The sequence below is a fragment of the Sylvia atricapilla genome, chromosome 21, assembly GCF_009819655.1.
Source record: "Sylvia atricapilla isolate bSylAtr1 chromosome 21, bSylAtr1.pri, whole genome shotgun sequence".
Lineage (NCBI taxonomy): Eukaryota > Metazoa > Chordata > Aves > Passeriformes > Sylviidae > Sylvia > Sylvia atricapilla.
This window is the reverse complement of record NC_089160.1, coordinates 4,646,313-4,788,461: the sequence shown is the minus strand read 5'-3', so window position 1 is coordinate 4,788,461 and position 142,149 is coordinate 4,646,313. Positions and strand designations below refer to the sequence as shown.

The 142,149-nt window shown below is 44.7% G+C and overlaps 3 protein-coding genes and 1 long non-coding RNA gene across 6 annotated transcripts; 2 read left to right on the top strand and 2 right to left on the bottom strand.

Moving 5' to 3' along the window:
* Positions 1 to 99: 99 nt before the first annotated feature.
* On the top strand, positions 100 to 4,666 carry VMA21 (vacuolar ATPase assembly factor VMA21). The gene is made up of 3 exons (XM_066334048.1): positions 100 to 189; positions 1,836 to 1,945; positions 2,487 to 4,666. Exons 1-3 carry the CDS (start codon positions 134 to 136, stop codon positions 2,627 to 2,629), a joined length of 309 nt encoding a protein of 102 aa, XP_066190145.1. The 5' UTR covers positions 100 to 133; the 3' UTR covers positions 2,630 to 4,666.
* Positions 4,667 to 80,363: 75,697 nt separating this feature from the next.
* PASD1 (PAS domain containing repressor 1) lies at positions 80,364 to 107,874 on the top strand. The gene is made up of 21 exons (XM_066334047.1): positions 80,364 to 80,521; positions 81,842 to 81,898; positions 83,182 to 83,336; positions 84,091 to 84,182; positions 85,967 to 86,056; positions 87,097 to 87,217; positions 88,083 to 88,196; positions 88,864 to 88,982; positions 90,006 to 90,088; positions 93,606 to 93,712; positions 95,004 to 95,151; positions 97,158 to 97,239; positions 98,080 to 98,203; positions 99,207 to 99,316; positions 99,751 to 99,837; positions 100,772 to 100,930; positions 101,422 to 101,619; positions 102,389 to 102,594; positions 103,138 to 103,230; positions 103,687 to 103,879; positions 105,082 to 107,874. Exons 2-21 carry the CDS (start codon positions 81,867 to 81,869, stop codon positions 105,250 to 105,252), a joined length of 2,484 nt encoding a protein of 827 aa, XP_066190144.1. The 5' UTR covers positions 80,364 to 80,521; positions 81,842 to 81,866; the 3' UTR covers positions 105,253 to 107,874.
* A 1,025-nt stretch (positions 107,875 to 108,899) lies between these two features.
* Positions 108,900 to 111,207, bottom strand: LOC136370566 (uncharacterized). 2 transcript variants are annotated; one of them, XR_010745200.1, is made up of 2 exons: positions 111,138 to 111,207; positions 108,900 to 111,031 (listed from the first exon to the last, which is right to left on the bottom strand). It is a non-coding gene; the product is annotated as an uncharacterized lncRNA (long non-coding RNA). The 2 variants fall into 2 exon arrangements; XR_010745201.1 differs by having other exon boundaries at positions 108,900 to 110,917; positions 111,138 to 111,172.
* Positions 111,208 to 114,505: 3,298 nt separating this feature from the next.
* Positions 114,506 to 138,427, bottom strand: TBC1D8B (TBC1 domain family member 8B). Of its 2 annotated transcripts, XM_066334045.1 has the most exons (21): positions 138,251 to 138,420; positions 133,751 to 133,861; positions 131,442 to 131,560; positions 130,623 to 130,848; positions 129,471 to 129,711; positions 128,223 to 128,430; positions 126,548 to 126,715; positions 125,846 to 125,995; positions 124,554 to 124,704; positions 124,110 to 124,324; positions 123,540 to 123,657; positions 122,577 to 122,862; positions 121,183 to 121,312; positions 120,437 to 120,535; positions 119,243 to 119,311; positions 118,806 to 119,046; positions 118,097 to 118,162; positions 117,898 to 117,981; positions 117,013 to 117,063; positions 116,620 to 116,717; positions 114,506 to 116,283 (listed from the first exon to the last, which is right to left on the bottom strand). In XM_066334045.1, exons 1-21 carry the CDS (start codon positions 138,378 to 138,380, stop codon positions 115,873 to 115,875), a joined length of 3,372 nt encoding a protein of 1,123 aa, XP_066190142.1. In that variant the 5' UTR covers positions 138,381 to 138,420; the 3' UTR covers positions 114,506 to 115,872. The 2 variants fall into 2 exon arrangements, with proteins under 2 accessions (XP_066190142.1, XP_066190143.1); XM_066334046.1 differs by lacking the exons at positions 114,506 to 116,283; positions 116,620 to 116,717; positions 117,013 to 117,063; ... (2 more) ...; positions 118,806 to 119,046; positions 119,243 to 119,311 and having other exon boundaries at positions 120,446 to 120,535; positions 121,183 to 121,268; positions 138,251 to 138,427.
* Between the last annotated feature and the right edge of the window lie 3,722 nt (positions 138,428 to 142,149).

Sequence of the window (142,149 nt, the reverse complement as noted above, 5' to 3'; positions counted from 1 at the left end):
TCCCCGCAGCCCTCACCGCCCAACCGCTAGGCGGCGCCATCCCGGCGGTTGCTATGGCGACGGCGGAGCCGCTCCCCTCACATCCGGGGCCGTTGAGGCGGCTTCCGGCGGGCCCCAGGCGGCGGCGGCGGCGATGGATCGGTGCGGGCCGGGGCCCATGAGCGCCGTGCCGGTGGCCGACTTCAGGCCGTGAGTCCCTGAGGGGAGGGCAGGCAGGAGAAGGGCCCGGCGGTCGGGTGCGGGGAAGGCTGCGCGCTGAGCCGCGGGGAGCGCGCCCGGCACCGTCAGCCCGCGATGCGGCTGCAGCCACGGGGCACTCGGGGAGGAGCGGGAGGGGAGCGGCAGCTCGGGCCGGGAGGAGCCGGAGCGGGTGGAGGAGGAGACCCTCGGGCCGGGAGGAGCCGGAGCGGGTGGAGGAGGAGGAGGAGGCCCCCGGTTTGCCTTGGTCACGCTGTATAAGCCCGGGCCGCCCCGAATCCCGAGCGCGGAGGCCGCCGGGGAAACGTGCCGAGCTAGGCTGAGCTTATACACGAATGTTTGTTTTTGCTGCGTAGGGAAGCGATGAGAGTATGTCAGTGTAAGAAAAGTATTTGTCAGCAGTGGAGTTTTTAACTTGGGTAATAAGCTGGAGGTCATCTTAGTCTTCCGTAGGTAAGTGTCGGTAGAATGATTTGTAATTTCCACAGGGAAATTCTGAGTGCAGTTGTGTCCTCCACCCTGACAGTCCTTCAGGCAAACGCTAGTGAAGGAAAAGAATTCGGATGTTTTTCTTTTTTTAAGCTACCTAATATGCTGCCTAAATGTATGGCAGTACATGAGCAGCCAGAAGTGCTGATGGCTGCACGTGATTGTCAGAGGATGAGACCATTTTTATCCCGTATTTCCACTTTTTTTTTTTTTAAGGAAAAACCACCCATATTCGTGTTTCAACACCCTAAGGACTCATATCCTTGAATCAGGCAGTCAAGGGTGTTCAAATCTGACTTTCAGTTTTCAAAGTCAGAAGGGTATTGCCTGGCTTACATGTTTATTTTAGCATGAAATAACGTACCCAATAACTGGGCAGAGGCAGTGAGAACTGGTGGAAGCACACACAGAACCAGGCTGTGTGTGGTGTTTGGTAAACACAACGCCTGTTCCAGCAGGTCACAGACCCTGCCAAGTGCATAAACCTTCACAAGCCCTCTCTTGTTAAAAGTCTTTTAGGTTTAGGTCTGTGAAGGTGAAGTTTTGGTGTAGTAGCTCTATGCTCTGACTGTTGCTACACTTATTCCAGCTTTCTTAGTCAAAAAGTGAGAAATTATTTTTAAATAGAGGAAGAAGACCTAATAAAAAGGAACTTGGAGTAGTAAGCTGTTAAATTTATTTGGTGTACTTCCCTTTCTGTTCCAGCCTGTAGGATTTGTCATTTTCATGGAGCTGTAGTCACTTAAAAAAAAAAAAAAGGAACTTGGGAAGTTTTAATGCAGAATTCTGTCATGTGACATGTGCATGTGTAACTAATATTAGATTTTAATAATTATGCAGTAATGCACTGATAAACGTATTAACCCCCCTATGTTATAATGCTTGCAAAACAGTAACAGGGAAAGGTCTGAAGATTTTTTTTTAATTTTTCTTGTGAGCTTAGACTGGCAGAATCATTACACTGTTTTGAATACTCTCATTTTTATTGCAGCCAACAAATGCATACTTCAAGTCTTTCTTGCTCCCAAACAATACACTTACTCAGTTCTTGAAAAGTAATCAGCTTCTATTCAGAACAAGTTCTTGTCCTGTTTCAGGCATATATATTGTGATTTTCTTTTGTGTGTAACTTCTCTTATTTATTTCAGAAATGAGGGTTCATTAACATCAACTTTAAGAACGCTTCTGTTCTTCACAGCTCTAATGATTACATTACCTGTTGGGCTATATTTTTCATCAAAGGCTTATGTATTTGAAGGTAATTTTGTTTCTGCCAATTAGCATTATTATCACAAAAACAGAGGAAAAGCACAATTCTCTAATAGCATCTTTGTTCTTCCTGTTTTGAATATTTGTTTCTGTATATAGACAAAAGGTCCTGTAATGTCTAATTAGAACAGCTAATTATATAAATTGTCAATGTATCCTTCCCTGCATTGTGGTCTGCAATCCAAAAAGCAGGCATGTTGTAGTCCTGATTCTGCAAGGCTTTAATACTTAGGTCTTGCAGTTTTAGGAAGTTCTCTCCTTCAAAAGTGGAGAGGAAGAAGGGAGAAAGCATATGCTGTAGACATCAAATCGAGGGTATTTTAACTTCAATTCTGAATACTGCAGTGTTGCTTTGTTCCAGAAATAGTTTCAAGGCCTTTATCGTGGTGAATTCCTTCCTGTGAATCGTTTTGAGCTCAGACTTTTGATACAGGACTAAATGTAACTTTGGTCTTTGGGGAGAACTGTGATTTGCCATGTCAGAGTTCCTAACTCATAACTAACATTCTTTACCTTCTTTGTTTCCTCAGGTTCCTTGGGGATGTCTGACAGGGACAGCTATTTCTATGCTGCCATAGTTGCTGTGGTCACTGTCCATGTGGTGCTTGCTCTCTTTGTTTATGTAGCCTGGACTGAGGGCTCCCGCCAGTGGCGTGAAGGAAAACAGGACTAAAGGATGAAGATCATCCCTGTCTGATGGCCACAGACTGTAAAGGAGATCTGGGTCTTTTTTTGTGAGCTGAAGGAAAAGCATTCTTCCAAATGTGTAATGCACGTGCTCAGAGAGGAGGTTGATGCCTCAGTTGTGGTTAAAATAAGACTTGTGCTCATCTTGGCTGTGTACTGGTGTTTTCTGTAATGGTGATGGAAGTTGTTCTTTAGCCAGCTTCTACTATGCTGAGCTGAGGAGGCCTTCACTTGCAATTAAAGTGGAATAATTACATACTTTTGAAAACTCCTGTAGCTACTTTTGCAGTGTCTAGTATTTTTCTGGCTTGCTCTGAAAATAATATTGGCGTGAAGCAAGCATTACATTTTCAAGGAATCAAATTGCTGCTTTAAAAAGCTACATTACTTACTATCCAGCTACAGTGGAAAAGATGGGATTTCACTTTGCTGTGAAACAGTTTCCTGATTTATGTGTGTTGTGGTTTAACCCCAGCCAGCAATTGAGCTCCATGCAGCTGCTCAGTCACTGTGAGCCCTCAGTGGGATGAGTAGGGGAATCAGAAAAGCAAAGTGAGAAAATTCATGGGTCAAGATAAAGACAATTTAATAGATAAAGCAAAAGATGCACACATAAGTGTGTTGGTTTTCAGTACAAATTCAAACTATAGCCCCATGGTAGCTATTATGAAGAAAATTACCTCTATCCCAGCCCAAACCAACACAGTGGAATAGGTGTAATTAATCTATTTCTGTGTTTAGAAGTAATTTCAAAACCAGAATTGTTTAGAAACTCAGGTGATGTCTTTCTAATGTGAAGTACAATTTTTTTTTTCAATTATATTTTTTATTGCAGTGTAAAAATTCAATCTTTCATTTCCTTTTGGAAGGACTGTGATATTGCACGTTGCTCATCTTTCTCCTCTTCTGCAGTTTATCCTGATAATGCAAAGGAAAGGGCATAGCATATTTCTTTTTAGACAGGTATGTCTCCTTGACATTTGCTAAAGTTGGATTTCCTGTGGCAAGGCAATGTCAGTAACAGTCATAAGCTGCTGTAATGGCTGGTAGGGGAAGGAGCGAGAGAAAAGAAGCTGTAGTTGTCTGCAAATTGTGTCCTTTCTGAAGCAGAGGACACAAAAAATGACCACATGGAATATTGACTTCTCTTCATAACTACTTACTCTTGTACACTGTGAAATGATACAATATGTTGATTGTTTCCTTTTTTTCCTTGGTTGTGCATAATCAAACCTCAGTGAGATTTTTGTGTTGTCAGATACCATGAATTTCATTCCGCTGTTTTGCTGTTGTTGGCAAGCTTTTTAATCTCTGGCTAAAACATTTTTCCTAAAGTTCCAGCAAGACAAACTTTCTTAACCCTGATAATGGCTGTTAAGCTGCTGTGCTTGAAGTCATTCTGTTAATTTGAATTTTCCAATTTATTGTATTAGGTTAACCTTTCTTGGAAGTTAGTTGCTTCATGCGGGGCTTGGCTTGGTTTTGGTGCTGCATGTGTCTGTGGTAAAACTTACATATAAACGAGGCAAAAATTGGTTCTCTGTGAACCCAGTGGCTTGAGAATTGTGTCCCCAAGCCTCATTGCTGTCTTGTCCACCCCAGTCCCAGGTGTGCACAAGCACATGCACCATGGCACACTAATGCCAGTTTTGACACTTGCTTTCTGCCCTGTTACCTTTTCTCATCCAGAACCCCGTCCTCAGGTTGCTGCTGGCAAAGTGGAGGATGTTCTCAGAGTGCTTTAAGTGCAAAGTTAGTTTGTACGTGGGCATATTGGCTTCCTGTTCTGCAGTGTGTGAAGTGTACCTTGTGGAACAAATACTGCCTTTTAATAAAGACCTACCCCCAATGCAAGATCCAGTAAACAACGTGTGCTGAACACTTTTCGAATAATGTCTCTAATATTCCACGTATAGAGTGCAGCTTAAAGCAAATGTATAGCCCTGCTCAATAGCTTAGCTATTTTTTTTTCATCTGTTCACAGTGGAGAATAAATGAAGAGTTACACTTATGAAATAAAGAAGTTGAAGTTTATTTATTGACTTTATAGAAGACTATGGCAGAAAAAAGGAATGTTACAGAAGTTTAAGATGCTGACTCCAAGGAGAACACAGCTGCTGTGCTCTATTAGCTGGTCCTGTGCTATGTCTGGTTTATGTTTCATGTAGCAGCATCCCTAGGCACAAAGTTAATTTCCTAGGAAAATAATTCCTTAATATACCTGTTTAGTTAAAAAAATCTGACCAGTTTGGCCTCTGCTGCATGTGCAAGCACTGTAATGTCTCAGCAGCCGGGTGTAAGGAGCTGAGCATTAATCCATCCGTTGGAAGATCTTTGAAGGTAATGCTTTGATCCACAACAGCACACAGTGAGGAAAGAAAAGAGGACTCTCCTGGGGAGGAAAGAGGACAGAAACAATGTTCCTGACCACAACACCCATTCCCTGTCCCCCTGTGCTACTGCAGGAGAGGTGGAGAACTTGGGAGTAAAGTTGAACCTGGGAGGAAGGGAGTGCTGGGTGGGAAGGTGTTTTATTTCACATCACCCTACTCTGATTTGATGGGTAATAAATTAGTTTCCCCAAACTGGGTCTGGTTTTCCCATCATGGTAATTACTGAATGACCTCCCTGTGCTTGTCTCAATGCAGGAGCCTTTTGTTACATTTTCTCTCCCCTGTCCAGCTAGAAAGGGGAGTGTTAGCACAATTTTGATGGGCATTTAGTGTCCAGCCAAGGTCAAACTCGCCACATTTAAACTGATAAAAGTTGTGGAGAGATCAGAATTCTTGTTGGATTGGTTTTTTAAAATTATTATTTTATTTAGAATGGCGATATAAAAATTATCACAGTTTGGAATTCTAAAGTGGTACTGTAAGTTTGTTAATTTTACTACCAGGAATGGATTTGAGACAACTCTTAAAAAGACAACTGGGAAAACTGCACAAGTCCTTCAGCACTTCACAATTGCCTCTCACTTAATGGTCTATCGTGTTTGCATAGGTTGACAACTAGTTTAGCTAAAGCAAGCAATTGTATCTCACAGTGACCAAATACTTTGAGACAGATTGCAGCAGAAATTTTCCAGAACATTTTCCAAGAGTGAAGAGACAGTTGGGCAGCTGGGAAGTGGGAAATCAGTGACTTTTCATTAGTTTCTGTCTTCTTTACTTAATGTCTCTTTTTTCTCAAATGCCTGCAGGACACTGTGGTGGTGGGTACCCATCCTGTGGGAGTGTGCAGGTGAGTGAGCAGCTTTGGATTGTACTTAGGGATGCCTGACTAAACTCTTCATTAATTGCCAGCACTGAGTAAGAAGTCTCCAGAGCAAATGGTGATGATCATGCTGTTCACAGGAATTATCATTGATTAAGGTATATAAACTTGAAACAGTCTTGACAGTACATTTGAAACAAAACGTTGCCTACGTGTTTCTTGCATTCTAAGAAAGGGCCTAGTAATAAAAAATTAACATAAAAAAAACGAAAACAAAATCCCAAGAAAGCAGCCAAACACAAAAACAACCGCCTTTCCCTCCAGAAGGCCCAAGCTCCTGTATTATTTTCACTCTCAGGCTGATTCCAGGCAGGAGACTGTGGATTTGCCATGCTGCTAGAGCAGCATGACAAACTAGAGGGCAGGCTGGGCTACCTGATCACTGATGGGCCAGGGCAAGGTGTGGTGCTCACTGAGAAATTACGTTCTCACCCAGTGCATTGGTGCACAGTAAAATGTTTGATGTGACTGCAGTTTTGGTGGGTTTTAGCCTGCTGTGACCACTGTAGTTAAACTCTGTTTAGGCTTCTGGCAGGCCTCACAGCTGGACAGGGTGTGCTGAGAGCATCAGGCAGGGGCTTGGATGGTTCTAGTTCAAATGAATAAGAGATGAGAAAGCAAAGAGCCCTTAAATAACCAACTGAGCCATGCATTTATTGCAAAATTCCATATTTGGGGTATGGCAAGTGTAGGTAGGGTGCAGCCCATGGGGCAAGAGGAGAAGGGTCTTGTGAGGCAAAGGAGTGATTTGGGGAGAGGGGGTGAGGACTGGAATGTGCTGGCATGGCTTGATATATGATGGCAGAGGCACAGTATGTTTTGTTTGGGAGTGTTTACTCCACTGTTTTTACAAGGGATTATACAGAACCATTGAATGTAAATACCAGAAAATAGTAGGCTAATTCTGTTTAAAACTTCCAACTAAAGTTGTTCATAGGTTGACAGCTTTGCTGTATGAGGTCTGAGACACATTGATTCACTTCAGCTTGTACAAAGCAGCATTGTTACTGCATCTGAGTTATCTCATGGGGCATGGTTAAACCCTTGGAGTATAAATATTTCTTTAAAAACACCAAAGAGCAACTGCCACTCTAATGCTTCATTAGCTCCAATTAACTGTCAGTTTAAGAGTAATACAGAAGCTGCTTGTTTGAAGGTGACAGCAGAGTTTGTTGTGACCCTGCAAGAGGAGGCCCTCAGGTGCCTGAATGGGGCTTGCAAGAAGAAATTGCTGTGTGATTCAGGGTCCCCACAGTCTTTCTCTTATCTGAAGATACTCTAGTGTCTGAATTTCTGAGCTGTTGGCATATAGAGTTCCAGTCTCTTTGTTAGGAGAAACACAGTGTTGTGCAACAATGCTGAGCTGTAGCTGTAAGACGGGAAATGGAGGTAAACTCTTGGGACTTGAGCTCTGTTTGAACCTAAGGCAGTAAGAAAAGGGATGAAGAGAATGCGTGTGGATTCCTGCAGAAAGCAGCTTTTTTAGGTGCTGGTCTTCCAGTTCTGAAACCAGGAGACAGAGCCAGTCGAGGTCCTGTTTCAAAAGGCAGGGAGACAGCCTGGGAAGCTTTATGGGGAAGGATGCCCCGGGTGAAGAGCTGGGAGAGTTGAGTAGTTAATTTGGTGACTGGCTGACTGAATGCCTGAGACAGAGGTTTTCTAGTGCTGGTTTGCTGTCATGCTTTACGACCCTTTTGTCCTACCCCCTTTGGATGGGATGTTCTTGCTGAGGTGATTCCCCTGTGTGCCCACTGTTTGGAGGAGTGATCAGGTGCTGCAGCTGTGATCTTAAAAGAGTACAAACTGCTCACAGGCCTGCAAAAAGAGTTGTTGCTGCTTTTAGTTGGCAAATGAGACACTGTGGTTTAATAGTTTTAGTGGAGATGGCCCAAGGCATAGGCACAGGGGATATGTTGTTAATTAAAACTGTTCATAATTGAAGAATGATTTATAAGTGAGAGTAATAGCAGTCAGAGATTAAGAACAAATACTGCTATGGGTGTGGGCCCATGCTGCAGGCACCATAGAGGAGATGTTTCATGCCTTTGCAGTTCTTCATCCTCAAGATGCAGTTTTTCTCTGCATGCTTGAGTCATTAATGTGGTTCTGCTAATGTTAGAGATCAACTGGAAGTTTGGCTTCACAGCTGGAATGCTGCTCATTTCAGGGGATGAGTCTTTGATGTGTAAGAGGTTTTGTGTCTGACAGAGAAGACAGAAGATCCCACTTTGCTCTCAAAGTCACACTTTGAGCCCTTTCCTAGAACAATTCCTACAGAATTAGCAAATGTTGGGTGATTCTTAATGTGAAGTATGATATAACATAGAGCTTCCTTTACCAACTTGTGTTATGTCTGGATTACAATGGTTTTTTTTCTTCAAAGTATGCCCTCACCAAAAAATTCAGACCACAAGTGATTCTGATGATCAGAATGTGATGATCTGGGTGTTGGAACTGTTTTGTTGGCTGTTTGGGTTAAGTGCAGCTACCTGTTTAAATGTAGAGTGGCTGTAGCTTGTCATCTGCAGGTTTTGCCCAGTATCCCTGAGGCTTGGATAGACACCAAATCTTGTGTTTAATGGAGAATGGAGATTGTTTACGGGTTTCAACCCACTTCCCAGTTTTACTTAGTGAAAACTGAACCTTGGGTTTTATATTAGAATTATAATAGCCACTTTCATATGATAATGACTGACTGATCATTAATCCAGTTCTTTTATTCCTATCTAGCATTAAGCCAGTTCCTTTATTCCTACCCAGCATTTATTTCTAACCTGTTACAGTTCTCCAAACAGCAGCAAGTTGCTCACTCCTGTTACAACTTCTCCCTCTTTACCTTTCCTTATTAAGTTCTTTCCATGGAAGCAAATATTCCTGTAGTGTGATGTCTTTTGTGATCCCTAGCTAAGATTATGTTGAATTTTGTAGAGTGAGATGAGGCTTTTATAACACTTGGTGGATATTTTGCTTTCCTACTCATGTATTTTCAGAATTGTTTGTTATATCAGCTCTGATATTTAAAGCACGAAAACTGATTTCAGAGGAAAAAAATCCAGTTTTATAGAGAATTCCTGTGTAAGTTATCTCTCTGTCATGGGCCCTTGGGAGGAATAGTTAACAACACCAAAACATCAGCCTGTTTCTGTGTTGTCAGATACTTAATAGGTTCAGAACAGTCAAACTTTGTGGTCAAGTGTAGTTTTATTTTGTCATATTACAGGACTGAGGAACATGTAATACACTGAGTAGCACTGGCAGTGGCATCCAGGCTGATTTCATTTCTCCAGCCCTAAAAGAAAACTACACTGAGACTTTTGGTAAGGAAATCTTAAAAGACTTCCCTCAGGAATATGTGATGGATGCAGCTCTTCAAGATGCCTGCCCATGCCAAAATGCTGTGTTTGCTTTATATCAAGCCTATGCAAGGGATTAATTTGGAAGGAAAGCTGTGTGGCTTGTGAACTTTGTACCTCAGGTCAGCTGTGCTCTAACTGCATGGTCCAAATTGCTGTTTGATGGGATAAATAATTTTTGTGTGCTTTTTATGGACTTTGTTCAAAAAAGTGAACAGGTAATTCATCTCAGCAGGTAATTCTGCAGAGCACCAGAACTAATTTGCTGGAGTGCTCTTCTGTTACAGATGAAGCAGTGGAGTAATGTGTCTGATTACATAAGCATGAGTTCAGTTGATCGTATCTCTGTGTGGATATTATACATGAACTGATTGACCAGTAAAGCAGACAAGAGTAATTTATTTTGTGTTGTCTCCTTGAATTCTGACAAGACAGTTTTCCTTCAGCTCAAGCTCGGCAGTTTGCTCATCACAGAGATTCCTGTACAGACTGATTGACCAGTAAGAGGAATTGGTGTTAGTAGAAGCCAGTGTGCTCCAGATTCCTGTGAAAAGCAGGTGAGACTATGCGTCATAAGGGAAGTCCCCTTGCCTGCAGTCCTGGCTTTTGGAGAATTAACAAGGACTGGTCCTGAATGAAAATGAGGTATTGGAGGTAACTGTGCCAGGACTGCTGTGGTTTGGATGGGTAAGAAGACTTACCCGGCAGTAACAGGATGTCAACTGACTCTTCTTTTTCTCATTTGCATTCCTAGCACTGGGAAATCTGTATAAAGCCATCATTTACTCTTAACAGGCTTTGAAAAACACAATCTGTCTGTAAAATTTCCTCAGGAAAAAAATTCTGCTCAAAAACTAGGCTTTTGAGGCTTGGTACAAATTTAAGCTGCTTTAGCCAAAAAAAGAGCTTTTGGATAAAACTGGTGTTGATGGATTTTCCTCTCCAGAATACACTGCATATTCCTTTTGTGCTAAAAACAAAGGTGAGTATCACAGAATACTATATGTGGCAGCACTGTAGAGTATCCAGTTACCACTTGCCTTGCATGTGCTGCCTGCTCCTCTTGCTGCTGCTTCCAAAGAACAAGGTAGGATCCAGCTGCTCTCAGTCTGTATGAGCACACAGGGAGAGCTGGTCTCTGTCCCAAAGGAGTCACCATACAGCAAGATCAGTCTGGCTAAAGGGATATTGCCAACAAACACAGCAGACCTGTCCAGGTGGAAGTAGAGAGGTGTTTAGTGCAGTTAGCACAGGATAACTCCTGGAGTCATTGGACCTGGCCTTGGGGTTATGGCACATACCTGGGAGAGGTAAAGAGATTCACTTTGTGGCTATGGCAGATCACAGAGTCAGAACTGGAGGGCAGGCTGGGGAAGAGACTGGAACTTGAGGTTTTTACTTGAGTTTTTTACTCCTCTGCCAGCAATATCTGCTATTCACTAGCACCTATCCACAGGGATTTTCTATGTTTTTTTTCTGGTGAGAATTTGAATCAGTGGATACCTGGACTTTTACCTTATTTTGCATAGCTTGACACTCTTCAAGGTCTGCAGACATTGTAGCCCATGCTTTCCTTTCTTGTCAGTTCTTCTGAATATTCCATTTAACCCCTCTTTCAGCACTGTTTTGCCATTGTTCAGCTGGCTTTAGACTTCCTGGGTTTCTTTCAGGTATACTTTTTCTCTGCATCATCATTTCCTTCCACATCTAAAAACTTAAAGTAATCAAAAAGGCCCGTTGAAATTTGCACTCCACTGGAGGATGGTGCTGCACTTGAAGGGTGCCATTCCATTATCTTTTCAATGGTGTTAGTGCTGGGCTTTTGTCCTGCTTCACACTTGAAGAGCACATCCCTTCATGTGGCCACAAGGTTCAGCTGGGAACGAGTCCAGTGGTCAGGATGCAGAATATGCATATGGTGCTGTCCTGGGTAAGGCTTGGCATGAGACAGGAAAATACAGCAGTGAGCAAATGATAAAGGAATTAAACTAATATACAGTCCCTGTTTATCATGTATGCCTTGGGGTATGTGCATGTCTTAGTCTTAGCTCTAAGCAGTGCATTGTTTGGGAAAGTACATTCAAGCATGACTAATCTGCATTTGTCTCCCTCTCCCAAAACATTGTTTCATTTGAAATGTTTTATTTCTCCGTATTTAAAGAATATTCTTTCATAATGCAAAAGCTATTTTTCATTTTTCTAGAACAATTAGTTGAAGTGTTTCTATTAATCTTTCTATTATTTAAGCACTTCTATCTGCAATACACAATAGAAACAAATGAATTGATTTTTTTTGAGACAAGCTTGCTTTTTATCCTACAGAAACAATGACTCATGAGATTTATCCAACCCTCATCTGTATTCCTCCCCCAGCTAATAAGTTAAATGTGAGTTTTGTGTTTGTATTAAAAGACAGCCTGTGTGTACTTCACCAGGGAGCTTGTTTGAACATGGAGTTCACAAGAAGAAAATTCCTTGCCGCAGTAAAATTGCTTCATTGGGCATTAAGGAGCTTTGCAAAGTTTGCTCCTTAAGTGAAGAAAACAGCATTAGGTTTAATTCATTGCTCACACTTACAGTGGTCTGGTGTGCATTTCATCACGATGCCAGCAGGTTTGTGGTTCTCATACATGAAGAGACTGCAGAAGGCAGAAACCTGTAGTGCTCTGTCTTTGGGCCTGTTAATCCTGCAGATGGAGAGCATCAGGGTGTGTAAGATTCTACACTGATCTAGGATAAAAATGCCCTCTATTTTCATTCTGAAAGAGTCCTGCAAATGCTTGTACTGGTCTAACTAGGAAGGGAGGGTGAAGGATGGGGCAGGTATTTCTAGTCAGTTGTACCTGTTGAAGCCCCATGTGGTGAGGAGACACCCTTAGCTGGAGCTGACTCCACATCAATGCAGCTCATTTAAAGCTAAATTGAGGTATGGGCTTGAGCTCCATGGTGTGGATGGACCACGGGGTTTAGCTGGAAGGAAACAGACCCTTATTAGTACAGTTCACTGCGTGAAAAATAGCCAATATCTCTGCAAAGCTGTGGATTTTGTGTTGGGCTTTTTTAACTGAGCAAATTCTTTTGGGCATCCAAGTACTACTCCTTTTTTGGTGAAATCTGGAGAAGATTGCAAAAGAAGCTTTCCAGAAAGAAATTTATATCCTGTACATCAATTTGTTCCTGTTTGGACACGCTCACAAAACACTGCCTTGCCCATGTTGGGATAACTGGTACTTAACTAAGAAAAGACTCATGAGATTGATTTTCTAGGAACAATAAAAACTTCACACATAATTATCTCCTCACTTCACCTTTCCCTAGGGTGGAGGGATGGCCTGTATTTGCAGAGACTGCACCATAGACATGTCTGTTCTCTATGCCAGCCAGAGCTAAAAGCCTCTTTCTGTATAACTCTAAGGCTAGACTATGGATTCCTGTTAAAAAGGGTTTTGGGATTTTGCAGCACTTCTGTTTCCCTGGAACTCTCCAAAGCAAGTGTACTTCTGTGAATGGAGTTCTTGATAGGCGAACCTGCAAAAGTGCATTTCTCTGACAGTGGATTTCATTTGGCTTCGGTGGACATGATTTCATGGGCACTTCAGCACCAGGACTGACCTAAGTACAAGTCAAGCAGGGTTTTCTTTTGAGTGGATTTCTCTTGGCTGTTATTGACAGCTTTCCTTAATTTGATTTTCATGAGTGATGTGTTGATCTGACATAGTCCTGTGCATGAGCTGAATGTAATACTCCAATTTAAGACTGCAAGATAAACAAATTCCCAGTGCAAAAGGCAGTCTCAGAGACTTCCAGAGCCTTCTCATGATAAAAGTAATTTCAAAGTAAAAATCTGTGTGCTGAGAAATATTTAATTTCACAGGAAAGTAATTTAAGCAGCATGTATTTTGCAGTTTGATGGTATTCCATACAACACAGTATTAGTTTCCTTTTCATTTGTAGGTGCCTGCTCATTAAGTAAGATCTTCTTTACAAAGTGTAGGGGCTGTTTAAATGCTTTAGGGGATGAGTCTATTTATTATGAGCTGATAATTCTTGTAACTTGTTCCATTAAAATATAAATGGATTATATTCCAATGAGAAGCATGAAAATGATTACTAAACTGTGGAAATAAATGTGTTAGAACCCTAAATAGTGTAATAATCCTCTAAGGGGAAATTGCACCTCATTCATTTATAATGGTATTGTGATTGGCTTTGTTTTAGTTCAACTTTTGAGTCAATGCTTCCATGAAATTCTCATGACTTGCCTTCCAAAATGACATCAAAGACAAAAGGAGAAAAACAGTCTTGACAAAACCAGGTCACTACATCAGCAAGAGCAGAGTAGGCTGAGCAGCTCTGCTTCCTAAATCAAAGCCTTGCTGCAGGAGCACTACTGTGCTCCCATTTGTGTGTCACAAGTGCCGTTCTCAGCACTGAGGGACCAAAAATTGTCACAACTGCAGAAAAAAGGCTGAAGGCTTTGGCCAAAGCCAGGTGACTATCTCCTCAGAGCACTGCTCTGCTGAAAGGAGGATGTGGAGGTCCTCAAGATACCCCTTTTGGGGGATGTCCTGGTCCTAGCTGTACTTTGTAGCCAGGAATGCACAAGGAATGAGGGGGAGTAGTGAGTCCTTTGTGCCTACATCAAGGAAAAATCTCAGCAAGAGATCTGAGGTTCTGCCAGCCCTGTCCTTCTGAAGCCACTCTTAAAAATGGCACAGACTTTTTCACCCAATTATAGAAAACCACCCTAACCCATGAAGAAGAAGGAAGAAGGTGAAGAAGAGGGATCCAGACAATGCCCAAAGTCCTTCATCTTGACTCACATGTATTACTATATACTAAAACCCCAAATTCTCGGTTTCCAGAATTCCAACATCCTTCCAGAGGTCCTTTCATAGTCTTGGCCAAACTTTCAGGTGTGGGAGAGACTAAGGGTCTGCTGAAATATACACATCTGGACTGTGAGGGAAATATATTGGCCACTTAGTCTGCCTTCAGAGCAGGGAACTGTCAAGAAACCATCATCTCCCTCTTCTGCCTCAGTTCCTGTGTATCCCCAGAAGAACGGTCCCTCGAGGGACAGACGGGGCCATGCCCAACTTTGAAATTGCCATTTCATCCAAAATAACTTCATGTACAGTTTGGCTGTCTGCAGTGGTGGGGTGGGACCTAGAGTTCACTGAGGAGCAGGAATCTCCCCTTGGTTCCTGTGTGGCTGCAGCCAGGCTTTTTCATGAAGGGCCAATATAGAGTCTATAGCCAAAAGTTAGCAAAATAATTTCAGCTGGCAGGACTTGGTAATTAATGTCTAGTAGAAGAACCTACTGTAACCTACTGCTCCTTTTACATGTATTTTGTGCAAAATGCTTGTTTGCTGCTGTCTGAGAGGGTGACAAATCCTACAGGAAAAAGGAAATGTACTTCTCATCTTTTGGGGTTTTAATTAAATTAACTGCAGTGACAGAAATGGCAAAGTGCCAGGGCTTCTCCTGCAAGCACTTTGCAGAGAGGGAACCTGGCTCATACAGGTGTTTGTGTTCAAGAACAGCATTTCTTCTGGCTAACAAGCCTCACTCTGTGTTGCTGATTTACTTAAGGAAAAGAGACCTTCACCTGTGTCTGTGCCCATGTGGGTGCAAGGATCTGGTGTTTCCCAGTGAGCAGCAGGAACAGCACACCGTCTGGCAGGTTTTACCAAAGCCATCCAACAGCATATGCAGCAAATGCTAATGGAAGCCACGTGGCACAAGCTTTGCTCTTGCTGTGGAATACCTCAGAGAAGATTTAGCAGAAGCAAAGACCTGTTCTGGGGCTTGGAATGTCATGCTGTGCAATGTCTCCTGAGGGAGCTACTACTGCCTGCTGAAACCTGGAGTCTGCTCCTGCACTTGGGATCCAGAGGCTGCACCTTGCTGGCAGAGACATCCCAGTTTCCAGGTAATGTGGCCCACAGAAGGGTTCAGATCAGCTGTCTTTCCCCACACCTTTCTGATGCCCTGCAAGTGCTGCAGGGGCATGGAGAGGAGGCACCTGGGCATTTGTGGGTCTCTGCTCCAGGGGAGGCTGTGATGGGACAAAGCAAAAACCAAACACAAGCTGGCATCTGCCCTGATCCAACAGGTCATCCAGAGGAGGAAACCAGGGAAGGAAAAGAGAAACTTACTTTTTTAATATTAGGAAGACCTGCCTATCTTTTACTCCATGCAAAATAGATGACTTCTATTGGGATTTAAAATGGAATTCTTGCTTCTTGGTGTAAATAGGAAGTGATAGTGTAGCATGTAGGAGTCTTTAATCTTCTAGGTTTATTATATTGTGTAGGATTATAATGTTTTAACGCTTTTTGTTTCATCTTGAGCACTGATAGAGGCAAGCAGGTAACTGAAGTTACACACAGAGCATTTTAATGGGGCTTTTCCCTGAATTCATCTGAAGCCAAGCCCCCTCTGACCACAGCCCCACCCTCTCATCTGCATTTCGTAAGGGTATTACCGCTGTAATTAATAGGACTTGTATAACAGTACCTAATTAAACTCTGATCATATAGTGTAAATTTAACTTGATTATCATTAGCTTCAGTGAACTCTGCAGGAGATTAATCCTGGTGATTCACTCAGCACAGAGAGCAGCATCAGCAGCTCTGCAGAGGACCAAAATATTAATGAACAGCAATGCTCTGTGGCCCCAAACCCTGCAAGGTAGGCCTGGGTACCCACAGCAGCAGCCACGGTGTCGGGGAGGGGGCTGTGCTGGGATGGGATGAGATGGGATGGGAGTCTCCCCATTTTCAAATTGCTTAAAAGCCACTGGAATTCCAGCAGGCTTCCACGGCGCCGCTCTTCAAATCACTGAATAAGGAGTCTGTGAGAGGATTATGGCTTACATAAGAGTTTTATGTCTGTCCTAAAGCTACAGCCCCTATGCATTTGTGCACTCCATAGGGTGGCTGCCAGTGATTCATGGACATCAGGATGTCCTGAATGAGTACGAGCCACGTTTTGTTTAGGGTTATTACCTGGTCCCAGTCTTATGAAAGCTGATGAGGTTTAGTCCATGGGAAGAGAGCAGAGGCAGTAATTGTATTTCTTTATTTGTATTGTAGTAGTTGTATTTCTTTATTTTAATTCCTGCATGTTAAAATGCTGTATACTTCTGCATATTGTGCTGGAGAGTTCTTTGCTAAAAAAAAAACCCTCAAGACTTTGGTAAAATAATGGGGAGTTTTCTGTATGTAGTCCCAAAACATAGGGCATGGGGTTTGTCCTGTCTTTGGCTGAACACATCTGTTTGTTTGCTGCTAATAATAGTTTAATCAATGGGACTGATTCCTGTATATTCTCTGTCTGACAGTAGCCCAGATGACAGCAAAAAAAGGTCTTTTGTATGTGTCACTTTTTCATTCGTCGTTGTTGTTGCTTAATTAAAAGCAAGGAGAAAGTTTTACTCCTGTTTGCATGAATGGTCACATCAAACAGTACAGGAAAATCTAGGCCAAGCTGCTTTCAGTGGGCTAAGGAACATTATACCATTTCACCGCTTCCTTTCATAGTAGCAGTGCCTCTTAAAAAGCGTCAGGCACCTTTTGGGCTTTCTTTGAAACCATTAGTTTTGCTTTCCACAGGTACCCTGTAGCCCACCTTGCCCCCAGCTCCCTGTGGCAGGGCTGTTTTTAGGAGATGTGCCCGTGTGGGATGGGAAGGAGAGGGATGTGCACGGGGTGCATCCTCACTGCCTGCAGAAACGGTGCTGGTTATATAACGCCCTCACTGGGAAACGAGGTGAAACTCTGTCAACTCTTCTGCAGGAGCTTTCAGAGGGTTTGGGGCTGCTGGCTGGCTGAAGGGTAGGTCAGGGATGTGTTCCTCAGGGGGGGCTGTGTGTTGGGGTTCAGTGTGTGCAGTGCTGAACAGGGCTGCAGCATTAATGACTGAGATGTCAGTGCAGGAAATGGTGCCTCGAGCAAACACGGTCACTCAGCACCTGAAACAGATCATTCTAGGCTATTGCTACTTTGTGAAACAGGTCTGTAATCTGTCTGTGCTGTTTGTCTGTTTTTGTCTAACATGTCTTGAACACAATTAAAAATAAGCTGTGCTTAAGCCACAATGGCTTTCCTTTAATAGTGGTAATAATACTTCGTGAGAGAAGGCTGTGCTCAGGCAGGGAAATGCTTTATGTCAAATGATCCAGGATGCTGATACTGTTCCGAATGTAACTTGCTGGGGCTTTGCTGTTGTTCTTTGCACTTGCTATTGTTTCTTGCACTTGCAGACTTGTACCTGTTTGCAGCACAGTTACTGTGTTTGCTTCTCCAAATGCAAATGTTCATGTTGACTGATAAGTGCATCACTCAGATGAGTGCATGAGATGCTGGATGATTGTGTTTGTGAGTGCTGGATGTCCATGTCTGTTTTAAGACTGAGACTGTAGGTCTGGACGTGCTTGTCATTGTCATGGAAGAGTTACTCATATGCACAGCACTCTCTGCTACTGTCAAATATGCATCTCAGAGCAGAAAGTAATCTTGGTTTGCAACAGGATGAACAAAAGGAATGCCTGAGCTTTTCGGGGTTATATTGTGGAAGCTGTGTTTGCACTCTAAGTACTGTATGAGCTTCAAATACCTGAGAGCTACTGGGGGGACTGTTTCCCTTACAGAGGGGCTGTGCATCCACAGCACAGGCAGCTGTGAGCTCAAAAGATTCCAAGAGCAAGAAACGGAGCCCTAATGAACCTAATAAATAAGCAAGGGATCTGAATTATTCGCAAACAGAAATGCTTGTTTCTGAACAGTCAGATGTCTGAATCAGGAGCAGCCTCAGGCCATGGGACTGGCACTGTGAGGGTGAGCATTGTCCTAAAATGAACTGTGCAACAGAAAAATCGGTTGGTATGAGATACAGGCTCGTATTCCCCTGGGACTGAGAATCTCTTGTACTCAATTTTTAGACTCCTTTTTTGTTACAGTCTAAAAGGCACTGGATGTCACAATTCCTGTCACTTTGGCTTTTGCATTTGTTCCTTGCAATACTCAGCTGGAATAGCAGCCTGCCAGGGCCCAATCCTATATCCTATTACATCTTTCTTCTCTTTCTCTTGCTCTGCTTGAGTCCAGTGGTCCCATAGATGTGGCTGGTCCCTGAGTGGTTGTGTTGCCTTTGAGTAAGGAGATGGGTGTAAACACAGGGGCTTAACCTGAGGGCAGTGTCTCGCTCCAGACTCCAGGGAGCTGCACAAAGAGGTCTTCCTCTGTTTCCATCCTTCTCTGTCTACCTGGAGGACCAGTCTGGCCCTTACCTGTTGCCACAGAGCACCTTGGGAAAGGTGCTGAGCCCTGTCAGGGAAGAGGAGCACTGATACTGATTCCTTGGGGAGCTGAGCCCCAAGGCAGACCAGTGAATTGCATTGTTTTCATTGACTCAGGTAACCTTTTTATTAGATTACCATTCCCTTCACAGACTCAGGGACCAGAGTAATAAAGGTAATGAAGGATGAGTAATAAAGGCAAGCACAGATGCTTATCTATCCTAGTCCCTCTGACATGCCAGTCCATTGAACCTGTTTGCTGTTTGGATCTCATCTTAGTTAGAATTCGATTTTGAACTTCCAGAGGTGTGTGAATTGGGAAGCCCCCTGCTCAAAGCCCTGAGCCCTGCTTCAGCTGTATGGAAAATATTGTGCCATGCTCTATGGTTATTAATAAGCTGATTTTGTTAGAGAATGAAGTACCATGGCTGAGCTCTTGTGGCAGGCAGGCTAATGATATTGGACAGCAAGCAACTGTCACTTTTGCTAAATCTGTCATATTGTGAGTAATCTGCTTACAGCATGCAGTGAAGGTGGGCAGAAAGACAGGCTAATCCACCTTAGGGCTCTACCCAAAGTGAAATTTGGAGTCTGCTTTTATCAAGAACATAGTTATCCCTTGGAAACCATTGTCTCAGAAGCACAGAGAAAGCTAAGAACCTGAACAGGCATCAGTTTAGCTGAATAAACTCCATCTGTGTGTCCAATCCAGGTCTTCTAGACCCTCATTCCTGAGCAATGATAGAATAGGACTTCTGAGGAACAGAAGTTACATGGAATTTGTCAGAAAGCATGTCCTCACACATTGCTTAAAATCACAGCACAGATTTGGAATCAAATCTGAGGATTTTCTTATATAGAAAAGGGGAATGAGACTTGGCCAGCAGTACTGGACTCTCAGCAAAGCTTTCATGGGTGGGAGCTGTGGGAGTAGCCCACATGGAGGCTCTTGGTTATCTCTTTCTGTTTGCAGTGCAGCCAATTGCTAACCTAGAGACCTCAGTGGGATCTCACCTGCAGCAGTGTGAGTGCAGTCCATGAGCTCTGGGGTGGGTTTGGAGAGGCAGGAAGGAGGTGACAGGCTCCCACTCCTGCTGACTCCTTCCTGCACCACCTCCCGCTGATGTTCAGCCCTAGGTTATTCTTCCCTGTTGCTGCCTTAGGCATGACTGTCTCTTCATGTTTCTGTGGTGGCAAAAGCAGTGTATTTCTCCTAGGTTTCTCTCTCTCTTTTTACAAGTGAGACTTCACCCGTGAACAACATGGTTTTTCAGAATCAATCCCCCATTTTGGCCTCGTTTGGCCAAAGTGCGTAGCAGTTCCTTGAATTTGAGTAGATAAATAATCATATTGATGGAGGTGCTGCTTAATATTAAACTAAGTCTGTTGCTGAATCAGGCCCTTGATCTTTGGCAACCTTTGTGCTACGAAAGTATTTATGCGTGTAAACATTAAATTGTAGCTGCAGTTTCTTCAGATAACGCTGCAGCATATGGGGCACAGGGTTGAACTTTATGGGGCAATAAAGCTCAGTGCTGAACACTGGGAATTGTTTCCTCTTCACAGGCCCTTATATCCCCTTTTAACAACTGTTCCTTCATGGCATTCTCAGTAGTTTTTAAGAATATCTTCATTCCACTAAAATTGTCCTGTCACCTATGCAGTGCTCCACAGGCAGAAGGTTATTATTGTCTTTCCTGTGGTTGCATGGGAAGTTGCACATGAAATTGGAATACTGTATTTAGCTGGGACAGTAGATATTTTGCAGTGATGAAAATGTACAAAATATGCTTGCAGTGAGCTTCAGGAAATCCCCAACTTTGTGGGTCCCCACAAGGGGATCCACAACAGTCAGAGGTAGAGAGGTGCTTACATGACTTCCTTAGGAAAACAAGACAAGAAAGTAGGTTTCAATGCTATCAGAAGGAGGAGATGAGAGATAAACTAAATGGCTTATTGATATCATTCAGTGGCAGGGCTCTAGGTTCAGTGTAGAATTCCTGGCTGTCAGCTCACCAATGCTAATAATAATCACAAGCCTCCAAGATACAGAGCTGAGGTCCCTCCATTTCCTGCAGGTACCAGGGAGCTTGTGGGACTCGTTGATGGCCTCATAGGCAATAGGTTGTGCCACCAAGAATGACAATTGTCTTGGGGTGAGTGTATGATACTGTCTTCCCCCATAGTCTGTTTTATGCTCAGACGTTCCCCCATAGTCTGTTTTATGCTCAGACATGGGTCCTGGACTTTAAGCTAGACCCGGGGGAAGGGAATTGGAGGAATTCTTCCTGTGGGATTTCCCACACCTCCCCAGTGTTTTCTGCAGGGAAGGAGTACATGCTTTGCTTTTAGCTTCTTGTTTGTTAGCTGAGGTGAGAAGTTTCCCGGGACTGCATGCAGCTTCTCTGGTAATTTCTGTGGCTTCTTCTGGAGCTGTCCAGCTTAGCTTTGGTCCAAAACACCAGAATTCCACCAGAGTCCCAGAGGGGGAGGCTGCAGGGATGCCACATCTCATCTCCAGACCTTGGGAGAAGCTGAGCAGGAATCTAAAATCCACCAGCTTTCTCTGCAGTGAGAACGTTTTAATATCTAACATTCTTCATTCATTTTCCCATGCCTGCATGCACTCTCTGTGTTAAATAAACAGGTTTTTTTCACTTTCCTTACAGAAATTCCTTTTGTTTGGTGGGGGAGAGAGTGCCCAAACCTGCCTTTTTGTAGAAGAGACGTTCATTTCAGGACATCTTCTCCTAACTTGTCTCAAACCAAGACAAAGTAGCTGGTTTAAGACTAAGGAAGGCAGTTCTGTCTTCTGCTCCCTGCAATCTCTGCTGCATTGATACAGTAGTGGCAAAGTAATTGAATGCTGATCTTTATAAAATCTCTCCAAGCATTAGCTTTCAACCACACAAGCCTGATTTTTCACACAGAGGAGGCTGGGAGTGGCAGAAGTGCCTTTTCAAGGGTGAGATTTGCTTGAGCTGATCATGAAACTGCACCCCGAGGGCTGCTGAATCAGGTTGCTTGTAAAAGTCAAGAGCATTTTGATGTACAAGATATTTATGTTCCCTCTTGAAGTGTTATAATGAGGATAGTGATAGCATCAGGGAAATGGGGTCACAGAGCAGAGCCCTGGGAAAGAGTATGCCTGGCTCCTCTGGTGCTTACCTGGGGATGTGTTTTGGTTACTGGCTGCTAAACATAGCAGAGCTGGAGCTGTAATATCATTCTACTGAAAGCCAAAAAGTTTGTTGTGTGTTAGTGGAGAACATGTCACTGGAGCCTTAACCAGATGTAATATGAGGCTGGTGGAAAGCACAGCTCTGTTACCATCACAGTATTTTTATTTAATTTTACCTTGAGGAGGAAGTATTTGTTGAAATTCAGTTTTTAGTTCCCAAAGATGATGATGTTTCTAGCTGGAATGGTACCTATGAGTACACGTAACTTTTTTTTGAGTAAGGTTTACTTTTACTTTTTTCTGGTAAGGTTATACATTTGGTTTGTTCTCTGCAGCTTTCACCACCATAGAATTTGGGGAGGGTTTCAGATCGTTTTAACAATTACTTAAGAGGTGATGGACAGTCTAAGGTTTCGAACACTCTTGAGATGATGCTTTGGTATGAGGCCTGTGAGGATGAGAATGCTACACTGCCACTGGTGAGATCCAATGAGGCATTTATGCCTGAAAAGCACTCCCCAAATTAGCCCACCTACCAGTGAGGGGCTCCACCTTGAAGGCATTGTTGGGGAACCCATTAAAAGTGCTGGAGAGCACCCCAAATAAGTGATTTCTTGGGAAGTGGACCATTTCCAGGCATTTCAGTTTGGATGTCCTGAGCCACTTGTCACAAGTTTAATAGTATTTATCTCAAGTTCATCTGGCCGTGGGTGTTAGGGGTTTTTTTGAAGAATTTAGTTTAAAAAAACATATCCCCGGTCTAGATCTTTATCACTGTTAGAAGGGATCTCACTCTGCGTGTGAGTTGTTGCTGGCTCTCACAGGCAGGACTGTTTTTACACAAGTCAGGATTTTTTCCTGGAAGATGGAAAGGTAGGCACTGCTCCACTGGAATGTTGTGAGGGATGGTTTTGCTCCCAGCTTTGTCTTGCTCACTTACTGTAAGTTCTCATTGGGCTCTGCCAGAAGGTATTTCTGCAGTTCTGACAACCTAACATCCTCCATGTCAGGCTAAAGCTGTTAATTTTATTTGGGGTGGTTTTGTTTGGTTGGTTTTGGGGAGGAGATCTGGGGCAGGTTTGATCTTTTTGAGCTGGACACTGGGGTTAAGGCTTCTTCCTAAAGGTACTAACCAAGGAAACTGAGCTATGTTAGAAATAACACGGGTTACCATTTGCATTCTTGCTTCTAGTGAGGGATAACTACTGGAACACTAAACCTGGGGTTGAGTTTTTCAGTTGTGCAGCAGCACTTTGCTGAACAGGGATGAACCTTAGCGTGAGTTTAGTTTCACTGCAGCACTTGCTGAATAAGGGTCTAAATTAATAACATCAAGTAATAGTTGGTGCCAGAACTGCCTTCAGCTATGTAGGAAATTCAAGGCTGTATTTCTCAAACACACAAGCCCATTGCACTGCAATGCCAAGAGGAAGAATTCACTTTACATTCACCAAAGCAGAAATTTGGTGGGTCTGCTTTGCAGTAACAATGCACTGGGTGGCAGTGCTGTTGGAACAGAAGCTACCACTGGTGTTTGGAAACAGTTCTTGTGTGGAAGAAAAAAAAAAGGCTATTAAGACATTCTTCTGTGAAATAGCTCCAGACAAAGCACTGAGCACACAGCAGTGTGTAGGAGAGGAAAAATGTGCATTAAGTCTTCTTTATCTGTTGCGTGAGTAATCAAAACTTATGTAAATATGCCTTCTTATAAACTGTATTTATCTTATTCTTATAGAGGAAGCAATGGTAATGCCTCTGTCTTTCAGATATAGGTATGGAGTGTAGATAAGTAGCATTGCATGTCCATTATCCCTGTGGATCACGGAAGAAAAGAAACCAACTAAAAGCAACTCCCCATGATCATTGCTTGGAAATTTTAACAGTCCCAGACCCTCTAATCCAGGATGGCAATGCTGTCAAGTCTGTATTTTAAAGACAGGTGTGAGAGTGTGAATAACCTGTCAGTTTAAGATGATCTTCTTTTATCTTTTTTTTAACTGGTATGTTCTGCATGGGCTTCTCTAGGGAGATGATGTGGAGGTTAAGAGGCTTTGCTAGTATAATTGCAATTTTCTTGAAATGTATCTGAACTGGCCAGTGAGAAAAGGATCCCAGATTGTGTTGGTTCAAGCTCAGAAAAGTGCTGTGACAGCCTGCCAGCATGAGTCATGTATTTTGGAGTGTTTGTGCTTCATAGGCTGTTCCCCAATACAAGACACTTCTCTTTTGGACAACTTTCAGCCTTGTGCAATCAGTCCATCTGCTTTAAAGATAAATATATTAATAATGAGAGGGATACTAACAGATTGACATTTCATGGGATTTTAGGGATGAAGCTGTCTGCTGAAGTCAGAGGCAGCTTTGCCATTAGCAAGTGTGTTTGGTCACTGCATAGTTCAACAGTGCAATTGCCTTTATAGACTAGAGTTGTCTAAAGGCATTCTGTAAATGTCAAACAACTTTTGTCTGGGGTTCCTTGTGCATTATTTTGTGAGTTATTAGGGTTTGGAAACTAGATTTTCTAAAATCTAACCATGTGTGGAATACTTTAGAGATTCACCTAAAGATAAATGAGTTACAGACCCAATATTCCTAGGTTTCCAGTGCCTGAATTTTGAGAGCTGCAGTCTTTTAAAGGGCTGATGTCTCCAAAGAAAAGAGGATTTTTTGCTGTGACATACATTGAGCTTTGGAGATGGTTTTGTATTTGGACCATCCTTTCAATCACTGACATACCCCTATGCTATAAATCACCCAGGGAAAAGCAGGAGGTCTTTGATGTTGTACCAAAATTCTCTGGTGCCACAGAGCCTGACATCAGCCTTGTGGGTTTTATCCCAGCTGCCTCCTTCCTGGTATGCTTGCCTGATGTTTGAACTCTGTGTAAGTTGACTCAGAGGATCCTGGAGTTTCAGCTCTGGAGTCCAAGAGAGCAGAAAGGATGTTCTTGCCTGCAGTGCCCCGATTGGCTTGTCCTTTGTCTAGGACAGCGTAATTTATCCTTTCCAAGCAAATATTTACAAAGTAAACAGCGGGGGAGAGTTCGTGCACAATTTGTTGGCATTACGTCAATAAAGATTTCTTCTGCTGTGTGTTTTAGAAGTTTAATTAACATGAGCTTTGCAATATGTGCTGGAAAGTAAATAACAGGCGCATCTTTATTTACTTGGCAGAAGAGTAATGCTTCTTTAGAGGAAGATATGAAAGCTTTTCCTAGTGCATGCAGCCCTGTTCACTGGTACCGTGCAGGCCATTCCTCAGTGCACACACTTCTTAAATCCCCTGTATATCAGCCTTAGGGGAGCCTGAAGTGCTGTACAGATCTCACAGTCAGCCTTTGCACAGGGAATGGCTTTTATCCCACTGTCTGAACACCCTGCAAACAAGCAGTGAGACCTGAGCCTGGAGGTGATCCACCCCATTGGTTTGGCTGTTGTGCAGAGATGTTTATGGAAAACATATCAGATGCGCAGGCTGAGGCTACTTTGTGGATTTTATCATGCTAGTGATGAAAAATATCCAGCATGAGCAGAATCGCCACAACTGAGCTGTTTTCATTTGGAAGGACTTCTTGGCTGGGAATTTGGCTGTCCACTGAATCATGAATGCCAGCCAGCAGCCTTTTACAATAGAGTCCTGATATAACCTTTGGCAGAGAACCACAGATGGCAACCATGTGAGAGGGTTACTGTGCTTTTGAGGCTGTCTGCCCTGTAATGGCCCCCATAACCAATGTGTTCTATCCCAAAAGTGATACATCATTGTCTCAACCATCATTGTCTCATCTGATGTCTCAACCATTGTCTGGTTCTGGGGCCTTGCAGATTAATTTACATGTGAGGTTTCCATTAGGGATTCCAAGGTGCAGGCTGATCAGTGGTGAAAAGTCACTGGCAGCAATGGGAGCTGTAGTTAGAGATAAGAAATCAGGGCAGACCTTACTGGAGGTGTCAGCCCTGTGGACTTTTAGATATCTGACCAAGGAACATTCATTAGATACCCTGAGCTTGCATGCCCAGGGCCAGTTATAGGTGCACATGTCTTTAGGAAAAGTCCTGTCCTGGGGGAGGTCTCTCCAACATGATCATATCCTGGGCTCACAGACAAGGTCTCTTCTTACTGGACTGCATTCCCCACCCTACTGGAAATGTTCTCATGCTTCTTCTGGTCCTTTTGATGTAACGTCTCACATCTGGGACAATGATGTCTTTGAACTCCCTTATTTCCAAGACAACTTCCATCATTTCATAAGCAGCTAAAACATGCACTGGCACTAACTTCCCTATTAACATAATATTTATGACAGGCTTGACAACAGGAACAGATTTCTTGTTCATGGGCAGCCCTGTTTGGCTGAACTGAACACAATAGGCAAACTTCTCTTACTTTTCTCAATATTGCTATTTATTTGTAATTGACCTTTCTCCTTCCTCCATTCCTATTCCTCTTCCTGTTTTGTTCTTCAAATATCATTTAAATGATGTTAAGTTAAATTTTATAGAAACAGTATTGATTGCTCCTCTGTTCTGTCCACTCTGTTATTCTAAGGCATCAGATTGATAAACATGTTTCTAACACACTGAGGCCATGACTGTTTTTCCAGGTTGACACTGTAAAAGTATATTTTTCCAAGGCTGTGTAAGAGCAGGCACAGTGTTTGTTAATTGTCCCTCATCTCCCCATACATCTTTATTGCTCTGCCACGGTGACTGGGTTGTTACTGGTTGGTTTGTTTTGTAACCATCCCCTGCACTTTGATAAAGACATTGCAGTGGGTGATGGTTTTATCTCTGGACCTCTTTAAAACTCTTCTTTCATCTGCCTCCTGATTTTGCTCTGCCTATTGAGATTTCATGTATTCTGGGGGGCTGGCAGTCCAGATGTTTTCATGACAATGGTGTCTTTATCATCAGGATTTCATAATTAGGCAATTATTTTTTTTACAATACAGTCATTCTGAGATTTTTGTGTAATAAGCAGTTAGATACTATAATTTGCTAGAAATGCCTTTTTTGTGTAAGTATGGATTAGAATGGATTTTAATTTTACAATTTCAGAGATCTAAATTAGACATTGTAGTAGAGAAAAATTACTTCTTATGTCTATTAGAACATTTAGGTTTGTGTTGTGCTTATGCCAGCCAGAGTAAAATAGTTCCATATGTTTTTAATCTTAGGTTAAGTTAAAACTGATGGTAGAAGAGATGGTGGGGAAAAAGATTGTGATGATGCAAGGAAGTGTAGCTAGAATTTTTAAGATGCTGCAGTGCCCTGGCCACTCCTGCTCTACAATGGGAAATCCAAGGGTCAGTAGAAAAAGAATCATAGTCAGTTTGAGCCAGCTGGAAGGTGGAATAACTTCAAGACACTTTGTTCTGATTACTTCAACCACTTCTTTTGACATGTAGCTGGAATATTCAACCAAAAGTCATTTCATTTCTATCTCTTCCTAATTTGTGTGTGTGTGTTTCAGCTGAGAGACACAGTGGAAGCAATTACCTACAAAAACGAGCATATTTTGGTAAAGAATCATTTCCCATCATTTCCCTAAAGAGCTCTTTGTAATGTCTCTCACTCTCTTACCACTCTTATTTCTTTTCCCTGATGAGCAGTAAAATATTAATCCTTTCAGATGTTAAGCCTGAGTTTAGTCTTAGTTTATGTTTTACATCTTAATGGCAAGCATTAAACACTGGTTTCTAAGGAAGTTCACAGTGGCAAATTGAGTTGCAAAGAACACTGGAAGTATGTGATTTCTGGTTTTGTGCTTGTTTTTCTTTGTAGCAGAAAACTGCCTGAAAACTTTATTCCTAACCCATCTCCATTTATGTTTTGATGGGAAAACTCCTGTTGGTTTTAGGCAAACAAAAAGCTTTGAAGATGTAGATGTTTTGCTGAACTTAAGCAACTGCTTAAGCTTAACTGTTTCTTAAGCAGGGACTGTCTGAGAATGTCAAGTGCCACAGGTTTCTTCTCTGCAGGCTAGCAGCACTGTCCAGGTGCATTTCAACCAGAGATGCCACTCCTGTCACTTAAAAGATAAACTATGTATAATTTGCAGAAGAAAATCCCTAGTAGCCCATGAGTTATCCTGGAGAAAAGGGATGCTGCACATCCTTGATTAAATATCTTTTTCTGCCATATTTAACATTCCCCAAAATCCTTGACTCACCTCATCAGAGGTAAAAAAGTATGTGAGCATGGGGTCAGCTTTGCTGATGGGAGGAAAGACTGTAATGAGAGAGAAATCTGGGGCAGCAAAGAGTGGAAGGGGAAGACAGATGCCATCCCAGAGGTGGTGGGTGTGGATGGCTGCTGTTGCTGCCCTGTTGAGAACAGGTATAGAGAGCAGTTTGGGCTGGTCACAGGAGTCCTCAAGTCTTTTCTGCCTTTAAAAACTAAGTTGTGTGTCCTCTGAACACCACATCAGTCAGACTGAGGGAGCTGGAATGAGAACACCTAAAACAGGGGTCCTTCATTAAGGGTTTCCTTGGACAATTTCTTTGCCCTGTGGCTGTGAAGCTGATGGTGGCACTGGTGCTGCAGACAAAATTTAAGGTTGCTCCACGTGTCAGCACGATGGACTGCAAGGTCCAGACTCTGCTGCCTGGAACATGTGTGCTCAGATGATGGCTGTGAACAACTTGAGGTTGGAAACCACTCACTGTGTCTTCCTGTCTAAACTGAACAGATCTTTGTGGTCAGTGTGAAGTAAACGATGACCAAGTCTCATCTAACTCTTTCCAACCAGACCCACTGTTTGCCTCTGAGAAGTTAAGTAAGAGGTGACGTCGCAGTCTGAGCTAGGGGTGGCTTTCATGTTACGTGGTGCTCAAAAAAGTAGGTTACTGGGTCAGGAACAGCAAGTTCTGACTGTTTGCCAGCTCGGCCCTTTTTTTTTTTCCCCGTGATGTTTATACTGCTGTGACCTGCCACGCTGAAATGGGTCTAAAATGAACAGGAGCACTGCTTCAGACCAGCGAGGTGGGTTTGATTGAACTTGTCCCTCTATAGCTGCATCTGATTATCAGTCTGCAGGATGCTTGCTGCATGGGGGCTCCCCTTTTTGAAAAGAAAAGTAAAGCTAATTGGAATCCAGTGGCTAGATAAAAAGACAGTCGTTTTTAAATGATTAGCTTGAAGCCAAAAAACTTTCTAAACTCACTGGAGAGTGGAGAGATGTGGGCTCACGAATTCAGTACTAAGAGAATTCACTCTGAAATCCAGGATTGTGTTAGAGAAGATCCTTTGAGACATCTGGAAGATTTGGATCTAGCTCACAGCAGTGAACCTTGGCACAGCCGAGTTTTGATTCCGGTTGTGATCAGTTTGAAATACCTCTGGCTGTTTGCACTGCTTTATCCAAACCTGGTTACTCCTTGCCCCACACCCCTGTCCTTTTATGCCTCCTCAAAGCCCAGGACCTGCTGCAGGGCATGGGGACAGAGGGCACCTGCTGCCAGTCCCTGCAAGGGAGTGGAGTGCCAGGCTGAGGCTGGGAAACCTGGCAGAGAATCTGCAGCCTCCCACCCACACAGAGCACAGGGGCAGGAGGGCAATGGCTGGACTCAGTGATCTTAAAGGTCTGGAGCAGCCTCCTAAACACTGCAATGATTCTGTATTTCTGTGACTGCAGAGGTGAAGCTCACTCAGGCTGCACGTGGGTGTTTACCTGTCCCCAACACTGGACCCCACAGCCCCTCCTGTGCTGGGGGATGGCAGCGTGGAGCAGGTCACTCACTGCTGCTGCCGTGGGCTCCATCACTCCACCAGTGGAGCATGAAGGCAGCAGCAGTGGTTCCTTTTGCAGGGCTGGCAGGAACCCTTTCTAGTCCTGGTCACATTCAGCTGCCATTAACACCAGCTGGACACATCTGTACTGCTCCAGCCTTCCAGCTGGACATAAAATGTTATATCCAAAGGGAAATTCCTTTGGGTTGGAGGATGTTTTCCTCTCGCTCAGGGCCTTTGTGCCCAGATATCTAGAGCATGGCGCTGCAGCTCTCCTCCCCCTGGTTAAATTCAAGGAGTGGGGTATGGGTGGCCTGGCTTTAAATATTTGAATAATCTCACCAATGAAAATATTACTCAAAGCAAAGCCTCAAGATGTGTTCAGTGGCTCTCTGCCAAAGCTGACTTAAGAGGAAACTATGTGGGCCATTCAGTCAAGTGATTCATCAAGCTTTCAGTGCTTCCGAAAACTCATCTAGAAGAAATTAAAAGGGTTTTTTAAAAAAAATAAAAAAGGCAAGATTCAAAGAGAGATTGCACCTCACAAAATCTCTGTCTTAAATCACAGGGAGCTTTCTGCTGCCAGACCAGATGTAGCAGGACAGGGAAAGAACAGCATTGGTTAATGCTCTTTGCCGAGTTAAAATGGCATCTAATCACTATTCATCAGCAGCACTCCCAGAAAATGGTCTGTGCAGCCTGCAGAAGCCACCCTCAGTGCTTTGCACATTCCTCTTTGTGTTCCTTGCCCACGACTTGAAAATATCTGCAACTGGAGGAAAACTATGTTGTTCAAAGACGGGTGAGGTGGGTAATGCAGCTAATAAACACACAAATCTCCATATTTTAGAGCAAGGACCAGCTCATCTCCTCGCTCTTTAATGAAATGCAGTCAGACTGCAGAATCTCACAGAAGACCTGTTATTTATGAGACTATCAAGCTCTCAGAGCTGCAAAGATCCCCCACTGGTGAGGGCTCAGCAGGGCCCTGGTTATCACTGCTGACTTACGGTTCCCTCTCTGCTGGCAACCAGTCCAGCCACTACCCGAGAATATGTGTTAAACCTCACCCCAAAGACCCTGCCAGGTGCCAAGTGTTTGGTGTGGGAAGCAGCATTACAAGAGGCAAGGAGGAGGTGAACATCTCCCCCTCTTTCTTACAAGGCTGGATCAGATTCTTAGCTGATAAAAGTAGACCTGGCTCTGCTGCCTTCAGCAGAGCTGTGCTGGTGCAGAATATAGCCAGGTGTCTGTTTAGATGCTAAAGGTTTAAGGAGAGGTGTGCATTTAAAACACAAATTAAGTCCTTGCCGGCCTTGTTTCTTGGGGATTGTGTTGATATTTAATTGTCCTGGAAGGTGACCTGTATGAAAATCCACACTTTTCTCTGGTGTGCCGTCCTTGGTGGGTTTGCAGGCGCTGCCCAGTTCCATCCTGCCTTTCCCTTCCTGATGTGGGGTTAGCAAAGGAAGTGATGGTCTCTTGGTTAGAGAGAGCTGCCACATCACATGTGCCCACTTCTGCTTCTGCCCTTGCACTGCTTTGGGGTGTGATCTTATGCAAAGCCTGTAGCTGTGCCTGGCCTTGATTTCTCTCTCTCAGAAAAACAGTGATGGCAGCACTATTTTTGTTTGTTTGTTTGTTTGTGTTTGTTTTTTTGGTTTTGTGGAGTGTAAAGTAACACAAAAGACCAGGAATCTGTCTGCTCTTCATTCCCTGCTGCACAAACAGCTTTCCAGCCCAGCTTTGTCACCTCAACAGGTGTTAGCATTAAAACAAAAATAAAGCCTGGTATAGGGCTTCTGCTTTGGAACTCACAAACCATTATTACAGCAATGGAATGCCCTAATAATACTCTGCTTCCAGTCAAGGAACTGATGGAACTAGATGATCTTTAAGGTTCCTTCCAACCCAAATTGTTCTATGGTTCCATGGTACTCTCTCCATGTTCAGGGATTCTGATCTATGAATCTATAGTTACACTTAATAAGATGTAACAGTTGTTCAGGGGACTGATAATAGGATACAGAGACCTTTATCTCTGTGTCATGTGTTGAAATCCAGACCAGGCCATTAGCAATTAAAAGGTCTTACCATCTGATATCTGTCCAGTGACGTGTGCAGAAGGAGCCTCAGCTCAGCAGTCAGTGCATAAACTCTTCAGGTTTTAGATAGTTGGTGGTTTTTTTCTCTCTTGTCTTTTTTTCTTTTGAAGGGAGGAAAGTTTCTTTTTCAATCCCATCCCTGCCTGCTTTAGCACCATGACCAGCTGTTTGCAGGCAGGCAGACATGGGGCTGTGGTGTTTTCCCTCCCTAAGGATGGTTTTCCAAACCAAAGCTGAAGAGTGTTTGACCAAGACCCTTGGGAGACCAGCCAGCACTGGCTCTGCTCATACTGAGTTTGTTTTGGGACTAAATACACAGTTGCTTTTTCTTGACATCTTAATACAACAGCTATTTAGGCATATAAAAATAATAGCTCATAAAGTAAGATTCATGGGTTTCCTCTCTTTCTGTCTAGATGAAAAATACCCCAAGTATTTATTTTCAAGAGTATTTGAAAAATGGAAAAGAAAGATGAAAACCTTTACTTATTCCTGCATTTTCATTCAGACACAGACATGCCTGTGTTCCATTAATTTATGGTGAGACTTTCTATTATATATTTATATCTTTCCCATTTATTTATACCTGCTAAGATTTTTTTTTTCCATCTGAAAACCAACAAGTGTGGAAGATTCCATAGTTACCATTCATTGTAAAAAGTGTTGTGGGAGAGGAGGTTTGCTCTTTCTCTGCCCTCAAAGGAGGCCATAATTAGTATACATAATTAGTTCATACACAGGTGTTTGTGTTTGAGAGAGTTTTATGGCAGGAAAGACTATTGTTACAATGGCTGGCCAAGCACAGAATTCAAATTCTCTGTGAGCTGAAGCCAGGTCTGTGACTTGCAGCTGGGCTTTGAGCAGTCCCCTCTCAGTGATGGGTCTCTCAGGAGCTGGGCAGCCCCACCTTGGTGCTTGAGTGTGACCAAGTGAAAACTTCTGCCACCTCTCTTCACCCTGCTGGGAGCACTAGGCAGGATTTTTGGCTGCCCTGCCCTTGTAGAGCTCAGAGCTCCCCAAACCACAGCCACCCAGCCTCTGCTGTGGTCCCCACCAGCCCCAGAGGAAGGTCCCAACCCTCCTCCACCTTCAGGCTCTTGTGAAACATCACCAGTTTTGGTGGAAAATGGAAAGCAGAGGAGAGGACACAACTGAACCCCAACTGCCTGGAATGTTTTAGCAAAGACTGCCACTTCCAAGCTGCTCTTGAGCAGTGTCTTTCTTGGTAGACATCTGAGTCCTGGAAGATTCCTTCCATTGGGAAATATTGCAGTGGTAGGTAGGACATTGCTCCTGTTTCCTCTGATCTGAAAAGTGCACCTACTCCCAAATGTAAGTCCTGAGGAACACTGGCCAAATGGCGTGCCAGAAGAGCAAGAGTAGAAATCTCCCACTTCCCTTTTCTCAGTATCTCTGAGAGCTTTGAATTCTTTCCTCAGAGTTGACCCTCTTGGACAACCACTGAGATCTCCATCAGCAGAGCCTTTATCTGCTGGGAAGGAAATGCAGACTCAGTGAGCTGGTGCTTCACCCCAACTGAAATCATGGCACAGCAGTCCAGTAAGCTCCACAATTATTCAGTTGTTACCTTTTAGTCATCCCAGGATCTAAACTTTTGGCCCAGAATCTTTAGATTTGTAAAAACCAAGCAGGAGAACTGGGGATTTCTCTCTTTCCCATGGATTTATAACATATTGTGATGTTCCAAAAATTGGCAAGTGTTTTCTCCCTGTGTTAGTAAGGAGGACCCCTGTTATACAAGGAGAAGGCTGGTAGTACAATCTCCCAAAGTTTGTAGAAGGCTTTTTGTAACAAATTCCTTCAGGTCATCTCTTTATGTAAGTTCTGACCTGGTGCACCTTCCTGAGCTCCCAGATCCAGGTGGAAAGATTAGCTCATGTGCAGAGGTGACTGCTGGAGCTCTGTGAGCTCTTCTCACGTGAAGAAACCCTGCCCTACATTAGACTCCCAGAAGGAATCATGGACTCACTTGGAAGCTTTTGCAGAAATCAAGGTTGGATCTAGCCTTGCTTTTCAAGCAATTTGGCCACACCAAATCCATGCTGCTTCTATGCCCAGCACCTCCCTTATCTCTGCACTGCACCCACTCACAGGTCCTGTCCCACCTCTCTGTCTGCTCCCCAGGACTCTGCACTTGGTGTAGCCAAACTCTTTAAGGAAGCTAGCTGAACCTGATCCAAATATCCTGGGCAGACAGACACCAGCTCTGCTGCCTCCATCACCATGGCATGGCTAATCCCAAACCCAGAGTACCAGAGGTGATGCTCCTGGAGACAAGAATGGTGCTGATGAACCTCCTTATCAGACCTCAGGGCTGTCAGTAGTCCCACTGTGTCCATCCCCTCTCTGGTGTTTGAAATGCAAGTCAGCTGACACCTGGAATACCTGTCTGTGGCATGGGAGGTGGTTTGCAGAATTTACGTCAGGAAATGTTGAATACATCTGCAAGGAGAATTCCTCAATGAGTATTTTTGTTTCAGATTTTGGAACTTGCCAGAGGGGAGAGGAAAAGGAACATCTCCACTAGAACAAACTAGAGACTGGAATTTTCTTCCTTTGTGGGTTTGCTATCCACCACTCATCCATACAGCCTCTTCTTAAACTCTTCCTGTGTTTTTCCCTTTTTGTATTGAGCAGTCAGAGCTGCTGATGGACAGAGATGCCATTAAGATAAGCCCATGTACTGTACACAGCAGGATCACAAGCATCCTCTTGAATGCCCTTAATGAAATGTTCAGCTTTTGAAGGTCAGAGAAGGCTGTGATACAGATCAAATCCTTAGATCAGCTCTTGGCATGTTCACTTCTCAGCAGCTTCCCAGAGGCTCAGTGGTGCTACCCCAGGTGAATTAAGTGGACAAAGTCAAGCTTGAGCATTAGCCACATTTTCTTAATTGCAGCAAAATATGAGAGAAAATTAAATTCTAGAGTAAGCAAATTAGTTCTAGAGTAGGGTTTATTTGCATATTTTTGACCACCTCAGGGAGTAATTAACCTTTTAAACATTAGGCTCATAGAAAAGTCTTAAGAGCTCACAGCAGGCTCTCTTCATGCCTGTTGCTTTTGGCTATTTAATTGTCCCCCACGAAGCACCATGTTAGGTAGGTTAGCTGGAAATTGGGAAAATGAGCCGTTTTCAGGGAAAGTTTAAGAATGGTTGTAGCATTCAGTCACTTTGCCCCCAGATTTGCCAAAGCCCACACTGAAGGGGCAGTGGACAAGTGAGCACAGGGAGCCCTGGACAGCCTCTTCCCTGGGCTGTGTGGCAACAAGAATTCCTTTTATCCTAATTTCCCCTGATATTACATAAATCATTCTCTTTTCTACTCCTTGTTCTCACCCTTTTCAACTTTGTGTTCCTGCTAACAGGGTTTGAAGTGGGGCTGGCATTGCAGAGGTGCAGCAGCTCAGGGCTCTCTCACTGCCTGTGGGATCTGATGGCTGAGGAAGGGGCACTAATTCCAGCTCCTCATCTGAATCCCAGCGGGAATATTTGCACAATAGCCACCTTGTGATCTTGGTGGGCTCTGCTGCCCCTCCTGCCCCAGGTCAGTGTGTCCTGCCCTTCTGCTGCTTCCCTGCTGCATTTTGCCCCAGGGTTGGATACCTGGGCTGGGCTTGCCCTGGTGATGTGTGGGTTTCCATCCATCCGGATTTTTCATTGCCCTCTGAGTCTCCCTCACATGAAAGGCTCTGCTTCAGACTTTTATGGCTTTATTTCATTCCTCTGTGGCTTGGGGCTTTTTTGCAGCCAGGGCACTTGCCACTTGTGCCCTGACACAAGCAGGCAGGGGTTATTTAACTACCCACATCCTCTCAAAATAGAAATTCACAGCCCTGTAGTATTTGGACACATTTTCATTAGTGTATACAGTGAGCTTTCTTCCAGCTATCCCAGCCTATTAATAACAGCTCCAAACCTTTGGTTTGTCAGGCATTTAGGAAAATTCACTTTTTCCAGACAGGGGCTGTTGGTATTTCTGTACTCTTGAGTTTAGAGATGCCATCCTGTTCAAATGCGTGGTGATGGAGAAAAGGGCACATGGCTCACACACCCATGTCTTTCTTTCCTGTGATCTTCTCTTTCCCCAGGAGCATAAAAATGCATGTCTTTTACTTATCCTTTTACTAAGAACTGACCACAGACGAGGACAGAGAGGAAAATTTGGATATACATTACAGTGTAGGAAGTGGCAGGGAGATAGAAAAAGTAGCAGGGAGACAAAAAGATGGAAAGAAGGTGCCTTTTTGTTGTGAAGGGATTAGCTGAGAGCCAGCTTTTCAGATGCTTTTGGAATAAGGCATTCTCCTGGAAAATACAGATCCTGATCGATTCCAAAAGCCTCAGGGATTTTTTAGGTCAGAGCTCCCCTGGGAAAGGGGACAAATTAAACTGAGCAGCAGTGCCATTTGCAAATGGGCTTATTACTTTTCAGTGAGAAATGCAACTTAAAGGCTTCGTAGAGTTCATCTTGAAGTTTCAAGTAAAAATGTTCTTTTGATATTTTCCCCATGATTAAAGAGAGGTTCTTCAAGGGTGGATAAAGAGGCTTGCCTTGGGTGGTTAATACAGGGAGAAATGCATGGATGATGCAGGGAGTGTGATTCACATGGACCCTTCTGCTCCACACTGGTGAGGGGCTGTTCTGAGCCTAGTGCTCAAGAACATTTCACCTTTATTTTCAGCTGCAGCAGCTGGTTGTGCTGAGGAAGGGATGGTGCTCCTTCTCTGCTGTGGAAATCACCTCAGGCTGCTTGGTTCATCTCAGCTGGTTCCCCTGAGGATAATTTTGGGAGATCCTTTGAAAGTCCTTTCTCCTTGGCACTTATTTAAACAACCTTCCTGCTGCCTGAGATGAACTTCAGCACCTGCTACAGACTTTATGTTTCAGTCTTTTAATGGAGATACTTTGGGTACCCATGATCTATAGGTGAACACCTACATCAGCATATAGAAAATGTGCTCTGTGTGTATTTTATGTCTTTGTTAGTGAGCAGGGAAGTAAGAGGGCACAGCCCTGGGCTGATGATCCTCTCAGGTTTGGCACTGCGTTGGCCCAAAGCCTCAGCACACTCTGGATCTGAGCCAGTGCCCCAGGGAGGATCCCTTTGCAGGGTGATCCCTGCCAGGTGGCCACAGCCTGGCCATTTATACCTCCCACTGAGGGATGGATTGTCTCCTCCATGTCACACCCAAGGCATGGCTTAGCCACACACTGCTCACCAGCAGAGATGGACTCAGTTTTGGGAACGCTGCTGAAACTCCTTGTTAGAACTTAGAGAACAGTCCAACTTTCCTCAGGCACTTTATCACTTTCCTGGTTGCAGGTTTCTCCCTGTGCTGGGTGAGGCAGCTGCTGTGGCAGTGATGATTTTCTTGCAGGGGGCAGCTGCTCAAGGCTGTTATTTTCAGGGCTGTGTTTGGTGCCCCCCAGCCCCACTCCCTGCTCAGTGCCACTGGCAATTGAGCCTGTTCAATTACATTTTAAAAAGCTGGTTAGAGGCCTGATCTATAAAACACAGATCTGTCACACTGACAATGTAGATTTTTAATATGCTCGAGCTTTGAAATTGTCTGTTTTGACTTTTTTCCAAAGTTTTTCTTTTTGGCAGCTCAATGGCAGTGCTCCCTACTGGGACTGACTTATGGGAAGTAAGGACATAATGTACTTACAAGTGTAAATGGTGTATGTTTATTCCCCTGAATGGAATAAATGGCAAACCCAGAGGTTGAATAAGTTCATCAGCTATGTACTTGTAACATTCTTTACATTAATTATGATGAAGTTTTGTACTTTCATGTCAATTTTGACATATAATAATAGTGGGTAGTCATATCGCTTTTATACTAACTGCAGAGAGTGAGGGCCCTTATCCCAGCTCTGAAATACAGAGCTCATTAAAATGGGATTGAAGGCATTTAATATCAATTGTTGTATTTTCTATTTGTATTCAAAATGGCCAGGTTTATTATATGGGGAAAATTCTAAATAGTTCTGGTGAAGTCACAAAGCCCAAGTGGGGGCCCAGGGTCAGACACAGCCCACTGTACATGGATGGGTCAGGATGCAGAGAGAGATGGGGACTGGACTCTGGCATGGCCCAAGATCACAGTGCAAATCCCAGTGCTGGCTTGATCAGCCCCTCTGTGCTGCTCCTCCGTCCAATCTCCAGCTCTGCAGAGAGGTTTCATGAGAAACCAGCTGTGTTTTAGCCACTGCCTGCTCCTCTGGGCACTGCAGGGCTGCTCTGGCTCCATCCCATCTTCCATTGATCCTGGTGCTCATCTCAGCTGTTGTGGCAGAGCCTCTGTCAGCTTGAACTCTGCTTGTACCCTTTCCCTTCAGAGCTCAGAGATCCATGTTCTGGCACATCCTCTTGAACAGCTTTGACCAAGCATGAAGGGAGGCAATCTGCAGTGCTGCAGTGCCCAGGGACTCGTGGCAGCAGATGTGACCCTGCAGGTCCCCATACAGCTGCATTTACACCAACTGTTCCATTCCCCCATTTGCAGGTTCCCTTACGGTTGGATTTGCATCAATTGTTCAATTCCCCTTTTGCAGGTTCCCTTACAGCTGGGTTTGCATCAATTGGGACATGCTGAACTTCTGTCCTTCTCAGCTGGTTTGTGACTTGGTCACTGAGATCCACACTCCCTCCTGGCAGTTTGCAGGAGGCTGTTTTTAATCTCTTAGTGACCAGCTCGTGGACCCTTTTGTCTGATTTTGGTTTCAGTGCTGAAGGATTCACGTTGGTGCCCAGTTAAAAGAATTGCAGTCATCAGGCTCAGGGCTGTATTTTCCCTTCTGCCCTGCCACGAGCACAGAAAATGCAGTGCCAGGGCACAGAGAAGGTGGTAACACTGAATCCATGCAAGGCTGCTGCTGCTGCTCAAAAAGGGTACTCTCAGCTTTGGCCATATATATATATAAAAAAATATATATATATGTTTTATGTTCATTACCATTTCAACACACAACTGCAATGCACACTTCAAAATGAAATGCACCATCAAAGAACAATTTCCTGCCCATTGTGGAGGGTCTGTGAAGATAATGGAATAAACCCACTTGCAATTGTTGTTTTGCAGCAAGTGGTAGTACATTTTTTAAGCTACTGACAAGCCTGTTAAATAACTGGCCATCTTTTAAGCTCAGGCACCCTGGAGTGTAGGAGGCGAATAATTCTCAGGGGGGATTTAACACAGTTATGTAAAATAATCTGAAGCCATCCTGGTTGCTCCAGAAAGATTATAATTAAGCATGGGCTTGTTTTTTAAATGTCTGCTGTCATCAGTTGATTCTTCTTTGCAACAAAGCAAAACAAAAGTCTTTTTCTCATTTGTTTGAGAAGCTGTTTCTGTTCCTCTCCTGAAGAGGAAGATGATTTGGACATGTTGCTGAATGCTCTGCTGTCAGTGTGGGTATTTATGTCACAGAATATCTTTTGAATAGTAATTTTTAACATCTGATTAATCTTCCATTCTGTTTGAGCAGAGAAGCACCGTCATGCTGGGCTAGATGCAGAAGGGTCTCACTACCCAGTGCCATCCTCTGCGAGGGCTTGCAACCAAAATCCCTGGGGCTGGTGTTCAGCCTTGCCACTCAGGAGCCTGGCAGCTGCTTAGTTTAAAGTTGGGCAAACAGAGATTTTTTTTTTTCCATAGGAGCCCATGACAAGTAGATTTTACAGCAATTCTCTGGTATCCTGACATGTCCCTATGATACACACAGAGAGCAGCCTGTGTTCCCTCCTGTGCAGGGTGAGCAGGGGAGCCCTGGACCAAGCTGTGCTTTAATTAATTTAAATTTAATGTGGGGCATTTTGTTACCTTCTGGTTTAACCCATTTCTGTCCTGTGTCCCCTCACTATGTGTCTTCTGCTTCCTTGTTCTCATCACCTGCCCTCCACATTACAAGGGTTGGTTTTTTTGTGTTTTGTTTTGTTTTTTTTTTAATATCCTGGGTAAAATAGCTTTTGAATGAGCCCGGACATGTCATGATTTAAAGAGAAAATCCATCTCCATGCCAGCTGCCTGGGGTGGGAGTTTGTCTGTCTGTGCCATTGCATCAGCTGCCACCTGTGCCACACATCTGAGAAGGAAACTCTCAGCTCGTGTCTGATAAGTTCCAGCCAAGGCAGATAAGTCACTGTGCTACTGACAGTGTCCCACAGCTGCATGGTTTAACCACAGTGGGCAGAGAGAGGGAGAATTGTGGAAGTTATTAACTGGTACCCAGGGTTTTTTAATGATGCTGTCTTTTTTTAAATTTATATCACCCTAACTAAAGCAGAACTTCTCACAGATGACTGTGTTTGGGGTGGTTTGAGTGCCCTGCAATATGTTCACATATTTTCCACTGCTGAATGGAAAGGAGAAGGTGAATGTGATACTTGTTGTAGGTGTCTGTCTTGCTTGTGGATGGTCTAGATTTCTGCACAGCTCTCTCTCTGCTATATGAGGCTTTCAGATTTCTCTATTGATTAGAGTGGTTGCTTTTCTAATTAAAAGAATTCCCAAGTCTTACTATTGACTTGGACGGTAAATGTGACGGGTTATTAAAGATAAGAGGCTTTAGTCAGAAAATATCATACTCTCCCTGACAAAAGAGGTCAGTGTAACTCGAGCAAAAGAGTGTCCTAAAAATCAGAAAATAAGCAAAGGAAACAAGAAAGTAGGAGCCAGGCAAATGCTGCTTATGTAATCACAGCAGAGCAAGTAGGACAGAGGAGAGAGCCAAGCTCAGCTTCCTCCTGCCTGCTGCTGAGGGCAAGGCAGGGCTGATGTGTGCCTGGTGCTCCTCCTGCAGCTGATCCCACCCCGGAGCCTGCCTGGCCAAAGAGACAGGAGATGGGATGTACTGCCCAAGGTGAGGGGACGGTGATGGCAAATGTCTCTTTTTGGGGTGAACTTTCACAGGGGCCTCAGTGTACAGCTGCTTGTAGTAGGTCCAAGGGATTTTGAAGGTATGTTTCAAGCCCTTCTTTAAAATGTTCCTTCTCAGCTCTTGACACACCCTCCCAAAATATTGCAACAGCACAACCATTTCCAGAAAACAGAGTTTCCTGCAGTGAGGTTGAAGGCCCTGGGCAGCCTCCCACACCTTGCCCAAGAAGCTGCTATGGCAAGAGAAGTTGCATGCAATGTTCATTCCTCTGAGTCAAAGTCTTTGAAGGAGCCTTTCTCCCTCCGCTGTTCCTAGAAACAAGTCAGCACAATTAACTGGGAGTAAACACTGAGTTCTTAAATAATTCAGTCTGGTGGGGAGGAATCCTGCCCTGGGGAGCCTGAATTCCTTGAGGTAACTCATGATTGCCCTTGCTGGAAGTTACTCACACCTCTGGCCACAGGTCTGGTGTGTGGCTCTCGGTGTGTTGTGGTAGTTACAGGACTTGCAACATTTTATTTGTATACTCACCTCCATCACCTGGGGACACGAAATTCCTGCTTATAAGGGTCAACAGACAGGTGTTTGCTGCTGGGCAAAACAGAAATGCACCAAGTCAGTGGTGATTGTGAGACCCAGCCTTGGCACTGGGGCTGTGATCTGTAGCTCTCCTTGGTCTCAGGCACTTGGAGGCACTTTTGCTGCTGAACAGACACAGAACAGAGCAGCAGCCAGGACCCACAGGAGTGCAGGATGCTGCTGGGGGCAGTGGTGGATCAGGAAGCAATGGGAGAAAAGCAGGATGAGCAGGAGGTGCTGCCAGGGTGGCTCTGAAGGGTGTCTGGGCTTTTGTGATGCAGCTGCCTCTGAAACACTTTCACAGTGACAGCAGGGTTGCAAACAGTAAGGTTTTACCAAACACACACCCATGTAAGAACCAAATGTGGGTTTGGTCCTGTGCTCTTCACATCATTAACTGGTATTTCATTCCATTTTCTCCCTCAATTTTTTCAATTTCCCTGTGCTTTTGGAGAGCTTTACCTTAGATCAGATGATTTTTTTCCACTTTCTTGTATAAATTTTACCCTTGTCTCCAGTCCTGAAGTATTTATAGCTCAATGGCACACATAACCATTTGGCATACAGTAATTTCTCTTTGAATACTTTCCATATCTCTCCTGTGTGCTTTTCCACCCACACGTGTTCCATTCCCTTATCCCAAAGGATGTCTTTATTCCTCCTTTATGTTTCTGGTATCTCTATTGTTTTTTTCATGTCTTTCTTCTTGATGGGTTGGGTGTTTTTGCACATCACACAGCTTGAAAAAAAATTTCCCTTCTGACTCTTTCATGGAACCAAATCTTACTCATCAGATATGCACACAGACTGAAATTCAATCCTGAGTAAAAGAGCAACCTAGCTGCTGCAGAGAACCTATTTTTGAAGAATTTTTGTGACAAATGTCTCGGTTTGGCCTCTGCACAGGGAGTAACTTCACCCACAAGAGTCCCACTGGCCACAGGACTGTTGTGACCTTGAGGGTTGCAACTGTACCTCGATTTTCATGTTGGGCTTTCTTTCCTACGGTGTTTTTACACCAAAGCAGAAGAAAAGAATTTTTGAAATTTTTTTTTAATGTTAACAAATTTTTTCTGATGGGAAAGCAACTATAAGGGTGATTCAAATTGTGCAGTTATTTATTTTTCCCTGTTTTTATTTAGCCCTGTAAGGTAATACACAGGGAATGGTGGCAAGCACGTGGGTGTGGGCTGATGGAGAATCAGGCATCAAAAGACACAGATGGGAAGGCAGGCTCAAGGATTGAAAGTAATGACTCGGGAGGAGACTTTAGGAGTCACAGTTAAATAGTCACAGTGCATTAGTTAGAAGGACTACAGCCAGGGCTATTCAGTGATATTACTTCTGTTCATATAATTAACCTTTAATTCAAGAAGGATGATGAAAGTCTGCAGAGGAACAAGAGTGACAGAGGGACTGGGAAATGCATGAGTTGGTAAAGCATCCACAACTTCCACCAGCTGCTCTTGCCAAAGAAAAGGCTTAGGGCTGATATTCCCTACAAGGAGCATTTCTGAGTAGGGACTGCTCCTGTTCAGCAAATAGAGGCACTACAAGAGTCTGGAAGTTGGAGCTCTCAAATCAATTCAATTTGCACAAATCTTTGTGGCTCATCAGAGCTCAGATCTTCCCGTGCAGGGTGGTTCTAAGGGCAGACAGACCTTTCTGTGTGCTGGTGGCCAGCTCAGATGTCCCTGGCATGTCCCTGTGCTCCAGCCAGGGACACTGGCAGCACCTCCTCAGGTACCTCCACATAAGGGACAACACAGAGTGGCCAGCAGGAACGGGCCACTCCAGAGTCTCCAAAGCTCTGTGTGTGCTCAAGCACCAGCTCAAGGAGCAGCTACTGCAGATATTTTATGTGCTGCATCAATGCCCAGAGCCCTGGTGAGATGGCCAAGATGGATTTAGCTTATAAGATCAAATATTCTCTTTATAAAGAGATACTGCAAGAAATATAACACCCTTTGGCCTTATTTTTCATAGATAAAGAGTGCCAAGAATGAGTTGAAATTTCCTTATTTCTGAAAATCAAGCCATAACATAATTAACCCCTGCATGCCATTGGGCTTTTTTTTTTTTTTTTTTTTTTTTTCCCACTTGATTTAAAAGACAAAAAGAGAAACTTTTGGCTTCTCAAAACTTTGCAGCAAATTTGTGGTCAGAACATGGACGATCCTAAATTATCACCCCATCACTACTTCTTCCTCCTTTCTAATTGAATGAGTAAGGCTTTGAAGACTTCAATATTTGAGGGCTTCCAAAGGAATTTGGCACAGCAAAAAATGAGAGGAAATCTCATGGATCTAGACTTTGCAAGTAGTTCTTAGTTTTACCATCACCAGTGCAAGCCATTGTACAGCACAGACCGTATAAGCTACAGGGCAAACTTCAGGGGTTTCCCCATTCAGAGCTGGGATATGCCAGCCAGGACCACATCCTGCCTTTAATTACTCTGAAGAGGTCTTGATAATTTGGTGTCCTACATCAGCATTAGGAAGCTTGGGCATTGAACTGCCATAAATCAGGAGCTTTGCTGCTCTCACAACAAGCCCAGTGGGAGCCTGACTTTCTCAAAGAGCTTAATTAAAGAGTGCTTATTGTCAGCTCACCCCTGTAGCCCATTAGAGCTCCGCAGAGATTTCTGTGCTCCAACAGCATTGTGAAAAGTGGGACAGTCCTTGCTTCTGAGGGAGCTCTGTGTTCATAATCACTTCCTCACATGTCAATACAGCCCTGGTGATCTTATGGTCATGTTGCAATTAGCTGGTGATAGGTGTGAACAGGGCACATCTGAATAACTGTTTATGGAGATCCTATTGGCCAGACAGTTATTCTACAGAGTCATAATTTTCCTCCTAGCTGCTACTTGGGCTGTATCTCAGTGTGCTCAAAAAAGCAAAAGTAATGTGTGACATTTCCAAAAAGCAACTATTTTCTTTCTTCAGTAGCATGTGCAGCCCTGCCCTCTGAAGGACACAGCCCCTTGTGATTTACAGAGAGAACCCAAGTTCCCTTTGTCATTAAGGCCCTTCAAAACATCACTTGCTTTTGGCTTGAAACCCGTGTCATGGCAGAGCTGCACTGTAGTTAAATGAATTATCCAGACTGTAACCTCTGCTCCTTGGTAGAACCAGCTTCAGGGGGTTTTTCTGTGTGTAGGGCTAGTGTACTTGGGCCCCCATCAGTCTCATCCCCCTTCAACAGGCTATTTGTATGTGCATTATTATTGAAAAAAAGAGCTGCTCTCAGACATCAGGATGCACAGTTACATCGTCAGGGTAAGAAGAGAGGGCTCATGTCACACCACACACAGTGCAAGGTCTCTTGTGGATCACTTCCTTCCTGGGCTTGTCCCAAGCTGGAGCCACCAGGCACAGTCATCACCATGTGTGTCCCAGGAGTGCTGAGAAAGAGTTTTTAAATTTGATTCAGAGTGGGCACTTCCCCCCATTGCACAGGCACAATCAGCCACCTCCCTGCACGCTGGGCTTGGGCAGTGTTGCAGCCAGGCAATGCAGGGATTGCACAATTTCTGGCCCTGCTGGACAGCCCACATCCCAAAGGAGCTGAGAGGACACATTGGTTCAGGTTGGTCCATTACTCAGTATTATTTCCCAATGCATTTATGCAGCCATCCTTCCTCCAGATTTCAGCCCAGAGAGGTCAGAGATATTTGAAGGCTTCAAAGGAAATTTTGTATGGCCAAAAAAATAGAGAGGAAATCTCATGGATCTAGGATTTGCAAGTAATTCTTAGAACTTTCACCTCCTTCATGATTGCAGCTATAAATAGGTCTAGTATTAATTAAACCCTGGCCAACTTAAATGTGCCAATAAGATTAAGGAGCAAAATGTGGGCTGTCATCCTGCCAGTGGCTATTCCCACTGCAAAACTGACTTTACCAGAGCCATCTGAGAAGCTTTTTGCAGTGATACCACAGGGAAAAGACTCCTCTGACCAGTGTTCTTTGTTATTACAGCAGTGTTTCAAACTTGCTGAGTTCCCGTGTCCTTCACTCTATGCTAAGCAATCCCCAAATTGCTTTCATTGCATTGTGTCATCGTTTTCTTCCTGATGTCTGCTTCCCCACCCAGGAAGTGTTTACAGAATCCTCACGCAGGACAGGAGTTTATCCTAGGGAATGAGTGGCCCTGGGAGGGAAGTTTTGCCTGTCAGGGAGTGACATATTGTAATATGTAAAGCTGGCAGCCACTTGTTCATGGCTCATGTGCTGGTTTGTCCACAGTCCCTCACTCTGCTGTTTGCCTGTGCAGATATAGATCTGTCCAAACACAAACTGTCATCCACATAGATCTGCCCAAACACAAACTCCTTTTGGCACAGGTGGAGCACTGCAAACCCCACCTGCACACCATGCCTTAAACGTCTGCAAAAACAAGTGACTTTTTTGGCATGAAGCAAACCCTTTCCCTCCCTGGCAGCCTGCACACAGCAGATGCCACAGGCTTCAGGTGGCAGCTGCAGTGAGCCAGGCTGGGGATGGAGGAAAGTGCCACCCCTGTGGCAGAGGCAGGGACAGCCAGGGAGGCAGGATTTCCCCATGCAGCACAATCGTTTTTTCTCAGTGGAACTGGAGAGCAAGTTTGGCTCATGAGGCACAGGGAGATGGAGACCCCCAGAGCCCTGGCAAAGGGAAAGGAAATGCAGCTCCAGTCCTCCTGGCAGGAAAGTGGCCTGGTTTGGCAAAAGAGGTGGGTTCCTGGCTTTGGAGAAGGGATGTTAAAGCAGCAGAAGTTCCTGAGTTGTGTCTGGTGGAGAATCCCCTGGGATGGCACCCAGTGACTGAAGGGAGCAACAAAATTCCATATTTGTTTCTAGCATTTACATCTGGCCTCTTGTGTGTTAGGTCAGGCAAAATGCTCATTTGCTTTCTCTCCTCTGAATGAGGAAAGGTCATGATACAGAGACATTCAGTCATAGGATCATGGAACAGTTTTGGGTTGGAGAAGACTTTTAAAGGTCACCTGGTCCAAACCCCCTCTGTACTGAGCAGGGACATCTCCAACTAGATCAGTTTGCTCAGAGCCCTGTCCATCCTGACCTTGGCTATTCCTGGGGCATCCACCCCCTCTCTGGGAAACCTGTCAGTGTTTCACTGCCCCTTTTATTAAAAAAATGGAGTCTAAATCAACATTTTTTCAGTTTAAAGCCCTTACACCTTGTTCCATCACAACAGGCCTTGCTACAAGCACCACCCCTTTGTAGCTGTTCAACAGCAGAAAAGCTACATAGAGGGGGAAATTATTCTTCCAAGGGTGACAAATAAACAATATCTGGAATGCCTTGGCTTTGCCAACGAGCCTCAGGATGAAGGGTTTGTCCTGTGGATACCCACATTTCCAGCATCCAGGATACAAATGCTTTTATTTCTAAGCAGTGTGTCAATGCTGCAGCCACCACGGGCAGAGGAAGCTGCACATCAAACCCCTGCTTTGGCCTGGGCAGATGAAAGCTTGCATTGCTCCTGGTAAAAGGGCACTTTTGAAGTCCACTCTCTAGATGACTTGGTATAGGAAAGAATGTTCAAAAGGATGGGCTCCAGCTTCTGGTCCAGAAAAGCTGCTCAACAAAAAGCAAACAGACCCTCTTTCATTCATCTTATAACTAATTGATGGGCAGAAATCAGTACACTAAGGTCTCTAGGTTGGGAAATCTGAACAACAAAAAGCCAGCTATTGTCACAGAGAGCAGAAGTCCTCCCAGCTCCCTCTCTTCCCCAGCCTGTCAGCAAAACCTTGGGCTTATCTGGGTTGGGTCACAGCCAGCTTGCCCTCATTCAGGCCCTGATCCTGGCAGGACAGTGGGTAAGCTGATCAAGGGCTCCAGCCAGCTCCAGCAGCCAGACCTGAAATAGAAAGGTGCAGCTGAATGTTGGCCATGCACAGGGAGATCCCCAGGCCTTCATGGAAGAGATGCTCCTCAGAGATCATTTCCCTGCTCCCTGGCCCCTGTGTGCTTTGGGCAATGATAGCAAAGCACCTGATGTGCACGTGGGTCTTGCCTGTGGCCAGCAGGAAATCACAAAGTCACTTGGTTCAGCCCCTCAAACTGTAAATCCTTCTTTTAGAGGAAACCTGCTGAAAAGTTGGGGCTTGCCCATCTTCACCACCAGCTCTAACTCTAACCTGTACTGAGTATGAGGATTAAAATAAAAAACAAATGCAAAGCTGTAGTCTCACAGTCACTAATCTGTGATGAAAGCTGCTTTTCAGAAAGGACTGATCTGACTTCTGTGAAATTAAGAAATCCTCTCCTAGCTCTTAGGGGCTGTGGTGAAACCCTGAGATCTGTGATGAGAAGTGCAGGAGCTGCATGAGACCATGTGCTGCATCTTCCCACCTGCAGGGCAGGAGCTGCAGGCCTGGGTCCATCAGGAGAGCTTTTGCTCCTGTGCAGGCACCAGCAGTGAGTCCCAGGCACACACAGGCAGCAAGTGAAAAGCTTGGGCTTAATTGTGGCTGGGGAAAACTCCTTGTTCCCTGCTAACACAGAGGTCATGTTTTTAATCTCTCCTCTCCTTTGGTCCTGAGCTCTCAGCACCATCTCCAGGTGCATTGAGCAGCTCCTGCAGTGCCCATCCAACATCCCACCTGGGAGCACCCAGAAACAGAGGGGAGGTGAGAAGCAGAGAATGTGCCTCCTGAGGGTTTGTGAAAGGCACATGCAACAGGAACAGCCTGTTCCTTTCTCACCTTTATGGATGAAAGTGTAATCTGGCTCCCAGAATGAAATACTGATTCTTAGTTAAAAAAAAAAAAAAAAAAACACCAACATTGGGGCTTCTTATCACTTTAAGGATTTCAACCTGTCTGCAGCTTTTTTTGGACTAGTTCTAGTTCCTCAACCATTCTTAAGAGGCTTCTTCAATCTGATAAGACTGTTCACAAGAAGCTGCATATTTTTCTGCTGAGGAGAAGCCATCCAGAAGGGTTTCTGAGTACATACAGATGCATGGACAGTCAGGCAGAGACTCTGAGCACTGCTTGTGTGACAGCATGACTGATGGACAGGTGACATTTAGTCAGCCACCTGCCTGGGGAGCTGGGATGGAGAGCACTTCACCCAGCATTTCCTGAGGGTTGGAAATCACACAGGCTGCTCCTGCCAGGCTTTATGGGTGCCCAAAAGTACTTTTCCTGTCATCTTTCCTCTTTAGTGCAAAGCTGGTCTGTCCAGGGGATACAAGGTGAAGAAAATACGCAGAGCTGGGGGCAGCCGTTGTGTAAAAGTGCTCAGTGAGGAGATGGAAAAAACCCCAACCCTTCAATCTGAACAAAGGCCTGAAGTCACTGTTGATTCCTTGCAAAATTTACCACCCACACAAGCAGGAAGGGTTAAAGACACCAATCAGGCAAAGCTTTGTGGTCATCAAGGCCACCATAACCAATATGCAGGGGATTTATATGGTCCTGTTGCTCATTCAGGGCTGCACATGAGCAGTGTTTCCTAAGACACCATTAAAGGATATGTTGGCTTCTTGCAGCATGGATTGGAGTCCAGAGCTTAAGAAACACTTTAAAGTAAAATGAAAAAAAAAAAAAAATGGAAAGGAAACTATTGCCTCCATATGCGAATGGAAATTATTTAATTATGAAATATAACTTCTATGCAGAGCTGCCAAAAGAGCAAACAACAGAGAACTTAATAAAAGGAGAAAATTGTCAGTCTTTCAGCACATAACCATTTTGATCTGAGCAGCAATGATTACGAAAATGAGCAGGAGACTGTTTCATTGATGATAAATGTACATGTCAAGCAATATTTGAAGATTCATATTTAATTACTGTGACTATGCAAATGAACCAGTGGAAAAAAGTTGTCAATGCTGTTTTTTAAAGTAGGGAAATAGATCCAAAGCCAAAAGCAACATCAGTAACTCAAAGAGAGAGAGATTTTCCCTCTGGGCTAAATCTTGTGATAAAGGAGAGATGTCACTTATTATGCAATTTTGAATGTGTCTGGCAAGGTTAAGAGGTAAATAGCCAGAATAATCATCATCTGGGTTGGTAATGGTTTTCTCAGTCACATATTTACTCCAAGTACATTCTTGGTGTTCCAAGTTACTCCTAACTCTTGATCACAATGCGTTGTTTTCTTTCCTTTTTTTTCCCTCCAGAAATTACTTTAAGGCAGCTAATTCTAGAAAACTCCATGCTCCACTAGTGGAACAGGCGTGGCAGGGCTTCAATGAGTTTTAGGATAAAGTAAGTGCAACCTGGCCACCCAAACTGGTGGCATTTGCTCTCCCTGTGTCACCAGCTGTGCCTGTTGGGGAGCAGCAGCAGGTCTGGCACAAGGAAGCCAAACCTGCCAAAGGGCAGAGGAGGTGTGCAGGGTGCCTGGAGCTGCAGGCTGACCAGGATGAGCACAGCAAAGACAGGGTGGGCTTTATTTTAGTGTGCACAGCTCCTCTGTGTGAATGGGCAAAGATGTTTTCAGAAGTGTCCTCTGGAATAAAGTGCTACAGGGAGCACAGTCCTTGCTCTGCAGTGGTCTGGCTGCCACTAGTCAGAGGTACAGAGGCACTGAGCTCACTGAGATTTTCCCCAGCAGCTGTTCTGCCCTGATGGTGCATCCCTGGACGTGTTTAAAAAAAGACTGGATGTGGCACTCAATGCCAGGGTTTAGTTGAGGTGTTGGGGCTGAGTTGGACTCGATGATCTTGAAGGTCCTTTCCAACCTACACATTCTGTGATTATGTGATTTTGGCTTCATCCCACCTTCCTGCAATGAGAGCCATGCTCCTGTCACTGGCCCAAGTGATGTGAGTGCAAACACCAGTCCTGATCCTGCTGTTCTGTGAGGATTTGTGATTTTTTTCCCCCTGAATTGCTCATCTGTAAAATAGAGAAGTGTTTTTTGTAGAGATTACCTTAGCAAAGTGCTTTCAGATGTATTACTGAAAGGGGTATGTAAGAACCAAGTAGTAAATAATATTAGAACAAGGAAATATGCCAAGGTAAAGTGCAGATTAACCACTGTGCCTGAAAAACAGACTAAATTTGCTCTCCAGGACACAGAATTTTGCAGGATGTATGAATGGGAGCCGTTGCTTTGGAAGATGCTCTGTGTGAAGTGGATTATGTGCCACATTCTGCTGCAGTTGTCATGGCAAGTATTCATATTTCCCATGGCAACAGAACCATCAACATCTTATGCAGTAAATAACTGAATAAAAAGCTACATTTAGTGACCAGGGGCACAAGTTAATTCTCTCACCAACATCCTTAACTTCAGCCCTTGTAGGAAGATTAAACACTCCACTGAAAAGCAAGTGTTTCCTTCTGCTTGTGACAGGTTTCCTCTTCATAGTTTCATTATGATTCACCCACCAGTTGCTGTGCTAGTGACACTATCTGTGCTGGGCATGTGGTACTGCATGGTGCCTGAATTCACTGGAGGAGATGATGACAGGGCAGCAAAGCCACAGTGAGTTCTGCTTTTGTAGTGCTCTCTGGGAGTGCTGTCTAATGCAGGTCACCCAAAGTGCTGCCACTGAAATCACTGAAGCTCTAGAAGAAACAATGCCTTTTAAAATAATTTTTGGAGTGTCTTGCTCATGTTTTTCCTCTGCTGAAATGAGTTATTCTGCAAGCTAGCACCACCAGCAGGGTTAAGGGCAGGCATGTGTATTAAATGGACAAGGAAGGGAAGGATGAAAACTCAGAGAAACTAGATGTCACTATGACAGCAGTGATGGTCCAAAGAAAGACAGCTTTTTGCTTTATTGAAATGAAGTTTGTTGTAAGCCAGCATTTTCCTAAGAGTGGTTTCCAGGGCTCTGAAAACCCTCAGGCTCTGTTCTGCAGAACTATATTTTTTTGCATACTGTGCTGAAATTTTAAAACAACAAACCCTCCCCCCCAAAAAAAAAACCCCAAAAACAACAAACAAACAACAAAAAAAAGACCAAAAAAATTTAAAAAAAATTAGATTCACACCACAAACCTCGTCAGGTTCATCTGGCTGCCTGCAAATGTGCTGGGAAGGTGCTGCTTGGCTTGCCAGACAGGATGGATGCTCTCATGGAATAAGAAGTGAGAGGGGGTTTCTTACTGAGGAAAGAACCAGAAAGAGTTTCTAAGACAGCCAGGGGTGCAGTGGAGGTTTGGGGTCAGGTTGGGAAGTGTGGCAGTACATAACTGCCCTCAGGATCACCCCCAGATCTGGGCCAAGTAAAGAGCCAAGTCCAAAGACCAAAAATGCAATCTTTGTTTTTCACAGGTCTTACTTCTGCAAAACACTTCCTGAGTTTCATGAAAACATGCTCACTGCATAGTTCTCCAATCCCAGCTTGTCATTCACAAACCCTGACCAAAACTGATCTTGATATTCCCATTTAGATGAGGAAATTCCAACTGTCCCGTGTACTCATTTTCCACAGACACACAAAAATGCCATCACTTGGAGCTGCACAATGAACCTGATTTCTCTTGGTTAGTCAGAGATTCGTTTCTTCTTATTAGGGATGACTTTTTGCAACACTGCTTGTAGACTAAATCTGTCAGGTAATACTAGTTTCCAGTACCATAATCAATTCACTGATGGTGTTCAGCACCTCTCCTATGCCCAAAAAAACCCATGTGCTTTTCTGTGAGTAGAGAGATCAGTAACATCCCACGCAGTTCTGAATTTATTTTTTTTTGCACATTTCAGTATCGTTTTGTGGTAAAGCAGTGATAAAAATCTCATAGACTTGCAATTTAACTTGCTTTTGTTTAAGTGTGAGCAGAGTGGCAGAGCCACAGCAACATGTGGGGCTTTCAGTCCATCCTGATCTCTGGGCAAAATCCCTGTGAATATCAGCCCACCTGTTTTATGCATTCAGGAAACTATCTAGAAAATTTCAGTGTTTTTAAAGAAAGGCAGAAGGAAAAGAATGGAAATCACCCAAGAGCCCTGCTGACTTTGGTGCACCTGGGATGAAGGACACACATTTTCTTTTCTGTGTATCCTAAAAGACCATTAAGGGAGGTGTTTGGAGAGCTCTGCCCTGGGGCTTGTGCTTCAGGCTTCTGTCCTTTCCAGTGTCTGGGTTTTGTTGTCAGTGGTCCCTCGAGACCATCAGGCTGCTTAGTTCTAGAGAACCACCGGCAAAGCTTCTGCCTAAAAAGCCACTGCTTGACATTTATAATGTGACTGTCAAACTCTGCCTGGCCTTTAGTGGTTGTTGGAGGTGAGTTTGCATGGTATCAGGTCCATACACAGGTAAATTTGTATTGTTTTCTCCAGTGTTTGCCAATCAGGGTGTGGTAGAAGTGTCAACCCCACTGTCTTCTCCACAGCAGCTTCCTGCTGCATCCTGATCCATCTGAGACAGTCTCGATTTTAATGTCTTCTGGTACAGAGCTGGGAAAGGGCCACACAGGTCACTTGGGCATGAAAAAGGAAGATTTTGCTCTCCTTACAAAGTGAAATCAGCAGCAGCTTCTCTCAGCACCCCACTGCAGGGGTTCTGCAGAGGGAAGGTTTTCCCACCAGCACAGGGGGCAAGTGGAGCCTCTGGAACTGTCTGCAGGTCACAGCCACCCTAATGCCACTTTCTGACCCAGTTACCCAGTTTGGAGAGATCAGGAGAGAGCTGGGAGCCCTCTGGCCACAGCCCAGTGCAGGCAGGACAGAGGAGGAGAGTGACAGCAGCTGTGACAAAGATGGGGAGGAATGGACAGAGGCAGCCCCTTCACCAGCACAGCCTCCCCAACAAGGGTGTCCTTTGTCACCCACAGGGACATCCTGGGGGCTGGGCAGACCCTGGGTTGTGGCAGGAATTCCAGGTGACAAGGAAAACTTTCCATCTGGCATGTTTGTCCAGAGGCCTGGTGGGTTTTCTCTTGGAGTCAGCATTTGCTGCTCCAATCCAATATGTTGAAAACTGGGAGATTATAACATTACCTTTGCATGTCCCCTAAGTAAAGGCCCAAGAGGGAAAGTGGAAACCTTCAGTGCAAGGAATAGTTGACCGGCACAATTCCCAACTGCTGTGTATGGGATCAAGTAACTAAGAATGGACAAGTACCAGAGAGAAGCTTTAAAGGGTGACCACCTCCTAAATAATAAAGCTCAGCGTAAGTATTAATAGGAAATATCCTATTGGATATTAATAGAAAATATCCATGTTTATCAGCATGAATTTAATGTGCTAAGTAGTAACCACTGTGATTCATTAGGAAGGATGCACTTGCAGATGATGGACAGTAATTCTGCACTGGCTTGTCTGTTCTCCCTCTGTGCTTCATCCAAGGGCAGCCCTGCAGCTGCTGCTGTTGCCTGGTGCCCCCTCTGCTCATTTGTCCTCTGCCTCCTGAATTCAGGGGGATTTGTGCCTTTAACATAATTATTATTAAGTTTCTACTTTATGTCCCTGTTCAAGAGGCTCCTTGGTAGCTGATTATACTAATCAGAGGTGACTTAACCCATATTTAAATGCAGCAGTCTGAATTTGTCTTCAGCACAGTCTCCAGAAGATATGAAGCAAGCATCAAAGAAAATTAATTCATAGGTACATTATCCTGTGGGATCAAGCTAAAACGTGGTCAAAGAGCTTTAGCTTTAGCTTGTGTGCTCTCATGTAAGGATAAGGGCAGGAGAAGGCAGCCATGCTCTTGTTTGTTCTCCCCTCCCTTCTTTGAGTTAGGCAGAATAACAGATCACAAGAATACTTATCAGAGAATATTTTACTGCAGTTAAGACAGAACAGTTTTTTCCTTTACAAAAATTATAATTATTTTTGGAAGCATGATCAGCCACATGAAAAGCATTCTTTAATCTTTTTCTGGGCCAAAAATATGACTTGGGCACTTCTCAGCTTTTCAAATGAATACATTAATTTATCTGGCCACGGTATTACTCCAGCACAAGGCAATACAGGGCTTTAAATACACAGAAATTTGGGGTATTACTGTTGCCTCTATAAGAACCATCTTAAACCATTTTCTACAAAATAAGATCCTGGATGATGGAAATGAAAATATTCTATTTGGTTCTCAAAAGCCATTAGGTGGAATTTTGTCCTAAATGGCAATTAACTCATTTGTGTATGTTCATAATCCTTTTAAGCAGTTGCATAAATATTCCAAGTGGCCCTCGAAGATGCTGGGCAGGACAGCGAGTAGCTCATTTCAGCCCACAGGAATGCAAGATCTTATGCTAGGGGGGAAATCATGTTCACACTGGAGTAAATGCGGGTTTTGTTCTGCCTTTAATGGCATTTCTGTTCCTTTTTCTGAACTTAACTGAAAATGGGATTTTACCCATCTCCTCACACGATTCTAGCTCAAACCTGAATTCCAGCTTTGAGCCTTTTTAAATGGGGAAAATTAAGGTGAAAAGAAATAAACCCAGAGAACAGACCCCTCTCCAGATGGAGAAGGAAGGACTCTGATGACTTTCCAGTGAGCTCTAAGCAAACAGTCCCTGCAGTGCCAGCAGTGCTCCAGGTGCTGGGGAAGCACCTGTGTCCCCTGAGTGCACTTCTGCAGGTGGGCAGAGCTGTCCCTGGCCAAAGGGCCCTTCCCTCTCCCACCACAAACCCAGGGGCTGTTTGGCATGAGCAGGGGGTCATAATGCCACAGAAGGGAAAGTGCTCTATTTCCAAGAACTTCCAGTGAAACTTCAGGCTTCACAAAGATAAGGCTAGATAAGGAATTTCAGGGACAGAGTTCACACGGGTAAACTCACAAGCAGTATATTTTTATGTTGCAAATAAGTGAGACTAAAATATTCCATAAACTTTCCCTGTATTCTTTGCATTATATCCAATAATTAGTTATTCATCTCCCAGCTTTGATTTTGTTAAATAACCAATACCCTAATTCAGAGGCAAGAATTTAATCCACAGAAAATTCTGTCCTGGGAGAAGATCAAAGTGAGTCCCGTGGTGTTAAGCCCACACCTACAGCACTTGATCCTGGGGAAAAAAAAAAAAAAAAAAAAAAAATGAGGCGCAGGTTTCAATCAGCCTATCCATTCTTACTGGTTCCCATGCATTAAGCTAAGCCTCTGTCGGAGCATTTTTGGTGCCAGGATCGAGGAGATAGCCCATAGCCCACACCAGGAGAGCAAAAAAGGCTCTGGAAAGGCAGGTAGCAAACAGGTGAGAAGCCCAGCGGGCTGTGATGGCAATGCCTCCTCATTCCTCTGCACCTACCAACGCTACAGGAAGAGTTTGAAAGTCTCTTGGGCGACATAAATACGCGCGATAAGCGCGTACAGAAAACACAAAGGTGAAATGGCCCCGCTTATCAGGCACAATTAAAATGAATAGAGGATGACTAATAAAGAGGCAGTTTAAAATCTTTACATGACACAGTGTCAAGGCAACAGTGTTGTGCAATAGCAGTGACACAATTAACGCTGTGTCCCTGCCTTGGGCAGAGCCGGGATCGGGGCTCCCGCCCGCACCTTCCCATGGCGAGCGCTGGGTGGGCTCTGCCCCGGCTCTCCGCTCTGTGCCGCATCCCGGAGCCCCCTCGGGACCTGCTCAGGAGCAGCCACTCGGCACCAAGGCAAGGCTGCTTTTTTCCCCTCTTTCTCATCTCTTTTGCTCCCTTTCCTTTTCGTTCGCGCGGTCCCAAAGCCTCTCCGGTTACCGCAGCGTGGAAAGGGAAAAGCATCACGCTGCGCTCAGGTGGGCTTGGGCTCTTTCTCCAGGCAGCACTGACAGAACGAGGGACACAGCCTTAACCTGTGCCAAGGGAAACAGAGGCTGGACACTCGGGAAAAGTCTTTCACGGGAAGAGTGATGAAGCACTGGAATGGGGAGGTGGTGCAGTCACCATCCCTGGATGTGTTTAAGCAGACTGGATGTGGCACTGGGGCCAGGGTTTAGTTGAGGTGTTGAGACTGGGTTGGAGTCGATGATCTTAGAATTCTCCTCCAACGCAGTGATTCTGTGAATTCTGTGAATTCCTGGGCACACTCTGGAGAGAGACAAGGCTGAATCCTGAGCCGGGGCTGGTTGTTGACTTAGCACTGAGCAATGCAAGCATTTCCTGGGTAGGGAAATTTTTGCAGCGTGTAATTTAAAAGCTAGTTTGGACAACTCTTTGCTCGGGATGATAGATGGTGTATGGGAGTGTGATCCTCCAAAATGCAGCCCAAGGTATCCCTCTAGTTCTTCTTAGAAGTTGCTCCTTAGTGGTGCCTGTCAGGCTGCAGGATCTCCCAGTGCACTGGGCAAGTGCAGCAGGGGTAGGCTGGGTTTTATAAACGCATATATAATGTGTATGTACATATACGTATGTATTTATATATATACATAGATTATATATATATAAATATATATATTATATATAAAATACATATATATAGATTCTGTATAGATTATATATATTTTATTCAAACACAAGAGCATACATAAAAACATTCACAAGAATATATATATATATATAGGAACAACAAAGATAATTTATTTTTCTTTGATGTTCTTATTTTCTAGCCCAAACCAGCTATCTCTTGGTTTTCTTGCTCGTGGCACATCTTTGCAATGCAGCACTGTCATAAACTAACACTATAAACAAATTTGAGGCTATGTCAACCATTGCTGAGCACAGCCAAAGCTGCCCAATGCCACAACTTCCTGAGCAATGTGTGAATTTTGTGGCAGAAATGTCTGTTTCCCTGTTCTTTCTCAATTTTCGGAAAGATCTTGCCAGAAAGTGTGTTGTTCTAAATGAGATAATTAAAGTAATTGATATGAAAACTCCTTCACCGCTGCTGCAGGAGGAGGGGCCCCTGTATTAACCCAGCCTGCTAGCTCTACCTGCCAGGGGCTGCAGGGGAGTTGATTGGAACATTTCAAATAAAACATGATTTCTGCTCAGCAAATAATGATTTTAATGAGGTAAAGTGGTATGTCTGAATAGCTTGCTTTAATAGAAGGCAGTGTTGATGCTGTTTCCTGTGCCAGGCTTGTGGGGATGAGGGGTGGCCATGGAAGTGTCCCAGCAGTGCCAGCACCCCTGGCCAGCTGCTAGCACATCTCAGGGCTGTGGCCTCACTAACCCACTTGTACCTGGAGGGGAAACCTACCACAGCCTGTTCGGGGCCACATCCTGCCTGCCTGTGCTTCCCACCCATCCGTCTGTGGGCGCTTAATCTTGAAGTGCCTCACTCACAGAGTTTGATGCTCTCACCATCCCTTATCTCTCCTTCCCCAAAAGTCTATCTGCACGCCCAGGAAGGGAGGCAGTGACATCCCACTGTCACAGGTGATGGTCACTGCTGAGACAGGGCTGCAGAGACACACCTTAACCCAAGTAAAAGTGGGGAGAAACGCTGCATGTGATACCTGTTCTTATCTCTGAAAGTGAGCAGGAAGGATTTTTACCACATGAAGGAGGGAAAGGTTGCTGCGTTTCACACGATGAGGCCGCGTGCCTCAAAAACCCACTCTTAAGTGAGAAATAGAGATTTGCCACTTGTGGCAGGCAGCACAACCAAGCTATTTTCTTTGCCCCCAATAGGAAAGCAAATAAGAAATTCATTAAGTGCATGCAAAGGTTCCCTTTTACTTGTCCTCATCAATAACAGTGATGTTCCCCAGGGTTATTGCTGTGACAATGCCACTTCCCTTTCCTCACTGGCAGCAGGTTCATGTTAAAAACCTCACAGCAAAGTCTTTTGTCCACTGTCCCGTTTGTGGTTCTGCTTTTGTCCCCCTGTGCTGTGCTTTGGGGCACTGGCACGTGTGGGGATGGGGCCGTGCCGGCTGCCTGCCCCTTTCCTCCAGCACAACGAGGGCTGGGAGAGCAACAGGAATTTTGGCTGAGCAAAGAAAACCCGTGGTGAGGATGCCAGCTGTGGGAAAGGGCTGCTGGGCAATAACGTGCTCCCAAAGGGAGATCTCCCAGCATTGCAGAGGTTAAGGAGCAGCTTTCCAAGAGGAGCTGAAGTGGAGAGGGGGGAAAAGCACCCCAAAAAATTAACTTGTTGGTAAGGGAGTGCACTCCGCTTTGGAAGCTGCTTGGAGCAGCCCGTGGCCGGAGTCAGGGACCCAGAGATGTTCTCCCAAGTCGCGCACACTGCGCCTTCCTGCAGCGCCTGGAGAAGAGAGAGCAAAAGACTTCAGAACAGCCTTAACGCCCCAGCTTTGAGGCATTCCAGATGACAAGAGGAGCACAAACCAAACTCTGGCGATGGGCAGGACCACATGCGGCACACGAGCAGCGGCCCCAGCCCGACCGCCCGGCGGGACCCGCTGCTCCTGCGGCTCCGCACGGCCGGGACCGGGACCGGGGGAAGGAGCTGCCCGCTGTCCTCGGGAGCGGGCTGAACACTCACAGCGGAGACAGGGAATCGAACCAACAGAGCACAAAAACACCAAAAAACCTATGAGGAAGGAAGCGGCAAATGTTAAACGGGTGACTCACGGGCCGGGATGACTAATCCCGTCAGGGCACAGCTCCTGTGCCGCCGATGGAGCCGGCGCCGCGCGGGGAGCGCAGCACGGCCGCGGGCTCGCTCGGGGCAGCCGCTCCTCGCTCCGCAGCGGAGTGCGGACGGGCCGGGCCCGGCACGACAACGCTGCCGCCGCCGGGACCCGCGGATCGGCGGCGGTGACCTACTTTGCTGCGGTTCCTCCCGGAGCCCCGACACGGGCGCTGCCCCTGCCCGGCCGCGGCCCGCCCCGCGCCGTGCCCGCGGTGCCGGTGCCGGCGGCGGCGGGGCGGGGAAGCAGCGCGCCTGTGCAGTGCCGGGGGCCGGGCCCGGCCCTGCCCGCCGCGTTACACAACCGGCCGCCGCCGCAAGACCGACTTTCACAAGTCCCGCCGCCGCTGCCCGTGCAGCCCCGCCGTGTGCGCCGAGCCCCTCGCCCTGCCCTGCCCTGCCCTGCCCTGCCCTGCCCTGCCCGCCGCGCTCATGCCATGTCACCGCCGGGCACAGCCACCCCGCGGCCAGCGGTAACCCCTGCGGCCGGGGGGACGCCGCGCCGGGGCTGGGCATGGCACTGAGAGCCGCTCCGGGACGCGCATCTCCATCCGCATCTCCCTGGACGGTAGGTACGGGCCGTGCCGGGCCCAGGGTGCGGGAGGGTCCTGGCTCTTGCAGCGCCTCGGGAGAAGCCGCCGCTCCGCTCTGCCTCCCGGGACTCTGCCAGGACGGTGCCAGGTAAGTTTTGAAAAGGAAAACTGACAGCCGCAAGTCCTCTGATTTTATTTTATTTTATTTCTTTTTCTTAAAATATCTCTGTACCGTCAAGGCGGGCGCGGAGTGTGCGAGGGGTTGTGGCTGTGGGGCTCTGGGATGGGGATGCAGGAGCATCCCGGCGCCGGGCGGTGACATCCCCGTCCCTCAGAGCCCTCGGAGCCGCTCGGGCTGAGCGCGGCTGAGAGCGGCGGTGATTTGAGAATCACCGGGAAAAAAAAATCGGGAAACCGATTTTTAAATTTTTTTTTTTAGCGGGTCTGATCGCAGGCTTTTCGTTCTGTCTTGGAAGTTCGTCGTTCAAGGAATGTGTTTGAAAACAGTGTAGAGAAAAACCTCCAAAATTAGTCTTGCACCGAAAGATAGCATCTAAAATCCAGGTTGAAAAGTCATTCTTCCCATCAGGGTTGTTGTGTCGTTTGACTTTACAGGATGTTTACATTTTAAGTGGGGACTTAAGAAGGCTTTGAAAGTCCCTCAGCTGTTTCAGACACGGATTTGTGAATGATAACTCCACGCCTCGGTCCTCAGTGGCAGGAATTGTGAAGTGGTTGCTGTGGGTAGCTGGCACTGGGAGCGCAGGTCGGAGCTGAGCCCTGTGTGATTCATCAGTGAGGTGTCACCCGCCGTTTGGCCAGCTGTGCTCCTTTGTGAAGTGTCACAGCCCCGAAGGCAGCAGGCTCCGGCCATCCCAGAGCACGTCCCTGCTCGGTGCACTTCGGAGAAGTCCAGCACATCGGTCCCTTTTTGGGGACAGAACAGGCGCCCGAGTGCCAACTACCCCCGATCCCTGAATGAAGTTGTCTCCTTCAGCAGGGGAGCGGCCCCGGAAATAATGACCCTGAAATCAAAGCTATTAAAACGCCCCATGCCTTACCTGCCTGAGGAGGGTAGGGTTATTTATTAGCTGAAGTTTATTTTGCTGTGTGCAGTGAAAGCTGCGGTGCTGATTTCACTAGAGGGATGAGACCTTCTGGTGTACACGTGAGAAAATCTTAGGAGTCACTTCCTTCATTTTTGAGCACAGTGCTCTCCCCTGTCCTTTTTGCTGGATCACTGCTGGCTAATCCCTAGCTCTGGAAATGGGAATTTGGCTTAAAGAGCTCTTCCTGGGTTTGATGTGTAGGCTTTAGAGTCCTCACAGATCTAATGGATGTTGTTTGAAGCAGCAGACACTTTCAGGAGTTTGCAGTGCTGAATGTCTGACAGTGTGGTGTTTTGGTTGGGAATTCGTGGGATTTTTATAAACTTCCTAGGCTGCAACTGTAGTTATTCAGTTATTTTTCTGTAGTCAGAAAAATACATTTGGATTTGGAGTTTTTTTAAGAAACTGAATTTAAAAAAAAAAATAAATAAAAGTGGCTCATTCTCCTGTAATGTGCTAATCAGAGTAAGCCAGTGTGTCAGTGCTGCAGCAGGAAGGACCAGAACAGCAGCACTCAGGACTCTGCAAATCAGGAGCCCTGACAAATAGAGCAGGCACTAATGAGGACAGGAAGCTCCAGAGAAAGCCAAAAGTTGAAATTTGTGTGGAAGGGAGGCATTCGTATCTCTTGGGCTAAACGTGTGTACTACTGAATCTTTAGAATTTTTATGAAGGAGGTAATGGGAAAAATGAAGATGGCTTTAGGAGTGATTGCTTGCTGCTCACTTATCCTGATTGTTCCAAGCTGTGGATTGCAGTTACTTGATTTAGAGAAAAAAAAGTAAAATTGGTTTGAAATATTTTTTATAAACTGCCAACTTCAATGAGATATGTGATGGTTCCTGGGTTTTAGCCACTGAGACTGTATCTGTATAAAATTATTTTTCTGGTTTAAGACATACACCAAGTGCACCAAAATAGCTCAGAGTTAAAGATTAAAATTAGCAAATGAGTAGTTCATAATTAAAGTCTCATGATGGAGGAAGTGGCATTACATTGGAGACATACTGATGTCAGATCCAACTTCTGCTCATTAGTAGTATCAAAATATTGGTGGGATGTCTTTACAGTTTGGAGCCAGGGCTTGTCTATGCACAGAAGTTGCTTTGTTTTGTCCTAAATTACTCAACTTTCAAGATTCACATGTAATGGTACAAAGATTTTAGTGCCAACACAGATCATTCTTTCAAGTGTGGAGAAATAAGCTATGTGCCCACATCAGAACAACTGAATTCGAGCTTGTGCTAGAACAGTTAGAGATCCTAGTGAAATAATATGGCTTGAAACAAAACAGTAAAACTTCCAAAAACCAAAATAGTATGAACCATTGTCTTCTGGTATTATTGATAGACCTCTCCATCCCTTCCGTTACAAGTCTCTGTCAGGGCAATCGGGCAGGTGCAACAACTGCATTTATTTGTTAGGACCTGGGTGACATCCTTCTTTTGAGTAAGTCCTGGCCCAGCTGGGGCCATGCTCTGCTCGGTGTGACAGCAGCTCTGTGCCCCCCAGCACATTCCTGGTGATGGGCTTTCGTGGCTGGAGCTCCACCAGCTCTCAGCCCAGGCTGGGGTCATTCTGGATTTTTGCCTTGTTTCACTGCTGCTTTTGAGTGGCCAAAAGTATATGGCCTCTCTGCCCTGTGGCCCGTAAGCTGAAGGAGCAATGTCCCTGTAGAAGAGTCCTGCCAGACCCTATTTCTTGTTGCTCCAGTCTCACTGAAGCCCAGATTTAAGGCAGGTGAGGTGTTGGCAGGCCCCAGCGAGAGCTCTGTGCACAGCTGGGCTTGCTGGCTGCACATCTGCCCAGCCTCAGAATCACCAGATTCAGTCAAACCACAAAGGTCTGTGCAATTAATGAGAGACTTTGACCTACTTCATATTCCTTTATTGTCTTTGGCCTTGTCTACATGGAGAAATTACACCAATTTAGTTTAAGTCTGTTTTTAAAGTGATTTGATTAACCTGATGTGACCTTCTATAAGGACGTTCTTATTTTGGTTCAAATGAGCTTATTTGGGTTCAACCAAAACCTGCACTTAGTCAATTTGCACAGAACTGAAATTAGACATGCCTAAACTGGAAGGGGAACTGATGTCTCTAAATAATGACACAACTTTCTCATGAAAGCAGAACCTTCTGTAGAATCTGGAACAGAGTGTAATTACTGACAAATCTGCAGGCAAGTGAAAGCTATTCATAGCAAAGGTTTAAAAAAAAAAACCCAGGGAAAACAGGCAAAACTTAAATATCTTGGTGAGACAAATGAAGAGGTGCCAATAATCCTGGAATACTGTGGCACAAGACTTGCAGAGCTTGCAGCAAGGCTCTGCCTTGGCTCTTCAGATGCAGAAGAGGGCCAGCATTTGTGCCCTTTACAAGGAGTCAGAAAGAGAGAGTCAGAAAATAAAAAAGCAATGCAGGAAATGTTAGGCCAGCTGGTTTGAATACAACAGTACCCAGCATCTCATGACGTATTTTGTAGGAAAGAGTAATTAGACATGGAAATAATGAGGAAGCAGGCTAAATTACCACAAGATTTTATCAAAGATGGATTGTGCTAGACTAATCTAACATCTTTTTCAGATAACAGGTTATTTAGGTGGGGTAGGGTAGGAATGTTATTCATCTAAAGCCAAGCATTTGATACCATGCCCCACGGGACGTTATGGCTTAAAATGAAGATGGTGTTTCAAGACAAGGATTGAAAGGCAGAAGAGAAAAGACACAACCATTGCATTCAAATGAAGTTGTCTGAATGGGAAGAGGTATTCAGAGAAAGTCATCAGGATGGAGGGAGATTGGTGGTGTTGCTCTCTTGGGGCCAGGCCTGGACCTGTTGGATGGATTCCTCTGACCTGTGTGCAGGGTCTGGGGGTGTGCCCAGGAGCTGTGTGGGATGACAAAAACTTGGGAGGTATTGTCAGTAAAGAGAGGAGGATCAGATTATCACACGAGAGGAATTTAGATGACTTTGTTGATTGGGAGTGATAGACATAAAGTGGCATTTACTAGTGCTGAGTGCAAAGTCAAGTCAAGTTGTAAGCATGGAGACCAGTAACAAGAATTTCCAGTGTGAAATAGGAGCTCATCAGTTGTCCATGACAAAAGGGAGAGAAGTGGATGCACTGGCTGCTCAGAAGATACCTGGGAGTAAACACTGAGTTAGAACTGGGAAAGGGACCACTGACATCCTTGGATACCAAAGGAAAATAATCTGAGAGATTCAGGGAAATGTGATACAATCATTGTACAAATCATCATGGAGGGTGTCAATACCAGAGATCCACGTTGCTTTTGGAGTGTTTGACTGATGTTTTGCATAGTTCTGGACACTCCTGTCAAGAAAACATTAAATTACAGTGGTAGGAGAGCTAGAGATATGGTTACACAAACAGAGCATCTGTTGTACAAAGTGAGGTTAAAGAGCATCATTTGTTTAGCTCTGGCCAGGTGAACCAGTAAAGGGACAGTCCCAATAAAGGACAGTCTACATTGGGGTATTTTACACACAGTTGGTACTATATAGCAAGGGGGCAGAAAAAATAAGCTAAAAGATAGCATCTGTACTAGGTCAAATTTTCTAAATTGGTCATGAATAAATTTGGGTGGGGAATTAGAAGAAAGCTTGCAGCTACCCAAGGACTGAAGTTGCATAAGAGTCTTTCAGTTAAGGTAGTTTTGAGATAGATCTTGATAATCTTATGAAAGAGATTATACAATTAAATTAGAGAGTTCCCGGAGATAGGAAATTACATTTGCAGAGTTAGTTCTTTGGTCTGCAGTGTAGTCATATTTTTAATGTATGCTTGAAAAGCGAATGGATCTTGTTTGTTTGCACTTTTAACCCCATGTATCGAGTCTTCTGCTGTTTTCTTGGGAGATGAGGCAAAAAATAATTTTCTCTGTTGCTGTGGGTTTGAATCCTTTTTTCTCCCACATCTGAGTTCATCTCAAGCACGAGACATTGAAAATGTGCAGCCTCTTTGTAGCATTAGACAGGCATAATTACCTGCAGATTTTTCTGGCATGCTCCTGGTTCAATCTGTTCATCAGATTTTGGGCCAGAGACATTTTTCCTTCAGACTGTATTGCCAGTAACTGTATTATACTTCATGGTGTATTTTCTGGGATCTGTTGCTGGTGTAAATGTGTGACTCCATGGACTTGCAGTGCTGGCAGTGACCTTCACCTGCCCTTTGCTGTGTCACAGAACACTTTAATCTTACGTGCTTCTTATGTGTGTCATAAGTTTATTGTGTGATGTGAGGATGTGTTCTCAGGCTTCTGGTGCTGCTTGGCAGGTTGAAGAGATGTTGTTGTTTTCCAAGACTGGAGTGCTGGGTTGGTGTTCCCTTTTTAACCTGATATTCCTAAAATAAGTTGGAAACCTGGACTCGGTATCATCTCTGCTCTGGTGCTGATCAGAGCAAAATTCTCTAAATCGTGCAGGACAAAATCTGGAAGAAAGAAGTGACTGCTGACCATTAGTGATGAATTAGTAGCTTTAAAAACACAGTGTGTGGTCAGTGTAAAGTTGAATGTATGAGGTCCATCATATTACGAGAAAGAGAGAAGCAAGTAGCTAAAACAAGACAGAAATAAAGCAGGCAGGGAAGGAAAGGCAAGGAAGGAAAACAGCTCAACTTAGCCTGCAGCAGAGATCGCCTACCTGCCAATCTGCCTGTAAAGGGAAATTGAAATATTGAAAAATGTCAGCGCCAATGAGGCTAACACTGAGATGGCAGTAGAGGAAGTGTGTTAACCAAACTCCATGGAGCTGTTGAAATGCATTGAATCATCTGACTGACTTGTATACTTAGGCAAACACCATTGTACAATTGATTAATTTGTCGACATTCCTGTAGCACGGAACGCTATGGTAACCGAGAGGTGCTGAAACATTGCCACGGAGAACTGCAAAACATCTTTCTTTGGGAAATGGGGAGGGAGCAGAGCAAGGCCTCGGAGCTCTGACTTGGGGGCCCAATACACACACACAAACACACACAAACGCACACAAACACACACAAACACACACAAACACACACAAACACACACAAACACACACACCTGGGCAGTTGGAGCTGGGCGCCTGCCGCGGGTGGTGGAAGGTGAGCGTCGGGCGGTTTGTGGCCACGTGCATGTTCTGGGTGTGATCAAAGAGGTGACCCTGGCTAACAACTGCCCTCAGCACATTTGCTGCCTGATCTGTTCAGAGATGACAGACTGGGACCGCTATCCCACCTTCCTGCTGGATCACCTGGTGTCCCAAACAGCAGGGACAGCAAAGGATTTGGTTTTCCCTGCACCCCTCTCCCATGGCATGGAGAGCTCTGCCACCCTGCACATCACCTCCCATCAGCTTCTGGGACCTCAGTTCTTCAGGGCTGCTCTGCAGGGGCCTGTTGTGTGAAACAGAAATGTGTTTTCAGAGTGTTACACCGAGTTCCTGGGTTTTGGCTGGCTGCTGTGTGGTGTCTGCACTGTTCTCTGTGCCCTGGCTCTGGGCAAAGGCTTCACCCCTCTTTATCCAGCATCACAGCTCAGCAGAGACATGCTCTGTCTCCCCATGGTTATGGGATATTCTGAGTTGGAGGGATCATCGAGGTGTTCCCCCTCACCTGTAGGTAAATGTGAGGTGCTTTGTTGAGTGTTACTTTTCGGCAGATCGATTAACTGATTGACTAATAGATAAATGCAGAGATATTTGTAGGTGTCTTTATTCTTGTTTACAAACTGCCCAAGCCTAGGCAAGATTTTCAAGTATGTAGCAACGGCAGGAATCATATCCATAAAAATGCTAATCTCCTCTCTTGCTTCATCTGTTCAGCCCACAAACACACGCATGCACACATGCTTGAAAGAAATTAATAAGGTTTGTTGGTTCTCTTCTGGGCTCAGCCCACTTTGATCCTGGTTTAATGCACAGCACAGTGCAGTGCATTGCTTCTGGACAATAAAGTTTTGATCATAAACAACGTACTGAGTAAACCATTTTTTGGCTAATTAATGAGCAATGATAAGAGCTTCCATTGGCGACAGGTATTTTGGTGTTTTGCACAGGCATGGCTGCATTATAGGAAGATTTTCAAGCCAATGCAGAGGCTTTATCTGGAGGGGATGAGATAAACCCCTGGCCCTGATGAGGATAAAGGTTGAACTTCCACCAAATTATCTGAAGAGAAGAATGGATGTCCCTGGGAGTCAGTCCTTGGGTTTAAGCTGTTCAAAGCTGTGCTGCACAAACTGCAAATAGGTGTTTATGTATGGAGGAGGATGCTGTGTTTGGTCCACTGTTGGCTTGTCACAGCAAAGGCAGCAATTAGAGAGGCTCTAATAGCTGGGGAGGGTTACACCCCTTGCTGAGGAAGTTTGACCATAAACCTGTTTGTCCTGTCTCTGAGTACAGTGTACACTGGCTCAATTTACAGAAACTTAAAAACACTCACTCTGATCAAACTGCTTCCAATCACATTTTATTAAGTGATGTATTAATGTGTGTGTGTGTTAAATGAGTCACATGAGACAAAAAGGTGGGACTTGGGTTGACTCCGCTGCTGATGTATTTATTAAATATGAGTATTAATAGTTTGCCTTTTCTCTTGAATAATTGTAATGGCTTCCTTTTGGGGCAGGCTTTTCATGGAAAGGGCACACAGCAGGAAGTATAATTAAAACAAACTCTTTGTGCTAATCTTAACACCTACATTTTGTGTTTAATTTTGCTTATGCCGAGGGCTGAGCTGTCTCATTAGTGGAGACAATGTGTCAACATAGGAAAAGTGAGTTACTGCGTTTTCCTTCCTTCATAAACTCCGGGGTTAACCTCCCACAGGGCAGCAGTGATGTGGAGCTGTGTGATTGCACAGGGAGCTGGTGCTGGCCCTTGAGCGCCAGTCCTGGCAAATTGGGGCAGATAATTCCTCTTGCTCATTCTGCTGCAGCGTGGATTTCTGAGAAAGCACCTTTTTATCCCAACCATCTTCATCTCATGGGACTTTCAGCAGCAAGCCTCCTGGTGTCTGTGTCTGGCTGGGACTGGAGCTGAAGTCCATTATTTGGGGAAGTTGGCACATGTCAGGAAGCCTCACTGAAAATTATTTGACGTGGAAAAATTGTCTGAAATTCTGGTTTTTGACTTTCTGAAAAATTCAGAGTGTGGAAGGAGAGGCTTCCAGAAGAAGGTTGTTAGAAGGAAAGTGTATATGGTTCTGCCGTAGTCCTGGAAAGGACAAAGATCCATTGCCTAAAATGGGAGAGGAATAATTGCAAAAAAAAAAAAAAAAAAGGACTAAACTTGCCACTAAGCCATTTGTAAACCTGAAACGAGGCTGAGTCACAACTTTGTCTTATCCAGGGCACATGTTTTGAATCTGGAGCTGAATTCCTTCTATTGGATATATTCATAGTTAAAAGAGCAAGAAGTGTTCAGATGGAGCCTGATTGATTAGGATGATGGGTTTGTTGGTAGTACGCTGTTGTGACTAGAGCAGAATTTCTGTTTTCACTTGGGAGATGAAAAAAAGACCAATGCCAACAAGAACAACTTCTGTGTTTTGATTTTTTTTGAAGGAAAGCATGTGAATATTAATAAATGATCCAGCTGGGATAGCATCTTTCTTTAAAACTGTCCTCAGAGATAGTGTATTATATTAAGAAACATGAATTTAGTTGTACAGTAAGTGAAATTTTATAAATCATCAACTTATTTCAAAAGTTGCAGCGCTGAGGAAATTTTTCTGGGATTTTCCAATATAGTCTGGTTTGAATTGTTTGAATAAGAAAAGATATTGGTGAATAAATCAGATAATGAGCTGCTTTACATAGAAGGCATAATGCCTATTTATGATGTATAGAAGTCCTAAGAGAGATGAATTGCCAGCTTAATCTTCTTTGGATTGTGTTTGAAATCTACTTTCATGCAGCATTTCTGACTGTTTCAGAGATTACTCTTCAGACACTTGCATAGACTTCATTCTTATTTGAATTACATCTCTGCAAGGTCATTTGCAGGCCAAAGTTCATTTATTTCACTTCTTTTTTTTTTTTTTTTTTTTTTTGTCCCTTGACCTTGAGGTGAGACTTGATAAGTATTGCTAAAAGTTTTCTTTTGACCTGGTTGATCTTGTCAGAACTTAGGAAATTCTGTTATCACCCCTACCAGAAGGAGTAATAGAGACCAACTCTTTTGTCATTGAAATTTTTGGCCCAATGTGGCTGAGCTTTGCCATTGACCTGAGAGGAATGGGGATTTCTCCTTTGCTCTTGCAGAAAAAAGGAGCATATTGAGATAAATACTTCTTTTCCCCTACTTTTTTTGGTGAGTTCTTTTGATAAATTTCCTGTGGAAGAGAAGATTGCTGGAGAATTAGATTAACCAAACATTACATTTCTCTCTCTAATAGTGCATTGGCATTGACTCTTTACCCATGAAGCAGCTTTTTTACTTGAGAAAAAAAGTTTGGAATTCTTTTTTGTCTTTCCTGACGTGAACATCATGCTTTGTGAGGGTATAATGTCAATCAGCTCTATTAGCAGCTGATTTTTCTCACAACCTTGCAACACTTGCAGCAATTTCCATCCAGGGGCCCTGATGGGGAAACCTTGGTGAAAGGATGACACGCAGTGCTGCAGTGTGGTGGAGCAGCATTGCAACTCTGCATGAAGGAAGAAAGCAGCTGGGAGATATTAAACACTTCTGACAGGGATAGGAAGATAATTCTCGAGATAATTCTGCATCTACTCCAGCTCCTGTCTCGTGCCAGGCTTCCCAAGGGGTCACAAGGTTAGAGAAAACTGTGGGCTGGTTGTGTCATCTTCAGCTGCAGATGCAGCAGAGCTTCCCCACTGCAGTGAACCAGCAGCAGACCCACAGAGGGCTGTCAGCAGCCTCCCGTCCAGGATGATGGTTTCCAAAACATTAACATTCATGTCAGGCCTAGATAGGGATCAGCAGAGGCTTAAATCCTTGTCAGGAACAGATGTGAGATACCTAATCAGTTATTTCCTAAGGAAAATGAGTTTGATTGCATGAATAGTTGTAAATATTTCATTCAGCAGCTCAGCTACTACAGCAATGGTAAACAAGCTTCTGAGGCTGAAGAGAAGCATTTAGTGGCACTGTACTTGATTTCTTATTCATTTGAACTTCAGTGTGGAAGAAATAAGTTTAGGTACTTTGGATCAGATGTTGTGACAGCACTGGTCATAACCAGGGGCTCCCGTTGAGGACAGCCAAAGAGAATCATTGAAAGGTTTGGGTTGGAAGGGACCTCAAAGATCATCTAATTCCAACCCCTCTGGACAGGGACACCTTCCACTAGACCAGCTTGTTCAAGGCCACATCCAACTTGGCCTTGAACACTTCCAGGGATGGGTGTCCACAGTTTCTCTGGGCAAACTGTGCTTCACCATCCTCAGAGTGAAGGATTGCCTCCTAACATCTAAATCTAATCTGATTTAGTTTAAAACCGTTCCCCCTTGTCCTATAAATATCTACCTATGTAAAAAGTAGATTTTTATAAGCTCCCTTTAGTCTTTGAACCCCTCAGTGAGGTCTCCCAGAGCCATCCCTTCCCCAGGCTGAGGAACCCCAGCTCTCCCAGCCTGTCACCACAGCAGTGGTGCCCCAGCCCTCTCATCATTTTTGCGCCCCTTCCCAGGACTTCCTGCAGCAGGTCCACACCTTTCTTGTGCTGAAGACCCCAGAGGTGGATGCAGAACCCAGGTGGGCTCTCCTGAGGGCAGAGTAGAGGGGGAGAAACCCAATCCTTACATCCCTCACCCCGATGGACGTGGCCAGCTCTGTCCCAGCTTAGTGTGGGTGAGCTCAAAGCTGGGGATTTCTGCCACGGGAAGAGATGTTCCTGGAGTAAATTCTGGCTTGGAGAGGAAGAGGACAGCCTGAGCACCCATCCTCTGCCTGGGCTTTGCACTGCCAGGCTGGTGGTGAGCACAGGAGGAGTGTGGAGGCTGAGCCAGGATTAGGTGCCCTGTGCCCCTTCGGGCAGTGGCTGCCTCACGTCTCTGCTGGCTCTTTGAAGTGCTCGCTCTGCATAAGCAATAATTAAGGACACAGCTTTAATTTCTTGTTTGTTTTGCACTTCTCACTTGTGAAAACCGAATTAAATTGGGAGAAACTCTGACATAACTCGGGGTGGGTGTAATGCCAGTTTTGAAGTAGATGAGGGTTTCACTACTGATCTGCTGCAGAAAGGCTGCTGAGATGAAGGAAAGGAAGGAGGAAGTTAGCTTTTTTCTCTGCCTAATTGAATGTTTTCCCTGTTTGAGTTTCAACTGAACTACTGTGTAGTTTGCTTGTGATTTTTAGCAGATGGGCACGTAAGCAGTGCACTAAGGAAAGAGGCTGGGAATGCAAATGATGTTCACCTCCCAAACGTGGTGTGGAATTCTGAGGAAACTGGGACTGCCAGCTAAAGGTCATGGGCATTTTTAACTCCTGCTGCTGGCTTCATGCTCCTGTGTAGATGTTTGTCAGGAGTCTTGGTGGTATTCAGCCATGCTGAGTCATATTTTGTTATTAGGACTGATTATCCAGCCAGCCATGCAAATAAACTGTGAGGAAGGAAAAAAGGATGTGAGTGAAGAGCTTATCTACGACAGAATGAGGCCTTGGGTCTTTGTGCATAAGATGTGTCACAACAGTGACCTAGTATGAAAGTGTTCCAGTGACTGACATATTTGCAGTCTAAAGAAGATAAGAAAGTAATGAGAGAGAGAGAGATCTGTGGATCTTCTGTGTTATTTTTTCTTCTTCCTGAAGGCAGGTTTTACTTTCTCATTATACTTCCATGGTACCATACAGGGTGATTAATGTGATTGCAGTTAATTGTTTAAATATTCCTTTATTCCTGAAGCTTTCAAAACAAATAACCATCTTTTGAGGAGCTAGTTGAGAAGTGATGTGGGCGAGATAATGCAAAAGAGAATATTGGATGTGAAGTTAAGAGTACCTCAGAGAAGAGACAGAAAAGCATGTGGAGGGGGTTTTAAAAAAGGAGAAAACACCCCAGTTATTTTATTACCAAGATCAGTTATATTATTAGCAATGCCAGCACAAGCAGCAACAATTCTTCTTGATTAAAAGCTTGTAAACTTCAATAGTTGGTGTACCAGAGAAGGAATTACAGTTGGGCCAACATCTTTTCTGTCACATCAGTCTTCTCGTGTTATTTAATGCAAATACTACAAATGAGTACAACTTTGTCCAAAATACATTTGCTGGCTATATTTGTCATGTGTCTCCTTCAGAGTAAACAAGAAGAGACATCTGTGGAGAAGGTCTGGTAGCCACAGAAAATATTTTGCATCACAGTCTCTAAGTGGTGCCATTATGAGCTATTCTCAGCCCAAAGAGCTGTTCTCTAGGGCAGCTGAAACTCGGATTTTTTGGATATTTGGTGCTTGTGTCCCTTGGCGACCGTATTTTATATTTGCAATGCAAGGAGCGAAACACTGGGGGGAAAAGTGCTACTTCAAGACACCTGTGAGTGATTCTGGAAACTGCCAGTGACGAGGTGGGTTTTCTCACAATAGTGCTCAAGTCCAGCCCTTAATCATGCACTTGAAACAAGTGGGCTCAGACCTTATGAAAGGTGTTTACTTACTCAGCTTTAAGGCACAGGCCAAGAAATAACTTGATCGGATTAGCCGAGTTTGAATAGGAGCAGCAGCAAAGAGAATCAAACGAGTGAGAACCACGCTGCTGTGCTCTCTGTTAGAAAAATATCTGCCAGCTGCCACTGCAGAGAATAATCCTGCAAGATGCTGACACCTCCAGTCTGCATTGCCCGAGGGAACTGGACCAGGGCACTTCAGGCGTGCAACTCCCATTCCTCGCCTTAGCCGAACAATGGGTTTTTTCCCCTCTGAAATCCTACTTTTCCCTGTTATATAAAAGCTGGCTCTTTTCTGCCTCCTGCTCCTTGAAAGGCTCGTGGCACTCGCAGGGGCTGAGTGCATTGCTGGTTATTCTCAGCTGCAGGATTACAGAGATGGCAGTGGTCAGGTCAGTGGGGCATGAACAGGGCTCAGCTGGAGAGCAGATGTGAGCAGATCATTTAAGGAAAGCAGCTGAAATTCTGGGAGCCAAATGAGGATAAGACAAATTCCGAAATCTAAGGGCTTTGTTTAAATGCCTTTTTGACTTAGGTGCCAGTCATAACTGATCTATATTATAAAATATGACTGATTATACCTGGGCTGCTCCAGAATTAAACACACCAGGAGGGGTAAGGAAGTTTCTTAAGCTCAAACTTGAATGCTTAAAGCCAAAGATGTAAAATGAGGTCAGTTAGCTCAGCTGCAGTGAATCCTTTGATATTCATTTAATGGATAAGTAGATATAACTCTGAGCTCGCAGGGAAGACTGAATTTTAACTACTAAAGCTCTTTATAATTTTCTCACAGGTCTTTTACATAAACTGGACATTGGGAAGCCTTCCTTTAAGGAGAGGGTGGTTAAAAACTGAAAGAGGCTTCCTAGAGAAGTCGTCAATTCCCCAAGCCTGACAGCATTTAGGAGGAATTTGGACAATGCTCCTAATACCACATTTTAACTTTTGATCAACCCAGAAGTGGTCAGGCAGATGGACCAGCTGGTCATTGTGGGTCCCTTCCAACTGAAATATTCTGGTTTATTCTAGTCTGCTGAGCAGTTAAACTGTACAGACAGGTAGTGCTGTTCCACTTCTACTGCAATATCACACAGGGCTCCTCAATTTGTTCCCTTTTTTTCTTCTGCCTCTGAGCCAGAGGTGAGAGGTTTTCTGGCTCTGGGAGATCCATTGTGTTTGCAGTGTTTGGTTTGAGATACTGGTCAAAATACTGGAAAAGTTGAATTCTGGATAAGGAACTGGATTCTTCTCTGATACAGGGAGTCTTTCAGTCTGGTTCAGACCTATCTCTAATCCTTTTGTGGTAGTATTTCCTTTTATTGAATAGCTTCCTTATGTATTGAATTCCAGAAATTCCAGGTTGGTGATACACATGGGAAATAGATTGCAACAGAGAGCAGATTTAATTACTAAGGTCTAGAATTACTGAGGCAGAACATTTTTTTTGTCATGTTGTTTGAAAAGGGAGAAGAATCTTCCCTTTTTTATTTATAGGATGAAGTCTGAGATCAAGTGACTCTGAGCTGCCCTTTCATTGGTCATTCAGTGACCACCTGAGAAAAAAATAACGAACTGGGTTTTTCCCCCCCTTCTTCATTTGAAAATCAGGTCTTACCAGTGCTGTGTGTCTAAGGGAGTTCTAAGACCATAGTCTTAGATCTTCAGGAAGCTTATTTTAGGAGGGAGGACTTGACTGAATGCCAACAGACAGAGCTAATCATCAGGACATCTGGATTCACTTCTTAACTCTGCTGCATGACCTTGGGTCAGTGATTTAGGTCAAGTTTTTCCAAAATGTTCAGTATTTGTAGGTGCTTTTTGCTGGATTTCAGCATTACTGAAAATTAGGTTGTAACTGCATTCACTGTTTCAAATTCAGTTTCCCAAAACTGGGACGCTTGTGAAAAGGAGACAGTAAGTAAAATGTGTGCCCCTGTTTCCTCAGTTGTACAACAAGGATGGGTGACTGTGTCTGTAGAGTGTGCTGAGAGGTAAAAGCAGCAGACAGGAGAAAGGATGGCAGCAAGCTGCTTCAAAGTGCCAGAAAAGTAGACAGTGTTTAGTAGAAATCCAAGGATGCTGAACAAGGACCAAACTTCCAAGAGTTCTCCAGCCAAAGGGCCCCCAGACTGCAGAGGACCAAGCAGAAATAAGGAAGTGCAGAAATGATGGGGCCAAAGCCCATTTTCAGCTGCCTTCCCACCTGCTCCCAACAGCAGCAGAGAGGAATTGCTCTTTCTTGGAAAGGGGATCCAGAGGCACAGGACTGATCCCAGCCAGGGTGACACAGGCACAGTGAGCTGTGTGCTTCTAGCAGGGTCTGATTTGTGTCACACACAGCCAGCCAGAGAGGGGCAGACCTGTTGGGCAGGTGCTGGAGCAGTTCTGCTAAACATCTACTCAGGTAGGAGAAGAGTCCTGGTAGTGTCAAGCTCCTTTCCTGGATATTGCTGGGAGCTGCTGGAACTCTTCCTGATCTCAGGGGTGATGAGTTCATCACACCCATGGCTGCACCCTGGCTCCAGTGCTGGCTGTGGCTGCTGTCAGGGTTTGAAATGAGCCGAAGCACATTTATAGAGCAATGGCCAGGGGAGTAATGCTTGTAGACAGAAGACACTTTTGAAAGAAAATCCTCCAGTCCACAAATAGCTCCTACCATCTGCTGGTCCTGCAGGCTGGGGGTAGATGCATCATGAAGCCCAGTCATACAATGTTTTTGCCCCACTGGAGCAGAGCACTCCTGCAGTGTGGTCCTAAAGCCACCCAGGACCCACTTCTGACCCAGCTGAAGGTCCCTGCTTTTACTGCACAGAGCAAGAAGCCCCTCAGGCCTCACATTTTATCTTTGCTGTAGGAGTTCAACCTCCAGCACAAGCAAACACAAAGCACAAGTGCTCATCTCCTTATCTGTATCATCCTCAAGCATCTGAAATGCATTTTATAGACAGGATGCAGAAAGGCAAAGAGGAAGCAAAGCAAAAAATGTATTGTTTGAGGAGAAAAAGAGAACAGCTAAGGACATGAATGCTGCTGTTGCCTCTTTCAGTGAGCTGGTAGTTGCTGGGGGTATTCTCTTGCTCAGAAAAGTAGAGGAGAAGGTATTTAGTTTAATTAGATGACTGATTTTCTTTGCTGCCTAATGATTACATTTATTCTGTGCACGGGGAGAGCTCAGGGCATAAAAGTAGGCAGCTTTTAATGACACAGGGACTTCATGTAGCTCTGTGCTTAGGGTGAGTTCCACCTGTAGCAAATAGAAGAGGAATTACAAGAGGGATTTCAGGGTGATGCATCCAGACAGCAGCTTTGACATGTTTGTCCTCATACCTCCCTTGTTGCCAAAACAAAATCCAAACCCGAGAAAGGACCCAGTGACCTCACTTAATGCCACCAATGCAGCTGATGCGAGCTGTGTCCTCTTGGTGGGAGTAATGCACAGCCTCTCCAGGGAGCCTGGTGATCCCTGCTCCAGCTGAAAACAGAGCAGGAGGGCTCAGGGGGCCCAGCACCAGCTTCACAGGCACTTCTGCAGAAGATAACAGAGCAGAGTGCTGTTGTCTTTTAAAATGTCCTTTTTCTGGTTGCCTCTGAGAGTGTTAAAACTCTTCTGAATGAAACCCTGAAATGAGGCAGAATTTTCAGCGCCAGGTTTGGGATCAGATGGTGCTCAAGTTTTTTAAGCTGGAGAATCAGTAGCTTTGGGAGGAATTTTTTAAATTATTTTTTTTTTAGCTTGTTAAGTCACTGTTTTCATTGCTGAAATTTATTGGGTTAACTTTCCTTTGTGATTTGCCAGAGGAGTGAATCTGATGGGAAGTGGCTTGGGGCAGGAGTGAGGGCTCCCTGCTCACCTCCCTCCCCATGCCCCAGCAGCAGTGGTTCCCTGACTGCAGCATCAGGAGGTGAGCACTGCAGGAGTCATCCTGAATGCCACCACTGCTACCCTGGGGAGAAATTGCTCTCGGTTGTTTTTTTGTGGTTTTTTTTTTTTTTTTTTTTTTGCAAATTGCTCTGAAGTAAAATATGTGTTTATGCACTCACCCCCACACACATGCATTTGCATCATTTGGATCAGCCGGGAACAGAAACACAGCTTTAAGAGCTGGAAGTTTTGGAGAACATTCTGTTCAGAAGACTTTTGACCATTCATTTTCAATATTCCTGCCTTCTCTTCAGCTCTGTGTACCTTTTCTGGAAGTAGTCCCCTGAAAACACACAATCTCTGAAGGATTGACTGTGAACAGTTGCCTTTGCTCTCATCCTACAAGAGGGAAAGCCACGTTATTATTTGAGGGTTATTTGGCTCCGGTAAAGATTTGTTTATAGGTTGGATATCATAATTTCATACTACAACACACATTTATTTCCCTTTCCTGTGGTAACTGAATGGCAACAAATGAACACAGGCATTCACCCAAAACTGCAGAAGAAATATTATTTGTGTTCTTATCCTACCGTGCTTGTGCCAGAAGTACAGTTTTGTATTTCTTGGCGTTGTGAGTCAGCATTTTGATTTTTGCCATGTTTTGGGAATTTTAAGGGGCCATTAGACAAATTGGTAGAATTAATTAGATGCATGCTCTTCTTTTTAGAGAAACCCCAGAGACATTTTGAATAATATTCAGGGTTGTATCTTCACCCTGCAGGGTTCAGCAATTTGCTAGAACAGAGCAAACTTGGCCAGCTATTTTCTCCAGGATCTGATAAAAAAATCCTAGAGAACAAAATGTTCCAGTAATCATCTTTTCTTTTCAAGTATCTGTTAGTTTTTAATCTTTATCCTCTTTTTTTTCAGAAGCACCATGTATTGGTAAAAAACAACAACAAAAAAACCAAAACAAAAACAAAAAAACCCCCCAAAAAAACCCACACCACTGTTGTTTCTGGCTGTATCTTTCATTTCACTTTTGTGCTGAATCTCAGTGTTCCATTTCAGTCTTTTTTTATGGTGTAATTGTTTTTTGTATAATCCATTTTCTTTGGACACTTTTTAGCTTCTGTCTGAAGCTGTTACTACTCTAACAAATGTAGTTAGAAATCTGTCCCAGGTAACAAGCTAAATTTAGAGCTCAATAAACCAAGGGGAGAGTATGCTGTAGATAAGTAAGGGCATTGAGATGCAAGTTAGAGCACAAAAAATCCACTTCTGGCAGGGTAACAAAGAGGAAACACAGAACATTTGGTTCCCTCCCTCTCTGATCACCATCACCCATGTTCTAGCAAACAAAGATGCTGTGTGAAAATACAGGTACAGTCATGGTACCCAAAAGAGTGATGCTGCTGTGGATGGGTGTGCTGGGCTGGACCAGTTCCTGAGCCACCCTGTGGGTGCAGAGTGGTGTTTCTGTAAAGCTTGGAGCTCACAGCTCCACCACTGACCTGAGGGAGATCCCAGCTCCTCCAGAGAGAGTCTGGAGCTGGGATTGGGAGAGGACCAGGACCCTGTGCTCCTGGAGCTGGACTGAGGTGACCTGGCAGCCTCAGAGCTGGGCAAGCCAAGCTCCCACAGTGAAATGTCAAAAATGACTTCATTGTATGGGCTTTTTTTGTTTGTTTGTTGGGTGGTTTTTTGGGGTTTTTTTTGGTGGTGGTTTCTTTTGGGTTTGTTGGTTTTTTTGGTTTTGGTGGGGTTTTTTTTTTGTTTTGTTTTGTTTTTTGGGGTTTTTTTGGGAAGAGGAAGGTGAAGAATGTGGAGAAGAAAAAGCAGTGGAAAGATTGAGGGCAGGTGATGTAAGAAACAGCAAGATGGGGAGAAACCATGTTCAAGAGAAATCCAGTTCTCTGAATTGTGACCCAATGGATGTAAAGTGAGGGTTCAGAGAGGGAAGGGCAGAAAAGGGTGAAGAACAACAGAGGGCAAGGAAAGGAGAGGGTGAAACGGAGGCAGAAAAAAAATTAAGCCAGCAGATCAAATAACACAGGTACACAACTCCTTTGCCACACCTGGTTTAGTCTTTGCATTTCTGAGTGATGCCTTCACGCTGTGCTGAGGCCCTGTGGGGACACAGGCATGCCACAGCTGGGGCTCTTGCCCACTCCCTGTGACACTGGGGCAAACATCTGTGTGACATCTGTGTGACAGGAGCGTGGCTGGGAGCACAGGCTGAGTGGCACAGCACCTTCCTGTGCTGAGCAGCCACTTCATTGGACCAGTGGTTAGAGCTGGGAAAAGCAATCAAATCACCTGGGTTCAGGGACACTTTTGGGTGATGGATGAAAGCTTTATTCATTGCTGATCACAGAGAAAGGGGCAGCATCCCTCATAGAAATATCTTTGCCTTGACATGAGCGACGTAACCAAATAATGAAAAGTTAACCTATAATGAAGCATTCACAGTTACTGTTGGTTTCAGGACACAAATCTGACTGTTCCATTAAGAATTATCCTAAGGTAATGTTAATATTTTGATGGTTTGCAGCAAATCAGTAAATAAGCATTTTCTTTATTCAGAAGTTTGCAGTTTTAGATAGCTCCTGAAGTCAGATAGTTCTGCAAAACAGAGAATTCCCTCTGCCATTCTCTCTTAAGTAAAAAAATGTGCCAGAATATAGCAGATAGCATGGAACAATGCTTTAACTATTAGTTGTTGTCTGCAAAGTCCATTTGTCTTGTTAAGGCTGCCATTTGGCTACATTGCCTTTTCTGTAACCCTGGAAACAACTTCAAATACTGTAATACTTGAAAGGTCTGAAATATAATGTACCCTTAAAACACTAAGAGTGGTTTTTGGGACTCCCTGTGCAAAGGAATGAAAAAATAATTTCCCTTTACAGAGGGCATCCAGCAGTGATGGATGTGCATTGCTTTGTGAGAAAGCTGATCCTCACCTGATGTAGGTGGGGTGAGAAACTATGCCAGCAGCAGTGACAAGTTTCCTCTTTACCTGCCCACAGAGTTCAGGAATCCCTCTGTCCAAGTGTTACAGAAGGGGATTTTCAGGAGGCAATAAATAAATTTTGATCCCTCTGGTTAATGCTGTTAAGGTCAAAGAGATTCTATCTGGATCTATTTAAAGTACCCTTAACCTGCAGACATACTGCTGTCAGTAGTGCTAAGTGCCTTAACTGGCTGAGGAGTGTATACAACCCTTATGAAACTATTCTTAAGTATTCTGGTTACTATATTTAGCTCTGTCTTATAACAAGACAAAAAGCACTTAGCTAAATGCAGTCCTGAAGTGCTTAATCCAGTTAAGATTATTTTGTCCTTAGGTGTCTTCTGCTAAGACTTTTTCTAGCTCAACCGTCCTGCTGCATCATGCAAAAAGCTGCTCTGTGTGGTTGGGCCTGTGAGCTCTTTCCTGGCCATTTATTTATTTATTCTGTGAGCTGCTCCAAGTCTGTGTTGGCTGAGGGCATTGCTGACATTGATTAGGAATCCTCATCCCTCTGCCCCTGGCAGCTCACATGTGCTGTACTGGAGACTGGAGAATTCAGGCTCCATTTCCCAGTTCAGGCTCAGTGAGCATTAGCTGGACTCTTGACTCTCTTGGTGACCAAGCAGCTTCCCTCAGCTGCCTGCTGCTGTTCCAGCTGGGTGGAATTCCAGCCAACCATTCCAATGAGGCAGAACACCCACCAGGCTTCCTGGGAGCTGTGGGCAAAGTTTCCCTAAAATACAGTTTCTATAAAGTAATGCTTTGCGCTCCAAAAAAAAAATCCCTTCCTTTAGCTGAGTATTTGCATGGTCAAGTCTGCATGCAAAGAAGATTCCCTGAAAATTTTTGATAGATCTTTCTGTGTGTCCACAAGCATTTTTTTATCATTTAACCCATTGCTTTAAAAAAAGACTTTTCTTTATACCTATGTAGCTCTGAACTCATCCCCAGTCACCAAATTTTCTGTAGGGGTCATTCTTCTAGAGGAGAAACAACTGTGTGACTTTGATAGAGCAGCACAGAGGGATGAGCAGCAGTGATAAGAGCCTCAGCTCAATAGGGCAACAAATGAGATCACACACTGCTTTTGAACTGGAATAAAAGCATGTCATTTCTCTCAGCTGTGAGAACAGAGGCAGAGCACATCCCCTGAGTTTGAGTCTGCTGTGCAGGTGTTGTTTCCAGCTGCAGCTTCACTGAGGGTGTCAGGAGTTGCGTGGTATTTCCCCTAGATTTTGTGACATGATATTTTCCCCAGATTTTGTGTGTCCCATCAGTAGCAAATATTAAAGGAACCGAGTCCATTCACAGGTGGGTGGCTGTGCCTTGTGCTGACTTTTGCTCGTCATGTTTGTCTTGAGGGAGGTTTGGGTTGCAAGATTTGATAGATGAGGTACAGGTCCTCCTTCTGGTTTTCAGAGCACACCAGGCAAACTGTCACACCTGGGGAGAACTCCAGCTGGTCCTCAGTGGCTCCAGGGCCATTCTGCCACCCTCCTGGCCACACAGCTTTTGGGACATGAGAGGTCCTGTTGGCCATCCCAGGCTGCTGCTGTGGCAATAGATGGTGCCCACAGAGCCAGGAGAACTTGGTCCAACTCCCGTTGCTGCAGGCTTTGTTCCTCAGTCTCACTTGAGCATATTTCTAATTTGTGGTGGTTTGCTCAGCTTGAAGTGATTGCAGCTGTCTAGGCTAAGTCTTGCCTGCAACTGTTTTAACTGGACTTGCTTTTCCTTCCAGGATTAATTTTTCTCCGTCTCTATTTTACATGGTGATAAGAAGTGCTAATCCCACTCTGTCACTCTGGACTGATGAATCTGAGGAATAGAACAGGTAATTTCTAATTTGGCTCGTAGCTTTTTGGTGACTTGGGCAGTGAGAACCACTCCCTCTCTGTGGAGTGCATTCATAACAAAAGAATTCATACAGTTTCCTCTGCCCAGGTTCTCTGCAGGGAGGGAGATCCTTGCCCTGGAGCAGGGAAGGAAGGATGAAATTCTGTAGCTGTCGCTGTGAGCAGCATCTTTGACTTCCTGACAGTTGTGGGTGGTTCTGTTTGTGTTATTTTTGTAGCTACCAAGTTGTTTGAGCTTGGAGTAGTCTCTAAACAGAGAAAATCTTTTGGATGTACCTATTGAAAAATTGGGTTCTGGGCAGCATGGAAAGTGCTCACTGGAGATGGAGACAGATTGGTTCTGATGGTGGGGATGGGTGTGAATTCCTCTTTGGAGGTGTCTGAGGGGGTGCAGGCCAGCAGAGCTGACCTGGGCAAGGTGGTGTGGAGTGACAGCAGCTGCCTCACCTGCACCTCCCTGGCTCCCTGTCCCTCAGACTCAGCCCCTGTGAGTCACAGAAGGCAAGTCACCAGTGAGGATGTTACCCTTGTGTTGAATTCTCCAGTCCTGTGTCTTTACTGGGACTTGTTTCCAGCTGTTCTCCTTCCCTAGGCAGTGCCAGGTGAGGATATTTTAAATGGAAGCCTTGGGAATGAATCCCAGGACACTGCTGAGGTGATGTGGGAGAAGTCCAGCAGTGCAAGCAGCAGTCACTGGCTGCAGGATGCTCTGGATGAACCTGTCTCATATCATCTCTGAGATATCCTGATAATATGTTGCTGTTGCCTAATACTAATCCTTTAGGGGATTAGCACAGTTTCTTTCTTTCTTCTATGTCTTTCTACTGGAAATCTCAGGTATGTTTCAAGCAGGGTGGGCAGGGATTGAGATCAAGCAGTGACCTGTCTGATTTCCCAGAACAGGAGCAGCCGTGGTGCTGCCTGCTGCAGACACCAGGTCAGATTTCTCTCCGTTTTGCTTTTGCATTTGCCAGGAAGATGCTGATTCCTGTGCAGAGATGGGTGCTTCAGCAGGATTCCCTATCCTGGCTCAGAGGGCAGGACAAAAGGCAGGCTGAGGGGCTTTTAGACCTTTCCCTTCAAAGTCCTGCTGTTGTAGCTGGATGTTTGGGCATGCAGCAGCAGCCTCGCTTCTCATGCCTCAGTAGCTGAGTCAACAAGCAAGGAAAGACACACCAAGAGTGGAATTTGGGAAAGGGAAGGTTGAAACACCCAGGAGGTCTTTAAGTACAAACCACTGCACTCCATGTTTTGATCAGGGAACGTTCTCAGTAAGCACTTCTGTCTTTGCCTTGCAGAGCCCTGTGTTGTGTAAACGAACTGATGGATGAAGATGAGAAGGACAGGGCAAAGAGGTATGATGGGCTGCACTCCTGGAGGAGAATTGTAAATGCTGTGTTGTCCAGTGCTTGGCAATGGACTTGACCCCACTGATGGCAGAGGCAAAGCTCTCACACAGTTTACAGGCTGTGCACAGCTGACCACACAAGCAGCAAAATTAAGTCAGGCTTGTCACAGAGTTTGGCCACCCCTACAGTGGGTTTTCTGGCTGAGTGGTCCTTAAACTTCATTGCTGTGCCCTCAGCATCTCGTGCTATCCCACAGCTATTTATTATCTTGAAGCAGGAGTCCTGACCTGTGATTTTATTCTATTTATCAAGCAGTGCTGCCCAGCTGGGGTAGAGTTCCTTTAGCAGTCCTGCTTTACACAGACCTGAGTTAGTCTCCTGTCAGAGAAGCTCTTGGCTCAGTTCTTTTTAGTCACTGTACACGAGTGCCAAAACAGAGATGCCTGTGAGCATGAATCCTGGATCTGAGAACATCCAAATGCCAACCTGAATGTGAATGGAAATGCTTTCTGCATCCCACCCTCAGTCTAGATCACAGGAGCTATGTATCATCATGAATACACTTGTAAAGCAAATTAATTACTACTGGAAGAGGTTTTATGAAAAGTGTTTGGAAGAAACTGAATGGATTTGTTTTTCTCCTTCATTGTTTTTAATGGAGGGAGAAAGCCTAATAAATGTTCTTAATTTGTGAACTGAAAACTAGTTGTGGTTCTTCAGCCAGACTCTTTTAACATTCCCAATTTCATGTATGACAGCAGTAGATTTTCAAGACCACATACAAGATTTTGTTCTGCACTTCAGTTGGCTCTGCACAATGCTGTCTCTCAATAAGCTCCTTTTGCAAGTGCAAATCAGAGAAATCCTTCCCATTTTGGCATTTATATGTGTGTGTACTAACTGCAAAACAAAAATTCATAAAAATTAAGTAAGCAGAACATGAGCATGCATGAACATACTTTCCTCTTACTGGAGGAATTTCTCCCATGGCCCCTTCACTATCACTACTTTTAAAACAGTGGGAACTGCTGCTGAAATGTATGTAAGGATATGGTCTTTCCCAAATGACCCCAAAATTGTGTTACCTCCAGGTGCTCCTTGCTGCAGTTTAAATACAAGAATCTAAACTCTGCTGGGAGTGTTTATCTGTTTAAAATTGGGCTTGCACACAAGGATTTTGCTGGTGCTTGGGGCCTTGTAGCAAAAATGTTTTGCTGGGGCAGGGGGGATCATCTCACCCTCCTTTGTCCTTCATTCTGCTCAGTGTCATTTATGTTTTTGTCGCCCAGGGCATCACGCAACAAATCTGAGAAGAAGAGGAGAGACCAGTTCAATGTCCTCATCAAAGAGCTCTGCACCATGCTGCAGGGCCACGGCCACCCTCTCAAGATGGACAAGTCCACAATACTGCAGAGGACCATCGACTTCCTACAGAAACAGAAAGGTGCTGGAGGCTGCTGGCTCTGCGTCTGCCCACCAGCCAGTCCCCACTCAGAAAATCCAAACTGGTTTGGTTTTTTTTTCCTTTCCCAAGCCACCCAGAGAGGAAATGAGCCTAAGTGAGGGGCAGAATAAGGCACAGCAGTTGGCCTCAGGAGATGGGTTAGAGCTGAATGCATTGCTGAGCAGTTAAACATAGATTTGAAAAGATGCAGTGCTTTTTACTGTGGGTACATCATTACCCTCCCTGCCTCCACATCCCCTGGCCTGCTCTGTGCACTCTCTAACAGAAAGAACAGGAGGGAAAAGCTGAGCAACAGCACCCATTACAAAAGTCAGGGGAGAGGGGATCCTGTTCCATCTTCCCAGGTCTCCTGGATTAGGAGATGATAAACCTGTCCTGCTGCCTGGGCACTCACAGGAGCAGCTTGTGAAACAGCCCCAGAATTGAAAGAAACAGCCCCAGAATTGTAGACACCCTTTGCTCTACTACTCTAAAATTAGCCCACTGAACTGAATTTTTTTTAAGGTTTTCTTCAGGGCCCCTAAAATGTCTCCATTTCCTTTTCTTGATTCCTAATGCGTTTGTGATGGTGTGGAAAATGACTGTTGCATGCAAGAAGGCTTTGTGTGAAGAATTATATGAGGATGATTCCTCTAACAGCCTCTTTAAAGAAATCTAGTGTTACTTGAAAATGAAGAAAAAAGAAATCCAAGTAGTGTGAGTCATGTTGCTTTTTTGATATTTTTCCTTTAAGAAATCACAGCACAGACAGAAGCCTGTCAGATTAGACAAGACTGGAAGCCTTCATTTCTTAGCAACGAGGAGTTCACCCAGTTGATGTTAGAGGTAAGAAGAAATTAAATAGATTAGTCAGAAATAATCAGTTCAGTGGAGTAGACCAGGGATATACAGTTCTTTTTCACCTGTAGGTCCCAATGTTAATGATTTCTACTCTACTGGCACATACAATACAAACCTGACAGAGACCAACGTTGCACTGAACACTTTACAGACACAATTAAAATTAAGATTGCTTCCCCTTAAAGGTAAATGGCTTTTTGTTTGGCAGTGAAGACTGATCTGGCCTGGTGAGCGAGCAAAAAGAGAATTTCCTTTTCTCAGAAGAGCCACTAGAGCTGGCTTTTTTTTTTTTTTTTTAAGGAAAAACTTGAAAGGACCTGAAAAAAGCAGAGCAGCTCTGTTCCTCCCACATCCCATTAGCCAGGCAGCACTGCCTGTGCTGCCTGTGCAGCTGCTGGCTGTGTGCTGCTGTCCTGATGGGAGTGCTGCCTCTTCTGCTTGAATTGCCTTTAAGTGCATTCAGGAAAACAGCTCTTATACTCCCACCTCTAAAATGCTTTGCCAATCTAGAAACATCCCCCAAGCCTACATTTCTCCCCTTTTAAGGCTGTGGCTCTGGGTTTGTGCTGCATGCTGCTGTGGCAGGGACATCTCCTGCCCTGCGTGGGCAGCTGCTGCTCTTTGCCCCACCAAAATCAGGGTGTATGCTGGGCTGAGCTGGGAGGTGCTGCTGTGTCTTAGTTGCTCCTTTTCATCAGGATGTCATGACTCACCTCTCTGGAAAAGTCTGTTCATTCTTTCTGGGAATCTCTTCTTGCCAAACAAGCTGGCTTGTTCCAGCTGAATCAAAACAAATTCCCCTCCTTTAGATTGGAGGTGGTGGGGGAGAGCAAGTGCTGTGATAACTGCTGCCTTCTGGACTCTGGTCCATTGAACAGAAATGAGTGGGGTTTTTCCTGAGAGGACCCAATTGGAGCAAAGGCAGAGCCTGGCAGTGAGGTGGGGGAGATCCTGAAAGCTGCACCTTTGGCTCCCTGGAGCTCAGCTGCAGAGCAGCCTAAGAGTGTCTTTAGAAGAGCTGCCTTTGCCCACAGTGCTGACCAGCTGTTCAACCTCCCAATCTTGATGTTAGAGAAGAATAAGGACAGGCACTGGGTAAATGGTACAAGGAGATACTGTGAAGAGCAGGGGGAGCACAGCAACCAAGGAGAAAAGGACAGGCAGTGACTTAAAAGGAGCAGAGAGCTTTAACTCTGGGACAGAAACCACTGCAAATGAGAAAGGGGAAACAAAACAGGCCTTAAAATTGTTTTGTCACTAGCCTTACAAATCAGCGCTTTAAGCAAAATAAATTAGGCTTTAAAACTTCTTCATATTGTCCATAAACTGCTAAAAATACATAAAACGTATCATTTTTCTCTCTCTGCTTATCCATTCATCAATCCATCCACAATGCTGGATTTGCCATGATGCTATCTGACATCTCCTTACGCACTGAGTTTGTTAACTATTGTGTAATTCAGAACACATCATGAAGCGACTGAAGTCAGCAGGATTGTGTGGGTGTTGAAATTCTAAGCATCACTGTCTCACTTCATGTTAAATAAATACTCACTATGTGAAAAATACAAGTCAGTCTAATAATAAGAGAATGAGAAAATAAGAATATAAAAAGAGTGTTGAATTAGACAGCATGTGTAATTTTTATTTTTCCACACCAAACTGTCATTTCTTTGATTAATTTCTGCCAGGTTTAAGCTAAAATATTTCAAGTTTTTCCCTTGCATAATGCTGGTTTGGGTTTTTTTTTCTTTTTCTGTTATCATTAGGCACTAGATGGCTTTCTGATTGCTCTTACCACTGATGGGATTATTATTTATGTATCTGATAGTGTTTCATCTCTGCTAGGACACTTACCGGTAAGTTCTGACCAATATATTAATTGAATGTAAATCAGTCAATGCAGGGCTGGGGATTGGTTTTGTCCAACCAAAGAGGCAGCTGACTGTGGGTGGGAGGTCAACCAACAAACTCTTGTGGAGTTTCTCAAGTTGCTGTCAATAACAGATTCTCTCCCAGGGTCTGTGAGTTAGCTTAAAAAAACCCCAACTATGCAAAATCACTGTACTCACGTCTCATCACTTGGCCATGCATCTAAAGGTCTGGGAGGTGGTTGACCCAGCAGGTTAATAGAAAATCTTATGGTTGTGAAATCCATCCTGAAGCTCTTCTTAGATAATGCAAATGTTATTTCAGAACTGAATCTGTGCTCTTTGGATGACATTGGGGTTTTCTACTTTGAGCCCATGTAGTCTTTAGTAACAAATGTGTGGCCTCAGGGTTTTCTGGGAGAACTTCTAGAAATTAGTTAGTTGTCAGGTGCAGAAATTTCAGCCTCAAAAACGTTTCTCTCTTTATGTGGTGCCAAGCATGAAGCACCAAAGGGTGTCCTGTATGAGGCAAATCACCTGCTTGTCATGTGTGCAAAGAACAAATCTGTGCTGACATTTTGGTAGAACCCCTTTAGTCAGGATGTGTGGGCTGATGGGCACTGAATCACTTGTGGGTCGAGCTGATTATTCCAGATGTTCAGCCTAGAAGACAAAGGGAGGATGTGGAGAGGAGCTTTCTCTCTCTCTCCTGTGTCTGCTTTCAAAGAAAAATGTTTCACTTCTCATCATGTCACGTTCCTGTGGTCCCAGGGCTTCTTCTCCAGCCTGTATCTGTCTGAACTGAAGGGCCACCTCTGGGACTCATTCTACCTTTTGCAAATAGATAGTAATCCTGGGGTCAGATAGTCTGAGGGTTGTGTTCTGCCCTAGATCCATCTGCAGCGTGACTGGCTTTCCTTGTCTTGGGCACCCAGACCAGCAGAGTCTGTGCTGTGCTGAGGGATGAGAAGGCATGTGGTTGTGTCAGGCTGCACTGCTGAACATGACAAAGCATTCTTTTGTATCAGTCAGATTTGGTGGACCAAAATATATTAAACTTTCTGCCTGAGGGGGAGCAGAGCGAGGTGTACAAGCTCCTTTCTCCACACGTGCTCATGACAGATCCTGTTGCAGCTGATTTCCTCAATGGTAAGCTCTGCTCTTGTCTCTTGGTCAGAGAAGTTTGCCAGAAGTAAAGAGCTCCTGGGGAAGTCTGCACAGAGCTCTCCAGCTGCTTAATGCTCTTCCCTGTGTTCCATTAATCCTGTGCTGAGCCCTCACCCCTTTCCCAGTGGGTTTGGCAAGGCCACGAGGAGCACTGGGCTCCCCTCCCTGCTGCCCCAAAAGCACCAGTGGGAGCTGAGCACCCTGATGATGCTCTGAGCACCCTGGTGATGCTCTGAGCACCCTGATGATGCTCTGAGCAACCTGATGAGGCTCTAAACAGCCTGGTGATGATGCTCTGAGCAGATTAATGATGCTCTGAGCAGCCTGATGATGCTCTGCCCTGGGGGTGGTTTCCCCCTGGCTGAAGACCGTGTGGTTTAATCCATAGAGTTCAAACTTGGGGTAGAAAACTGAATTTTAGAGCTTGGCATAGTGCTCTCCACTGTTAATGGGAAGGTTTATGGTGAGTTCAGTGCCCTGTGGGTCCAGGTCTTAGGACCTAGGACCAGAGCAGAGAACTGCAATGCCATGGAATTGCATGAAATCCTACATCCAGGGAGTCAGGGGAAGATCCTGCTGACACCAGAACAGCCAGGGCTTCTCACTCAGGTTACTGGGGTGACTGCAAAGACAAGGAAAAAGGGTGAGAATACATGTCCTTAAGCAGAAACAGCTGATTACTGCTCCCAGTAGTTATATTTTTACTTCTGGGTACCAGAAGCTCCCCAGCAGGGTGTGCTCAGATACCACAGCAGCAGGGTTGGTAGATAAATGAAATATGTGAGTGAGGTAAAGTGCAGACTTCTAATAACATTGTCTGTGTCTCCCTCTCTTTCTCTCATTTCAGTGGAAAAACAAATAGAGTTTTGTTGCCATTTAGCAAGAGGCAGCTTAGATCCAAATGAACCCCTGATGTATGAATATGTGAAATTTGTAGTGGATTTTAAATATTTTACTCATGGTAAGTTACTGTTCCAGCCTATCTTTGCCTCTCCACCTCCCTCCTTTAAATTGTCTTGATCTGTAGCATCTTAAAGGCTCCATTTCTGCTGAAAATGCCCCTTAATTATGAAGGAGGGAATGAGCTGTGCATACATTGGGCATATTTTTCACACAAAAGGGGTGGGGATCACTCTTCTGTTGATCAAAAGAGTGCACTCTCCTGTAAAGCTGATACCAGACTGAAAATGCCTCTGTTTGACCCACTACCAATTGTAAAGCAGCCCATTTATTCAAACAGCCAGTAAAATATGGTATTTTCTTTCACTCATGGCAGTGAAATGACACTTTACAGAGGTCAAATACTTTGAGGTGCCTGTAAAATCCCCAATCTTGCAAAAGTTGGCCTGGAGAGAGGCTGCCAGGGAGACTGCAGCTGCACACTGTGAGCTGCTCAGAGCTGTCTTACAAAGCTCCCCTGCATGCCACAGGTAGGGGCTTACAGCTGTGAAATTTGGAGCCTAAAGGGTCCTGCTTGAAATAATACCAACGAGGATTGGTTTGGCATCACCCCGTGGGTAGGAGGGGTTTGTTGCTTGGGTTTCTTCAGTCATTGTACCTGTCTCAACAGAGGAAGAGAACTCTCCTTCCTCCTCTTCTTCTGAAATAATTTCTCTGGTTATTTCCAGTGCCTACACCCTCCTGTAATGGCTTTGAGTCAGCTATTGCACGAGCTTTCAGGTCAGCCACGGAGGAGCAGATTTGTCTGGTAGCAACTGTTCGTCTGGTCACACCACAGTTCCTAAAGGTGAGCTCTGGGTTCATAAAGGTGAGCTCTGAGTCCCTAAAGGGGAGCTCTGGGTCCCTAAAGGTGAGCTGTGTGCCCTGGGGCACTGCCAGCAGCAGGCTCAGCAGCACAGCTGGCTTGTGCACGGGGTTAGCAAAGAAGAGAGGACATGGCTGTGGCTGGGAGGTGACATTTTTGACAGAAAAAGAGAGAAAAAATTGATTCCTGACAGTAAAAAAAACACACAAGTTTACTCGAGTTAACAGAGCAAACCAGCGTGTCACTGTTTTATCAAGCCCTTCAGAAAATACATTCTTACTCTTCACAAAATCTTTTTTGAGGAGGCTGTGGTAATCCAGCAGATCCCCCTCCAGAAGGTGCACTCACAGAGCACCCCACACATGCACATTTGTGTGTTTTGGGAGGGTGAGGTACAAAGCAGCAGCTGCCTTTGAGAAGAGGTGGTTTTATGGTGGGATTGTCTCAGAGGAGACTCAGAGCCTGGGGAGCTCCAGGGTGCGGTGACCCCACTTGGGAATTTGCAGCCTTCAAAGGTGGGCATCCACCAGTCCTTTGTGTGAGGAAGCCATCAGCATCTTGAAACATGGAAAATATGTGTCATGGGCTCTGTAAATGGTGTGTAAATGTCCCGTGGCACTGTGATGACAGGGATAACAGCCCTAGGTGCTGCCTGCTCAAGAGCCACCTCAGAGGCTGGACCTGGAGCTGTCATCCATATTCAAATACCAATATTTGCAAAAAGCTGGGGAATTTTGCCTAGGGATTGCAAGATGAGATTCTCTGACTATTTATCCTAGCTCTGAAATTCAGCCCAAGGTGAAACTCTTCAGACATTTTTCATCAGTTCCTGCATCTATAGAACAAGTCTCACTCACTCCTTAGAGGAAAATAAGTCAAGTGCTTTAAAAGCACTGTATTTTTCTATGGTTTGTTATGTCAACAAGATGCATCCTAGGCTTTGATAGCAGGCTCCTTTTGTCGTTTCATAGAATGAAATGTCTGAGTGTGCCCTCTGCTTTGCAGGAGCTCTGCAATGTTGAAGAGCCGTGTGAAGAATTTACGTCGAGGCATAGTTTAGAATGGAAGTTTTTATTCTTGGACCACAGGTAAGAGATTTGGGGTTAGTCACTGAAGGATGAATAGACTGCAGTTCAAAAATAGAAAACTTTGTGTACTTGTTGCCTGAGATCCCAAATGGAATAGTTCTAATTAAATGCAACTTAGTAAGTAGCAGTACTCTGAACTTAGCTGTTAGGCATCCTTAAATGCTTCACTGTTTTCCATCTTTAAGGCAAGCAAGAAACCATGGAAAAATAGACATATTTAATGTCTAAATATTTCCATTTAGACTTTAGGAAAATGTCAAATCTCCTAACCAAGATAATAAGTCATTGAAAGTGAGCACTGTGGGTCCCAATACATTCCCTGTATTGGTTTAGCTCCTCTGTTTTACAACTGCAGCTTCCAGGAATCCTTCTAAACCTTTTGCTGTGTCATTAAACTTTAGATTTCCCACCTTGAGAAATGATAGAATTTCTAAAAACGAAATAAAAAGCAGTGAATTTTATTACTTAATTGTAGATTAGTTTTTGACAATGCAATATGGTGGGCTAGAATTCAGCTTGGTGAATGAAACGGACTGGAACCAGTTTATTAAGCTGCTTAAATTAGGATTAATTTTCTTCAAAAGAAGCTGGAGGGGTTTATTCACGTTTTTTACTTCTCTGTGTTTGACATATGTGCATAAGCACATTGCAAAATCCTACCCTTTTCATTATCCCTCCCCTCATGAACTGTGCCAAGGTAGTCATTACTAAAAACAGAAGACTAGTAAATAAGGCTCTAGGGAAAAAAAAAATATTGGTGAGGAAAAAAAAAATCTAAATACCATCTGCACATTTAGAGCAAAAAAGAGAGAGAGCAAATAGAAATGAATAATAACTTTCATTTATATAGAACACAAGGTGTGTGCCTCACATCAGACCTTGGAGCATGGAGGAACTGCCCCTGTGCCAGCCCTACAGCTGATTATGGGGGTTTGGGACACTCAGAGAATTATTCATTCAGATGAGATCTTGCTGGAGTGGCTTTGTTAGACTTCAATTGGCCTGTCTAATAATGCACATTTTTAGAATCAGCTGATTAATGTTAAGATCTATAAAAGAGCCCAAAGCCCCTCACGTCACTAATGAAGTGAGCTGCTTTTCCACAGGGCTGTGTCCCAGCAGCTCCTGTGAGAAAGGTGAGTAGGAGCTACTTTGAAACTTGTCAAAGAGTCTTTTGATGAATCTGGGTTATGACTCAGGGAGGACTCTCTGTGCTGGATGCTTGCAGACACTCCGGTCCCACTGATATCCCCAGCAGGGAATCCACTGCTGCTGAGAGGGAATTAAGATGATGCAGATGCTGAGGCAGAGTTTGTGACAGCCCCAGATGCAGGCAGTGAGCTCAGACCCAAGAATGAGCAGGAGATCATGGGAGTTGTCTCATTTAGTCACTGAGTCCAAGCTCTCCCCAGTACAACCTGCAGGACACTGGGAAATGTTACTGTTTCTTGCTGATTTGCATCACCAGAGGCTGCCCTACACTGAGGTGTAGGAGCTGGAATCAGGACCTTTGCTGTCATGGTCACAATTCTAGTCAGAGTAAAGACAAATGTAATAAAAGCATTCCCTAGATCTGGATAAACATGAGGAAAAATAGGAAAAATCTGTATTCTGGGTCTATGTGTAAATATGTGTAGAGGAAGAAAAACCCGTCAACTTCGATAATGATCTGTTTCTCTTCTGCACTGGGGTACTGTTCTTATTTTCCCTTCATTTATTAAAAGACTGCACCCAAAAGGCTCTCTAAAGGCTGTGCATTCCCATTTGCACAGCAAGTTGCAGATCTCAGGGCTGAAACTTAAGCTAACAAGACACTTCTAAATTGCTCCACAAGGCATCTCCTTGTTCAGTGACAGATGAGAAGCATTTTGTGGTTGCTTTCTCTTATGAAGAGCTCTGGTGATATTCAGGAAAACATAATACTTTCCTGATCAGCTTAAATGTTTATCTGATGTGCATCTGAAAGACATTATTGTCTTGAATATAAGCATGTCATTAAAAATAGGAGAAAGAGTGATGCATTGTGCCAAAGGGACAGCGAGGAAGGACACTTTAATAAATACACATATTAGCATCATTAACAGAAATCTGGGTCACATGAGGAAAAGGAACAGAGTGCTGTGAAAAGTTACTTGAACAGATGAAGCTGTGTTGTGGCAGAGGGCACTGTGTGCTCAGCTCTGTTTTTTTTAAGGGATTTGCTGTCCCTTGTGCTGGGGCTCAGCAGCTCCTGCTCACACCTTGCTCCTCCTGGCACTGCTGTTGAGCAGATCCCTGGATTGTCCTTCTCCCCTCATTTCCCATCTCCCAGACTGCTGTGGGGAGGAGGGAGGTTACACACCTGCCTGGGCTCTCTGTGGCTGAATAACCTGTGCCCACTTTGTCAAGAGGACAAATGTGGAACTGGGTGGCTCAGCCAAGAGAGAACTTCAGAAAGTAATAACCAAAAAAACTCAGTTTGGATGACTGATCCATCCAAATCCACGTGTAATGTGCTGAAATAACTTTTTTCCTCATAGTCTTGGGCCACTTTATGGCCTTCTTCCTTTAGAGCACTCAGTTTGCCAGCAGGAGAGGCAGGTTTGATAGGCACCATCACCTTCAGCCTGCCCCATTTTGAGTTATTGACTATTTTGCCCTATTCCTGGGCAGGAATAACAGGTGGAGCCACATTGGCACAGATCCTGCTTCACTGGGTGCTGGTGCAGGCAGGAGTGTCCCTGAGTGCTGGAAGATGGAGAGTGGCATGCTGATACAGGGAGCAAAGACAAAAGCAGTGGTTTTCTCCCTCAACATTTCAGTGTTGTTTCGTCTGCTTTAAAAAAAAAAAAAATCTCATATTTTGCCTAGAAAAAGGAAAATCTAGAATTGATAGGAGAATAGTGAGGCAAGTCATTGCAATGTGTCTAAAGAAGTTAACTTCAATTCCTTCTCTTCTAACCAAAGCAAAACCAGCCCTAAATCAGCCCCTTGCTGTGCTACCAGCACAGAAAGTTTTGTTGGCTATAGTTTCCCAAGCTTTTCCAGGGGAGCAATTACTTTTCCCCAAGCTGGTCCTGACACACACACACACACTGCAGCTTCCCACTTATTCTCTCTCCTACAGTCACTACCCAGATGACACTAACATCCAACCTACTGGATAATTTTACTCCAGCTCCAGGTAGTTGTGTGCAGGATCAGCCACAGCGTTTGTCAAGCCGTGTCTCACAAGCATCCTTAATGAATTGAGTCACTCACATATGTACATGCCTTTCTCTACACCCACATAATGAACAGGCTGGGAAACAGTAAACACACACCTTTTCATTTTCTCCATTTTTACCTCCCCCTCGCTGTCAGGAGGGTTTTTTTTGTTTGTGTATAAAAATACATCACTGCCTATATGAAAATCCACTCCAGATCTCCCTGCCAAGTGAATGAACAAGGCGTTCATTGCTGGTATCACAGTTTACCTGCCAGTGTGTCAAAAGCATCAAGTTTCGTGCTCACTGCCTGACCTTTGCTTCCTTTCTAGGGCTCCACCTATTATAGGGTATTTACCCTTTGAGGTTCTGGGAACGTCAGGGTATGATTACTACCACGCAGATGACCTGGAGCTTCTTGCTAGGTGCCATGAACACTGTAAGTTGCCCTGCCTCTGCAGTGGCTCTGTGTCTGATCTCCTTTGTCACTTGTGCAAAGCCTTTTACTGTCATTGCCAAAGGCTTCTTCTTCAGGGACACGTGGGAACTCTCCCATCCCGTGAGAGGCTGTCACAGCTGACACCTGGGAGGTTGAAACCTGCAGAATTCAGATCAGGAGCTGTTTGTGCAGGTTTCCTAAATTGGCAGATACCTTGTTTGAGCACAGGTTGTCTCAGAGTGAAATGAGATTAAAAGGCTGGGAGTCAGAGCTATCCCCTCTCTGCCCTACGAGTTTTGTTGATTTGTCACAGTTCTTGCCATTCCCCTGGGCTCAGGGGTTAGCCAGGAGGCTCAGCTCACCAAAACACCTTCTGAGAGCATCATTTGGATCGCCTGCCTGTGCAATTAGGTGTTGTGAACCTCACTTACTCATTAGGAAAATGCTTCTGGAGGTTCAGAATCATTTTACATACAAAAGTACTGAACACAGTTTCCCCGTGGGTGAAGATGGCTCATGTTTGGTCGACCTGAAAGGAAAACAACAAAGCAGAAGAGTCAAGTTCAGGTTCAGGCTAATGTGTGAACACCAGAGAAGGTCCATGAAGTTTATTTTCCTGCAAGGAGGAATAGTGTGGCCTGTTGGAGCTAGGGCAGACATCTTCCCTACTGTCAAGTGAAATGGGTTTGTTTAAAGCACGTTTGTATTTTACTTTGCATTAATTGTGGGTACTTTAAGTGAGGATGTTTCATTTTGTACTCCAGCAGTCTGGAACAATTATTTAACACAGTTCCCCTCCAGTTGTATTACAGCACCTGAGATTTTTCTGGAAATAGCCTGATAAAACATACCAGGTTGGAGTAGGCCAGGTCTTGGAAGAAAACTCTCAGTTAAAATTCTACTATCTTCTTGTTTTGTGCTATTACTAGGGTTCTTACTTCACATCTTCAGTCTGTGAAATGCATTCTCATGTACTTATGAAAGGCAAATAATTTATTTAATTAATGTTATTTATGTTTCTTTCAGGGAGCCCATAAGTTACAAGAATGTAGCTAGTTATTTGGTTAGACCAATTATAAGAGAAATCTCAAAATAGCAAAGGGAACTCCTGAAAGTCAGCAGGAATGACCCCAACAAGAGCTGAGTACATGGTTGTGCATCATCTGTCTTCTTTATAAAGCTCATTTTAGCACTGCCTCAGTCTGGGAGAGGAGCTGAATAATTTTTCTGATCGCCTTTGCACCATAAAATCCCTGTTTGCTATAAATTCCTTTCTCTTTCTGTTGCACAGTGATGCAGTTTGGAAAAGGCAAGTCCTGTTACTACCGGTTCCTGACCAAAGGGCAGCAGTGGATCTGGCTGCAGACACACTACTACATCACCTACCACCAGTGGAACTCCAAGCCTGAGTTCATTGTTTGCACCCACCTGGTAGTCAGGTAGGAGCCAGCACCAAACCCTTCACAGAGTGTGTCCTGTCTCAGGGCTCAGCCATGGCTTTTTCTGCTTCTGTTTCATGATAACCAAATACCTGCTGTGCCAACTGACACACTAAAATGATGTGTAAGTCCATGAAACTATCCTGACAGGGAATATGTTGTTTATTTACCTATTTATTTACCTATTTAATTTTTTTTTTTTTTTTGGCAACTGAGCCAAAAGCCTGGAAGCCACCTTTGGCCAAATCTATAGTGTGTTACATTCCCCTTTAGTCGCCAGTGATGACATGGCCTTAGAAAGAATTAAAGCTGTTGGGAATCAGACATCTTTCTGGGCATGAATGAGATCATGTAACTCCTAAAGACCTTTTGATCAGAGCTTTAAATATTTATGATTTGAAGTTAGCTGCTGGCTCGCTGGCCTTATTCCTCACCCAAATCCAGCCCTGGATCCCCCCCTAGTGGGAAAGCTGCTTGTGCTGAGTTGCAGCCCATGCTGGAAGGCAGTGCACGTGTGGGATGCTCTTCTGGATGTCTGGTTCTGGAGGGGGATCTGCTGGATTACCACAGCCTTCTCAAAGAAGACTTTGTGAAGAGTAAGAAAGTGTTTTCTGAAGGGCTTGAAAAAATAGTGACACACTGGTTTGCTCTGTAAACTTATTGCTCACTGTGTGATTTTTTTTTTACTGTCAGGAGTCATTTTTTTTCTGGCTCCCTTCTTTTTCTGTCAGACACCTGGAAGAGCAAACACTAGTAAATGTGAAATATCTGGGTCTGTTGGAGTGAGCCAGAGGAGGGCCATGAAGATGCTCAGAGGGCTGGATCCCCTCTCCTGTGAGAACTGGAAGAGAGAGCTGGGGGTATTCAGCCTGGAGAAGAGCCTCTTCTAGTGCCTAAGGGAACTCTGAGAGAGCTGGAGAAGGAGTTACAGAGTTGTAGAACAAGGGGGGATGGCTTTAAACTGTCAGAGATAGGTTTAGATCAGGTAGAAATTCTTCCTGTGAGGGTGGTGAGGCACTGGAAGCCCAGAGAAGCTGTGGCTGCCCCATCCCTGGAAGTGATAAAGGCCAGGCTGGCTGGGCCCTGAACAGCCTGGTCTAAGGTGTTCTGCCCATAGTAGAGGACTTGCAACCAGATAATCTTTAAGGTGTCTTTCAACCCAAATTCTGTTGATTCTGATTCTGTGATCTGTGGTATAAACTAAATATTAACATGAGCAAATGTTACACAGAGAGATTGCTTCTCATTTATCTTACCTTTGCCATCCTCCAGGGAATTCAGCTTCACTTTAAGGACAGAATTTATTGTGCATGAACTTGTTCCTTCTTTCTGCTTCCAGTGCCTCTTAAACCTAATGATGTAGTCCTAAATTTTGAAGTTCAGTTCTGTCTCAGATAGTTCAGACTTAAAATATGTTGCTGAAGCACACAAGTTAAAAACGTTGTTTCAGGAAAATTCATTGCCACAATGATATAAGTGAGGTCGGTTCAGCAGCTTCTCTTGCCTCCCAGGAAGGTTGCAGCTCATTAAATTTTCGTCACCCTAAAGCCTGGCACCTCTCAGTGCCCATGATCCTTGAGCACTCACAGAGCCTTTGAAACATCCTCTCCAATTTATCCCAGTGGTGAATCGTGTGCCATTGGTTACTGTCAATATTTTGTTATTCCAAAGGGGAAGAAACGTAAAGAAAAAAAATACACACTTTGAGAGGCACCTTATATGGGTTCCTGCTCTTCACATTGCACCCGTGGAGCTGCCTGTTTGTGTCTGGAGCCTGCACTGGAGTGCAGGATGTTAACTCTGCTGCATGCACAGCTCTGTGCACACTCAGAAGGAGGCACCCGACCTCATCCTGCCCGAGGCACTGGCATTTTTTTGCACATGCCATCCAAAAAAAAAGGATTCTTGTTCATCATCATCAGGTTCAAAAATGAACATACTCTTGTTGTGGCAGTTTACCTGGACAGAAGCTGTAAAATCTTTGTTTTGTTTTGGGTTTTGTTTAGTTATGCAGAAGTTCGGGCTGAGAGAAGACGAGATCTTGGCCTGGAGGAGTCATCAATTGAACTGGCATCCTCCTCTCTAAAGGTACCATGTTCCTTCACAGCTGGATGAGGAGGTGTTTAAACCAAACTGAGTAATACCTTACCAGCCTTAGGGAAATACCTGTTCTTTCTTCTCCCTTTTCTTTACTCCCTTTTCATTCCAAGGGCTCAAGGAGGTGGAGGTGTCTGAAGGTCGTGAGTTTAATCCTCACACAGGGCACCATTAAATGTGGCATTTTATCTTCTTTTTCTTGTTAGAGCCAGGCTTAATTGCATAATAGATGTTGTTTCATGTTTGGACTCAGTTGTTTATTAATTCTTATCCATGTTGCAGTCTCACAAGCTGCAACTCACAACCCACAAGTGAGTTCTGGCTGACAAATTGAAAAATGGCTCTGTCTCTATCTCTCTACAAGGCCTTTTGAGCACAAACTGTCCAATTATGAAATGACACCTAAACTATTTTTACTTTTAACCCAAAAACCAACCACTTGTGGCCTGCAATGTGGATTTTTCTACCTAATTACAAGATACCACCCAAACCCATGGAGAAAAAGGTGAAAAAGAACACAGCCTCTGCCCTAAAACCTCCATCTTGTTTTATATATATATATTACTGTATTCTAAAACCTTAAACTCTAAGTTTTCCACCCTGTGATATCACACACTTCTGTTCAAACCACACACCTGTAATCTCAGTGATATCACTCAATTTTGGGAGCCTTTCCCACGGCCTCAGGTCACTGCAGTGTTTATTTGGGGGGTCAGTGCCTGTGAGCACAGAAAGGCTGAAATCCTCAGTGCCCAGGGCTCCAGCAGAGGTCCCTTCCAGGGCCATTCCCTGCTGCTGAGGATCTCACCACTTGTTCTTTGCTCCCTGCAGAGCCACAGCAGCTTCCTGGACGTGGGGCAGTGCGGCAGCAGCCAGGACGCCAGCCGGGAGGGAGTGTCCCTGTCATCGCACAGCTCCCGCTGCTCCTCGCACACCACCCTCTCCAACTCCACCTGTAGGTGCAGGCCCAGCCCAGCTGGGGGGCAGCAGGGGGCTGCAGGGCAGAGCAGCCTCCAAAAGGCTGCTGTGCAGCTGGAAGGCGGATGGGAGGGGAATGCTCAGCACTGCAAACCGGGTCATGACAAGTGACACAGCAGCAACAGAGCCACCTCCTCCCTCTTAACCCACTGCCTGTGTGAGAGCAGATTTCCCCTGGCTTGTCACCAGCTGAGGGGCATGGTTGTTTGCTGTGCTTCTGGGCACTGGCTAGGTTGATTGAACCAAGCTCACTGACCAAAGTTTTATGTCGGGGTAATATAATTTTATTATGGGGTCTCCCATGTGAAAACCCTGCAGAAGGAGCACAGAAGGATGCCTGCCTTGCTGGCAGCTCCATCCTAGCTCCCATCAGTGTACTCCTTGCCCTGGGGGAGGCAGCAAGATGACTGCAGTGCCCTGTGTGGGGCCATGGATAGAAAACTGAGGGGACTTTTCTTGAGATACTTGCCGTGGGGAGAGTGGGGATAGACCCATGGAGGGCAGGCTGAACAGGGGCTAGCATCAGGAGGGAGCCCAGCAGGTCAGGTGGGGAGCCAAAGGAACCATGGGGGGCAATTTGAGGACTCACTTTGGCACTGTTTGGGTCACTGCCCATCTCCATATCTGGATTTCAGGCTGAGCCAGGGTACCCAGGTGTGGACTTTTCTACCCAATTCCAAAATACCACCTGGACCCATGAAGAAGAGAGTAAAAAGAAGGACTTAGCCAACACCCTAAATCCTCCATCTTGCTTTATATATATATTCTAAAACGTTAAACTCTTTAAGTTTTCCACCCTGTGCTATCACACACTTCTAATCAAACTCACACCCAGTGCTGTCACTCAGTTTTGGAAGCCTGTTCCACAGCCTCGGGTCAATGCAGTGTTTGCTGGGGGGTCAGTGCCAGTCAGCACAGAGAGGCTGAGGTCCTCAGTGCCCAGGGGGTGTGCTGTGTGACAGTGAGTGTCTCTCTTGCAGCCACGTCCTCGGTGCGGCGCACGGACACCAGCACTCCCACACGGCCACCGGGGGCTCCGGGGGACAAGGCAGCCCTGAGGCTGGCAGCAGCAGCAGCTGGGAGCTCCCAGGTCAGTGGTGCTGAGGAGCAGGAGCCTTCCTGAGGCTGTAGGGAAATGAGCAAAACCCGCACTGGTCTCACTGTCACAGAGGCTGGGTGCCACACTCAGGGTGTGCTGTCCTGCGCAGTGCAGAGCCACTGGAGACATGCTGGGGGCTCCTCTGCTGCCTTCTTTCAGGATTTAGTTGGCTCCTCAAAAGCCTTTTCACACCACCACCAACTCTCTTTCCTTGGGGTTTGTACACATGAGATGGCCTTTAACCAAAACAGGTGCTGACACCAAGGACTTGAAATTACCAGGGGCATGCAGGAGCCTAAATTCTCCCTTCAGACTTATCCTCAGTTGTCCCAATTCCCTGCACTTGTTCATCCCTGGCATGAGCTGCACCAGCTCTGCACTAGAGGAGCTGTGGACCTACAGTAAGGCAAAGTTTTCATTTCTAGGCCATAGCCACTCCTCAAGCCCCTGGTGAGCACCTCTCTCAGCACCCCGTGGCTCAGCTGGCAGTGCCCTCCCAGCACCCTGTGATGGTATGTGGTTTATTTTTGTTCAGTGCCCTGGTGTGTCCTGTCAGCAGGGCAGCCTGGGTTGCTTTGGTTCACTGCCCTCACCTCCTTGCTGCCTCATCCCAAAGTGGGGACAACATTTCTGTACCCTTTCTGTTGCTGTGATTTACCTGCAACAACCTTATTGCAACCACTTATTTCAGTGAGCAGAGAGAGCAGGTGGGGCACCCAAAGAAATACCATAGGAGAAGGTTTACACTTGTCAAAAGCATTGTGAGCTGCTGAAGGCTTCCCCCTGAATCTCTAGCAGCTCCCCCACAGGCTGATGCACTGCTGAAGAGTTGTAGTAGAGGAAGGGGATGTCCTGGAAGGTTTGAGTGAGGCCAGGAGAAGAAAAGAAAACCAAAACCTCAAGAAAAGTGAGTCATAAACCATAATGACAAGGTCTGTCCTTCCAGTGCAGTAAATGTTCAGACCATAAACCAGAGATTGAAAATGGCCAGAGAAGGTGTAAAGGATGGATCCCCAGGTGGGATTGCAGCCTAACTTGAGCCTGGCATCTGCCAATTAGCAGCAGCAGCACTGTTAAAAACCCAGCCAGGAGGTGTGGCAAGGGTTTGGATGCAATGTCTGCCACAAAACACAAGTGGGCCCAAACCAGCTGAGTGTTCTCCTGGAGGACAGGAGAGTCCTGTGTACAGACACTTCTTCTATGCAGAAGTTATAAAGATCACCACCTGGAGGGAGGCACTGCCAGATGTGTGAGCCAGATGTGCTGCTGCTCTGGAGCTACAGTGGCACTTTGGTTAAATATGCAATTGCTATTTTTTTGTCAGCATCGTATTTTTTTTATGGCAGAAGCCAAAAAAACAGTTCATTTTTCCGAATCCAGCACTGCTGTGGGTGTGAGTAGCAGGACTGGTCCTACCCTGTGGTCCATTTTCTGTGTTCTCTGCAGCCAGTGTACCATTTCCCCACCCAGCTGGGGATGATGCACCAGCTGAAGGAGCAGCTGGAGGAGAGGACTCGCATACTGCAAGCTGACATCAAAACACAGCAAGAGGAGCTCCATGTCATCAAGGAGCAGCTGCAGCTCGTGCAGGACTCCAACCTGCAGGTACCTGCTGTTCCCAAACTCACCAGCCACTGGCTTTTCCTTTGAGCACTCGGAGCAGTAACAGAATTGTCTGTGGCAAAAGCATTCTTGACAAATTGGTAACTGGGTTTCACATGTGGGAGTGGTGTTTCCCAAGAGATGAGTGAGGTCAATATCTGGCTGAGCTTTGAATCAGTCATTTCCGTGATTTAGAAAAAAAAAAAAAGCAATCCCAAATTAATCCAAAGTCTCCTATGCACAAAAATCTTGGTGGTTTTGTGCCTGGTTAGTGCTGCTGGATCCCCACTGCCCAGCACAGCAGGTGCAGCAGAGCTGCAACAGCCCTGGCTCTGAATATTTGACACGGGCTAACATTTGATTTCCTGTTACTCATTTGATTTTCTGTTACTCGTGGTCCATTTTGCCCCTGGATTTCGGGGCAGTGCTGCTGCTGCAGCACAGTTCCTGGCAGGCAGCACAGCCTCCATCTCCTGTGCCTCTTGTACCCACAGATGCTGATGCAGCAGCCGATCCCCGTCGTCTTCAACACGGTGCAGCAGCCGAGCCCCCGGCGGCCACAGGGGACACCCAGGCAGAGCACAGCCAAGAAGTCACAGCAGCCAGCCCCCGTGGGGACAAAGCACTACTGCAGCACACACCTGCTGTCACCACACCCATTCCTCAGGGACCCCTGTGGCACAGCCCCCCAGGTCGCTGGCATTGTCGTCGTCCCCTTTCCCAGCTTGTAAATGCTCCGTGTCACCCGTGGTCCCCTGGGCTGGTTTTACTGCATAGATGGCACTGAGGGATTTGTGTCAGTTGTCAGCAATGTCACTCAGCTGTAAAAATGATAAACCAGGTGGCCAAAAAGCATTTGAACCCCAGAGACTGCAGGAGCCCTGCTGGTGACTGGGGAGGGAGTGAATGGGAGGTCTGGGCTCTGATCAGCACACTGCTCATTCACAGCCAATGAGGGTTGTGGTTTCATAACACAGGAGCAGGTGTCCTTTTAAAAGATCAATTTTAAATCAATGAGGAGTCTTGGAAGGCAGCTTTGAAAAAAAACCAATTTTGTCATCACTAGGCCTAAATCTCCACTATTAAGATGGGGAAAGACTTGAGTTATTCAAAAACAAAAAAGGCCAAAACTGTACCTTAAAGGACAGATGAGATGCTTTTCTTGGAGACTTCAGATTTGCACTTCCCCTCTTAAGCTGTTCTCTTCCTCCTCAAGGCTTTTGTGCCCTTATCCTTGTACTGTAATTTCTCAAAAGATTGTCTGGGAATGCCAACACCTGCAGGGACAATAAATGCTAATGGGTTGGTGGTCTTGAATAGATACACTGGTTCTACTGCTGTGTTCAGGGGCAATATCCTATTGTTCCTTCTCCTTTTCCCATCTGCCCACCATAAATGGTCATTTTATCCTCCTGTCAGGGAGCTTTAAAACTTACATGGGTATCTGTGTCTTCATTTCAGGCACAGCAGCAGAAGCAGCAGCACCCAGTGAGAGGAAGCCAAGGCCAGCAAACCTGTGTGCCAGGGCAGACAAGCATCTCAGTGCCCTTCTACAGCAACCCCATGGTGTTCTCCCAAGCACACCCCATTGCTGTGGCTGCACAGGTGCCCACGGACAGCAGTGAGAGGCAGCCACCAGCTGAGTACAGCCAGGACAGGAGCCTCAGGTACCCACAGCCCTGCTGCCACCACCCTGGGGGCAGGGACAGAAAACAGCAGCACCTGGGCAGCAAAGGAGGGCAGGTGTGGGTGTGTCATCAGGGGTCTTAAAGCCTCTTCTTTCCATATTTCCATAAATCAACGTAACCTTGCCCCTCTGTCCATTTAAATTTTCCATAAATTAATCTAACCCTGCTCTCTGTCAGTTTAAATTTCCCCTAAATTAATCTAAACCCTGCCCTCTGTCATTCCCCCTCATCCTGTCGCTCCATGCCCTTGTCAGAAGTCCTTCTCCTGCTCTCTCTTACCCCCTTTAGCTCCTGGAAGGGGCTGTAAGATATCCCTGGAGCCTTCCCCAGTCTCAACAACCCCAATCTTCTCAGCCTGTATGCACAGGAGAGATGTGAGCTGATAAGAAGCTTTCATTAGCTTGTTTTCAAGGTAGTGGTTTACCTGCTTTTGTGGAGGATTTTCAAGGAGTTGTTTCTAGAGACTGACAGAGCTCAGACCTCTCCCTTCCCTGACCATCTCCTGTTTTCCTTCCACCACAGGATGCTGTTGGATCAGTCCATCCAGGCCATGATGCCCACAGCCAACAGCAGTTGCCAGCCTGTGCAGAGCAGTGCCAGCAGGCAGCAAGGAAAGTGAGTCTCTGCTCGCCCTTATTTTCCTTCAGTGTCTTAGCAGGACACTTTATGGCACTGAAAAAGACATGGAGATACTTGTATTTGGTCATGCAAACACAGACAGACTCAGTCTGAAATGAAACAAAAGTTCAGCCAGTCAGGAGAAAAATGAGAATATTTTTTAATTAGGAAGAAATTTATGATAAATAAATTTTTTAATTAAAAAAATTAACCATTTTCTAGCTTTTGCAAAGCATATAATGCTTGACCAAGACATAGAGAAAATGTACAGCCTTAAAAAAAATCTTAATTTTCAGCAGTTCCAGTCAGTGCTTAGTGGGCAGAGGGGAATCAGGGGTCTCCTGTCTACATGGTTGGACCAGCCCTGCTCCGGGCTGGCTCCTGCAGCCAGTGCCCGTTCCGAGGGAGGGTGTGGCTGTGGGTTCTCACCGCTGCTTCTCTTCCCCGTGGCAGGTTTGCAGCAGAGCAGCAGAGCCTGCCTGGCCCGGCACAGGGGCAGCCTGTCACCTGCAGCGCCCCGCCGCCCATCTTCTCCCCGTCCCTCATGATCCCACACCCCAGCTTCACATCCCACCAGCCCAGCGCCCCCCTTCACCTGCACCAGTGGCCACAGCAGCAGGTCCAGCAGCACCGCCTCTACCTTCAGGTATTGCAGCAGGAGCAGGTTTCTGAGGGATGGCTTCGGGATGGGTTTGGGGTTTTTTGAGGAAATGGGGTTTATCTGGTTGATGAAGCCTTTGCACGTCCTCCATTCCTGTTGTATCTCCACACAGCCTTTCCAGGCTGACTCTGCACCCACTCAAGGCCATGTTTGCTAACAAACTCTGTTATCACACAGTGTAGAGGAGAAATACCCAGATTTCAAACACAGCTTTTCAGTCAGAGAGGCTCTGGTGGGAAGCTTGCTGTAGTCATGAAAAATGGTAAGAGAGAAGCTCTTTGGAAAATGCACCTCCTGCTGTTCCATCTCATCAGAGCAAGGCTTTTATCAGCTGCTATCAGAGCTTTCTTTTAATAGATGGGTATTTCACAACACACATCTCTGGACAAGGTGATTTTGGTTCTTCAACACACAATTTACATCAGTACATGCTGAACTAGTGACACCCCCAAGGAGAGGGGTTGTTGAAACTAATAATTCATCAGTAACACACTCTCCAAGCCTTGCCTGGATGTCAGGGGTTAAGTTACAGCCCTCCAGGCAAAGGTAGTAGAAAAGAGAGTGAGAGGAGAAGGTACAGATGAAAGCAGCCACACAGCAGGACTGGATTTAGAGTGAGAAATAAACCACTGCTGTCAGCAAATGTGGCCATGAACTGTCCCTGCTTTGGGTATGTGTCCTCATGGGCTGCACTGCAGTTAGTGTGGACAGCTTAGTGATGATGCTGGAACAGATAAATGGCACCAGGGCCACAGTTAACCAGAGTTCAATGGCACAGTGCCTTTAACAGGAGGTGAAACAGCACCTCCAGGTCCAGGTCTTTGAGGTACCAGCCATGGGTGGGTACGTGGTTACTCTAGGACCTCTTCCTTGGTTGGTTGAAGGTCTTTCCCATGAAAGTTGCACATCCTGCAGTTTGTACCTCACATACTTTTGGAGGTCTCCATTCCTGCTGGGCTCCCCATGAGCCTGTTAGGACAGATAAGTCCTGCTTCCCCCCTGTGCTCTCCAGGCATTGTTGGCTGTGGTGACAGCGACAACATCCTGAGGAGCACAGCTCTTACCCTCAAGTTTAGGACTTGGTGCACACACTCCTGGCCACGAGTCTCAGCATCAGCCCTGCAGCAGGAGGGGGACAGCTGGGCGATGGGGCAGCTCTGACTGCTCAGATTTGTGTCTCCCAACAGATGCAAGGTCCCGAGCTGGTGCCCGGGGCTCCGGCGCAGCGCGTTTTCCAGCCGCCACACACTCCGCAGCAGAACCCCTTGAGCTACTTCCTCCACCCGCAGCAGCAGAGCCACCACGCACAGGGCCAGCCCTGCAACCTGCCTGACCTGCCTGAGATGCAGCTGCCCTGAAGGTCGGTGCTGGGAGATGAGGAGCTCATGGCTGCAGCCGCCGCGCCCGGGCGCAGGTGACAGAGCACGGCGCCGTCCGAGCGCGGAGAGGTCGGGCTCACGGGGAGGAGTGGCTGGAGGGATGGTCCCTGACAGGGATCCCTGCATGGCTGCATGGGCCCTGTCTGTCGGGATCTGCGTGCAGCCAGTCCGTGATGCTGCCCCAGCAGCAGGGTGTGCCCTGGCCCAGCACCGTGGTGCTGCTGGAAGCGATGACTTCCTTGCTGCAGGGAGGAGAGGTGTCAGGCCGTCACGAAGCTCAGTTTGCAATGGAAAAAAAACAAAAACTTTTCCATTCAGGACTTCAATGCTGAAAGTCACTGTGAATTTAAGCCCAGCATTTGGAGCACATAGACTGTACTAGTCCACAGGACACCGTTGGACTACCGTGTACATAACTCGTTTTGCTGTAGTAGGTCCATTGTGAATTCTTTTTCCTTTTTCTATACCTCAGTCCCGCAGGTTTTTTTTCCAGGAGTTTGGATAATGCTGCTAATTTACATAACACCACTTTTGCCTGAATTTCTTACTGTTGTTATACCAGCTCACATCACAGCTAGTACAATATTTGTCAAGTTTTATTTTTGGTTAACAAGTGAAGATAAATTTGTATGGTTTTTACTCCCTGTAGCCAAATATTTTTCAGGTTACAGACAAAGAATCTTTACTCCTTTTTTGTTTTGTTTTGGTTTGGTTTTTTTTGTTTTGTTTTTTTGTTTTTTTGTTTCAGGTGATGTAGTTGTATATGTTTCTATACATAAAAACAAACATGCATAGAACAGCAGATGACAGCAAACTTTGTGGTTTTGCTAGGTCATGTTTCAATTTGGCGAACCCAAAATGTATAATCACAACACACGATGTTACAAGCCCATAGGGTCAGCAATAAATTGTATTTTTGTAAATTGTCACTTTTTAACTGTAAGTTTATATTTATGAATTGAAGAACCAGTTTATTCCTCAGTGGGTATATAGTTAAGTGTCCCTACTGTTGTTGTCTTTCCAAAGGAAACCTTAAAAAGTACCTTTTTGAAGTGTTAGTAGCTGAGTACTAACTTTGGGCATTGTTAGGGCCCAAATGTAGATGGGTTTGGCCATTACTGTAAACTTTGCAAGGCAGTGGTTAGTTAGGACCAGGTCCATCTAGCAGTAAAGCTCCAGCTGGCAGGCAGAGCAAGGTTTGGAGAGGAGTTCCTTCCTAATGTCTGTTGAAACCAAGCAAAGAATGCTTGGTTTTGCCTTTTTTTTTTATTATTATTTTTTAATTATATTTTGGGGTATTTTTGTTGTTGTTGTTCCCTTTTCCTTCTGCAAGCCACTTTCTGGGCCCCTGGCAGCACTGCAGCAGCTGGTGTTCCTGATGTCACTGGTGGAGCAGCTTTTGGCACCAGGAACTGTGTTTCAAGGGCACAGCAGAGCTCCTCCAGCCCTGGCACAGCAGAGGCTGTTTCCCAGCACTGATTCCTGGGGAAGGGGATGGGAGGGGGTTTTTGCTGTGCCACATTGCCTGGGGGAGTGGCAGTGGGAGGACAGGCTGCTGGAGATGGGCTCAGCCAGGAGCTCTCAGGGACTGGTGCAAGGCCCTTAGGGTGCTTTGGTGTTTTGGCCAGGGCAGAGGTGGGTGTGTGAATAAACCTGTGCCAAGCCCTGGCTGTCCATGGGTCCCCTCCCTTGGAAAAAAGCAGCTGCAGGGGTTAGCTTTGACTGGGATATTAATGCACAGCTCCCAGCGGTGCCAGGTGTGATGGATGGTGGGTGGCAGAGCTGACCACATTGCAGCATTTTGGGGAATGTAGTTGGCCACAGAATGGAGGCAGTGAGGGGTCCAGTACTGGGGCTCGTGCCTTGTCAGCACAGTCCCTGGCTGGCCCCACACAGCACAGCACCCCTGGGTGCTGGGCAGCCAAGCTGCCAATCCTGGACAGCCCGAGCCAGCCCCTCCATTCCAAACCATGCCAAGGAATTGTGGCTGCAGCAGAGCCATGGGCCAGGGCCACCTCACTGCTGGTGGTGGGATTTGGAGCACCTGCCTCTGTGGGGTTCATCTGGAGCTGAAATAAAACAGCTGGGCCTTTCCTGCTCTGCAGGTTTGTGCTGCACTAAGGGCCAGCACACAGCCTTCAGGGCAGGAAACTTTGGGGATTGAAGCACTAGTCGTTTTAGGGTCTCCCTCTTCTCGTTCTGAGGCAGCAGAGGTGCTTGTGAAGACACGGTAGGAGGGGGTTGTATTTTTGGGGAGTTGGTTGTGGGGTTTTTTTTCACCATGGCCTTGGCACACAGCGTTAGAAGGGAGACTAACACATATATCTGTGTTAGGGCTCCAGCACTGCACAGTCTGTGGCTCAGGGTGGCTGGAGGGAAAGGCCATGATTTCCCTTCCCCATTAAACCTGCATCACCCCAACACATCCCATGGCTGGTGTGCAGTGTGCCATCACCACACAGCCCAGCCACGGCAGGATTGGCAGTCAGGGGGATCTCACAGGTGGGGTCAGGGCCTTGAGGGGTGTCTTTTTTTAACAGGGCTTGGTAGGGAGGTAGCTGAGGCAGAGCAGTTTTCTGGCATTGCTGTGGCTTTGATAGTGAGTCCAACAAAAAATAATAAATAGGGTTGGGAAGGGGTTCTGGGGAGGCAGGGGCAGTGGGTGCAGCAGATGGGGCGTGCCCTGGGCACAGCCCTGGCCCTGGGCTGCAGGGACAGAGGGCTGGGGGCACAGCCCCTGCTCACAGCTCCCAGCCAGGGGCACGGAGCTCGGGGAGGATGTTTACATGTTAGATCAGCCTTGCTAAAGGCAGAGACCTGAAAATGCACTTTATCACGTGCCCCCCGAATTCTCAGAGCCCCCCCAGGTGCCAGCCTCGCTGCTGCTGCTGGGGGCTGCACAGTCCCAGGCACTGCCCCACGGGCAGGGCCTTCTTTTCTCAACGTGCTCCAAAGGACAAAATCCCAGCCACCCTTTCTGGGGCTGGCTTGGTCTTTGCTCAGCCTACCTCCAGCCAAGGGCAAGGCTGAATCAGGGCCAGGGGGGTTTTGCCTTATATTGTCACTCTCAAAAAAAAAAAAAAAAATAGATGGATTTAAAAAAAAACAACTCTCTTTATTCAGGTTGATTTGTATTTGTTTACCTCGGTGTTGGCGATGACCTGTGCTTTTATGACTCATTTGGAATGGAGGATTGCTGGTGGGTCTGCTTCACAAGAAATTGAAGTGTGACTTGTTGGTGACGAGCAGAGGGCAGGGACGTGACTGATGGCAGCAGTGTGTCAGTGTTGACTTATCAGTCATAAATGTTCTGAGGTTTTCTGGTACACAAGTACCTATATAGTATAACTATATACGGATATACGTGTTTTTAATATACATTTCTGTGTATGCAGATGTATATCTATATAGAAATATATATATATAGGCCACACAATTCCAGACCTCTGAAAACACAGGCAGCTTTAAATAATAAAGTCTTGCACTTTTAGCATATTTGTACATATAAGCTAAAGCCTGGTGGGTGTAATCAGGCTGATTTGACAAACACAATGAGAAGTTACTGTATATATTGTATATAGTCCATGCAAGAAAAAAAAAAGAAGTAAATAAGAAAAAGTCTAGAATTGAGTATAAATCTTGGTTTATTTTATATGATGTTGAGTATAAATACATTTATAAATGTTATTATTCTTAAAAGTATTTTGTAATGGGAAAAAGTAAGTGTCTTATGAAGATGAACAGTTAAAGATTTTATTCTTGTTTTGGAATCTATGTCCCTGCACAGCTCCATTGAATGGGAGCCCACGCATTTTGACAAGCTTTAAACAGATTGTACATAGTATTTAAAAGAAAAAAAAAATAAGAAGAAATAAAATAATACTTGTAGGACCTCCTACACACTCTGTATCTTGTTATTGCCTGGGTGCCGTGGGTGTGTTGGGGCTCAGGGTCTGATCCCTGCTCCCAGCTCCTGTGTCCTGTGCATGGAGAGCTGCAGGCTCAGGACAAGGGCTGGGATTTCTGTGACCACTGCCAGAGGCAAGAGAAGCGAGGCATAAATTAAAAAACCAAGTCATCAGGGTCTGCACATCGAATTTGGATGCACAAAGCAAGTGCCAGGACTCACCAGCTCAGCACTGAAGCCACCCCAGGCTTTATAACAGGTCTCCTCTGGTAATAAATCAGCTGAGAGTCCATTTTCTTCATGCGGGAAAAGAGCAATTCTTTCTTCATATCACTTATTTTATACAGTTTTCACAGAGCTTGTGTAAGACTATGGGCTGGTAGTTTTCTTACTAGTTCATTTTTTGGTCAGAAGGCCCATCACAGCCCTCCCGGGGCTGCTGCATCCCCATTTCACCCCCAAACAAACCCCGCGGGTAGAAAAGCAGAGGGGGAAAAAGCAACACAAATCAATACATTAAAAAACCTCTAAAGAGCACATATAGCAAAAGGGGGGGGAAACACCGAAAACAAATACAGAAAAGGTTAAAAAGGCAGAGAGCGCTTGTGCCTCCTACCTGTTGCCGATGCAGGGGCCGGCCGGCAGAGCCGCCGGGGCTGTTGGAAAGCGGGACTGTGAGGGAACGCCATGGGAACTGGGAGCTCGGTGAGGGAACACCATGGGAACTGGGAGCTCCGGGAGGGAACGCCATGGGAACTGGGAGCTCCGGGAGGGAACGCCATGGGAACTGGGAGCTCGGTGAGGGAACGCCATGGGAACTGGGAGCTCGGTGAGGGAACGCCACGGGAACTGAGAGCTCCGTGAGGGAACGCCACGGGAACTGGGAGCTCGGTGAGGGAACGCCACGGGAACTGGGAGCTCGGTGAGGGAACGCCACGGGAACTGGGAGCTCCGTGAGGGAACGCCACGGGAACTGGGAGCTCCGTGAGGGAACGCCATGGGAACTGAGAGCTCGGTGAGGGAACGCCATGGGAACTGAGAGCTCGGTGAGGGAACGCCATGGGAACCTCCACCTGAGGGAAGGAGCTGTGTTGCAGGAAATCGGGTCGGGTTCCTGCCGTTTGCAGAGCTCGCGCGTTCCGGCTGGAGCTGCGAACCCAGCGGAGCTCGGGGGTTTTCTGGAGGATAAAACTCACCCGTGCGGAGCTGCCGAGGCTATCGCGGCCACCGCCCGCTACCGCCCGCCACCGCGGGCCACCGCAGTTCCCCCGCAGCGGGAGGTGGAACCCCACCGCCTGTGCACACTGTTTCCCGCCGGAACCATTTTACAGAGGCACACGCACCCAGTTCCGTCTCCGGCCTTTTGTTCACACATTGTTTAGACTGGGAACAGTTTCAAAGTGGCTGTAACATTTTTTTAATAGTCTTTTCAACACGAAAAACGGAATTCGAAGGTAACTTTTCCATCGAACAGAAACGGCCCTGCAGACACAGGACATAGTGACCGAGAGGTCTCTGGAGCCCGCGGGGCGGGAGGTTGCCGCAGCAGCTGCTGTCCCTTCAGCAGATTGTCATATTTTTAAACGGATCTCTAATAAAACACCCTGTAGGTAACGATTGTCGCGGTTTTGTCGGCTGAAACTCGCCCTCTCAGCTTTCCAGTATTTTACTCCAATTTTAACATCTCACTCTGCGCGTTACTCCGCGGCCTATTTGCGTAGTTACGCGGGTGCTACGCTCCGTAATTACGCGCGTAATTTCTGCGGAGTGAATTTTCCACCGCGTAGTTTTCGATCTCAAAATTCGTGAGTTTACTCCGCGGTCTTTATGCGTAATTACGCGGATATTACGCTCCGCGGCGCGAATTTTCCACTGTGTAATTTTTAAACTCAATTTAGATTTACCCCTCAGTCCTGTGTGCGTAGTTACGTGGGAGTTACGCTCCGCGGCGCATTACTTCCGAGGCGCGTCATTACTGCGGAGCGAATTTTCAACTGTGTAATTTTTTGATCTCAAAATTCGTGGTTCTCCCCGTGTCTCCGGTTCTTCACACTCCACGCGGGTTTTCAGAGCTCTCTTTTCCCCGGCTCAGTGCCCGCTATGCATTTCTCTGTCCATGCTCACACTCCCCGGGCGGGGCCTTCCCCGGAGCTGCGCTTGTTTCTGGGTTTATTTCTGGGTTTGTTTCTCTCTCTGTTTCTGTGCTTGTTTCTGTTTGTTTCTGTCTTGTCTCTGTGTATTTTGCCCGGCTCGCTGTAGGAGGCGCCTTACCCTGCTTTGTATTCGCTTCTTTAAACTACTTTCACTGCTGTTCGTTCCCGACCTGGTGTATTCCGCCTCCGGAGTCCCGTCTCGGCTTAGCCCGTCTCCTTTTTCCCGTCCCTCGATCGCTTCGGCTCATCGGATGCTGTAATAAGTCAGCTGAGACTCCACTTTCTTCACTCTTTATTCACATCACTCTATAGTTTTCACAGACCTCGTGTGCAGCACCTATTGGCTGGTAGTTTTCTTACTACTTCATTTATTTATTCATTTATATCCGAAGGTGATTTGTGTGCACGTGCTAAGATGCAGGTTGTTTACATTTTCCCTTTATGGACTCTCATGGAACAGATCTTACTGTTCACACAGATGCTTTTATTTTTCAGCCCAAATCCCGGCGGTTGTGTTAACGAACCTTTCACACCAAGATTGTTTTCACATGGGAACCTGCAAATCGCTTAATTACACTTAGAAGCGATGACAGGCTAGCTCTTAATTTAATAATTTAATAGAGCAGACCTGATTTTATGAGACATTTCTTTTATAATTCTTCTACCTGTCTCAGTCTCCATTTTTCCTCCACTTCTGGGAGGCTGCTGTCCCAGCAGAGGCTTTGGTTTGCTCCTTGTTTTTCAAAGCACTGACTAAACATGGCTTTAACACGAGCAACACTCTTGAAGGAACTTCTGCAGCAGGCCAGCCCAAGAAATAATAGTGCCTCCAACACAGGGGAAACAATATTTTATTTAACACCTCATCTGTCTTACAGTACCTCTGCACACACCACAACGTATAAAAGCCAACCTGTCAACACAAACGTGTGCTGCTGTATTGGTAAAGTGACAAAGCTAGAGCAGAAAAGACAGAAAATAGCCTGTTTTTCTGGAAACAAATCTATTTCATTCTGTTTTAGTCCAGATAACAACAGCAACCACAATCAAGAACCTTGTATGGTAGAACTGGATGAGAAACCTCTGATAAAATCAACACACAGCAATTCTTTAGTCACTAGGGTAGTAGCAAACTCTTCTAAAATTACATTATTATTCAGCCATTGGAGTGATGAACAAGTGGCTTGTTTTAGGAATGGATGGAAAACAGAAAGTGATTTTTCCGTATCACATGGCAGCAGCCACTTCCACCTCCTGGAAAATGCTACTGGTTTAATTACCATCAGCTGTCCCCTGTGGTGAAAAGAGCTGGTATTTTCATTATGTGAGCTATTCCCTCCCCTCACATGCCCAAGCCCTGAGCTGGGCACACAGAGGCCAAAGCAGCCAGTTCCTTGTGGGGGTCAGGGCTGTCACTGCTCACCCAGAGCACAGGGAGCTGCACATTCCATATGGCAAGACCAGGAACATTACAGCTCTGCAGGCTGTGTCCTCTGGCTCACTACAGTAATTACATCTGACAAAAGGCATCTTAGAACACAGCAACAAGGGCCCAGGCACTGGGAGGATTGTGCAGGGTCCCCCCACTGCTGCCAAGTCACACTGCAGCAGGCACTGCAACTGTCAAACTGCACAAACAGCAGCAGGAGTTGCAGCAATCTCCAGCCTACCTGCAGCTACTCTGTACTGAGTGATCCACCTGCATTTACTTCCTATGACTGAACCTGAAAATAAAGGCAGAAAACTTGATGGAAACTGACAGAAAAAAAGTAACATAGGTAGTGAAGTGACACAACAGAATTCACTTAAACCAAGCTGCTGCTTGTTGGTGTGCACACCCAGCACCCTCAGGGGATGTGATGGGAGTCTGGGGCCATTTCTGCATCACCAACTTTACCTGGCCAAGCAGCAGCACAGCACAGGGACCTCTGTCCTGACTGTGCAGGGCTTTGAGGTCAAGGAGTGAAGAAGGAAGGGGACAAGCTGCTGTTGCTCAGCTCTGCCAGTCCCAGCTAAACCTGCATCTATTTGTTATCCAGGCTGTCTGGAATAGGGATTGAAGGAGCTGGGACAGGAAAGGGAAGGAAAGAAGCTAGACAAACTCCTGAGTTCCTCTGTCACAAGCAGAGCTCAGCAAACATACCTCTGGGTTACACTCCTTGGAAATCACTGACACTGCTACATCTACATCTCTCCAAACAATCAGCCCATGATCCAGAGGTTCCAAAAGGAAGAACCTGCCACTTGGTTTCCTCATTTCCTGAGTGTCTACTGGAAGTGACCTTGCTCCAGCCTCCATCCTGCTGAGACTGGCTGCCTGGTCACTGTGATTAGTCTTCCTGGATCAGCCTGCAGGTGTATTACAGGAACAATTTAAAGACAGCCCCCTTTTTGGGAAAAAAAAAAAATAAACAAATTGAACAAAAAAATCCATGCAGTTAATACAAGTTAGTGTTCCCCTACATATCCTAACTCCTCACCTTAAATCTATTTTGGTATATAGATAGATAGATAATAGATGCTCTTTATACATAGGACATCTGACAAGAGCTACTGCCCAGCTGGCAAAGGCTCTCCAATCTCCTGGGTAGGCACTAACAGAAAAGTGTTGTACAAACTGAGCACCTCTTCACAACCAGGTAGCAACAAAAGGCTGTTATACTTGCAAGTTCCTTCACCTTCTTCTGCACTTGAATCACATCTTGGCTCTCAATCAAAAAAGTCCTTGAGTTTTAAGACTTTCATATCTCTGTTACTTTAATTAGCAAATAGTTCACAGCTCTACTTGTTGACATAAAGAAACAAACCTGCAAAAGCTTTTGGTGCAGGCAGCCTCTATTATTATCTGTTTGTGATTTCTAAACAACTTTGTGAAAACGTTTTTAAAGAGTAATACAGTGTGGCCCTATCCATATCCACATAAATGGATAAATTAGTTTTTATATTTTATGCATAAAAATACAAATCAGCATTATATTGTATCAACTGCAATTACTTTGAGAAGGCTTCTTGAAAAAAGGTTCCTCATCTTCCACATATATGATATAACTTTTGGACTTCTTCAGTAAAACTTTATTTTACATTAATACCTGAGAGTATTGAGGAGAGTGTAAGACAATTCATAAATTTACCACCAACTGCAATGATGGCATTTCACAAAGTGCCTGTAACATAAATCAGAAATTCATTTTATTCTTCATTCACACCAGTATTGCAACAAAAGCCTCAGAAAGATACCATCCCCATTCTGCTTCTTTAAAAATACATGCACAGTATAAAAATAATGCTGCTCTGCAGAGAAAGATTGTCATACAGACTTTAGAAACAGACACTTTAAACTAGTTTAGCACAGACTCCCCACTTACTTTGCTGCTGTTGTTCAAATACAAGCCCTTAACCCTCCTTCTCTAAATGCCTTCTAGCCCCAGCTACCAAAGATTCAAGGTCAACATTTCTCAGCTTTTACACTGGTAAGAGCTTTCCTCCACAGGATCTCCACTATATCAGATTTTATGTATTAAAATTTTCAAGTCAGATTCGAGGGGGTTTTCTTGTTGCCTTGAATCCTGACAGATGGAAAACATTACAGCAGCAGTAATGCAGAGTGCTATAGAAAAGCAATAGCAATTACTGGGTTGAGATACAGACTCAGGGTAGGCAAAGAAGCAACAGCAATCTGTCCCTAAGCAGCTCAATAGTCAACACTCAGCTAGAGATGGGCTTTCCAACCACCAGCAAAACTCCACATTTCATCAACGTGCTCCTAAGAAGCCAACAGTGGCTCCTCTTGCCAGATAAAGTACAACCACCATGTGGTCAGGCAGATTTAGCCACTGCTCTCCCTTGATTTTAAACAATGACTGTTAGTTTCTGCAGCCTTGTGCAGCCTGGATGACCAGATAAGCTTCCATCCTTTTCACCTTTTCTTTGTAGGAGGAATGGTATGAAAATGGGAAAAAGAGGGGCTGGAATCCACTAGAGTCCAGACCCATGGGTAATATCAAAGCAGAGGAATTGTGAGCAGGGCATTTTCCTTTTCTAATCTCATGGTCTTGTGCTACCACAGCCTTTGTTCTTAGTCTTCACCCTGCTTTGACCCCAGTCCACGAGCAATCTGGAAATAACTAATTAATGTGGAAGACAACTACCAAGCTGTTGACTCTCCTTCAAAGTGAAAATGGGAAAAAGTCACTCCTGTTATCACAATAATAGAAAAGAACCTGGAGAACACCTACTGTAACATTCAGACAGGTTTGCAACAGGTACACATCCAGTATCTCCAAGCAATGCTGCATGTTCTAATAACATGGTAAAGACAGTTTATTTTTCAGTCTTTTTTTGGAATGAAACTTATGAACAATGCAAGAAAGTGACTGTGCTTCAAACTATTTTTATTTACATTACATACCAGTAATCTGATACTTAAAGCTAATTCTTCAAACTTCATTCCCTATGTCAACACTAGACTTGATTTCCAGAGTAACAGCCTTCATTTGTAAGCACTTTATGTGATTAATTCAGAGTCAAATGTAAAGAAAATTACACTCTGGTTCTTGCTTTAAGTTGCAAATTTTTAGCACTCTCAATTTTAGCTTTTATGTCATGAGGTTTTTCAAAAAATCTCACAAAGGCCGGCTCATTTAATAAGGACGCTAGAATCTGTTCAAAGGCGAAAGACCATTCATGCTTCCCTTCCAAACTCTGTGCCCTACTGCCTTCAGTCTGCTCAGAGCTGCTTCCCTCCTGCCTCTCTCTGGGCACTTCAGCAGCCTTTTCTGTAACAGCAACTGGACTTTTGGCAGGTGACAGGGGACTCTGCAGTCTTCTGCCAACTTCCTCCATTTTCAGCAGGAGGCTGGTGACCACGGCGATGGCCCGGTACAACAGCTCCTCCTCAGGATCCCCATGGAACAGATTGTAGAGAGTTTTTGAGAACTGGATGAACTGAGACTATGGAGAGACACAGAGGAGACTGTTCAGAGAAGAGCAGCACAACTGTCCTGTCTCACTGCCTGTTGAATCCTCAGTCCAGTGCCTGCTGCTGTCTGGTGCAGCTGCTCTAAGGACAGCATGGACCAGCTCTGAGAAACCTGTGTGTGTCTCAAAGTCCCTCTCTTCATACTTTACAGCAGTTTTCAAAATCCACAGTCTAATAATTGTCACACAGTCTAATGTGAAGATTTGAAATTCAAAGGAATCCTACCAATCCTTTAGAAATATTGTAACAGGACTTAAAGGGTAAACTTTCAAGACAAAATAGACTTAAATAAGACTGAGAGAGTTTACCTGATTCATTCTTGGCAAATCCTTGACGTTTTCTTCTTTTTTAATTAGTTCATCTTGCCATTGCTTCAGATATGTCTGAATATCAACCTTCCCCTTCCCTTTTTGAAGGGAAAGAAGTGAAAAAAAAAAAAAAAAAAAAAAAGAATGAACAAATGAATAAGCAAAAGAACTGGCATATTCATTCCTTCTCAAGAGTGGTGGGGCCAAGGACTTACACAGGACCAGAGTTTACTTCTGCCCTTCTGTTCCCACAACTACACTTATATAAGAGGATAGAATGTTAGCAGCACACCAAGGTTGATGTTGCTTAATATACTCTGTCACCACACACTTTCCCAGTTCTACTCCCCCAAAAGACAACAGTTACCAAATGTACCACCAGGATTCTGTTACCTTTTTCTGGGCTGCTCTTCAAAGAATCAAGATTATCCCCAACAGATGAAACTACAATTTAGGAAAAAAAAAAAGTTACTTATTTTAGAAAAGAAGACCAATGTTTCATTTCCCTTATCAAAAATTCCTTCCTTAAGGAGCAAGACCCTCAATATTCTCAGCACAGATTAGGTTAAGAAGAAACCACATGATAAAATCTGCATACTTTCTATAAAAATAGAAGCCACTGTAAGGCAGATCACAAATGAAACTGCTATCAGTTAAATAATCTATATAATGTTCACAGTTCACAACTTGAAGAGCAGCAGGAACAGTACCTATATGTTGCCTACTTTGGGCAGATTTTAAAAACCAAAAAGGCATCTGTCTTTCCTATAAAAAAGGAAACAGCTTTCAAGAGCATTTGAAACAGATTATTTCATCAACTCCATAAATTTACTAATCCTTTTTCAGCTCACTCGGTCTAAAATGAAAGCAAAGAATTTTTAAACACTTGCTTATGTGCCTCAAAGTAAGTATGGATTTGGTATTTTAATTCTTGAGGCAGAAAATACCATTCCTTTTTGCCCAGGATGCAAAAATGAAACAGCCATCACTTCAACACAGCAACAGGCTGCCTACAATGCTGAAAAATGCCAACCAAATACACTCCTCTATTTCCATGTAAACACCCACAGGCCTTTGAATTCAACCATCTGATGAGCTATCCACAAATTCTGCACAACTTTATTAAATTGAAGCCATCCACAGAAGATCTTCACAGGGGATTTTGTTAACAGGGATATGATTTACTGGATTTACTAATTCTCAGAAGAAAGCTCCCCATTTTTCACAAGATAGATTCCTTCTAGTAGTCTGCAGGTAACACCTCACTCTGGAGCTTACCACCGAGTTGGCTGAAGTGGATCAGTTCTTCTTTTGAAAGATCATCCCCTTTGGAAGGGCTTAGAGAGTCTACTTCAGTAAAAGCTGCAATAAATGATTGAATAAAGTGGGTTCATGGTGCCCAGGCATTACCAAAGCAGTGATAATGATGACAAAAACCAGAGACAGCTCTCCCCAAATGCCACTGTTTCTCACTTACCTGGAGGAATGTGCAACTTAAAAAGAAGCTTGAGTTTGTCAGTGAAGCTTCCATTATACATGGTATCTGTTAGGGGAAAAGGACAGTCTGTTCAACTGGACCAAACTTAAAAACACTCTCTTGACCTAAACAAATACAACCCAGGGAGACAGGAACTGGACATGGGCCCTACCTTACAGGGAGTATAATTAGATATGAAGCTTAAGGAAAGGACTGTCACTTGTGGCTGAGCCTGGGGTTAGCCTACACTGATGAAAGAACACTAACAATGCCTATGACTTACTAAAATAAAACAACAACACCCAAGAAATATAGCACCAACATCTCAGCATTTCCCTTAAATTTTTGTTTCATGAACAATACCACTTTGAAAACAAGATGAAAGGAGCAGAGCAGTGAGCCAAGAAAACTTTCAGCTCCCCAGAGGTATAAGGCATTGGTCATCCTGCACAATCTGTGTCTAAGATGACTCAATATGAAGATTCATCACAAACCAAACAGCCTGGGCAATGAGATCAAACCATTCTTAATTTCTGGATACTCTGATGGCCAAGCCATATTTAAATTTAATCTCCAAGAGGGAATAATTCTGCCTGTAATAAAAATCACACCATTTGGCCCTGTGTTAAGAGGCTAAGTCTCCTTAGCTTTTTGTGTAGTGTATGGAAGGTGCCTTGTGAACGTGCTTGTGTGTGTTTTGCTGCCATACCAAGGACACAGGCAAATTGTTTGAAGTTGATAAGGCAGGTGGAGCTGTCGTCCATCAGTCGGAATGCCCACAGGGCCAGCGAGTCCCTGTTGGCACAGTGTGACCAGGGGCTCAGGAGGTGGCACAGAACCCTGAACTGCTGGCAGTCGATGCGGTACTGCTCGAGGTAAGGCAGGCTGGCGTCGTGGTGCTGCAGGACTGGACTGTTCACACTCCAGTAACAGGACAGGAAATGCTCCTTCTGCAAAGCAAAGAGACAACGGCAGCTTTCAGGAGACAAGTCTGTCTGGGGGAAAGAAGCGAGGAGTTAACTGTGCAATCAATAGTGCAGCTGGCATGTAAAACATAAAGTCCAACCTTTATGTCTATTTATTAAAACCATTTCAAAGTCTAACAATAAGATGGCTGTTTAGTAAGTCAGGAAAATGGCACATTACCTTGAATAATTCATAAAGCTCTTCAAGATCACTAGGACTGAATTTTACTTCTTGAGACACAACACGTAGCTGAAAATTAAGAAAAAAAATAATTAATGTGTCTTCCCTCTTTGGAATAAGCCTGTAGAATAAAATTATGGGAGACTTAACATTTCACTAAGAGACACTGTGCATGTTCCAGGTTTTGGCATGTTATAATTAGAAGTGAGAATAGTACTTATTTTAAAAAGTAATCAGAACATTAGAGATTAAAATAAATAATTTCTAAAAAAAAAAAAAAAAAAAAAAAAAAAAAAGAAAAGCTTAAGGCTAATCACATTACTAGCATACATGGAGCCTACACTATGAAACCCAGGAGATAAAACTGAATTATTTATAACGACATAACATATGGCTTCCTTTAAATGGGCAAATGCATGTTCAGCTCTCAACAGTGAAGCTGAATTGTCATTTTTTTAAACTTTAAAAAAAAATCACAGTTTTTTAAAAAGCAAAGTTTGCAATAAGACCAGCTTCCAACTTCACAATGTACTTTTTTTGTAAAATGAAATACAACAATACCATCTTAGCATAACCACCAGCATATAGTTTCTGTTGCTACAAGCCACATTTACTACAGAAAGAAGCCCTGGGTGGTGGACAGACTGGTATTATCATCAAGTATTGGAAATGAGCCACCGAAGAAAACAGGCAAACAAAGGAAGCTGGCTCACAACCTCCACCTTCACTGAGCAGTCTGAATTGAAAGGATGAGACAGGAAGATGGAGAGCTGCCACATTACTAGACATTCACACAAAACACAGACAAAAAACAACCCCTGTTGAATGCACCACAATAACCTCTTCAGTGGCAGTAAAAATGCAGGTGCTAAATTGTTCTTCTGTATGGTGCTCTATGCCTCTAAGAGAAAAGCATTACCATCAGCAGATAGAAATATAGGTCAGCCTGTTCCAATGCACACAAAGTGTGAGAGATACGCCAGCCTCTAGAAGAGGTTGGCAGTGGTGTTATTTGTAACGAGACCAGAAGGTCATGCTGTGATTTACAGCCTGGCAACATCACAGGCCAAGCCTCAGTTAACAGACACCCTGCAGACATGAGGGCCTTCAGTATAAAATCACAGCTTTGGCCCTGGGAACTGCAGCTCTTCTCAGAACCTTCCAAAAGGGAATGAATGTTATCAAGCCACTCACCACGTTGTGCTTGGTTGTAGTTTCCAAGGTCTGGATCACATAAAGCCTGTTCCTGCAGCGCAAGCTCTCAACATCCTCATAGCGAATATCACCGTACCTCTGGGGAGAAAAGCACCATTCCATGCACTCAGCTCTTGGGACACACATCTAAACAAGGGCTTTTTTTTGTCTTTCTTGCATCTAAGCACAATACAGCATGGACACAAGGGGAGATCACAGAAACTCTGAGGAAAAAATAATTTATTACAGCACTAATGTTATCCTTAACCAGTGTAACTTTTAGAAGTCCAAACCTTTTCACTTAAACTCATTTCTCTCATGAACACCTGTACAGTTTCCCATATACATTGTTATGTCAAAAGTGTCTGTAATGTGCAGTAACCAGTCTCAAATTAGTATACCACAAAGGTTGTTTCTGCTGTATTTTGTCATTTAGTTAACATATAAATAATGTGAATGAGGGATGGTAATACATGACCTGTGATGAATCTTGGGAACTCCACTTAGGACAGAGTAGAAAGCACTTTCCCAGCAGTTAAAGACCCAAAACAACAGAAAAGCAAACTTATCCCATCACCTGTAAGGTTTTCAGCAACGCTCCACAAAATACAGGGCCCAATTTCTACCAATCCAGACAGATTTCCTACCCTAGTTTGTGTGCAATGCAACTGCACTATTTGAAAGTAGCCCATGAAACATTAACACTGCACAGGATGCAAAAACATGACCCACAAGAAGACACATACTTCATTTGACTCCCGGATCAGATCAGTGATGTCCACTTTTGGATGGTCACTCTTTGTGTCGCTGAGGCTGGAGCCCTGCTGCACAGCTGGAGGTAAAGGACTGTCTTTGTTAGTGACACTGTCAAAAAATCTGCACAAAGCAAACACATGAGAAATCAGCAGGAACCAGTTTGTCACAATGGAACAATTAACATTGGCATCTACTGAAGAAAAAGGGTGCAGAGAATGGGAAAAAACAAATAATATCAGAGTCAGTAGCACAAATGTGCTGTAATAGTAACAAAGATATACAAACAAGGGAACTGCCCACCCAAGAAGGCTGCAGAGTTTCTAGCCTTGGGAGTTTTTAAGACTGAATTTGAGTGATCTAGTGCTAGCAGTAATTAATTCCCTTTTGGGTGGGAAGTTAAACAAGACTCTTTCCAAGGTCTGTTCCACTTGGCATTCCCCTGGTTTTCTAATCCATATAGCAAGGTTGTACTAACTGGGACAGAGAAAAAGGCTTGTCCTGAACTGTGAAAAAGACAATCTTAACTCCCCCAGATGTATAAGCTAATGCCTGATCTGTACCTGCTTATCCAACATAACCAACCTAAACAGATCCAGTGGGGAGGCCAGATTTTACAATAAATGCTAGATTGCATGGTATCATAACAAAACCTACATTTTCCTCAAGAATTCTGTAGCTCTTACCCCTTTCAAACATGCAACATATAAAAGCCTCACAAAACAGAAAATTTTATCATCAATTATTAAGTTGTAACTCGTTAACTCCTATAGCACAGCAATTTTGCTGTTCTAATACTCCATGATACCCAACCACAGCATCAACAAGAGAATTTAGTTAGTGAAGAAAAAACTGTACAAGTTTTGTTTGCAGTATGTCAGTTTAAAGCACACTTCACTTGCTAACATAGAATAAATATCTCATCATGATTGAACTTATCACATTTTTTTGGTCTTATTTTTTTAAAACCATTAACAGCATAGGATTCAGCAGCCTAAATTACAAGAACTAAGCTGAAGAACTTGCTGCCTCTAAGTTGATGCATGAACTGTCTGGAAAAATCATAATGTGCTTTAGATAATCTCATCAAGGCAGGCTGCCTTCTATACATATATAAATTCAAGATAAAAAGCACATTGCTTTTTCTTTAAAATTCACAAAATAGCTCTAATTTTAGAAGAACTTGAATATAAGATGGAATTTTCAGAGAATCCAAGCCCACTTTCCAGCCACCTCTTCCAGATTTTCAGCCTGAGATGAACACTAACTCCTCTGAAGCCTTTGGAAGCCTTGGCTAGATGTCTTCTCAGCTACCTCAGAGTGACTTATCTATGTGCAGTTATAGCAGCTGCTATGTAGCCTGAAAGAGTAGCAGTTACACCAATACCTGTTGAGAACAGTGACTGCTTCTGCATCATCCTTACAAGTGAGCAACTTGTCCATGTTGTATTCCAGCACTGCAAGGCCCAGCTGCAAGATTGCCTTTATTCCATCATAGAAGAAACAGTCCACCACATTGACTGCACTTTCAATTGGCAGCACACTGATAAAAAGGGTAAGGAACCAGGAGAGAGAGACCGAGGAGAAAAAAGTCATGTCCGTCATGTGGTCTGTCAACTGAGGCAGGTGAACCCTGATGAGCTCCTCAAACACTGCCTGATCTACCAAGGCACCTGCAGGGAAAGGATAACAAAACCACCACCCAAATCTTAGCACAGAGAAGCACACTTCTCAGAGCACCAGCCAGAAACAAAGCTCCTGTCCTAGTGCAGCTCTGTTGTACAAGCACACACAGGCTCAGCTGCACAGAACCACTGGCTCCTTCCCCCATGCATGGCATCAGAGCCTTGAAGTGTGTTGGCACCCTGGTGGGACCATGGCTGCTTCCAGTGACTCTCCTGGCAGCCAACACCCTCCCTCTGCAACCAGAGAGAAACTTCCCACCCCGTTTTCTTCTAACATATACACCTGTAAGAACTGCATACAAGATCAAAGTCCAAGTCTGGACCTGAAATAACTCCTTTTCCTTCATCTAGTTTCTAATAAATAGTATGAATTGCAGTTATAATTCCAAAAGAACAGTATAATAGTCTAACTGGCTATTTACTGAGTAGTTATGCCTAGAATACTGACCAGATCTGAAAATCACATCCATGCCTACTTAAGGAGTCATGGGATGTTCTCTGCATCCTCCATTTTCTACTCCACAATACAGAAACAAATGCAATGGTTCCTCTGCACTATTCAGAGTTCAGCTCATTCCTTACATTTCTTCTGAATGAATAATCACTGACATTCAATACAGGTAGACATTCAATTCAAGGCAGATAAAAAAGCAGATGGATGTTACCAATGATTCGGCGATTGAAATAATCAGGGAGCATCCTTTCACACACAGCAACCAGAAGCCAGAATGCTTCCTCCTCTTTAGCATACAACAGGAGCACTGATGTCAGAATATTCATTGCCTGCAACATTCAAACAAGAAAGGAAACATTTAAGAGAAAAGACAGTCAAAACACAACTGGCATTATTTTTTAGAATTTGTATTTCTGAAAGCACTTGGCAGCACATTTCTGAAGTGCTGGGATCCCCTACAGCCATATCCAGGACAAGAGTTTTACTTCTGTTATTAAATACAGAACAGAGCATCTAAAGTACATAAAAATATTTTTAAGTGCTATATGTTTTGTTAGAATGCAAATGCATCTGTGAGATGGCCATGACAGCATTTATAAACGAATTCATGTACAATGTAAAAACTAATTTTACACAATGGCATGAAATAAGCAAAGTAAGTGAACCACTAAGCAAGAAATCATTACACATTTCTGTGACAGATTTTATGAGGTGCTACCATACTGCCATCATGAGCTAGTATTTCAACAACCAACACTCAAGACTCTTAAAACCGCTATACCTGACAATATCCAATTTGTGGATTCCTGAATGCATAAGCTGTAAGAACTCTCCTGAGGGCAGAAATTCCTGTGTCACTCTGAAAAGCAGGATGCTCAGGTAAGGAGCGACGTAAATCTCGTTCAATTTCATCAGTAGCCAAAGTGCATGTTCCTAAGGACTTTTCCACCAACTCAGTGTAATAACCAGGGTTGGATGCCATATCATTTACAGCACCTGCCAATACATTGCATTGCACAGTATTAGAGGACAACAGGAAAGCAGGAATTTGACTGTTTGCAATTTGTATAAAAATTCTGGTGACTACTGAGGTACCTGAAGAATCTCCAGCTATTACTGAAGTGACGTGTCAGAGTAATTCTACTAAAATTAACAGAATCACTCAGCAATGAAAATTGCCAATGATGGCTCCCCAAATGAACCAATTATACTTGTTCTGCAGTACCTGAGAAGAGGAGCCAGAGTTCTCCTCTTAATGCCTCTGGGATGCCTCTTACAACGAGGTCTCGAGTCTTCTTTGTTCGAAACATACTGACCCCATGGCCCCGTTCTGCAAACAGGATGTTCCACGACTGCTCCTTCATTTTTTCTTTCAACTACAAAAAGCAGAGGATAACAAGCATTAAGGATACTGGTAGATTCTCCTCGGGTTTCAGAGAACAAAAGGAAATTTTGCTCCCAGTTATATTCATATAAACTGGGAATTACAGCGTTGGCATCCATATTGATGTGTGAAATGAGCGCTGAAGCAAATCAGAGCAAAATCCAGCCTATGCAGAGCACAAATATAGCATAAAATGCCATCTCATACATGACCTACTGTTCTTTGAAGTATGTTTATATAAGATGAGACAGAAGGTAGCTCTAATCCAGCATCTCATCTGACAAAAATCAACAAGTGCCACAGCACAGGAAGGTCACACAGACATTTCTCTGGAGTAAAGCAATTGTTGAGCAAGTGCTCCAGCTCATGTGAGGATCCAGGGCTCAGACAGGGTGAATGTAACCACTACAATTTCTGCAAGAAGCACCAGGATTTAACATTGTTAAAGCAATTAAAGGTGCTGAAAGGAAACGGAGATTTTGTTCACTTTTGTTCAACATACTATAAAAAAGCAGTATTTAAAAATCTGGACTCCCTTTTGTCCTGCCCAAAGGGTATTTATTTTCTGGTATTTCTAATATAAATAATTACATATCTTAATTTACTCAGTTGTGCTGGAAGACTTATTTTGAAGTAAAACCTGTCTTCTTGCACACCCTATAGAGAAGCAAGAATTGGATGTTCTGCTGCAAAAACAACTACATAAATATTCTCCAGAGCATAACTTTGTTTGACAGTGGTGGAGAACAAGGAAATAAGAAAGAAGTTAAGTCAGTTTCTTAGAACATTCTCCTTGCTCCCAGAGAGTTTGTAGTGACTTTGTATCTTGAAAATTCAGATGCAAGTGCAACATGTTCACTATCATGAAACAAACAGCTAACTCTCCCCTGAGGGGTGGAAGAGCAGGAGAAATTACCTCCATGAAGATAAGGCATATCATTATTAAACAAGACGAGCAGAAAATCAAATGGAGCTATGAAGAAGCACCCTGTGGATTCCAAATACAGAAAATGCAGATGAAAGAAGACTGGCAAAGCCCCTGAGAAAATCAGCAGCCTGGCTGGAACTCATTTTGATATAGTTCACTCCTTTCCAAATAGATCCCAAAAACTGTTGGCCATTTTATCCCTTACCATTTTAGAGTCAAGGTTCTCAGCATCCTGAGGATGGTAGACAGTCATCAGTGCTTCTGTACTGACAGTTTTGCTGTTATCTCTCTGGCCCATCTTTGACTGTCCTGCAGCAAAATCCTTTGGACTGTCAGCAGCAGAACCAGCTGCAACCTTGGAAAAAATTTAACAGGGATACTCATAAGCAACAAACAATCCTCCAAGAAGCAGCACTGATACCAGACCATCACCGTTCATGATATTAAGTTACAGGTGCCAGATACAGACTTCTGAAATAAATTAACAACAGCAGTCCCTGCTCTGCACAGTTGGGCTTTCAGAAGGCTGCACTTGGGGGAAAAAAAAGCCATCTCTCAAACAAAAACTAAGATTGTGGAAGGAGAAATATTCATAATGAGAACTGAGAAATGAGGACAGGGAGGCCTGACCATCCATCAGCACCAAAAAAACCCATTCATACAGTGAACTATATAGAAAACCTAAGAGCACTTTAAAACCAGCATTACAGCTGGAGTTGTTTCTCAAAACCTGATGGAAAACAAAGTAGAAGGACCCAAGCTAGAATGCACTCACAGTAGCACCACTGCCCAACTCATTCTCTTTCACATGGGCAGAGTTACTTCTTTTTCCAAACCTTTAAACCAGAGGTACGTGTCTTATTTCTATGAACAAATTCTAAGAAGCTAGAATTGCCAGAGCAGTTACCTCAGCAGTTATGATGTGCTGTGGACTTGCAGTTGCATTGCATTTCATCCTCAGCTTTGCCACAAGCAGCTCAAAATCTCTCACCTCTGTGAAACGAAAAGCTGTTTTCCCTTTGGTGCTAATGCTGACCCCTCTGTTGGCTGGATCTGTTTTATCCACCCCTGTGACCTGTGGAACCAAGGACACATCCATTAAGCAAGGAATTTTACCTGCTTACTTATAAAAGAGAAAACCTGTTAAGAATATATGTGTAAATGAAACAGTGTCTGAAGCACACAAGCAGACCAGGTAACACAAGTTACAAACTGAAAGCTCAATTGCCTGTAGCTATTTTACCAAAAGGCACTAAGAATTATGCGACAGATTTTTGACAGAGTACCAGAAATCTTCTAAAAGGTTTTTCCCAGCTGTGAGAGCTTAGCTTATTTGAAAACCTTGTCTCCTTCTACCCACTGAAGCAGCTGCTCTTTTTCTTACCACCCAAAAGCAGAGAAAACATGACTTTTGTAAGTAATCAAATGAAACAAGTTTTACAAGACTAAATTTCCACTGAGAATACCCTGTCAAAGCAGCTGTCATAACACATGACAGTTAGAGCTGACTTTAATTGCCATGATGGAACAGTTCCAGATTAGAGCAGTTAAAACACTTTAATGGTGCAAGCTCAAGTGTGACAATCATGAGACTGGCAGTGCTGATGTATTCATGTTGCTAAAGGTACAGAATGGAAAACCACTGAGCACATTGTTATAGGTAAAGAAGGAAAGACCACTGAAATGAGGTAACTGCAGTCCAAACAGTGAGGGTCTGACAGTCCATAGGAATAAATTTGGAGCCAGCTCCTTTAACACAGCCTCTTATGTTGTGGAAGTCCCTATTGCTGGCAGCATTGTTTATAGATAATCAAATAAATTGTTTTATGTAGGTGGGGAACACCAAGTGTACTGCTGAAATTAGTACAGCTCACCCCCTGTGTCAGGTATCTTGTGTTAGGCAGTGTGTACACAGAGCATGGAAAGCAATTACAGAGCAATTACAGAACCTGGTTTATTTGTAGGCTATTGTAAAATGTATCTGGTGCTGATGAAAAGCTTTTAACACTGGAAGACTGAAATGTGGCAATGTCCCAGATCACATGAAATCAAGACAGGAATGAAGAGAGCTGGTTGTTTTTCTTCCCCAGAAATTATTCTGCAGTGTGCTATAGTACTCTCTAGAAATTCCAAAGCTGTGCCTTTTGCTGTAATTCTGTCCTTACAGTCTGTTGAGATTATCAGCTGTAATGGCATTGTTACTTGCTCACTTGACAACTGGATTTTCCTACAGACTTTTGAACAGACAGCAGTGCTCAACTGCTGCAAAAAACTGCCCTACTGAGCTAAGAAACACACCACTGCAATTACTAACCTTCAAAATCCTCTACCCACTACAATTCTTTACTTCTTACCTTGAGAATGTCTCATTAACTCACCCACAGGTACTAAGCAAAAGTACTTTTTTATTTTTCATTTAATAAAAAAAGTATTAAAAAATTTGGATTCTGTACCGAGCTACAGAAATAAGAGTAAAAAGAAAAGGGAAAAAGACAGAGAAACAAATCTGAAAATTTGCTAAACTGGCATTAAACCATACAAGTGCAAAACTGCTGGTATAACTGATTTGTAGTTTGCATTACCTCTCTCAATGGAATGATTACACTGCACAGGCTGCCATCCTGGCTGGCAAAGCAGATGTAGTTTTCTGAAATGCACATTTTCCCATGGGTGTTATAATGACTGAAAGGAACCCATAAGAAGCACTCATGGACTTCCTTCAAGGACTCTTCTTTAGGTAGCCTGAAGAATGCACTGAACTGCTCACTGTGGGCATGGCTCTCCAGGCCTCTGGATTAAAAACAAAACACGTTGGTAGAAAAGAAAAAATAAAATAATTTTTAAATGTCTTCACAAATATGAAAGTTAAAAATATCTTCAGAAAAGAGTAAAGCATCATGCACTCCTCTCCCAAAATCTATGGGGTTTTTCTTGAAGAGGCAACAAAGGGCAGGACCACACCTACCTGTAGATCCACTTAACAAAATATTTAAATATGTCACTAAACAAGACCAGATACAATAATGTTCTCACACAGTAGAGCACTACAGGGCCTACAGGTAGTGCAGAAAGATACCAATAGCATAATGTGCTCTGTTTCCCCACAGATGAGAATAATCCATTTAAAACAAGAACAAGTTTGGGTTTGATGGAGGGTTAATTAGCTAGAAATGTAGCACTTGTTTAAATATCTGCCATGGGCTGATTTTTCACAGATACCTGCAGCCAGAAATAATGTTTTGGTTGGAGAGCAGTATCCCTCTCCAGCATTGCTACCAAACTGAGGAATCAAAGGGAAAGGAAGGAACTTCACCATTCAGTTACTGATATTCATGTCTTTCCCACCACCCAAAACAATGGTGTACCTCAGGAAAGCCATGCACCCACGTGCAACTCACTGGTTTTATCACTCACCTCCAGGGGCTTTCAGAAAAGCCATGCAGTTATCATTTACACATGTATTTTAAATGATTTCTTCCCCACCTTATCATTCCTCATCAGGTACCTCTGGAGATACTGTAGCTCTAATCTGAATTTTCTAATCCTAAATGCTGCAAGAACACCTTTTCAAAATTCAGACTAATATAAACCTTTTAGTTGGAAGACTGAAGATTTGATCACCTCCTGCCTTCATACAGACTTTAGATTCTGCCAAGTAACAACAAATTACAATGCTTCACATGGCTTTGGGACAACATTTTAATGAGACATTTGGTTAAGAAAATACCAGCTTTGCTGACGTTTTCCATCTCCTCAAGACCAGGATTCTCTTCCTCTTTGCCTAAGCAAATAGGGGTCCCAGAATAGACAAACTATAAGCAAGGCATTACCTCTTGGTGATCTGCAGAGGGTCATGAAGGACTGGATCATTCTCAAATGTCTCCTTGTCAAAAAGTCTCCTAACTGCATAGTTTGCCAGCTGCTCCATGAGAAGGAATGTTTCACTGATGTGCAAAAACATGGAAAAATAATGATCTTCTCCACGGGAGCACACATGAATGCTCTCTGTCAGGATCACGTTGGAAGTTTTCTCAAGTTTTGATATTTCATCCCAGGAGATGATAAGTTTTACTGAAAATAAAAATGTAAGGACATGTGAGACATGTGAGTTCTCTATATCAGCCTGTACTAAAGAAGAAATGCAGTTGTAGCAGCACTAATAGAAAATAATTAAACAACGTAGTCAAATGATAACACACTTGGAAAGGACTACAAATTAATAGGCACAGAATGTATTCTCTCCATATTTCCTAAAATTAATTCCATTAGAAAGAATTTTACAGAAAAACATTAAAACACACACCATGTATGACAGCCAAAGTTAACATCACCTCTTCCTTGCTCTTATGTGAAAGTGCAAACAGCAAACAAACACCATCATACAAGCCAACCCTTTCAACAGCTCACCAACAGGGCTTCTTAAATTAAATCCATCATGTATTGGCATGTAGAGGAACTGTGCCTTTTAGCTATGGCACATCTCAATACAGATCAAGATCAGCTTTGAAAGGATCCTATTTTCTGTATGTTTTCCATTTTTTCCCATAAATACTGTTACAGGACACACTATTAGAGGCATTTGTTTGGGCATTTCAAACTAATGTTACACAGGGAAAGAAAGAGTTATGTGCAGTTATCACCAGTGTGTTGTGCAGCCATGTGCATTAAGCCTGTGTGAAGAAATAACTGTGCTCCTCACAGAGTTAATAATGCAGCATGGACAGCTTTTAGCTCCAGTCAACTTCTGGAAGTCTGCCTCCTCTCTGAAGCTTGAATTAAGGAAACATAATAATGGGTATTGTGTAGTATGTTACACAAATGTATGTATGTCCATAAATTATGCTGGCAGTTTGTGCTCATCTCTGTTGACATCTGCTCACATGGCAAAACAGCTCCCATAGCACACAGGAAGAATTCCTCCTCATCTGAGAGATGAGCAGTGAAGTATGAAGAGACACAGCTCAGCATCAAGGCTTACTTACTTTCTGCTCCAAGCAAAAATGAGTAGAAGCTAAGGAAGTTGGTACTGAGATAGAGCCACCCCTGACAGGGCACTCTGCCCTTCCAGTAACTGCATGAGTAGTAGGTAATCAACTTCTCCTGCTCTGGTAATCCAAAACACTTCTCAAACTTCATAAGACCTTCACGAAACTTCTCAGGATCATCTTCTTTTACAAAAGAATCTTTTCCCTCTTCAGCAATCAAACCCTACAACAAAAAAATCACATCACTTTATGCACATGTCCATGTGTGGTTGTCATATATGCACCTGCCTGCACACAGCACAGTGTTCTGAGTTTTAGAAGAGGAAGAGGAGTCTGAGGATCAAACCATAAGTCACAAATTAAATGTGCTATTTCAGAATTATCCACCAAGTCTCCCACACAGCTTAGGCAAGACACACATTCCTGTGTCTCCTCTTCTCAAACAGATGTGTTTTCCTCACTCAATCCCAAGAGTTCTTGGGCTAAATATTTAGCATATACAGAGTGAACAAAAAATAGATCATATGCTTCCCAGGCACTGTTAAAATTATTATTAAATAATTTATCAACAGTTTTAGACCACTGTCTAAAGGCATTTGATGTTTCACTTACCAAGTGAGGATAGGTCAAACAACCTTAGTTGTGGGGCAGAGAAACAGGAACAGTGGCACACGTTCAAGTTAACAGTCACATACTATTCAATCAGAATATGCAGAATTACAATGCTGTCCTTGAATAGTCCACAGAGGATGAATTATTCATGTACAGTTAAAGCAAAAAAACACTTAGCCTTTGCCAATTATGCCTGTTACTTACTCTTATCTTTCCCTGGACAAAGCTCGTAATGTCTTCATTTGAATCAAATACTGATAAAGTCTTCATAACATTGTGTTCTAACCACTCCCAATGTTCTGTTATTTCTTCTCTGCTGGATCCTATTGAAAAAGAAAGCACTTTAAATTAGGACAGACTTCAATCATTTTACCAAAACTATTAATCAAGAGAATACTTAGCAAACTCCCGAGTCGCAGAGTAATTTAGATACACAAGACAAAATTTTAAGTCTTAAATTTCTTGTTACCTTTTGTGAACACTGAAAACATATTCAGTGTACATGAAACATGTACACACTGCTTTGTTTTTATCTTTCAAGTCCTTTATGCAGCTCTATTTCTGGCCTTTAAATCCAGAAGCATCTCATCTTTGTCAACATTCTGTGGCTCAGTGCTGAAGCCTGAGCTGGACCGACAGTTCCTTCCTCTCAGCAGCACCTCCCCAACACAGACAGCACAGCAACATCCCCAGTTTAACAGGCAGAATGTGGAAAATGTGAGACCAAACCCATGAGGCTCAGCAGGAAATTAAATCTGTGCCTTTGATAGCCTCAGCTTTGATCACTGGCCCACAACAGTTTCCAGAGCAGGACTTCAAGAGTAGGGCCTGCTGTGCACAATCCCCAGCACGTGTGAGGGTGTAAAGCAAACATTCCTGTACCCAGGGAGGCAGCAAGGACTGACATGACACGAGGAAACCCACAGGGTTTCAGCAAATTCAATACAGAGTCAGTGCTTTAAAGACACTGACTCCCCATCAGATGCTGGGGGGACAGGGAGAGTGAAAGAACTTACAAAGGTTTCAATATTCCAGAATATAAATTAATGGGCAGCTTCATCCTCCACAAGATTGCTCACCAATCAAAGTAGATCACATGCTATTGACACCCTCAAGCAAGAACACACCTTGAATAATTACTTTTTTCTCAGCTTAATTTGTAAAGGGTAATTAAGCAACTTTCAGTGGACTCCACAGAATTAAAGTGGTCCTGTGAATGAATAGAAATTGCTCTAAATATAGTTAAATAGTCAGACTGCATTACACTGGGTGGATTTGCAGCAACACTTTACAAATTATATGAAGAGTAATTAACATAGCAATTACATTGCAGAAGTAATTCTTTTTCCAGACTACACATGTAGACCAATTATCTGAGTCACAATGGGAATCAGAGGCACAGAGGTGACTCAGGAATAATGAAACATTTTTGTAATTGTTTAAATGGTTTAGGAGTACTCTCTCAGACCCTTAATAAGTAATAGCAGGAACAAAGTGTTGTCCTTTCAATTTCTTCAGAGAAGAAACAATCTAACACAATTAGGACAATTACATTATGGAGCTTTCTGTTGCAAAGCATATCTATGCAGGACAAAATCTATATAAATTCAGTCCTAAAATGAAGATTACCCTTTGTATTTTCCCAAGGGTTGACCTGATGGCAGTAGAGTTCCCCAGAGCACACTTCCAACATACATATTAAAATACTTTTTTGATAGCCTGTCACCAGGTCTGACTTCTTCAGAAGTGGCCCTGAAATGTTACTTATTGTCAATTCACAAACTGTTCAAATTCTTTAAGGCTGCCCTTTTAAAGTGACATGCAATTACATTAAATTAAAGCTGCAAGAACAAATCTGTATTTACTTTTCCATTCCCTATTGATTAATAATGCAACATGAGGAAGAGATAGAACTTTCCTACTACAAGAGCATCAGATACGAGAAAGCATTCAGCTCTGACAATGACTGTGAACCTGCATGTTTTAACATGCAAAGAGAAAGTAAACAAAAGTATTAGGATAAGCATCTACTGTTATTCCTACCCACACACACTTTGGAATAAGCTGACCCTGGGAGTCCATCCTGAGCTGTGTCGAGTTATTCCTGCACCTTACAAAAGCAAAGACTGTGCCTCTGTCATTGTAACAGTGCCCAAAGGCTTTGGTACCTGAAGAACTCCTGCAGAAAGCAGGAAATCAGAAGGTGCAATAGGAAGAGTCCATAGATCTACTATGTAAAACTGGCACTACACTCTGCTGTCGAGCTCAGGCATGCAAATATTTTTAAACCATTCAGAGGTCAGGTGAGCGAGCAATGATGTGAGAGGATTAAGCCAACAATGGATGGCACAGTGTGCAGCCTCCTTTGGCACTCCCTGGCCCTGGCTGCCTGCAGAGCACCTTGGGCTGCCTGCAGTGCACCTTTAGCTGCAGAACACCTTGGGCTGCCTGCAGAGCACCTTGGGCTGCCCCTTTGGCTGTCTGCAGAGCACCTTGGGCTGGCTGGTACCTACCACAGGCAATGGACCAGTACACCTGGGAGTCCGGGGTCTGATGCAGGATGCGGAACGGGGCGACTTTGGACGTCGAGTCCAGCACTGCATCCAAGGTTCCCACGAGGAGACCTGTTGTGTCCAAGGAAATGTACAACCACGGTGAAAGTCGAGTTTTGAAATGCACACTCCCCTCTGATTCGTTTCTCACGGAAATTCCTTTCTGCTGCCCAAGTAAGGGCTAGTGAACTCTGAGAAAATAAGCAGCACAATCGAGGAGAGCACCAAGTGTTCCCAGAGGAACTTCTCTGGGATGTGATATTTTGATCCAGTAAAAGCCATGAGGCACAAGTGAGGGTGAAGAAGTTTTTTGAGATGACCCCTGTGGGAGTGACAGCCATGCAGTATGTGAAACCAGAGCACAACCAGAAATTTAACAGGTCAGTCCCAGCCCTCAGTGAGCATAAGCAGTAATTGAACTACCTCTTAATTAGTCATTTACTGTTGTTCTGTTTTCCAGGCACAGGAAAGAGCCCCTGAAGACCATATTTGGCTGTCACTTCTCTGCCACTAAGTATTGAATTAGCTCCTGTTAAACAGAGTTCAGATAAAAACATACTAATTTCACTAAAAAGCCAAACTTCATCTCTCCAGAGCCAAGACAAAAATATTGTCTGGGAAAATGAGGATGCCTTTTATAATGACTCAGAATTATTCTCTCTCACTGTGCAGTAATAAAGACATTAGCTACGATATCTCAATTGATCCTTTAAAGCCTAAAAATCAGGAAATTCTAAAAGAAGAAAAGTCAATACTGAAGAAACAACTGAAACTTTTGGTTCCTGATGCACCATAAAACTTTTTCTTGTTACAATAGAAACAAAAATACAATCAACAGGATCTTATGCAGTATTCTGTAGAAGCACTAGATTTAGACAACTTCAAATGCATCCCTCAAAAGTTATTTTGGAATTTTTGGGTTGGCTGCTTTGGTACTTTGGGTTTCATTTTCTTTCTATTAACTCCCTCTCAAATTCTGAAAAATAGAAATTGTGAAAGAATACAAGGAAACAAAATGAGGCAGAATTGACAAGTTCAGATGTTCATCCACAGAGCATGGTTTTCCTGAGGATACACTTTCAGCATAGAGCCTGTGCGACTACCTCACTGTGGCTATTCAAGTTTCAAATGTTTTTGCTGCTCCTCAAAAACATGGAAGTAAATAATTACAGAAAACCACAGAAAAACCCCTCCAAAAAACCCTCAAAACCAATAACCAGGAAAAAGCCAAAAACCAAACCAAACAAACCCCAAAACACCAAAAAAACCACACCACCAACCAGAGCAGTACATCTCTGGTTTTGTCTGCAATTAACAGATTGTAAGTGGCTGTTGGAAAGTAGAATTATTTTGTAGTTCCTGACTGAGGACAGACATTGAATAAGTAACAACATTTATGTCTGTTGAAGCAGCTTTTGCTTACTGAATGAGTCATGATCTCAAAGATGGCTTTGCTTCAGCAAACACTGCATTATTTCATTCACAAATCCCCTAATAACATTTTCTGCTATAATATAGAGTACAAGGATATTATTCATCATTTATATGGCTAATGCAACTCAGCTTGAGCCAATGGTTACCACAGGGCATTAGAAAGCAGCACTCCTCAAAATGCCATCACAGCTCCTGTCCCCTTGGAAGGTCATCACATTTTAGACACAATATGTAGCTGACATAATTTCAGATCTTCATTAACCAGCAAATTTCTCATTTGATCCCTATCAAGGCTGAGGACCTACAGCAAGGAAGCCACACCAAAGGCTCTGTGTGCTTAAACACCAGCAGAGATAAATGATTTCTGCCCAGACCAGGAAGTTTGGAAAAGCTCACACCTTTGTGCTGCAGACTGGGTCAAGCTAGATCCCAAGGCTCCTCTCTCATTCTGCAGTTCCTACCAAAACAAATTTAAGTTTGTACAAAGATCACCAAGTATTTTTTAACTGGTCCACCATGGAATTTTGTTAGAGACAAGGTTCTTGCCATTGACACCCACAGCCAATACTTGGCTGAGCAATCCTTAGGGGAGCTCTAAAACAAAGAGAATGAAGTGTAAAGCTAAGCAGGGAGGGAGGCAAGGCTGAGCACAACCAACACAAAGTATTTCTGTACCTTTTTACAAGTTATCCCCACTCAGAAGTGGATAACAGCTCCCTGTGTCGTCTAAAGATTACAAATTGGTCAGTCCAGAGGGGTCACACAAACAAATCCAACTGCAGACCCCATTCTATTGCTAGGACAGCACCAGAATTCCCAGCCTTCCTTCAGGTAAGCACCTCTGTTGACATCTATCTTTTGCTCCTTTGTACCTTTCTCCAGGTACTGGCTGCTCCCTCAAAACTTCCCTCCTTAAAGCCTGTCTTCCCAACGGCACTCCTGTATTTTTGGGACTCCTTTGTCACGTCCCCATTAGTGCTTTTCAAAGCCCACCTTTCTTTCCACTGCTGTCCTGAGGCATTGTCTCCCTGTTCCCTCCTTCCCTCCCAGCCACCTCCAGCCCTGCCTCACCAACTGGAAAAGGCTCTCCAGGAGAACAGGATTGCACTGGAACATTTGGGATGATTTCATAACACAACAGCTGTGCTTGGCTTTTTCTTAAAGGAAGTGCTAATTTTCTCAAGTGACATGCAGCAATAGCAAATTAAACCCAAATCATGCTGGCTTATACCTAGGAGGTTTGAATACTTCCAAACCTGCAAATTCAAAAGTAATTGCATTTTTATGCAACTGTCCTGTTAATCTTTCTCAATCACAGTTTTAATTCAAGAACATCTCACTCCTTCTGTTCCTGTCCAGGGAAAAATGTAACTTGCACGGAAGAATCTGCAAGAATTTACAAGAAAAGTTACAGAAACAAAATATGCAATGCCACGTCCAAAAAAAGCATTCTACAGCACCTCTCCCATCCAAGTGCTTTTCCCACACTGTCAACAGCCTCCAAGGGCAGGAGAGCAGTGACAGAAGCCTCCCCTTCACCAAATCCCCAAGGGCACTTGGAGGGCCCAGCTGTCTATCCAGCTGTGAGCCTATCAGGAGGTTTTCAGAAGAACAACTTATTCCAGTTCTCACTGTTCCACTTTAGTCACAGGCCTTAAATGAATTTTATCATGCAGAAAGTCAACCTTCATAGCAACTTGGTTTCCTTGGCTTCCAAATATATCAAGGTAGAGAACAGGGAATCATGCCTGATCCCCACAGGACTTGCAAGCTTGCAATCTATCATCCTTGGTTCTGAGCCAAAGCCTGACATTACCTATCTGCTTATAATACTATGATATGCACAGTAACCTGGGTTTTTGGGATGGTTTCTTTTACATTTTTCATGTGGTTCATTCAGATGTCAATGAAGAATGCTCCACCTCCAGCTGCCAAGGCCATTTCTATGTCTGAAATTCACCAGCCAGAAGTCTGAACCTTGTGGTTTTGCTCAGTAAAATTAATAAATGCTTCCACAAGACAAATATGCTTCATGTTTAACACAGCTTGCTTTAGGATGACACGAATTAGAAGAGCCTGGAAAACCTACAGAAATGCAAAACACTTGAGAACCACATCCCACTGAGGAATGACTTCATTCCCTGTAGCATTTCTCCTTGACAGGGTCAGTGCCAGCCTATAAAGGAGTCGGTTCTAGTCAGAATAGCTGTCACCATCACAGAGGTCTCAGCAATATCTGGAGCCCCCGCAGTGCCTGATGATACAAACAGGCAAGAATTATAAATAGAAACTCAGCTCCATACCTTGAAGTTGTCATGGAATTAAGTTTATTCCACGATGGCCAATTCCCTGTCCCACCCCTCTGTCACGTTCCTGTCCCACCACTGCTGACAAGCTCCATCGAATCATCTGCTGCCTTTTAAAACAAGCAATCGGAAATGCCTGAGCAGGAATTCATCTCAAGCCGCCCCAGATGCACGAAGAAAAGGGGATTTGGGAATGAGCATCTTGCCAAAGGAAGACAGATCAGCCCTTCTTCAGACGTGTCCACTTCCACCAAGCTGCCCATGGAGCTGTGCCGGACTCCGCTGGAGCAGAGCTTCTTCAGCCCGAGCCGAGGTGATCTGGAGTCACTCGTTTCCAAAGAGCTCCCCGGTGACCGGGGATCCGGAGTCACTCGTTTCCAAAGAGCTCCCCGGTGACCGGGGATCCGGAGTCACTCGTTTCCAAAGAGCTCCCCGGTGACCGGGGATCCGGAGTCGCCCCGTTCCCACACAGCTCCCGGGGATCCAGGGCTCCAGCCGCCCCCAGCCCGGCCGGGTGCCCGTCCCCGCCGGACTCTGCTGTGCCCCTCGGGCCGCGCCACCCGGGGAAAGGAAGGCGAGAATCGCCCCATGAGAAACCCAGCAAGGTCTGGGGCTCCAGGACTCGAGCAGGCGCCCTGCTGCCCCTCTCCCTGGGGGTCTCGGGGCCGACAGACCCCCGTCCTCCCGCTCCAGCCCTGGCCCGACCCTACGAGGACAGTACCTGCCAGCCCGCCTCCGCCCTCCTCGCCATAGCCCCGCCGCCTCTGCAGCACGAAGTACTGGTTGGAGCGCTCCTGCACCCACAGCTTGAGGGCATTTTTCAGCAGCACCTCCTCGGGCTTCAGCCACATCGCGCGGCCCCTCACGGCACAGCGCTTCCCCCGCCGTGCCCGCCCCGCGCTCGCAGCGGCGGTGCCCAGCAGGGCAGGCGGGGCTCCCAAGGCATGCTGGGAGCTGTAGTCCTTGCTGCCGAGGGGTTACACTGCCGTTACCGTAACAGGACTACAACTCCCATCGGCTGTGCGGTGCCCTGCCTCGGGACTACAGCTCCCGTCGGGCCCTGGGCGCCCGGGCCGCGTGGCGCTGAGGCGCTGCCAGCGCAGCCCCGGCGGCCTCTCCCGGAGCGGGGAGCGGAGTCCCGGCTTTGTGTGCCCCGCACCGGGGTCCGGGGTTCCTATTCCCGGCTTTGTGTGCCCCGCACCGGGGTCCGGGGTTCCTATTCCCGGCTCTGTGTGCCCCGCAGCGGGGTCCGGGGTTCCTATTCCCGGCTTTGTGTGCCCCGCAGCGGGGTCCGGGGTTCCTATTCCCGGCTTTGCTGTACCCCGCAGCGGGGTCCGGGGTTCCCATTCCCGGCTTTGTGTGCCCCGCAGCGGGGTCCGGGGTTCCCATTCCCGGCTTTGTGTGCCCCGCAGCGGGGTCCGGGGTTCCTATTCCCGGCTCTGTGTGCCCCGCAGCGGGGTCCGGGGTTCCTATTCCCGGCTCTGTGTGCCCCGCAGCGGGGTCCCGGGTTCCCGGTCCCGGGCCCCTCAGCACGGCCCGTCGCCGCCTCAGGCGGGGCAGAAGGCGCTGTGGCCGCTCTGCCCGTGGCACCAGTCCCGTTTTCGGCTGTGGCCGCTCCTGACTCCGTTTTCAGCCCACAGCACGGACAGATGTCGCTGGAGACGGTGCTGCGCGCCCGGGTGTGTTAGCCTGGCACCCTGGCTGAGGGGTGTTGGGGCACAGAGACTCCCTGAGGCCGACAGAAAACACAAAAGCTTCCGAGGGCTGGACCACCCAGTGCTCCACTCTGGTGCCGAGGACTTCCCAGAGGGACATCTTTTCCCACCTCCTGCAAGGTTCACTCCTGTTCCCAACACAGTCTGTCGTTCAGTACAAATGGGGTGAGTAGGTCTTCCTATTCAGGAACTTCTGTGCACTTTCCTTAGCGCTCTATTTCCAGCAAAATTCACCTTCCTAAGATTTTCAAGGATAATGCTTTATTGATTGTGTGTCATGCAAAAAAAGGAAAAAAAATCAGTAGACAGTTGTTTAAACTTAGCCTCTGCTTTGAGCTCGTTCTAAAAAAAAATTATGCACATTATGCACTAACTGTACATCGCAACCTTGGCAGTTTTGCTTTTATCCTGTCTTCCTTCTTGCTTTTCAATAGTACTTCACTACCAAAAATGCTGCTGCTAGCACTGGTCTGTTTGTGAGCACAGGCACAGCGTGGTTTTGCCAAGCAGTCACAGAAATTATTTGGCAATGCCCATCCACTTCCAGCTGCATCAGCAACCAACTACCCAAAGGGCCAGTGTGAAAGCAAACCCAAGTGTGCAGTCACATTTAACTCGCAGGAAGCTTCAAAACTGGGTGAATTACACTGGCATAAGACTTTTTTTTCTTTTCTTACAATCACTCATTGCACCACAGCAACAGAAGCTGTAGAATTGAAGAGCTGCACCTTGGGGACTGAATATAGATTTAACAAATGAAATTATTTTACTTGTTTTTGTAACAGAAGAGGAAGCAACAAATTTCTGGTGGTCTACCTTTACTAGAAAGGAAAAAAAAAATAAAAGCCATTAACCCAGCATATGATCATTAATACAGATCAAACATTAATGAGAGCCCCTGATATCCTGGCACACAGCTCTTCATGAGGTTTCAGTCTTCAATACTGAAACCAGGAGTAGCAGGCATTGCTGGGGATTTACCAGCTGAACTGATTGAGTGGTTCCTGCATGGATCCTGCTCCTCTAAGAGCATTCCCAGAGAGAGTGTTTACCATTTAATTTCCCCCAATTAGACAAGCCCCTGGATACAGGAAATTAAGGACAAAACACACATCTTCTAATTCTGATGCTAATGTTAAGGAGAGATGCCCTTGGCCTTTCCTACCCTCGAGTTTGCCTGTTTGGTGACTCACACACACACACTGGACATGTTAGGACACCGTGTTACTTGCTTATGTAACATTCAAACATTGTTAATTGGATAAATATTTAACAGTAAAATGCTACTGCTTGGAAAATATCTGTTTTGTACTTCTCTCCATGTCTCAAGGTCTTGAATGTCTTTTTCTTTTCCAGTTCCCTCAGGCACTGGGTTCTTAATCAAATACTGTTCAGATGCAAAGAGTGCTCCTCTATGGGCATAGAGGAATTTATTTATAGCCACTTGAAAACCTTCTTAATCAGTGCACAATCGTGCTACAGTGTAATCAATGCATTCTACAGCAACACAGATCCATTTAGTGCTGCAGAATTTTTCTTCCACTTATTCAAGGCTTATCCTAGAAACTGTGAATTACTTCCCTCAAACAGCCGTGTCAAGATCACATAAATAAATAGCTACATAAATAAATGTTGGCTTCACTCTGTATAATATAACCAACAGTTGAACAACCAGTGCAGAGTTGCTCTAGGAGTATTACATAATTTTTAGTTCACACGCCATTAACGCTGAAATTTGATTTCTGTTCTCTCCTGAAACCAAACTGATCTTTTTCAAGATCTTTTTGATCTTTTTCAAACTGCAGACACTACACCCCTGCAGGAGAGGAGCTCCATTCACATTTACACAGGAAAGGCACCAGTCTAAACGTGAGTGAAAAGGCAGGGCCACCTTCTGTGCTGGTGTGATACACGTGAAAAGAAATGACAATAAATCACACAGGCAAGGAAGATGTCTTTATTATGTCCAACTGTTAGGTCACTTGAGAAGTGGAGAATTTTCCCTCTAAAGACTGAGATGGACTCTGTCTCTCAGTTTTGTGGCAAGAGTCCAACTGCCTTTATGACACAAACTGCTTTTCTATGTTTGCAGCCCTCATCACAAGTCCTGCTTTAAGCAAAATTCCCATAGGAAACTGTATTTCTATAGGGACACCTGAAAATTTTCCCCAAGATGAGAAAGTGATACTATTTTGATTTGAAATTCAAAATGAAGCCCTGCTGTTGTAAAGCCTGATTTAAAAGAGAGCACAGTAATCCAGCACCAGGCAACAAGGCTTCCTCTCCTGCAGGGTTAAAAAACTTTCCCAGTGCCCCTTTGAGAGCACACTGAAGTTTCTAAATCAGAGCCTTCCGGAGGGAGAAGGGTGACTCTCCTTTCCCTGAGGGAGTGAATAAACCCTTGGATGTGATGCCAGAGCCTATTCAGTTTGCTCTTTGGGGACAGAACAACTGACACATCTGTGTGACTCAGCAGGAAGATTAACACAGTCAACAGGCAGACATTTAGCAACTGTACCACTTGTGGGGTCATTATTTTCATTATCTTACCGCTGAGCATTAGCATATCTATGGAAAACCCCAAAACTATTGCACAATAACAGCGGGTTTTTATTGCTTCTCAGGGAACAACCCTAGCCCCTGGAGAGTCTGTCATGCCACAGTGCACACACACAAACACATATTAACATCACCCAGAGACATTCTAGCCCGTGGCATCACCAAAAACAAGCGAACATTTCGCTGCACAGTCCCCTAAGTCGGGCTGGAAAAGACAGCTGCTACCCATGGAAACACAAAGAAGTGAGAGTGGATCTTTGAAATTTCTTTAAGGCAGTCTGACAGCAACAGATCCAAGTTTAGCATCAAGGTGGTGTTCACGAAATTTACACTTTCATTTTAAAAC

What these genes read in the sequence shown, in the direction of transcription:
- PASD1 (XM_066334047.1), top strand. Translation starts at nt 81,867, where the DNA reads ATGGATGAAGATGAGAAGGACAGGGCAAAGAG. An exon ending in CTTCCTACAGAAACAGAAAG is followed by an intron (nt 83,337 to 84,090) that starts GTGCTGGAGGCT and finishes TTTTCCTTTAAG; the next exon opens with AAATCACAGCACAGACAGAA. An exon ending in TCACCCAGTTGATGTTAGAG is followed by an intron (nt 84,183 to 85,966) that starts GTAAGAAGAAAT and finishes TGTTATCATTAG; the next exon opens with GCACTAGATGGCTTTCTGAT.
- TBC1D8B (XM_066334045.1), bottom strand. Translation starts at nt 138,380, where the DNA reads ATGTGGCTGAAGCCCGAGGAGGTGCTGCTGAAAAATGCCCTCAAGCTG. An exon ending in ATTTTTGCTTGGAGCAGAAA is followed by an intron (nt 129,712 to 130,622) that starts GTAAGTAAGCCT and finishes TTTTATTTTCAG; the next exon opens with TAAAACTTATCATCTCCTGG. An exon ending in CCTCTGCAGATCACCAAGAG is followed by an intron (nt 128,431 to 129,470) that starts GTAATGCCTTGC and finishes TTTTTAATCCAG; the next exon opens with AGGCCTGGAGAGCCATGCCC.
- VMA21 (XM_066334048.1), top strand. Translation starts at nt 134, where the DNA reads ATGGATCGGTGCGGGCCGGGGCCCATGAGCGCCGTGCCGGTGGCCGAC. An exon ending in CCGGTGGCCGACTTCAGGCC is followed by an intron (nt 190 to 1,835) that starts GTGAGTCCCTGA and finishes TATTTATTTCAG; the next exon opens with AAATGAGGGTTCATTAACAT. An exon ending in AAAGGCTTATGTATTTGAAG is followed by an intron (nt 1,946 to 2,486) that starts GTAATTTTGTTT and finishes TTGTTTCCTCAG; the next exon opens with GTTCCTTGGGGATGTCTGAC.